Source organism: Notolepis coatsorum, assembly GCF_963971535.1.
Source record: "Notolepis coatsorum genome assembly, chromosome: 7".
Taxonomy (NCBI): Eukaryota; Metazoa; Chordata; class Actinopteri; order Aulopiformes; family Paralepididae; genus Notolepis; species Notolepis coatsorum.
This window is the reverse complement of record NC_140171.1, coordinates 16,366,041-16,510,219: the sequence shown is the minus strand read 5'-3', so window position 1 is coordinate 16,510,219 and position 144,179 is coordinate 16,366,041. Positions and strand designations below refer to the sequence as shown.

The 144,179-nt window shown below is 46.3% G+C and overlaps 1 protein-coding gene across 1 annotated transcript; it reads left to right on the top strand.

Moving 5' to 3' along the window:
* Positions 1-80,435: 80,435 nt before the first annotated feature.
* On the top strand, positions 80,436-141,244 carry LOC311232091 (3-oxo-5-alpha-steroid 4-dehydrogenase 2-like; the record flags this gene model as incomplete). Its single annotated transcript, XM_084318780.1, has 5 exons — positions 80,436-81,404; positions 94,883-95,046; positions 116,782-116,883; positions 124,395-124,545; positions 141,178-141,244. Exons 1-5 carry the CDS (start codon positions 81,118-81,120, stop codon positions 141,242-141,244), a joined length of 771 nt encoding a protein of 256 aa, XP_084174906.1. The 5' UTR covers positions 80,436-81,117.
* Positions 141,245-144,179: the final 2,935 nt, after the last annotated feature.

The following is a 144,179-nucleotide window of genomic DNA, read 5'->3' as shown; positions in this document are numbered from 1 at the left end:
ATCAATGCAACAAATTAAACTAAATATGAGACAGGAAATTCCAATCAGTAGCAGAGAGAATCTGTCCTAGCTGGGTTTAATACCTTTTTTTTGTCATTTTAATAACAAACTGCTTATACACAGGCATATGCATCATAATTAGACCCACTATGCTTCTTTGACTTGTGCCTTCAATCAACAAATCTAATCTTGCACCATATGTATTTTAAAATTTTGGCCAATATTCAAATCCTGTATTCATCCTCTCAAATCAGGCCCTAATGGTGAACGGTTTGCATTTATGTTGAATGAAGTAAGGATCCACTGCAGTAAAAATATCCTGGTAGTAAGGTTGACTGACATGAGAATGTCCTGCTTCAGATCCTCATTTTCAATATATTGCACATAAACGATGAGCACAGCCTCGTCTGCGACAGTTGTAGTTTCATCAAGTTGTATGGCAAATGGACCCTTTCTAAGCTTTTCTGACAGCTGCTGCTCGCAATCACTTGACATCTTATCAATTCGGTCTTTCACTACATTGTTCGAGAGTGGTACTGATTTTAGTTTATCCGCCACCTGTGGGCCGCACAGTTTCTAAACCATTTTGATGCAGGCTGGTTTGATGAGCTGCTCGCCAATATTGTGCGGTTTCTTTGCTTTTGCAATTAAAAGCGAACACTCAAAGGAGGCTTCGGTAGCCTTCTGTAAATCACTGCCACCCCTGCTCCACGCTACTCTAACATCAACAGGCTTGTTCGCCTTGAGAGACTGTTCTTTCCTCCGAAAAAAGTCTGGATCCTTCCCAACGGTTTCTGGGTGCTTAGATGCCTGATGTCTCTTCAGCTTGCTGGGCTTCAGGCTCGAGTTTGCCAACTTTTCTCCACAAATCACACACTCAGGTCGTTTGTCTGGTCCCTCAGTGAAGCCCATGGTGATGTAATTTTCGCGATTGCTGTAGGTCCTAACTTTTTTTGCAGATGAGCTGCCGTCATCTCCTTTTCGTTTGTCACACATTTTCGCCTCTGGCGGCTGACTGCAGACGAGCCGAGAAAGTTAACTAGCGTGCTAGGCTAGCTACAGAAAGTGATACAGTCAACTGATTCGCGTTTTAGCGGCTACCCGGTAGCCTACTGTTAACGTTCAAAAATCATGTCTAGATGTTTATTTATTTATCTTTATTGTAGTGGAGAGACTATTCATGCTTCTGATGATAAAAAAAAAATGAAAAAAATAAAATAAAAAAAAAATGACCTCAAATCATCTGTGGTCTGGCGGACCCCCTGCGCCCCCTGGCGGACCCCAGGGGGTCCGCGGACCCCAGGTTGGGAATCACTGATCTAGACCAACGTAAATTAAAGCTTACTGACAATAAATGTAAATGCAGCTGTCGCCTCTAGAGGGCGCATGTTTATTTTTACATTTCTTTTATCTCATGTGACGTATCACGTCCTGTCTCACGCTCTGACCCAGGGTAGTTTGAGCAGATCTGGCAGAACGTGTCCAAACTTGTCGGAGAAGACAGTTCAGCAGATTTATGCACTTCATTTGTCAAAGATAAAAGATTAAAGTACTAGAGTTTGAAGATAACCCCCTCCCATTGAGCTGCAAGCAGGCCAAAGTGGTTCGTAAAGTTTATTCACACTTTTCGTTTTGTTTTTTGTAATTCTATTGACCGAATTGTATGAGTATTGACTGTTGTAATTTCCTGCTTTGTAGTTCTACGGTGGTGATGAACGTGTATTCAAGAATATGCATCAATAAACAGCCATCTGTAATTAAAGAACTCGAACTCCTCGTCGTGCACCAATGGGCGGCACAGTAGAACACTGGACTGTGGAGTTGAAGACTCCATATGAGAACGTCGGGTAGAGGATTGTCTGCAGTCGAAGATGTATCGTCATGTCTGGGGAACCTTTGTGCTGGGAAGGAGCTGCAGCGGAAGAAGGCTTGAGGTTGGCGCGGCCGCGCGGGTACAGGACTCTGCCGCTGAACTTTTCCACGTATCGGTAGGATTTCGCAGCATCCATCTTAAAAGAAGCAGCAGACTTCCCCCTACATTGAAGTTGAACTGCATAGGCAAACAAGCGAGCTCGTGGAATAAGACGGCTCGAGGCTGGCGCGGGTACAGGACTCTGCCGCTGAACCTTTCCACGTATCAGTAAGATTCACAGCATCCATCTTAAAGAAGCAGTAGACGTTTTCCCTACGTTGAAATTGAACTGCATAGGCAAATGCCATTCACCAAGTTGACTGACTACACGTCTCAGGTATTGACTTTTCAGAGAGAAGTATTGTTGTAGGCTACAATTGCATTGCAAGTGCGCACATTCTTGAGACTATATAAGGTTGTTTACAGCTTAATATTTTGGCCATTTAAGAATAGGTTGATATTCATTAATGAAGTCTAGCTTTATAAGGTTAATTTAGAAAAGGCCAATCATAAAGGGTATATTCGAACTTAATACTTGCATTTTCATAATAGCCTACTAGGCTTACATTTTCATTTCGTTTTTTGAATTTCATATTAGCCTACACTTTTCCCAGTATAGTAAGCTACTATAATATACACCTAGGCCTATGGTTTATTTGTTATTTTTCGTGATTTGTATTTCACATTGAAGAAAGGTGTAGATTTGAATTAGCCTACAATGTTCAACTAAATTAAGCATTTTATTTTTGAATACTTAAGACATTTGTTGACACTTTTCATTATTAGGCTTACACATTTTCTTAGACTGAATTCATATTAGCCTACCCCTCTATTTACAGATCATAGTTCTTATTCCATAGATATGGTTCATAAATATTTAATGAATACATAATTGATTTATTTACTACACAGTAAACATGTCACAAAGGGGTGAAATAGAGCAGACTGAATCTCAGATTGAGACAGACAAGCTAGACGATAGTGAGCCAGTGATGGATCTAAAGGTGAACTTCAAAATGGCATATGAGAGGTGGAAGCACTACATAAATAAACTGAAAAGATCCTTCAAGTATAAGGACGACTCTGACCTAATTGAGACCATGGCCAAAATAAATTCAGCCCAAAGTGAGATTGATGGTATTTATCTAGAAATGAGAGACACTTTACATCCCGATCATCCAGACTCAGAAACCTGTAGAAGGAATGATACATGCCAATCGCTCACCAGGACTGCTAATACAAAGGCTCAGCAGTTCATCAACAACAAGAGGAGAACCAGGACTGCTAATAAAAGGTCTCAGCAGTACCACAACAACGGTGGTTCTGAAATCTCAGTGTCACACAACGCAAGACAAGCTGCAGCGGAAGTAGCCGCAGCTACAGAGGTACTAAAAATAATGAGAGAGCGCCATGAGCAAGAAGAAGAAATCCAAAGACTGGAGCAGGAAGATGAAAGGCGGTCGGCTGAAAATGACGCAGAGAACGCCAAGATCCACGCAGAGAACGCCAAGATCCAGGCAGAGAAAATATTCATCATGGAAAGTGCTGATAGAAGAAAAAAGCTGAATGAGAAAAAGAGAGAAGTGGAACGGTTAGAGGAACTCAAGAAACTCAACGCAGTTAAGGCAAAGCTAAAGGTTTACACTGAAAGCGTTCATAATGTTGATGAAGAAGATCATCTGTGGTTACCTCTTCTGTGGTTACCTTCAGCACATTCGCTAGCTCTCACCCCACAAGAAGAACTGCGTCCTCTTGCGCCTCCAGTGTTCCAACAAGGAGAGAGCCCGTCTCAACAAGGAGAGAGCCCTTCTCAACAAGGAGAGAGCCCTTCTCAACAAGGAGAGAGCCCGTCTCAACAAGGAGAGAGCCCTTCTCAACAAGGAGAGAGCCCTTCTCAACAAGGAGAGAGCCCGTCTCAACAAGGAGAGAGCCCTTCTCAACAAGGAGAGAGCCCGTCTCAACAAGGAGAGAGCCCGTCTCAACAAGGAGAGAGTCCGTCTCAACAAGGAGAGAGCCCTTCTCAACAAGGAGAGAGCCCGTCTCAACAAGGAGAGAGCCCTTCTCAACAAGGAGAGAGCCCTTCTCAACAAGGAGAGAGCCCGTCTCAACAAGGAGAGAGCCCTTCTCAACAAGGAGAGAGTGAGCGAGAGGAACAGGAAGAGCCTGTCATTCTGACTGGACCAGAGCCATGCACTGCCACAGCAAACGGTGTGAAGAATGAAGATGAGAATCAACAAGGAGAGAGCCCTTCTCAACAAGGAGAGAGCCCGTCTCAACAAGGAGAGAGCCCTTCTCAACAAGGAGAGAGCCCCTCTCAACAAGGAGAGAGCCCGTCTCAACAAGGAGAGAGCCCTTCTCAACAAGGAGAGAGCCCTTCTCAACAAGGAGAGAGCCCGTCTCAACAAGGAGAGAGCCCGTCTCAACAAGGAGAGAGACCTTCTCAACAAGGAGAGAGACCTGGAGAGAGACCTCATCGACAAAAAGAGAGACATTCTCATCAACAAGGAGAGAAAACAAACCCAGGAGAGTTTGTGAAAGAAGACTTCTATCTTCAGAAAAGATGGAAGAGAGTTCAGTTCCTGTCAAATGAGTTCCGGACTAGGTGGAGAAAGGAGTACCTGCTTAATCTGCAACACAGAAGAAAATGGACCAAGGACAGGAGAAATACCAGCAAGATGAGAACTTGCCAAGAAATCAGTGGAAGTTAGCTGCTGACAATAGGGTCAGAAGAGTTAACCAGTTAGTCAGTGACACAACACTAGACAACAAAGGCGCATGCACATCTCAGCCACATTATTTAGAGAGAGCCATACACAAAACGGTACTATTACAGGAAGCAGAGTAAAGGCTCTTTGAAACCTTTTTTTTGTTTTTGTGTATTTGGTTTGTTTAAAGTGTTCCCAATGTTTAAAGGGTTCCTGATGTTTTAAATGGTTATGTTGAAAATCACATGTTATGTGATTGGTGGGAGTGTAAATGCAGCTGTCGCCTCTAGAGGGCGCATGTTTATTTTTATATTTCTTTTATCTCATGTGACGTATCACGTCCTGTCTCACGCTCTGACCCAGGGTAGTTTGAGCAGATCTGGCAGAACGTGTCCAAACTTGTCGGAGAAGACAGTTCAGCAGATTTATGCACTTCATTTGTCAAAGATAAAAGATTAAAGTACTAGAGTTTGAAGATAACCCCCTCCCATTGAGCTGCAAGCAGGCCAAAGTGGTTCGTAAAGTTTATTCACACTTTTCGTTTTGTTTTTTGTAATTCTATTGACCGAATTGTATGAGTATTGACTGTTGTAATTTCCTGCTTTGTAGTTCTACGGTGGTGATGAACGTGTATTCAAGAATATGCATCAATAAACAGCCATCTGTAATTAAAGAACTCGAACTCCTCGTTGTGCACCAATGGGCGGCACAATAAAGATGATAGGCATCTTTACCCTTGGCGGTCAGTTACATTTAACATTGCAGAATGGGTACAATTACAATGCGGCTCAATACAAACAATTGTTAAGGGGCCCAGGGGGTGTAGACTGTTGTAGTTTGAGCTAATTTACACCATGCTCCAAAAAAAAGAAAAAGATCTGGCGCGGGGAGCGGGGAGCGCTCGATTCAAGGTGAGCGGGGAGCGCTCGATTCAAGGTGAGCGGGGAGCGAGCGGAGAGCGACTTGGGGGCGGGGTCAACATGAGCGATTAGTCAAGTCAAGTCAAGAGTCAAGTCAAGAGTTTTAATTGTCACGGCATACAGGTATACAATGAAATGCGGCTGGTCTTGCCCGCGACGATGTGCAATACAGTGGTACAACATATAATAGAATCCAATAAAAATACAGTGGTACAACATATAATAGAATCCAATAAAAACAACAGTGCAATAAACAGGTAACATGGTGTGCCATCTCGGTATCTGTACATAGTATTTACAGAGCATATAGGACATGCTAGGTAGCTTTAGTAGTGCAATACACTGTTCCTGTTGTTATACTAATTTAAAGTGGCCTTTCCTCTGGCCATAAGTGTGCGTGTGTGCGGCATGAGTGTTAAAGTGGCTGCTAGTGTGTGAGCGTGCTCAGCGTGCGTGTCGTGTATGTGCTTGTGTGTGCTTGTGTGTGGATAGTTCAGTTTCTGTGTCTCTCAATGTTCATTGTTCAAGGCTCTGATGGCCTGGGGGAAGAAGCTTAGCCTAAGCCTCTCCGTCCTAGTAGCTGGGGTTCGCAGGCGTCTGCCTGACCTCAGCAGCTGGAACAGGCTGTTATTGGGGTGGTGGGGGTCTTTCATTATCCTGCAGGCTCTGGATTTGCACCTCTTGTTGTATAGAGCCTGCAGGGGAGGTAGCGCAATACCCGTGGTACGCTCGGCTGAGCGCACCACTCTCTGTAGGGCCTTCTTGTCCTGTGCCGTGCTGTTCCCATACCAGGCAGTGATGTTTCCGGTCAAGATGCTCTCTACAGCTCCTGAGTAGAAGGACTGGAGTATCTTCCCCGATACTCTGAACTTCCTTAACTGTCTCAGGTGGTAGAGGCGCTGCTTCGCTTTCTTTACTACTGTGTCTATGTGTGTTGACCATGTCAGATCCTCTGAGATGTGGACCCCCAGGTACTTGAAGCTGCTCACCCTGTCCATTAGCGGAGCGGACCAAGCTTTAAAGAGCGAAGAGCGGATTTCTCGGTCGCGCCGATCCGCTCACGTGGCCTGCCGCCGCGACAATATTATTAAACAGCGGCTCTGTCATTGAAGTGGGAAAAGTGAGCCGTATTGTATATTAGTACATTGCATAGTATATTGTATAGCGTATGGTAACTCAGTGGGGAAAGTGATGACAATTTGCTGCTGCGGCGTTGAAGGCGGAAAGCGGCGGTGAAACACAGCAGCCTCGCGTTGCCGCGTCCTGGGGCTGCCGCGGGGCGTGGCCGTCGCGGCCAATCAGGCCTACCCCGGAAATGGAAACCGTTGCGGAACTGATACAGGCGGCAGGTTCGCACATGAGCCTGAAGCCATGTATAAAACCAGTTTTTGCACAGGCGAGGTTATCGTCTGTGGCTGGCGTGCAGAATGTGAAGCTGTTACCCTGTTACCCTATAAATGTGCTTCATGTGGCACGCTATGACTGGTGTCATGGCTCTGCTTTGTCGTTGCATCATATCAGGGGTGAGGGGTCATGAGGGGTGGGCTGATAAAATCCTCCCCCCTCTTTACTGATTGGCCGGGAGGTGGGACCTCCTGCCTGGCAGTTTTCCCTGTCGGCTGAGGGGCAGCACGTCACAGGGAGGGGGAAGGGGGGGGGGGGTGGTTCCCTGGTTCCCTGGTTCCACTCCCTGTTAGAATGGGTGGGTCACGGGATTTTCCCCCCGGCCATGGGATACGTCACTGAGTGCGTTTCCTATTGGCCAGGAGACGTCCATGAGGTTACAGGCTCTGTGCTGCAGACCGCTGTCTTTGTCAAAGTTGGATGATGCGTTGCATTAGAAAACTGTTCGTTTTCTGCTCTGCTCTCTATTACAGTGTGTATTGGGCTGTTGGTCACTTGGCCCAATTATTATTGCATGTATCTTTTTCAATTGTACTCACATGGAGGTCTCTCTGGGGGAACTTCTGTATTTCCCCTCTTATGTGAGGAGCGGAATTGACGGGGTTGCCCTCAGTCGCGTCATATAAGGCCCGTGTCTGCTGCTTGTCCCAGACAGCAAGAAGGGGAAGTCGTCTGGTGTTTTCTTGTTAGAATTCACCATTGATGTGTTTCGGGTTCTTGACGTGCATATAGCGTTCCTATGTGGAACCACCATTGGCGGAGGGGTCTCACGCCCATGAGGTGGGCCACCAGGTGCAGTGCATTCACGTTCTGTCCATCTTGGTGGCGCCCTCTGTGATGTTTTAGATCGACACACGTACCTACACCCCTCTTACGACTGGGGATGGCGGCGTGACTAGGAGGCGGGACTGGTTCTGGTCACGCCAGACCAAGTCAGTTAACCCGTTGTCCGCCGGGGCGCAGATCTGCTGTTCTGGTACCCCGGACTTTGTGCTTTTCCGGGGGGAAAATGCCGGGTCGGTCCGGGCTTCGCAGGGATTGATGTTGTGGATATGTGTGTCATGTCTATGCCACTACGGCTTGCCCATAACAGTGACGTGCTTGGTCCATACTGTGTTGTACCTTGCGCTGTGTTAGGGGGCCTGGTCCTTCTCCATTGTGTCACTCCTCCCTCCCCCTGCTGGGCAGGTATGGGAGGGGGCTGTCGAGGTGGTTGCTGTCAACCCCTCTAGGCATCCCTGTGTAGGTCCCGGTCCGCCAGGCCCAGGTCCGGACTCATTCCCGTCGACCTGTTGGCCTGGGTTAACCCTTTGAAAACTGAAACACTCTGTTTCTAGGTTTTTCTTGGTGGGTTAAGGGAACAACCGCCTCCTGTTAAACTAAACATAGGGGGGTGGTTGGTTCCCCGGTGTGTTGATAGCGGAGTCGACTCTCGGGTTAGGCCGGGCTTGACCCCGTCTGAACGCCCCTTCCGCCGGGGTGCTGTTCTCAGTAGACAGCGCCTGTCTAGTCTGCAGTGCTCCGGGCACAGGTTGAGTTACGCTTTTGACCTGTTGCCAGGATTGAGGGATCAACCTCTTTGGGGGTTGTCTCCCCGGTGCGCCGACTGGCCCCACAGTGTTGTGGGGGTGTATCCTCTGTGGAGTGCTTCAGGGCGGCATGCTGTAGGGGGGAAGGGCCTGCTCTTGGATTGGGCCCTGTCCGATACGCTGGGGATGTGGGGGGTGGTGTCACTAGTGACCGTCTGGTGGGGTCTCGATGCTGCGGCATCGTTGGCCTCACCAGGCCCCCTTTTCCGGGGGGTCCTGGCCCTCAGGCTGTTCCTGGGGCTGGGTCCTCCTTCGCGCTCCGCTGCTACGGCCTTGCCACAGGGTTGGGTTCTTGGCCTTTGACCCTGTGATGTTAGGGGCTGTAACAGGTTTTTTTTTCCTTCCCGTTCGTTCCCTAGTGGCATGTGGGATGCGTGCCTGTGTGAAGGTAAGTCTCACGATCTGCTCACCCTGTGCGTTGAGTTACTAAACCCTCTTCGCACAGTCTGATCCGATTCCCTCCCGTCCCCCTCTAGGGGGGTCCGGGGGCTCGGGTCCTCCCCGGTTCAGATGGTTGTGGGGGGCCTCAGCGGGTACATTTGTCGAGCTTCCGCTCTGCTCAGCTCCTGTGTTCCACTAGAGCGCAGAGCGTAAGCTATACGATATATAACATACGGTTATCCTATAACCATAGTTATATGAGTATAGCGAGCGCTCTGCGCTGACTCACTGAGGACCCCGTGGTCTTCGCCTTCGGTGGTGAAAGACTTGGGAAGGAGCTGTCAGTATGGCCACGACCCCGCTTATGTAGAGGAGCGGATGTGGGTGTGGCCAGGCGGATGGGTGTGTACATGTGGAGAAAGATTATTCAGTGCTAGATTGAATAAAGGGATAGTTCCACTAGAGCGCTCGCTATACTCATATAACTATGGTTATTGGATAACCGTATGTTATCGGCTGTGGCTGGCGTGCAGGATGTAAAGCTATTACCCTAACAGGTATATACGCTTTGTAGCGCGCTGCAACTGGTGTCACGGCTCTGATTTGTTATTGCATCGTATCTGGGGTGAGGGGTTCAGAGGGGTGGACAAATAACCCCCCCCCCTTCAGATATAGTTATATCCTTTGCGAAACTGATTGGCCAGGAGGTTGTACCTTCTACCTGTCAGTCTCCCTGTCGGGCTGAGAGAAAGTGCGTCACGGGAGGGGGAGGGGGGGATTTCCCTGTTTCCCACACCATATTAGGATGGGTGGGTCACAGGATTTCCCCGGCCATAGAAGACGTCACTAGGCACATTTTCTTATTGGCCATGAGACATATCTGTGAGTTTCAGGGCCTGTGCTGCAGACTGCTGTCATTGTCAAAGTTGGATGATGCATTGAAATCGAGACTGTTTGTCTTCTGCTCTGCTCTCTATCAAAAGTGTATATTGGGCCGTTGGTCACTTGGTCCAATTATTACATGAATCTTTTTCAATCGTTTTTACTCACGTAGAGGTCTCTCTGGGAAAACCGCTGTCTTCCCCATCAGCGTATTTAGGCACGGGCCCCATTGTTCATCATCTGTGCCCCAGTGATCCAGTTGATCAGCTGTTAATACTTTGCTTTGAAATATTATAGTGAAATATTTTGCACTGTTGTTGCATTTATCTTGTTGAAATCCTCCAAAAGGCTCTTTTTTGTAAGTTGATTGATTTGCACACCCCTATGACTAATGGCTAATACATGGTACATCCCAGCAGTCAGCTGACCTCACGCAGTTCACAGCCAGGTAAATCATCACACAGTGCTCATCGAGGCGCCACGTTTCTTTTTAATTGTGACGATTTGACATGGAGGACAATCACAATGGACATCAGAAAGTTATTCGCCATGGGCAGAGATAAAGCATCGCAGAGGAAAAATGAGAGAGGTAAGAGTTGTAAACTTGTAAGACGGTCAAGACCCGCATGAATTTGAAGAATCTCCCATCCCTTAACCGCAACGTTACCGGAGGAATTAGCTGCATAACGATAGAGGCTAGCTATACAAAAGCTACTGACCATGTAACGTGCTTACCAGATACTATCCCTGATACTATTGTCCGCTAGCGCAAGCTCACGTTAGCTACTAGGCTACATACACTGAGTGTAGCGCGAGCTCACGTTAGCTACTAGCTGGCTACATACACTGTAGCGCGAGCTCACATTAGCTACTAGGCTACATACACTGTAGCGCGAGCTCACGTTAGCTACTAGGCTACATACACTGTAGCGCGAGCTCACGTTAGCTACTAGGCTACATACACTGTAGCGCAAGCTCACGTTAGCTACTAGGCTACATACACTGTAGCGCGAGCTCACGTTAGCTACTAGGCTACATACACTGAGTGTAGTGCAAGCTCACGTTAGCTACTAGGCTACATACACTGTAGCGCGAGCTCACGTTAGCTACTAGGCTACATACACTGAGTGTAGCGCAAGCTCACGTTAGCTACTAGGCTACATACACTGTAGTGCGAGCTCACGTTAGCTACTAGGCTACATACACTGTAGTGCGATCTCACGTTAGCTACTAGGCTACATACACTGTAGCGCGAGCAAATGTTAGCTACTAGCCTACTAGGCTACATACACTGAGTGTAGCGCGAGCTCACGTTAGCTACTAGGCTGCCACGCCTGTTTCTTTCACCGGTTAAGCTTAGGCACTCTTTCGAAGTTGGTTAATGTTAGAGCTTGCTGGAGCTCTCATACAGTGTCACTATCTATGACTATGCGTGTGGCTCCTGGTACAACAGTGCCCCCAAAAGTCAGAAAATAAAACTACAGACATCACAAAACAAGCTAATCAGGGTAATTCTAAGGCTACCTGCTCGAACCCACCTTAACCCATCTCACTTTGAGGTCATGAGATGGCTTAAGGTGGAAGACAGAGTAAACCAGATAGGGATGTGCCTAGTTCACAGAATAGTGCATGGGGTAGTGCCAGTGTACTTTAACAACTACTTCAACCGAATCAGAGACACCCATGCTTACCAAACTAGGCGCAGCTCAACTGACTTTGTGCCAGTCAGATTCAGGAGCTGTATGGGGAAGGAGTCATTTTTATATTCAGCAGCTGTCTATTGGAATAGTCTGCCCAGTGAACTGAAAACCATAGACAGTGCCGTTAGATTCAAGTCCAGCCTGAAGACATGGCTCAAATGGGACTATACCTAGCAGGGCTGTACGCTAAGCTTTTTCACTAGGGGCACACTTGCCCCTAAATTAGAAATTTAGGGGCAAAGAATATGTTTTAGGGGCACATTTTTAAATAACAATTTTACCATTATAGTGCAAAAAAATATGTTCCTCCTGCCTCATTACTGTGGTCCTTTTATTTAACATTTAAGTGCTTTTGTTGTCAGGTTTGTATCTTTTATAATGAACCAACTAGGGCTGGGCGATATGGCCTAAATATGATATCACGATATTTTCTGACCTTTCGGCGATACACGATACACATCACGATGTTTTTCTTTTTTACCCCAAACAATTCATTATGAGGCTTACCAAGACAGTATGAGTTTGCAAGCTAACATTAAAGACAAAATAAAATACCCATGCATTTAGCATTTTTATATTATATATTAGATTTAGATTATTGGATTATTAGATTATATATTGCATATATTTAGCAATGAGATATTATATGATTTAGATATGAAATATGATGAATTGAAAATGGGGGACCCTGATGTAAACAAGACAAAAGTGTAACTGAGGGGTACAATTCCCTGACTGTATTATATAAGTATGGTATCATTAAACCACTACTGTCTTATGTACATTACTACTGGCCATACAGTACACAGGTATCTTTAGATGAACACTTCCCACAATGACTCGGTTCCACACAAAACTGGGTTTAAGTATTTATTAGCAGCAATGATAGTACATAATATACTTTACGTAAGGTGCGCTTATAAGGCAAAGGAATGTGCGTAGGCAAATCAATAACGTATGTCCATTCTCATATTACGCAGGAGATAATAATACAACCTGAATCTTAGGAATTATATCTATGGTACTCTAGTCAGGTAGCGGGAGATACTGGTAGGGTCCCTCCGGTTGTAAGCCAGCAAGGGGAGAGGATTTGTCGGTAGTAGAGTCTGGGTCAACGATGAATAGAGAGACTCCAAGTACAGGAGACGGTGCAATAATCTCTTGATCCGCAGACGAATACAGCTGTTCTCCGTAGCATGCAGCTCCGCATGGAAGAAAGCTAGCCAACCTCAGGCTTCTGAGAGGCGGGCTCGACGTTGCTCCTCACAGGGTAAATCCCACACAATTGTGGGTGTAGGCGATTCTCCGCTCCATCAATTACAGGACCAAAGCAAAATATAATCCAGCCGAAAAGGGCTATGTAGTCGTCGGTAGGTTATCCAGTGTACATGATCCACACGGTCCTCGTCTAGGGCTCCTCGGGTGAAAGCGCCAGGGTAAGCAGCCCCGCCTGGATAAGCACACTAGCTGGTACGAGGAAACGTTGGTGATGCTGGTCACTGTAGAACGGTAGCCGCACGATACACTATACATAAATAGACTATTACTGAATTAATAGAATAGGTCGAACTCGACGGTACAGCGTTAAACTCTGATACTTCAGTTATTAATTCGCACGCGGTCTCAATGCTCTATTTGGGGCCAAACAGGCCATACTTCACCGCACGTTGTATCATGGGTGAGGCTTCAACTTATTGGGTAACTGTGACTTCTGTATTCACCTGCGCCGTATTTATACGTTAGGTGAACAAACTAGTACCAGCTTTATTCCTGTCTCATATCCTTGCGCAGAGCCGTTCATGTCCAGGCAAATCTTTGGCGGTGACTTTGAACCAGACCTTGGGGGTATGGCAATGGCGCCTAAGGGACCGCTGTCCAATAGGAGAACGAAATATTATGGTCTGTACTAGGTTAAAGGGATATTCCGTGTATATGTACAAGGAATACACAAGGGATATCAAACGATATACAAATATTATGCAATATATATCAATCAATAAATATATATATTCGGTTTAATCTGATCCTTCGTAACAAAAAGTCTTTCTCTGGTCTGCATCCCCTTAACAATTGTATGTATTGAGCTGTACTGTACCCATTCTGCAATATGTTAATAAAGTTTTAAATCAATCAATCAATAGCATTTTAGCATTTTTATGAAACTACTGTATATTTGTATGTCTCTAAATGTTTTGATGAATTGAAAATGGAGGACCCTTATGTAAAAAAGCCGAAAGTCTTTCTCTGGTCTTCATCCTCCTGTACTGTATTGTACCCATTATGCAATCTGTTAATAAAGTTCTCATTCATTCATTCTGACGGAAAACAGAATCATTTTGATTGACAGTATAGTCTGCCAATTACGTCACAACGCTTGCACCCGCCCTGCTGTTCTTAGCACCAATCGGCAAGCGCATTAGTTTTTGACTTCCTGAATGCCCTGTGTGTTGACAACAACAAAGCTACCAACATTAGCTCCCCGCGGCCCACGAGTAGGAGACCAGTGCTCTGCAGGATGACTAAATGAGGCATAATGATTTTACCTCAACGAATGTTATAATAAAAGCCTTTCCATACATCTGTCTGATTGAAAACTTTATTAACAGACCGCGGAATGGGCATATCTCAGCACGGGCTGAGATATGAACGAGTAACGTGTGGACCAGATTGACACGACACAAGGTTTACACAACAGCCCCCACCCCTTGTTTTATTGTATTTGTACCTGTACTACCTGCTGTCAGCTGTTTATCTCTCTCTGTGAGCTTGATTAGCTCACGTTAGCTAGCGTTAGCTCCGCGGCTAACCCTGAACTAAATCAATGACTAGGTTCTAAAGCATTTCGAGTAGTTTTCACTGCACATAGAAGCAGCCAAACAGTGGGAGAATTTCGGGAGCATATGGCCAAAACCCAGTTAGGAACCATCGATTCCCATCCCTACTACTAACTTTACTTTTCTTCATAGCTAAATCAGACAGTCAGCCAGTCTATCAGAGTGAGTGCTCAGTTGATTTTCCCCGCTGATCATATCTGAGTGCTCAGCGTCATCACACGCCTTGGATCATTTAGGAGTGAAATGCGAATGCAAGGCTTGAAATCCCTACTCGCAAGCCCGCCCCCAAATATTATTTACCAATCGCAACGGCCAATTAAAGGGGCAATTTGCGACGAGATCATCGCAGCGTACAGCCCTGCCTAGACACTTAGCTTAAGGCACCCTTGCATGTTGTATGAGTCTGTATGTATATAAATGTTAAATGGTATATGTGATGTGTTGTGATGTCACGTTTTGTATGATGCATGTTTTAAGCATCACATTCCCCCACCCCCCTACAAGGACCACAATGGAAATAAGCTCTGAGCTTTTTTGTGTTTCATCCTTGGCAGTATATCCCGACTGTGCTCTTCTGTCACATGTTTATTTTTTATATTGTCAAATAAAGTCATTCATTCATTCATTCATTCATTCATTCAGAGTTTGTCTTAGAGCAGGGCGATAGAACACCAGATAGAACACTATCTACGATATTTACGATGAATTGAAAATGGGGGACCCTGATGTAAACAAGACGAAAGTCTTTCTCTGGTCTGCATCCCCTTAACAATTGTATGTATTGAGCCGTACTGTACTGTACCCATTCTGCAATCTGTTAATAAAGTTTTCATTCATTCATTCATCCCCAGGCCATCAGGTTGCTCAGTTGTTTGTCATCCATTTGTTTATTGCTAAGAGACGGGCAGAAATGGAGTTTATAGCTGTGTGATCATTTGGTTCAGCGGACATGTACAATTGTGTGTCATCTGCATAACTATGGAAACATACATTGTGCTTTCTAATGATGTCTCCTCAATGTTCAATGCAATGTTCAATGCAAGTAAAGCACTTTAAACTTTAAGTATGACTAAATGCTTTCTTGACTATATATATAGTAACTGTTCCAAAATGCATAATTTCTATGTATTTTAGGGGTTTGGGGGGCTAGCTCTTTAATATAAATGTCAGATTGTTTTATTTATTTCATAGATTTCTATGCATTTCAGGAGTTCTGGGGGCTGGCTCCCCCAAAATAATTAAATAACATAACCCTAACCTAACCCTAAAACCGAAATAAAGTAAAAAAAAAAGATAGTTACAAAATCTACCCATTTTCGCCCAAAAACCGGCAAAAAAAAGTTTCGGGGCTTCTGTGCCCCTGTGCCCCAGTACAGAGCTGGGTCTAGATACGCCCCTGGTCTTCCCCTCTTACATAAAGAGCAGAATTGACTTTTTTTCTTTATTCCCAGTCTCGTCATGTGAGACCTGTGTCTGTGTCTTTGTAGACCGGCTTCCTGCTGCTCGTCCCAGACAGCAAGGGGGAAACATTGTGTGGTGCTTTCTTGTTAGAAATTCGCCATCACTGTTCTCTGGTTCTTTGTGAGCATACACGCTGTTTTATGAAATCAGCGTGTGGTCTTACGAGACCGATTAGCACTGGCCCAGGGTGTTTTTCAATGTTTGAATCCGCTTTGTGGGCCGGCACGCCTTGGTTGCCCAAACATCATAAAAACTGAATTTTTTTATGCGGTTGGCTGGGAAGGAGACTTGTCTCTACCGAGCGCCAGTACACTAGGTTAGACTCACACTCACGTCACAGGGGTTGTTGACATGAATGTGTGTGTCATATATAGATGCCACTACGAGTTGCCCTTAACAGTGGTGTGCATTGGTCCATACTGTGTTTCAAGTTTCAAGTTCAAGTTTCTTTAATAGTTGTCATACAGAAGTACAGAATACTTTTGTACAAAATGCTTCTTACTGTTGCGCTCCAGAGACTGTGCAAGACAAGATAAGTATGAAATAAAATAACATAGTAAAATTAGAAGTAAAAAAATGAGGTCACAGTGTTCAGTTTAGACATATGTACAATGTTCGATGCAGAATAGACGTAGTTACCATACAATATACAATACTGTGCAGTGTACTAATATACAATACTATATAGTGCAAGGCAGAAATGGAGAAATGGGACGAGGTGCAATTTAGGTACAATTCACAGTAGGTGTACGAGTTGTAGTGCAAATCCTTTATCAATAAATATAAAGTGTAAGTGTGTTTGTGTGATCTAAAGTGTGGAGAGTGGGTGCTGCAGTGTGTTGTTTGTTTAGTGTGTGCGTGTGGGTGTGTGTGCATTTGATGGTTGTTGCATAGTGATTATTGTTCGTTTAGCGATTATTGTTCGTTTAGCAGCCTGTTGTACCTTTTGCACAATGTTAGGGGGTTGGTCCTTCTCCATTTGTTTTCACACTCCCTCCCTGCTAAACCGGGGATGGGAGGGGGCTGTCGGGGAGGCTGCTTCTGTCAACTCCTCTATGCATCCCTGTGTAGGTCCCGGTCAGGGGAGGAAATTAGGCCACTTTACTCGCCAAATGCGAGTATTTTTTACGTTTGGCGAGTAATTCATGAAGAGCACTCGCCAGTCTGGCGAGTACTAGTAATTACAAAACAAAACAAAAAAATCATTCCGCAATCTGCTGATTCGCTCACTGGCACAAGCCGAACTCTGACTCCCCCCTTGATTCTTCCCATTTGCGCCTCATAATAATCCGACCATAACCAATGAACATCATCGTTGTACAGATGCGCTCTAAGCTCCTCCAATGAACACTCGTTTTCTAGAAGGTGTCGCGCATCTAGGGGAAGTGGACAGACCACTGCGCGCAGACCTACAAACTCCTGTCACCGGCTTGACAACGTAGACACACTTAGACAAAAACACATTGTGGATGAAAATAATTGGATGTAGAGTCGTCGCTTTCGGATATCAGTGCGGTCTGACATGGGGACGAACAACAGCACACGACGTTCTCCTTCGAGTCGGATGAGAATGACAAGTGGACGTGAGGCTAACCAGCATTAGCCGGCTAGCTACCTAGCATCAAGCTACCATAACGCGCATTCAACATAGTGGACTATACTGAGCGGCTTTGCTTAAATGCAGCCGAGTGACATTTTATTATTACCGGGTTTCCCCCCATATCACCACTCGCCCATATGCCCTTCACAACGGTGATGTTGTCATACTTGGCATTCAGAATACACCTGCTGAACCCCTAGCGTTGTCATGAGATTCGGTTCCAATGTATTGTCATCATACAGCACAAGTACAGTACAACCAGAATACGTTTGGTATCCAACCAGAGTGCAAATGTAACAAGTCAAGTTCAAGTTGTTTTATTTAGCTATTACATTACAGTGAAATGCTTGGTTCTTTCACTGCCCAGCCCAGTCCAACCTAGACCAGCCCAACCCAGTCCAACCTAGACCAGCCCAACCCAGTCCAACCTAGACCAGCCCAACCCAGTCCAACCTAGACCAGCCCAACCCAGTTCAACCTAGACCAGCCCAACCCAGTCCAACCTAGACCAGCCCAGTCCAGCCCAGCATCTTTCACTGCCTAGTTCAGCCCAACCCAGTCCAGCCCAGCATCTTTCACTGCCTAGTTTAGCCGAACCCAGTCCAGCCCAGCATCTTTCACTGCCTAGTTCAGCCCAACCCAGTCCAGCCCAGCATCTTTCACTGCCTAGTTCAGCCCAACCCAGTCCAGTCCAGCATCTTTCACTGCCCAGTTCAGCCCAACCCAGTCCAGAATAGTTCCCTCTTTCATGTTAATATGTGATATCCTAATATTTTATAAGAGTAGAGACAGTGTGATTAATACATGTTGTATGCTAATATTGTGGAGAGTAGAGACACTTATTCATGTTTTATGCTAATAAATATTTTAAAGAGTAGAGACACAGTGTGATTATTATAATATTACTATGATTGAAAATCAATTTAGACGAAGACATACAAAGAAGTAATTATCACAATTAGCGATTTATTTTTGGCTGGTAAAAAAATCAGTTTGGCTGGTAAAAAAAATCATCTACTCGCCAGTTGGCTGGTAAGCCAAAAAGTTAGTTTCCTCCCCTGGTCCCGGTCCGCCAGGCCCAGGTCGGGCCTTGCCCTCAATGACCTGTTGGCCTGGGTTAACCCTTTTTAAACCTGAAATGCTTGAACTGCATTGTATAGCCTGTGTATATGTGCAGTTATGTTTCTGGGGTTTCTTAGTGGGCTAAGGGAGCTACCACCTCCTGTTAATAAACATAGGGGTGGTTGTCTCCCCGGTGTGTTGGTAGCAGAGTCGACTCTCGGGTTGAGGCCGGGCCTGACCCCGTCTGCCCGAGAGTATGCCCCCGCATCTTTCATGATGTCTGCCAATTGTGTCAAACTCTTTCTCTGAACCTCGACCCCGCAGGATTAATAAATTGGCAGGGTAGGGGTTCGTGGAGATTGTGACATGGTGCACAGCATACCGAACACCTTTTCCGCCGGGATACTGTTCTTACAGTAAGCCCCTTAGGCGCCTGTCTAGTCCGCAGTGCTCCGGGCGCAGGTCGAGTTCTGCTCTTGGGACCTGTCGGCCTGGATTGAGGGATCAACCTCCTTGGAGGGTTGTCTCTCCAGCGCGCCGGCTGGCCCCACGATATTGTGGGGGGGAAGCCTCCTTGGGAGCGCTTCGGAGTGGCGTGCCAAGGGGAGTTCAAGTTCTTTAATAGTTGTCATACAGAAGTACAGAATACTTTCATACAAAATGCTTCTTACTGTTACGCTCCAGAGACTGTGCTAGACAAGATAGTATCAAATAACATAATAACATAATATAGCATGAATTTAGAAGAAGAAAATGAGGTCACAGTGTTCGGTATAGACATATGTACAATGTTCTGAGTTACCATATAATATACAATACACAATACTATGCAGTGTACTAATGTACAGTACTATCTAGTGCAAAGCAGAAATGGGATGAGGTACAATTTTAGGTACAATTTACAGTAAGGTGTACGAGTTGTAGTGCAATCCTTCATCCATAAATATAAATATAAAGTGTGGGGAGTGGGTGCTACAGTGTGTTTGTTTAAAGTGGGTGTGTGCTATAAAGTGTGTGGAGTGGGTGCTACAGTGTGTTTGTTTAAAGTGGGTGTGTGCATGTGGATGTGTGTGCTATGTGCGTTTGGTGGTTGTTGTTGTGTAGTGTTCATTCATTGTTCGTTTAGCAGCCTGATGGCCTGGGGATAGAAGCTTCTTCTGAGTCTTTCTGTGCTCGCCTTGAGACTCCGGTATCGCTTGCCTGACCGCAGCAGTTCAAAGAGGCAGTTGTTCGGGTGACTGGAGTCTTTAATGATTCTCTTAGCCTTGCCCTTGCAACGCTTGTAGTAAATGTTCTGGAGGGTGGGGAGCCCCCCTCCAATTGTGCGTTCGGCTGAACGTGTCACTCTTTGTAGTCTGCTTCGGTCTTGTGCAGTGCTATTCCCAAACCAGGAGGTGATGTTGCCGGTCAAGATGCTCTCTATTGTACATGAGTAGAAGGGCCTTCACCTGATTTAGGCCCTGTCCGATACGCTGGCTATGTGGGGGGTGGTGTCACCAGTGACCGTCTGGTGGGGTCTCGATGCCGCGGCCTCGTTGGCCTCACCAGGCGCCTTTTTTCAGGGGGTCCTAGCCCCCGGGATGTGGCCTGGGGCTGGGACCTCCTTTGCGCCCGCTGCTACGGCCTTGCCACAGGGTTGGGTTTTTTTTAACCCCGACCCCGCGTTGTTGGGGGCTGTGACGCTTTTTTTTGGCTTTGCATCCGTTCCCTGGTGGCGTGTGGGATACGCGTCCGAGTAGTCGCGGACCCTTCTAAACAAAGGTAAGTCCCACGGTCTGCTCACCCTGTGCGTTTGAGGCGCTAAACCCTCTTCGCACAGTCGGGTCCGATCTCCCTCCCGTCCCTCGCTAGGGGGGGCCCGGATCCTCCCCGGTATTCTGATGGTTGTAGGGGACCTCAGCGGGTACATCTGTCGAGCCTTTCACTCTGCTCAGCTCTTGTGTTCCAATAGAGCAGAGCGTAAAGCCATAATGAAATATAACGAAGGTTATCCTATAACCCTAGTTATATGAATTATGGCGAGCGCTCTGCTCTGACTCACTGAGGGCCCCACGGTCTTCCGTTTCGGCGGTGAAAGACTAGGGAAGGAGCTGATAGTGTGGCCATGACCCCGCTTATATAGGAGCGGATGTGGGAGTGGTCAGGCAGGTGAGTAGGTGTGTACATGTGGTGAAAGTTTTTCATGATAGTATATGATTAATGGGATAGTGCGAAGAGCAGAGCGCTCGCCATAATACATATAACTAGGGTTATAGGATAACCTTCGTTCTCCTACATGCCACAAAAGCTAACCCTAACGTATTAATTTACGTAAACCGTTCCAACTGTAGTTTGTTAGCTGGCCTGCTGACATGACTCAATAAAAGGTTAGATTCAGAATAAACTATTCATTATGACAATGTTGTTTTGCACTTGATTTGACCAGAACAGTCTCCGCTCTGTGGAAATTACTTTTTATTCACCCTCCACTGATCGTTTTAAAGTTAGAAACCACACTGTTCAATGTTTTGGTCCAGAACTCCAGTACAACAGTACCTGGGTCAGACAAGAGATAACAACAGTCATACATGAGTTTGTCCAGTCCAACAGAGAGCAGTTTCTCTCTTGAATCTCCTGGGTTATTGGAGCTCAGGTTCAGCTCTCTCAGGTGGGAGGGGTTGGAACCGAGAGCTGTGGCTAGAGGAGCACAGCCTTCCCTAGTAACACAACATTGGACCAGCCTGCAGAGTTCAGCATTATTAATACTATAAATATAATAAATATATTACAATTGATCATTTACAATTGAGCCATTTTGTTACTTTTTTATTTTGTAAAATGTGGCATGAATATTAAGTACATGAATATTAAGAAGGATTTATCAACAACCATAGAACAAGATGAAATTGTGTGAATAAAAAATGTATTACACCAGTGCACACAGTGAGAGGAAGCATTGTTTTCACTCCTGTCTGTGATTCTGTCTGTGATTCTGTTATACCAGCCATAGCTCCTACAGTTATGATAGGCCAACAATTCTCAAATATGTTTAAAATCAATCAACGACAAGTATTATATTTTAATTAATTTCCATCATTGTCAATATTAAGGGTAAACATGAACGCACAAGGGTGATGCTACTGTACACAAAGCCTCAGCTAGACTCTGGTAATCAGCTCTCTGGCAAGAGTTTACAATATGGAAATGACAGAGTGACCTTGTAATGTAGTTGATACACCTAGCTTTGGGTTTTAAAATCACTTAATTTCATATATAAATATAAATTTATTTTCTTTTCACAATTCTACATTTTGTTAAATTTCTTTGAGTAAAATGTGTCTCAATATAATACTCTCTCTTCAGTCCAGCAGAGAGCAGCTTCACTCCTGAATCCTGCAGGTCATTGTTACTCAGGTCCAGCGCTCTCAGACTGGAGGAGGTAGAGCTGAGAACTGAGGCCAGAGCTTCACAGGATCTCTCTGATAGTTCACAGTAGGTCAGCCTGAATGAAGATGGATGGGAAGGAAACCAGAATGAACCCAGCATGCAGGAAATATTTCATTATTTATACAGGTAAAAAGTAGTCAGTAGTCATTAAACTAACCCTAACACTCAGTAGAGCAACTGATTTACAGAGTTGCCTGTCCTGCAGCAGAAATAAAATATATAGAATGTAAATAGAAAATAGAAAGAAGATGACATTTTTTTTTATTGTCTTGGGAAAGAGGATGAGAAAGTACATGAATATTAAGAAGGATTTATTAACAACCATAGAACAAGATGAGGTTGTGTGAATTATGAATGAATTACACCAGTGCACACAGTGAGAGGAAGCATTGTTTTCACTCCTGTCTGTGATTCTGTCTGTGATTCTGTTATACCAGCCATAGCTTCTACTGTTCTGATCCAGTTTGGATGAAATGTCGCACATATAATGTAGGCCAACAATTCTCAAATATGTTTAAAATCAATCAACGACAAGTATTTTAATTTAATTAATTTCCATCATTGTCCATTGAAATCAATATTAAGGGTAAACATAAACGCACAAGGGTGATGCTACACAAAGCCTCAGCTCGGTAATCAGCTCTCTGGCAACAGTTTACAATATGGAAATGACAGAGTGAACCTTGTAATGTAGTTGATACACCTAGCTTTGGGTTTTAAAATCACTTAATTTCATATATATAAATATACATTTATTTTCTTTTTCTTTTTACAATTCTACATTTTGTTAAATTTCTTTGAGTAAAATGTGTCTCAATATAATACTGACCCGAGAGTATCCAGTCTACAGTGTGGACTCTTCAGTCCAACAGAGAGCAGCTTCACTCCTGAATCCTGCAGGTTGTTTCTCCTCAGGTCCAGCTCTCTCAGACTGGAGGAGGTAGAGCTGAGGACTGAGGCCAGAGCTTCACAGGATCTCTCTGAGAGTTCAGACATCCTCAGCCTGAATGAAGATGGATGGAAGGAAACCAGAATGAACCCAGCATGCAGGAAATATTTCATTATTTATACAGGTAAAAAGTAGTCAGTAGTCATTAAACTAAACCTAACACTCAGTAGAGCAACTGATTTACAGAGTTTCCTGTCCTGCAGCAGAAATCAAATATATAGAATGTAAATAGAAAATAGAACGAAGATGAAATCTTTTTTTGTCTTGGGAAAGAAAGGATGAGAAAGTACATGAATATTAAGAAGGATTTATTAACAACCATAGAACAAGATGAGGTTGTGTGAATTATGAATGAATTACACCAGTGCACACAGTGAGAGGAAGCATTGTTTTCACTCCTGTTTTCAGATTCTGTCTGTGTATCTGCCTGTACCAGCCATAGCTCCTACAGTTATGATCCAGTTTGGGTGAAATGTCGCACATATACTGTGGGCCAACAATTCTCAAATATGTTTAAAATCAATCAACGACAAGTATTAAGGGTAAACATAAATGCACAAGGGTGATGCTACACAAAGCCTCAGCTACACTGTAAAAAAAAAAATCTTTCACAGGAAATTCACTGTATTATTTTACAGATTACTTTTGTTTTTCTACTTGTGTAAATACCATAACAATACAGTAAATAACATTTGATACAAATATTAACCATTAAATAAAGGTTGTAATCTGTAAATTGATTTAATAAGAAATTATCTTTTTTTTACAGGATTATTCCATTGCTTAACCCTTTGATCGCCGGGGTTAAATTCATAATTTACCATCCCTCGCCAGCCCTATTTAACATGGAGAAGTTCCACTTCTTTGCAGGGCTATAACTTTTTAAATTGTATTGCTAAATTGACATTATTATAGCCCATTCAATGTCCTATATCTATTGTTCAGGGTGTAGCAACGTTATACTTTTTCATTCACATATTCATACTAAAATACGGTCTAAAGTATAAGTATGTTTTTATCGTTTTCTGCAGCTTTCTCCAGAACTTGATTTATAGCCCTAAATGCATTATATTGATGATCAAATACAGTTTGGTAGGAATCTGTGCGAGATAAAAAATTTCAACTGGATATGCTTCTAGAAGTTACTACGTATGATCTGATGATGACCGGATGGGGGGGGGGTCGGTTATAATTCCGTGGGCAACGTTATATCATTCATCTAGTGTGGGTGATATGATCATCAGAGCAGTTAGTATCGAAGACATTAAAAAATAACGCTGAAACTCACCATACCTTCCTCGTGGCGTTGGGAGATGAGCGTGGAACAGAATTGTTTCTATTATGGGATGTCGAAATACCCGATCCATTTCCAGGTTGTATAATAGTATATACGTCCAAATCATGTTGTTTATCGAGTTATTGGTAACGGATTGCTATCCGTTGTGATCAGCTCGAGGTCTGCATCCCCTTAACAATTGTATGTATTGAGCTGTACTGTACTGTACCCATTCTGCAATCTGTTAATAAACTTTTCAATCAATCAATTCATGCATGGACCTTTTTAACCCTTTCTGAGTGGCATTTCCGGCGTCAAATGGAAAAAAATTAATAATGAAATTAGATACCAATTGATTGATTGATTGATTGATTGATTGAAAAGTTTATTAACAGATTGCAGAATGGGTACAGTACAGTACAGCTCAATACATACAATTGTTAAGGGGATGCAGACCAGAGAAAGACTTTCGTCTTGTTTACATCAGGGTCCCCCATTTTCAATTCATCATAACATATATGACATACATGACATACAGATAGACAGTACTGCTACATCTATACATTTATGACATATCAGATTTGCAAATACAGTACTGTTTGTGATACAAAAAGTGTCCAGAAAAAGGGTGTATATACATTTGACGTAGAAACTGTACATTGGAGGAGGTTGGGTGGGTGGGGTGGTGTTGGTGGGTGGGGGCTGTACATTGGAGGGGAGGGGGGGTTGGGGTAGGGGGGGGGGACACTGTACACTGGAATACTGACAAAGCCATACTTGGTAATTTACTGTACAACTGGGTTAAGACATTTGTAGGGGCCAGTTTCGAATTGCAGTCTCCCGTAGGTGTTCTTTGAGAGTGTTTTTGAAAGTGGGTAGTGATTCACATTCCTTTACAGCTTTGGGTAGGGCGTTCCACATTGATGTGGCATAATTGAGAAACGTGTTTAGTCCCTTGTTTGAGCCGAATCTGGGTTTAACATGATTTGTGGAGCTCCCTCTTGTGTTGTGATCGTGGTATTCACTGACCTTTGGGAAGTATTTTGACATGTACATGGGTACCTTGGTCGCGTAGTGTATCTTGTAGACCAGGCCCATTGCAAGTTGCTGTACTCTGTCGTCTACTCTAAGCCATCCTAGTTTGTCAAAGTGGGCCGGGGTGAGGTGGGTTCTAGGAGTCAGGTCAAGCAGTAGTCTGACTAGCTTGTTTTGAGATGTTTGTAATTTGTTTTTTAGTGCCTTTGAGGTGCTTTGGTACCATGAGGTGCAAGCATAGTCGTAGTACCCTTGAATGAGTGCTCCTGCCAGAGTCTTCAGGGTATTCTTGTTTACCAGAGAGGAGATCCGGTACAAGAATCGAGTTCGTTGGTTGACTTTTTTTATTACATTGGATGCCATTTTGTCACAGGAAAGATTAGCCTCTAGGATGGAACCTAGGTAGGTAATTTCATCTTTCCTTGTGACAATATTGTCACCCACTGTAACCGAGAAGCCGTCGGTCTTGCTGAGTTTGTTATTTTAACCGAAGAGTATGGACTCTGTTTTGCCCATGTGTAATGATAGTTTGTTGTCGGCGAGCCATATGCAGATTTTACCTAGAATTTCCGAGCTGAGGGCTTTTTCAACCTGTAACTTGTTCTTGTCAGAGACCAGTAGGGTTGAGTCGTCCGCAAACAGGAACAAGTTGCAGTCACAAGCTGACGACATGTCATTTGCATAAATTAGGAATAGTAGCGGTCCTAGTATGCTTCCTTGTGGAACACCACAGCTCACTGTGAGGGGGGGGGGGGGGGGATAGGGTACCATTTACCTCCACCATCTGTTCTCTCCCCTCCAGGTAGGATTGTATCCAGCTCACTGATAAACTATCAAAACCTATTGCTTTTAGCTTGTTGTCAATCAGAATGGTGTGATTGACAGTGTCGAAGGCCTTTTGTAGGTCCAGCATGACCATGCCGCAGTATTTGCCCGCGTCCACCTCTTGTTTGATGTGGTCGTTCAAATAGAGAAGGCATGTGTCAGTGGAGTGGGATGTTCTGTAGCCAGATTGGAATTCGTAGATTCGATTTTTTTCCACAAGGTACTTTTCGATCTGTTCGTATACTATTTTTTCCATGACTTTCGAGATGGATGTAAGGATAGAAACAGGGCGGTAGTTGCCTGGGTCTAGTTTGCTGCCCTTTTTGTGCAGGGGTGTTACTCTCGCAATTGAAGTCCTTGGGGACGTGTCCCTGTTTTATGGAGAGGTTTATTATGTGTGTGATGACTGGGGTGATGGCGGCTGCTGAGTCTCTGAGGAATTTGGAGGGGATGTTGTCATGGCCAGTGGCCTTGTTCGGTTGGAGGGCGCTCAGTTTTTTGAGTACCTCATCTGTAGTTACCATTTCCAGTTTGAAGTCGTCTTTGTGGACGCCTAGGTTCTTGTAGTATGCTACTATGTGTTCTACCCCATACTGCCCTGAGTGGGAGGGTAGTTTGTTTACCAGTGTTGTGGCTATGTTTGTGAAGAAAGTGTTTAAGTAATTGGCTACATCCAGCTTGTCTGTGATGAGCGTGTTGTCCGTCTTTATGTTTATGTTTGAGAACCTGGTTTTAAGTTTTTTTACAATGATATTTTACAATGATGTAAACTACCCATAATTGAAGAGTAGGGTTTAACCTGCAAGTTGCCCTTTAATTGTCTTGAATGTTAAATTACATGTAAAAACACTTAGAATATACACCCTTTTACTGTATGTGAAAATAAGGCAACTTTCTGTTTTTTTGCTGTTAACACTATGGTCGCCAAAAACGCCGTAGGACATCTTTCCTCGCCATGCTCATTCTGCCGAAGACGCCGTAACACGTCTTTGATATCAATATTTCAAAAATCTGTGATCGAAATCATATTTCTCCTCCGGGGACCTGAGATATACTGCTGGGTTCCACTCAACTCTCTAACGGTTCAAGAGCGCCATCTGGTGGCCGATCGACAGATCACCCAACAGGAAATGACTCGCCAGACAGGAAGTGCTCACCCATATTTCGTCTGGGCACTCGCGATCGTTAGCAGGACTCCATCTCAACACACTGGATAATCAATCGCTCGCCCTAACTCAATAAACAACGTTATTTGGACGTATATACTATTATACAATCTGGAAATGGATCGGGCATGTCTCCATCCCATAATAGAAAAAATTCTGTTCCACGCTAATCTGCCAACGGCGCGAGGAAGCCACGGTGAGTTGCAGCGTTATTTTCTAACGTGTTCCATATAAACTGCTCTGATGATCATATGACCCACCCTAGATGAATGATATAACGTTGCCCACGGAATTATAAACGACCCCCCGCCCATCCGGTCATCATCAGATGATACGTAGTAACTTCTAGAAGTACCTCCAGTTGAAATTTATTATCTGGCACCGATCGCTACCAAACTGTATTTGATCATCAATATAATGCATTTGGGGCTATAAATCAAGTTCTGAAGAAAGCTGCAGAAAACGATAAAAACATACTTATACTTTAGACCATATTTTAGTATGAATATGTGAATGAAAAAGTATAACGTTGCTACACCCTGAACAATAGATTATAGGACTTTGAATGGGCCATGATAATGTCAATTTAGCAATACAATTTAAAAAGTTATAGCCCTGCAAAGAAGGGGAACTTCTCCATAGACAAATAGAGATGGCGAGGGATGGTAAATTATGGATTTAACCATGGTGATCAAAGTGTTAAACTTTAAATGTAATGTTACATAATGTTAAAAAAGAAAATATATTTTTTTTTTAAAACAGTAAAAACCTTCAGTTATTCTACAGGTACTTTTTCTTAAATACATGTATTTGCTAAATTGTGTTGAATGTTAAATTACATTGAATTATAAAACACATAATATACTCATAGTTTTACTGTATGTGAAAATAAGGCAACTTTCAGTATTTAGAAATAGATATTTTTAATACAGATATTTGCTATATATTCTCTGTATTTTTACAGCCCAACTGCTGTATAAAAACTCAAAATTACATTCAAATTACCCTATTTGAAATCCCTTAAAAGTATCTTGTCAGCATTACGCTTTTACTTTCCCATCTATTTACAGTAAATTCCTATTAAATATTGGTTTTATACTGTACAAAAAAGTAAGATAATAGCTTACAGAAAGTTAACAAACTTTACTTTATATAGACATTTGATAGTAATTACTACAAAGGGTTGTCATAGAATCCCTAAAAAGTTGTCTATGTGTGCTTTGGTGTGGCCTTCAGTGGTGTGAGCTGCAGAAAATAGAATGAACATAAAAAATAGTCTTGGGAAAGAAAGGATGAGAAAGTACATGAATATTAAGAAGGATTTATCAACAACCATAGAACAAGATGAGGTTGTGTGAATTATCAATTAAGTACACCAGTGCACACAGTGAGAGGAAGCATTGTTTTCACTCCTGTCTGTGATTCTGTCTGTGTGTCTGTCTGTACCAGCCATAGCTCCTACAGTTCTGATCCAATTTGGATGAAATGTTGCACATATACATACTGTAGGCCAACAATTCTCAAATATGTTTAAAATCAGTCAATGACAAGTATTTTAATTTAATAAATTTCCACCATTGTCAATTGAAATCAATATTAAGGGTAAACATAAACGCACAAGGGTGATGCTACAAAGCCTCAGCTCTGGTAATCAGCTCTCTGGCAACAGTTTACAATATGGAAATGACAGAGTGAACCTTGTAATGGAGTTGATACACCTAGCTTTGGGTTTTAAAATCACTTAATTTCATATATAAAACATACAAGTAATCCTAACCAGCCAATGGCATGGTGAAAAATATACACCATCAATGCGTTTACCTGCTATTAACCTCAGGGCCATCACGGTCAAGCCAAAGCAGACCTCCTCTAAAGAAGTCCAACAAATAAAATTAGCTTTCCTAAATGTCAGATCACTGAATAATAAAACTTTCTTAGTAAATGATCTGATTAAAGAAAAGAACTTAGATTGCATCTGCCTAGTAGAGACATGGCTAAATAATGACACAGCTACATCAATAATGATAGAAGCTTGTCCACCAGACTATAACTTTTTTCAAATACCCAGAAAAAATAAAAGGGGCGGAGGAGTTGCAGCAATCTTCTCCTCAAAACTCTTGTTTAGAATCACAGAACTAGGCGAGTTCATGTCAATGGAATATCTTGCCATTGAACTAAAAACAGAATCAACTATTATTGTCACAATATACCGCCCGCCTAGACACTCACCAGTATTTATACAGGAGCTCTCTGAACTGATCTCACTATGTGTTACCGGATATGATAAGGTGATCCTAAATGGAGACCTGAACATCCATTTTAATAAGAAAACAGACTCCAAAACTATGGAACTAAAAAATCTACTGGATAGCTTTGACCTAATACAGCATATAACAAATGCAACTCACCGGCTTGGGAATACACTAGACTTAGTTATAACAACAACTGGGCTAAGCATAACAAATATCTCAATAACTGAATTACCTCTCTCCGACCATCACTGTATATTTTTTGATACTCAAATAACCCTTACTAAAAAAAAAAAAGAAATCATAGTTAAAAAGAGGCTCCTAAACGACAAAGCTGAATCAAAGTTCATTGATCTTATCAGACTACATGAACCACACAATCATGACAGCTCTCTAAATGAAATGGTAGAAAATCTCAATGATGCAATGTCATCTATATTAAATTCTGTCGCCCCATTAAAAACGAAAAAGAAGAAAACTAGAGCCTCGCCCTGGTTAAACTATAATACGGTCAACGAAGAAAAAAGGAAATGTCGTGCAGCGGAGCGAAAATGGAGAAAAACAAAAACCACCATATGCTGTGATATATACAAAGATGCTTTAACTGCTTATAATAAAACCATCCGCTTAGCAAGGAAAGATTACTTCTCTAAAATCATTACAGAAAATGCTGGAAACTCCAGAATCCTCTTTTCCACTATTAATGTACTACTCAACACTGCCCCTACACCTCCTCAGTCATCAACGGTTAAGTGTGAAGAACTTGCACTATTCTTTAACAACAAAATAACCTTGATCAGGGCCAGCATTACTCATGATGGAAATAAAGTTGATTGCGGCAAACCGTGCAATGTAACCATGAGAAGTTTCACATGCATCACATTAGATGTACTCTGCAAAACTGTCTCAGAATGTAACTCCTCCACCTCAGACATTGACCCTATACCTACAGCTTTCTTCAAACGGGTATTTAATAGTGTTTCAAGCCCTGTGCTAGATATCATAAACACTTCCCTTAGGACTGGTATTTTCCCGGATGCCTTTAAAACAGCAGTTGTAAAGCCATTACTAAAAAAACCTAACTTGGATAGTAATGAAATGGCAAATTATCGTCCAATATCCAACCTACCATTCATTAGTAAAGTACTTGAAAAGATAGTTTCAGTTCAAATAAATTCCTTTCTTGAAGAAAACAACATCTTAGAAGAATTTCAGTCAGGATTCAGAAAATATCATAGCACTGAAACTGCCCTCACCAAAATAATCAGTGACCTCAGACTAAACTCTGATGAGAATAAGATCTCCATCCTTATCCTGTTAGATCTCAGTGCAGCATTTGATACAATCGATCACGATATTCTAATCGATCGTCTTGAAAACCATGTCGGTTTCTCAGACCATGTGCTAGGCTGGTTTAAAACATACATCAGAGGGAGGAAATTCTATGTTAAACTAGGAGATCACATGTCTGATATATACGACAACAACTATGGAGTTGCACAAGGGAGTTGCTTAGGTCCTTTACTCTTCTCCCTTTACATGTTACCGCTGGGTGATATCATCAGAGAACATAATGTAGATTTCCATAGCTATGTGGATGATACACAACTGTACATATCTGCTGAACCAAATGATACAGCGATTAGCTCCATTACAGACTGCTTACTGGCAATAAATAAATGGATGAGTAAGAACTTCCTGAAACTAAACGAGAACAAAACTGAAATTCTAATTATCGGCTCCAAAACTAAAAAAGAAACATTAATAAAGAACCTGGGGGGACTAACCCCTTGGATCAAATCTGAGGTCACTAGTCTTGGGGTTGTCATAGATTCAGAACTGAACTTCAATTCTCATATTAGCAAAGTGACGAAAACATCGTTCTTCCATCTCAGAAATATAGCAAAAGTACGACCATTTATTAATCAGAACGATGCTGAGAAGCTAATTCATGCATTCATATCTAGCCGGTTAGACTACTGTAATGCACTTTTCACAGGTCTCCCTAAGAAAACCACAGAGAGGCTTCAGCTAATCCAAAACTCTGCAGCCCGACTGCTAACTAGAACCAAAAGGAGAGAGCACATTAGTCCAGTCTTAGCCGCTTTACACTGGCTTCCTGTAACATTTAGAATTGACTTTAAGGTCCTTCTCCTTACATACAAAGCTCTAAATGGACAGGGACCTAGCTACATCGCCAACACTCTAATAAATTACACACCAGCAAGAACACTGCGATCATCAGCTGCTGGACTACTAGAGGCTCCCAGAAGCAGTCAAAAGAGGATCGGTAATGCAGCCTTTATCAACTATGCCCCAAAACTATGGAACAAACTACCCCAAAACATCAGGGAAGCCAACTCGCTAGACATCTTTAAAAGACAGCTTAAAACCTATCTCTTTGCTCAGGCATTTCACTGATAGATATCTGCTACCACCTAGTGGCAAGAGGAAACATCAGGGATATCCTGACACAACTTGTATTTATTCTTACCCTGCCTACTCTTTTACACTGCCTATCAAATTCATGTGTCGGTTATTGCACTTTTTACTTCTTACTGATGACTATTTTTAAACTGAATCATTTTAAACTATTCTTATTATTTGCTATGCTCGCTCATGCCTGTATTTTTTATGTCCGTCGGTTATTGCACTTTTTAATTACTGAATAGAGAGCCTATTAGGATGCTAGATCCTAATGTGAAACACTATGCTTATGGCAGATCAATCAGCATGGATTGTCTGTAAACTTTAATACATGGCAGTTTGGTTTGTTAGAACAGACTGTAATCTTATGCTTATGGCAGATCAATCAGCATGGATTGTCTGTAAACTTTAATACATGGCAGTTTGGTTTGTTAGAACAGACTGTAATCTTCACTTGCTTATGGCAGATCAATCAGCATGGATTGTCTGTAAACTTTTCACTTGCTTATGGCAGATCAATCAGCATGGATTGTCTGTAAACTTTCACTTGCTTATGGCAGATCAATCAGCATGGATGGTCTGTAAACTTTATGCATTGTTGTCACTTGCCATATCTTGCTATGCTCGCTCATGCCTGTATTTTTTATGTCCGTTCTATTTTATAATTTTTATTTTATTTTATTTTATTTTTATTTTACTATTTTTAAACTGAATCATTTTAAACTATTTTTACTATTTGTGTTATTGAAAACTGTAAGCGGAGAGCCTATGGGATGCTAGATCCTAATGTGAAACACTGTGATTCTACCTGTCTATCTTTTTATGCTCGCTTATGCCTGTATTTTTTACTGTTGTGAAGCACTTTGAACTGCAACCTCTGTATGAAAAGTGCTATACAAATAAAGTTATTATTATATATAAATATACATTTATTTTCTTTTTCTTTTTATAATTCTACATTTTGTTAAATTTCTTTGAGTAAAATGGGTCTCAATATAATACTGACCCGAGAGTCTCCAGTCTACAGTGTGGACTCTTCAGTCCAGCAGAGAGCAGCTTCACTCCTGAATCCTGCAGGTTGTTGCCACCCAGGTCCAGCTCTCTCAGACTGGAGGAGGTAGAGCTGAGAACTGAGGCCAGAGCTTCACAGGATCTCTCTGAGAGTTTACAGCCGGACAGCCTGAATGAAGATGGATGGGAAGGAAACCAGAATGAACCCAGTATGCAGGAAATATTTCATTATTTATTTATTTATACAGGTAAAAAGTAGTCGGTAGTCATTAAACTAACCCTAACCCTACTCAGTAGTACAACTGATTTACAGAGTTTCCTGTCCTGCAGCAGAAATAAAAGATATAGAATGTAAATAGAAAATAGAACGAAGATGAAAATTGTCTTGGAAAAGAAAAGATTTATTAACAACCATAGAACAAGATGAGGTTGTGTGAATTATGAATGAATTACACCAGTGCACACAGTGAGAGGAAGCATTGTTTTCACTCCTGTCTGTGATTCTGTCTGTGTATCTGTCTGTACCAGCCATAGATTCTACAGTTCTGATCCAGTTTGGGTGAAATGTCGCACATATTGTATAGGCCAACAATTCTCAAATATGTTTAAAATCAGTCAACGACAAGTATTTTAATTTAATTAATTTCCACCATTGTCCATTGAAATCAAGGGTAAACATAAACGCACAAGGGTGATGCTACACAAAGCCTCAGCTCTGGTAATCAGCTCTCTGGCAACAGTTTACAATATGGAAATGACAGAGTGAACCTTGTAATGTAGTTGATACACCTAGCTTTGGGTTTTAAAATCACTTAATTTCATATATATAAATATACATTTCTTTTCTTTTTCTTTTTATAATTCTACATTTTGTTAAATTTCTTTGAGTAAAATGTGTCTCAATATAATACTGACGCGAGAGTCTCCAGTGTACAGTGTGGACTCTTCAGTCCAACAGAGAGCAGCTTCACTCCTGAATCCTGCAGGTCGTTGCCACCCAGGTTCAGCTTTCTCAGACTGGAGGAGGTAGAGCTGAGAACTGAGGCCAGAGCTTCACAGGATCTCTCTGAGAGTTTACAGCCGTACAGCCTGAATGAAGATGAATGGGAAGGAAACCAGAATGAAACCAGCATGCAGGAAATATTTCATTATTTATACAGGTAAAAAGTAGTCAGTAGTCATTAAACTAACCCTAACACTCCGTAGAGCAACTGATTTACAGAGTTTCCTGTCCTGCAGCAGAAATAAAATATATAGAATGTAAATAGAAAATAGAAAGAAGATGACATTTTTTTTTAATTGTCTTGGGAAAGAAAGGATGAGAAAGTACATGAATATTAAGAAGGATTTATTAACAACCATAGAACAAGATGAGGTTGTGTGAATTATGAATGAATTACACCAGTGCACACAGTGAGAGGAAGCATTATTTTCACTCCTGTCTGTGATTCTGTCTGTGTATCTGTCTGTACCAGCCATAGCTCCCTACAGTTATGATCCAGTTTGGGTGAAATGTCGCACATATACTGTAGGCCAACAATTCTCAAATATGTTTAAAATCAATCAACGACAAGTATTTTAATTTAATTAATTTCCATCATTGTCCATTGAAATCAATATTAAGGGTAAACATAAACGCACAAGGGTGATGCTACACAAAGCCTTAACTAGACTCTGGTAATCAGCTCTCTGGCAACAGTTTACAATATGGAAATGACAGAGTGAACCTTGTAATGTAGTTGATACACCTAGCTTTGGGTTTTAAAATCACTTAATTTCATATATATATAAATAAATATAAATTTATTTTCTTTTTACAATTCTACACTTTGTTAAATTTCTTTGAGTAAAATGTGTCTCAATATAATACTGACCAGAGATTCTCCAGTGTACAGTGTGGACTCTTCAGTCCAGCAGAGAGTAGCTTCACTCCTGAATCCTGCAGGTCGTTGTCACCCAGGTTCAGCGCTCTCAGACTGGAGGAGGTAGAGCTGAGAACTGAGGCCAGAGCTTCACAGGATCTCTCTGAGAGTGCACAGAAGTTCAGCCTGAATGAAGATGGATGGGAAGGAAACCAGAATGAACCCAGCATGCAGGAAATATTTCATTATTTATTTATTTATTTATTTATTTATTTATTTATTTATTTATTTATTTATTTATTTATTTATTTATTTATTTATTTATTTATTTATTTATTTATTTATTTATTTATTTATTTATTTATTTATTTATTTATTTATTTATTTATTTATACAGGTAAAAAGTAGTCTGTAGTCATTAAACTAACCCTAACCCTACTCAGTAGTACAACTGATTTACAGAGTTTCCTGTCCTGCAGCAGAAATAAAGGATATAGAATGTAAATAGAAAATAGAACGAAGATGAACATTGTCTTGGAAAATAAAAGATTTATCAACAACCATAGAACAAGATGAGGTCATGTGAATTATATGAATTACACCAGTGCACACAGTGAGGGGAAGCATTGTTTTCACTCCTGTCTGTGATTCTGTCTGTGTCTGTCTGTACCAGCCATAGCTCCTACAGTTCTGATCCAGTTTGGATGAAATGTCGCACATATACATACTGTAGGCCAACAATTCTCAAATATGTTTAAAATCAGTCAACGACAAGTATTTTAATTTAATTAATTTCCTCCATTGTCCATTGAAATCAATATTAAGGGTAAACATAAACGCACAAGCAGGGACGTGCACAGGACTTTAGAGGGGCAGGTGCTCAAATGCTGAAAAGGGCACTACACTTGTGTGTATATATTAACCGAGCGCGCGTAGCGCGCAAGCACGATTTTTAACCCATTCTCCGCCGGGCATTGTACCCATCCTAAACCATCCTCTGCCAGCTCTATTTGTCTATGGAGATGTTCACCTTCTTTGCAGGGCTATAACTTTTTAAATTGTATTGCTAAATTGACATTACTATGGCCCATTCAACATCAATTATCTATCGTTCAGGATGTAGGAACATTTTACTTTTTTATTCACACATTCATACAAAAATACGGTCTAGAGTATAAATATGTTTTTATCGTTTTTTGCAGTATTTCATAAAACGTGAGATATAGCCATAAATGCATATATTAGACCATCAAATGCAGTTTGATACCGATCGATGCCAGATAAAAAATTTCAACTGTACACGGTCCTAGACGTTATGACTCATCATGCGCGGATGAACGGAGGGTGGGGGGGGGTCGTTTATAATTCAATGACCGACGTTAAATGATTCATGTAGTATGGGTGATATATTGATCAGAGCAGTTTGTATCAAAAATGGTAAAGAAAAATGCTGAAACTCACCCCAGTCTCCTCGTAGCGTTGGGTGATGAGAGTGGAGCAAAAAGATCGCTATTATGGGATGTTGATCAATGCGATCCATTGCCGGGTTGTATATTACTAATACACGTCCAAATAATGTTGTTTATTGAGTTATGGCAACGGAACGATATCCACGGTGTCTGGATTGAGCCCCCGGACGATCACCGAGTGGCCGGACGAAAATAGGGGACGGACCAAGCACTTCCGGCCACTTCCGGTTTGGCAACTCGTCGATCGGCCACTGAAATGATAAAAAAAAAAAAAAAAAAAAAATCTAACCCTGACTAACCTTACTGTCATGCACTTGTCCTAATAAACTAACCTACACTGTAACACGCAACACTTTGATAAACATTGTTACTCAGCTGATAGAGTTGTACCCTTCTTGCTGTCTTGTCGTACAGAACTTGTAAGTCGCTTTGGATAAAAGCGTCAGCTAAATGACTAAATGTAAATGTAATGTAAATGTGAGGTGGCGGTATTGAAGCGTTGCAGAGTTGAGCGGAGTCCTACAGCACCAGCCAAGCCTCCGTGGGTGAAATGTGAATACCATGACGAAAATATGAAATATTGATCTCAAAGACGCCTTACGGCGTCATTGGCAGATTACGCATGGCGGAGAATGACGTGTTAACAAGTCATTGGCGAGCAATGGGTTAAGGGCCCTTTTCGGGCGGGGGGGCCCCTTTTTATGCTTTTTGGGGGGTTTTGGTGATCAAATATTGAATATTGAACTATAATAATCAGTGCAGGAGCTCACTTATCCTTGAAAGACACTTTTATCACTGACTTAAAAGGCCCATACATCTCCATAAATGTTCAGGGAGGAGGGAATAAATGCTTACCCTACAGACCCCAAGAAGTGCTGTATATTCTGTATTGTTTAATATAAATGCATTTTTTATTCCAATCCCGATTTGTATTTGAGATGATTGATTGATTGATTGAAAACTTTATTAACAGATTGCAGAATGGGTACAATACAGTACAGCTCAATACACACAATTGTTAAGGGGATGCAGACCAGAGAAAGACTTTCATCTTGTTTACACCAGGGTCCCCCATTTTCAATTCATCAGGACATATATGACATACATGACATACAGATAGTCAGTACTGCTACATCTATACATTTATGACATACCAGATTTGCAAATACAGTACTGTTTGTAATACAGAAGGAGTCAAGAAAAGGGAGTATATACATTTGACGTAGAAACTGTACATTGGAGGAGGTTGGGTGGGGGGGGGGTTGGGTGCATTGGGATATTGACAACCATACTGGGTAATTTACATTGGAGGTGGTTGGGGGGACACTGTAACATGCGTTACTTTATGAAGAAGATGTCAATGTGTTGATAAGTGAAGTGTGGGCCCAATATGTTAGGATGTGCAAATGTCAGCATATTTGGGTCACTTGACCTTTAAGATTCCAGGTATGGGTGTGGTTAGCGGCGGTCCTAACCATCAGGGGGCCATCTTGGATTGGAATCATGGCCTCATGGAGTTTTGTTTGCTACTGCTATTGTGAGAGGAAGGAGGGATTTTGCCAGGCCTCCAAAAACATTCTTCAGTAACCAAGGACAGGTCAGCTGCAGTGGTGCTTCCCAGTGGATTACTATTTTTGCCTTTCCTTTTTCTAAGATGTGGATCAACCCAGGACTTATCACCTTTTGGACACTCAAAGGTTTGAGTGTTGCTGGACAATACTAGCTCTACCATGCAGGCTGCATGGTCGGGTAGGCCTGAACATTAACATGGTTGCATTAGACATGGTAACATTATAACATGGTTGCATTAGACATGGTAACATTAACATGGTTGCATTAGACATGGTAACATTATAACATGGTTGCACTAGACATGGTAACATTAACATGGTTACATTAGACATGGTAACATTATAACATGGTTGCATTAGACATGGTAACATTAACATGGTTGCATTAGACATGGTAACATTATAACATGGTTGCACTAGACATGGTAACATTAACATGGTTACATTAGACATGGTAACATAATAACATGGTTGCATTAGACATGGTAACATTAACATGGTTACATTAGACATGGTAACATAATAACATGGTTGCATTAGACATGGTAACATTAACATGGTTACATTAGACATGGTAACATTATAACATGGTTGCATTAGACATGGTAACATTAACATGGTTACATTAGACATGGTAACATTATAACATGGTTGCATTAGACATGGTAACATTAACATGGTTACATTAGACATGGTAACATTATAACATGGTTGCATTAGACATGGTAACATTAACATGGTTACATTAGACATGGTAACATACGGTACATTAGACATGGTAAACATTTATGTTGGGGCTAATGGACTGTAAAGCTGACGGGACCGTTCTTATTGGTTTGAGATGATTTTTGTTGTACCATACGTTGCTATGGGGTGCCCCATTTATTTTGATCTTCTTTTGGTTAATACAACACTTTGAATTTAACACTGTTCCAGTACTCTCATTCTTTATAGCTGAACAGGTTGTTTATTATTATCAAGCTTGTTACAACACGCACTGTATAAACAAGCAAAACTGTACATTGAGGGGGGGGGGGGGGGGGGGAGGAGACACTGTACAAACAAACAAAATTGTAGAGATTCCCAAATCCCATCGGACTTGACTTCTTTCGTGTCCCTAAATGAGTGTAATACCAGCATTCAACTGTATGCGCCACAGCGGTTTCTATCATCATCATCATCACCACCCACGCTATGCATAAAATATATAGGTCCGCGGAGAGGCACGCTGAGGAGGCTGTGCAAACTGCAATGGAATATGGGGCATCTCTCTCTTTACTTAATATTTTGATTCTATCCTGACATTTTTCAGTGGGAAGGGCAGTCTATATGCGTAACAAATTTATTTATTTATTTTTCAAAAAGGGCACTTTTTCGATGAGGCTCAAAAAGGCAGGTGCTCAAGCACCCCTTGGCCTCTATGTGTGCACGTGCCTGCGCACAAGGGTGATGCTACACAGAGCCGCAGCTCTGGTAATCAGCTCTCTGGCAACAGTTTACAATATGGAATTGACAGCGTGAACCTTGTAATGTAGTTGATACACCTAGCTTTGGGTTTTAAAAGCATTTAATTTCATATATACAAATACAACTTTTTTTTCTTTTTACAATTCTACATTTTGTTAAATTTCTTTGAGTAAAATGTGTCTCAATATAATACTGACCCGAGAGTCTCCAGTGTACAGTGTGGACTCTTCAGTCCAACAGAGAGCAGCTTCACTCCTGAATCCTGCAGGTCGTTGATATTCAGCTCCAGCCTTCTCAGACTGGAGGAGGTAGAGCTGAGAACTGAGGCCAGAGCTTCACAGGATCTCTCTGAGAGTTTACAGCCCTCCAGCCTGAATGAAGATGGATGGGAAGGAAACCAGAATGAACCCAGCATGCAGGAAATATTTCATTATTTATACAGGTAAAAAGTAGTCAGTAGTCATTAAACTAACCCTAACACTCAGTAGTACAACTGACTTACAGAGTTTCCTGTCCTGCAGCAGAAATAAAATATATAGAATGTAAATATAAAATAGAACGAAAATGGAAAAAATAAGAAAATTAAAAAAGAAAATCTTGGAAAAGAAAGGATGATAAAGTACATGCATATTAAGAAAGATGTATTAACCATAGAACAAGATGAGGTTGTGTGAATTATGAATTAATTACACCAGTGCATACAGTGAGAGGAAGCATTATTTTCACTCCTGTCTGTGATTCTGACTGTGTACCAGCCATAGCTCCTACAGTTCTGATCCAGTTTGGATGAAATGTCGCACATATACTGTAGGCCAACAATTCTCAAATATGTTTCAAATCAATCAACGACAAGTATTTTAATTGAATTAATTTCCACCATTGTCAATTGAAATCAATAGGGTAAACATAAACGCACAAGGGTGATGCTACACAAAGCCTCAGCTCTGGTAATCAGCTTTCTGGCAACAGTTTACAATATGGAAATGACAGAGTGAACCTTGCAATGTAGTTGATACAGTTAGCTTTGGGTTTACAAATCACTTAATTTCATACATAAAAATATACATTTATTATCTTTTTACAATTCTACATTTTGTTAAATTTCTTTGAGTAAAATGTGTCTCAATATAATACTGACCTGAGAGTCTCCAGTCTACAGTGTGGACTCTTCAGTCCAGCAGAGAGCAGCTTCACTCCTGAATCCTGCAGGTCGTTCATATTCAGGTTCAGGTCTCTCAGACTGGAGGAGGTAGAGCTGAGAACTGAGGCCAGAGCTTCACAGGATCTCTCTGAGAGTTTACAGCCCTCCAGCCTGAATGAAAATGGATGGGAAGGAAACCAGAATGAACCCAGCATGCAGGAAATATTTCATTATTTATACAGGTAAAAAGTATAGTCATTAAACTAACCCTAACACTCAGTAGAGCAACTGATTTACAGAGTTTCCTGTCCTGCAGCAGAAAGAAAAGATATAGAATGTAAATAGAAAATAGAACGAAGATGATTTTTTTTAAATAGTCTTGGGAAAGAAAGGATGAGAAAGTACATGAATATTAAGAAGGATTTATCAACCATAGAACAAGATGAGGTTGTGTGAATTATTAATTAATTACACCAGTGCACACAGTGAGAGGAAGCAACAAACTATCATTACACATGGGCAAAACAGAGTCCATTCTCTTCGGTTCAAATAACAAACTCAGCAAGACCGACGGCTTCTCAGTTACAGTGGGTGACAATATTGTCACAAGGAAAGAAGATATTACCTACCTGGGTTCAATCCTAGAGGCAAATCTTTCCTGTGACAAAATGGCATCCAATGTAATAAAAAAAGTCAACCAACGAACTCGATTCTTGTACCGGATCTCCTCACTGGTAAACAAGAATACCCTGAAGACTCTGGCAGGAGCACTCATTCAAGGGTACTACGACTATGCTTGCACCTCATGGTACCAAAGCACCTCAAAGGCGCTAAAAACAAAATTACAAACATCTCAAAACAAACTGGTCAGACTACTGCTTGACCTTACTCCTAGAACCCACCTCACCCCTGCCAACTTTGACAACCTAGGATGGCTTAAAGTAGACGACAGAGTACAGCAACTTGCAATGGGCCTGGTCTACAAGATACACTACACGACCAAGGTACCCATGTACATGGCAAAATACTTCCCAAAGGTCAGTGAATACCACGATCACAACACCAGAGGGAGCTCCACAAATCATGTTAAACCCAGATTCGGCTCAAACAAGGGACTAAACACGTTTCGCAATTATGCCACATCAATGTGGAACGCACTACCCAAAGCTGTAAAGGAATGTGAATCACTACCCACTTTCAAAAACACTCTAAAAAAACACCTACGGGAAACTGCAATTCGAAACTGGCCCCTGTAAATGTCCTAACACAACCCCCTCCAATGTACAGTAACAATGACCAAGTATGGTCTTGTCAATATTCCAATGTACAGTGTTGCTTGTACAGTTGTACAGTGTCCCCCACCCACCCCTCCTACCCAACCTCCCCCCACTCCTACCCAACCTCCTCCAATGTACAGTACCCCCCCCCCCACCTACCCAACCTCCTCCAATGTACAGTTTCTACGTCAAATGTATATACTTCTTTTCTGGACTCTTTCCGTATCACAAACAGTACTGTATTTGCAAATCTGGTATGTCATATAAATGTATAGATGTAGCAGTACTGTCTATCTGTATGTCATATATGTTACGATGAATTGAAAATGGGGGACCCTGATGTAAACAAGACGAAAGTCTTTCTCTGGTCTGCATCCCCTTAACAATTGTATGTATTGAGCTGTACTGTACCCATTCTGCAATCTGTTAATAAAGTTTTCAAGCAATCATTGTTTTCACTCCTGTCTGTGATTCTGTCTGTATATCTGTCTGTACCAGCCATAGCTTCTACAGTTCTGATCCAGTTTGGATGAAACTCCAAACGCACAATTCTCTAATATCTTTAAAATCCGTCAACGACATGTATTTTATTTGAATACATATCCACCCCTGTCCATTCATATGGGCACCAGATGCCCTGCCATACACACATACAGCAAGCAAATGCAACAGGACATTCCCAGACTCAAATGCAACATTCCCTTTTTTAAACAAAACATCATGCACACAAAGAGCTACAGTAGGACAACTCCATTCTAATCCGACCAGCTGATAAAGGTGGAGCTGTAGTTGTCCTTCACACTACACTGACTACCAAGCAGAAGCCACGTGACAGCTGATACCAGTACATGGCATGTATAGGTCGGTAGTAGTGGGCAATTGAGCAACAGACCCAGTACATCCACTCGCAATATCATCAAACCGGTTATTGATGATGCTCTCAAATAAGACAAGAAGCACCTTTATTAGCCCCTGTAGGGAAATGCAGGTGTCAAAGCAGTAACAGCAACAAGAATAAGACAAAGGAGAGGTACAGTTGGGAATAAGAAACTAAATATGAATAAAATATATAGTAATAAGATCAAGTAAACACAGGGCTGCTTCCTCTTAAAATATCTTGAGTGAGTGACTAGGTGAAGCATATGAATACTCAATAATAATAATCAATGAATAATATAAATATGTGTGTATGTACAGCCCACCTTGGTATAAATATACAGACCTAACACTATCCTAAGTCTACCCTGGTACAAATATGCATAACTCCATACTATCCCAGGTCTACAAATCGCTATCCTATGTCTGCTTTGGTATAAATATACAGAACATAACTCTATTCTAAGTCTGCCTCAGTTCAAATGTGTATACCTCTAACCTAAGCTTGGTACAAATATAACTAACTATCCTTGGTCCATTACTGGCACAATATTATATATAACTAACCTAAGTCTATCCTGTGCAAATATACAGTACTCCATACTAAGTCAACCCCAATTTAGTATTTACTCCCACAAATCCACAGGAACAAAACCCAGCCTAATTCACTAACATTCTCGTATGTTTCCTCATAAGAAGTTCGAATTTGCATACAGAAATGCCCAGCCAGCTACTTATGAGGGCATGAAGGATTGTGTGCAAACAGATTCAACTGCTCCTTATATCGGAAAGGAGAGATTTGTGAATGAATTAATAGTATTTATTATTATTATTATAATTATTTAAATCCAATACATCTCCCTGCTACACCTCTTAAACTTGTTCTATATATACAACCTGCTACACCTCTCAAACTTGTTCTACCTGTATATACACCTGCTACACCTCTTAAACTTGTTCTACCTGTATATATACCTGCTACACCTCTTAACCTTGTTCTACCTGTATATATACCTGCTACACCTCTTAACCTTGTTCTACCTGTATATCTCCCTGCTACACCTCTTAAACTTGTTCTACCTATATATCTACCTGCTACACCTCTCAAACTTGTTTCCACCTATATATCTACCTGCTACACCTCTCAAACTTGTTCTACCTATATATTTACCTGCTACACATCTTAAACTTGTTCTACCTATATATCTCCCTGCTACACCTCTTAACCTTGTTCTACCTGTATATATACCTGCTACACCTCTTAACCTTGTTCTACCTGTATATCTCCCTGCGACACCTCTTAAACTTGTTCTACCTATATATCTACCTGCTACACCTCTCAAACTTGTTTCCACCTATATATCTACCTGCTACACCTCTCAAACTTGTTATACCTATATATCGCTGCTGTCAGGACAAAACTTCATAACTCCAAAAACCCAACTTTTCAGCAGATGAAAAAAATGAACACAGATTTGAGGGTGAATAGAGTTAGGAGGTTTAGACAGATGATCGGTTTAATGCTTTCCCATTGTTTAAACTTTGTAAAACCCACACACACATATGGAGGATGATCTACGGAGTTGATTTATATTAAAAAAAAAAATATTAAAAAAATTGAGTTATGAGGTTTTGTCCCGACAGCAGCGATATTTACCTGCTACACATCTTAAACTTGTTCTACCTATATATCTCCCTGCTACACCTCTTAACCTTGTTCTACCTGTATATCTGCCTGCTACACCTCTCAAACTTGTTCTACCTATATAGATGGAGTTGAGTGGGGATAGGGGGAGGGGTTGATATTACTGGTCACACCTCAGCCTCCGGAGAAGAGGTCTTGAGAAATTCACTGTATAATAAGTTACTAAACTTCAACCCACACATTAGACAAAAAACTAAAAATGTAAACAAAGTACAATACCAAACAGGTTTTTTTTCCTAGAGGTCGCTATTACATTACAGAGCATCTTCAGAGCATTTTTTTCAGAAACTACTCACAGAATTTAATCAAGGGAATATTACCTAGACATTATCTAGACAGCACACATAATTATCTAGAATAGATAGTACCTAGACAGAACACTTCATTTTCTACATATTATGTAGACGGAACACTAAATGATCTAGATATTACAGAACACTTATCGAGCTGTTAATTATCTAGATATTATCTAGACAGAACAATTCATTATCTAAATATGACAGAACACTTACAGAGCTGTTAATTATCTAGACAGAATACTTACAGAGCTGTACTGCAGGCTTTGACCAATGGCAGCAGTCCCAGAAGACCCTCCTCTGATGCAGAATATTTCTTCAGGTCAAACTCATCCAGTTTCCTTTCTGATGTCAGGCAGAAATGGCCACTTTTATTCAGCAGACAGATCATTTACAAAAAGCAATCACCACTAGAGTCTCTCCACCTACTGTACATCAGGATCAATTAATTTAGAATTCATATTTAATTTACCAGTTTTAATGGGTCCAGATGCTTTGGAGGTTGATCCTGTCTCATCCCTGACTGCTGGAGAACAAATAAGACAAAATAAGTAAGAACACATCTACACAGAACAGAGAAGACAGCTGGAACACATCTACACAGAACAGAGAAGACTGCTGGAACACATCTACACAGAACAGAGAAGACAACTGGAACACATCTACACAGAACAGAGAAGACAGCTGGAACACATCTACACAGAACAGAGAAGACAGCTGGAACACATCTACACAGAACAGAGAAGACAGCTGGAACACATCTACACAGAACAGAGAAGACAACTGGAACACATCTACACAGAACAGAGAAGACAGCTGGAACTCATCTAGACAGGCTGACAAGAATACCTGTTTGTAGATCTGCCACCAGATCATTCCTGCCAACCAGCTTCAGTATCTCCTCTGTAGTCTTCAGAGCTCCATCAGGACCATAGGTCTGCACCATCACCTCCATCATATCCAGTCTGATAGCGTTCTCTAGCCGGCATGTTGGGATGGGAATGTAGCCATGCCCTTTATCCTTCAAATAAAACCTGAACTTCTTCAGCTCCTCCTCCTTCAAGTCATCCAGAATGGTGATGAGTTGATGTGACACCATTGTTGATCACTGGAGAAACAGAGCAGAGCTTGTAAATGTTCTCATCTTGAGACCAAAACTGAGTCAATTCAGTATTGAGAGCTTGGATCCAAGCTCTTTCATTCATTCTAGTTTGTTGTGTCAATTTCAAAGCTATTTTCTATCAACAATGCAGTCATTAGAAGTGTGCATGTTTGTTTGAATTATGACCAAGATGCATAATCTTAATGAATGAATTGGGCAATACATAATTAGAATCTGAATATATACTATGAGTAAAGTATAGTAAACAGTATACACAGGTGCAGTATACACAAGGTACCATAACTGGCATGATATACATCATACGTCATGATATACGTTGTTATACATTGTAGTCTGTGGTGGTAAGAGTCAGACACACTTAGTAGGGTCTATAGATAAATACATTATATAGTTAATACCTGGCTTATATGTTATGAGTCTATAGATAAAGACATTATATAGTTAATACCTGGCTAATACGTTGAATACGAAGTTCGAGAGACTGGTCCTGAGACACCTCAAGCTGCTGGTGCATGACTCCCTCGACCCCCTTCAGTTCGCATACCAGGCAAACATGATGCAGCTGGAGCATGGCTTGGTGGCCTGGATCAAGGATTACCTCACTGACAGACCGCAGTACGTCAGACTACAGGACAGTCAGTCTGATGTACTGGTGAGGAACACCGGCGCCCCCCAAGGAACTGTGCTGTCACCCTTCCTCTTCACCCTCTATACCTCAGACTTCTGCCACAACTCAAGCGGGTGCCATCTCTGATGATTCCTCCATCGTAAGCTACATTACTGACGACGATGAGGAGGAGTATAGAGCCCTGGTGGAGAGCTTTGTGGGGTGGAGCGACAGCAACCACCTCCAACTCAACACCAGTAAAACCAAGGAGCTGGTGGTGGACTTCCGGAGGGGCAAGAAGAGGCCCCCCCCGATTCCCATCACCATCCGAGGGGATGAGGTGGAGGTGGTGGAGTCATATAAGTTCCTTGGGGTACACCTGAACAATAAATGATAGGTTATGTATATAACCTAGTTATATTAGTATTGGCTGAGCATCCCGCTCTAGCCTAATGAGATACCCCTTATCTCCTAGTACCTACTGTACACCACCACGAACAACTTAATGCACCCATACCTGACCGGGCCCCGCCCCTATGGAGGCGTAGCCTATAAGACCATGGTTATGGTCACCAAACACTCTTCCTCGCCAAATCTCATTCCAGTAAAAGATCCCTCAAAAGGGAACTCAGGGCAGCGTAGAGCGGGACGCTCAGCCAATACTAATATATATCGCTATATATCGTATATGGCTATCGCGTCCCGCTCTAGCCTAATGAGATATGGGTTAGAGCGGACGCGAGACCCGACAGATGTACCCCCTGAGGACCCGTAAGCCCACATCAAGGTGTGCGGGGAGCCCTGTCACCCCATCCTTCCTAATGAAGGGGGGGCGCAGTCAACTCCACCTGAATGCGAACAAGAGGGAACTAGAACCCCTTGAACACACCGCACAGGTGGAACCACGTGTGACTCAACACACTGTGGCCCATACCCACACACTCCTGCTACCCTACCAAAGGACGGGAAGCAGGAAAGGCCACAGACCCCAGAACCGACTGGGAGACAGAACCCCCGGTCATGTCCATCAGGTAAAACCTTACAAAGGGGCCCGGGGAGGACCATGAAGCTGCAGCACAGATGTCCTCCACCGAGGCCCCACCCAGGAGAGCGGCAGAGGCAGCCACCCCACGAGTGGAGTGCGCCCTGACGCCCCCAGGGGGATCCTGCCCAGCCAACATGTAGCAGAGGGCAATGCCCTCGCACAACCAATGGGACAGGCGTTGTTCGATAGTGCCTTACCGGCATGAGAACCACCGTGACAGACAAAAAGCCGAACAGTGACCCCGAGGTCCTGAGTACGGCTGAGGCAATTCCCAAAGCACGGACCGGACATGACAGGTGAAGGCCTGCATCTAACTCACCACCGTGAGGAGGCGGATGAAACGCCTGAACCACAATATCCCTGGAGCGGAAGAACTCCGGATATTTACAGGCATGAAGGCAGGATTAGGCCGCAGAGTGGCACCGCAATCGGAACGAAAGACAGGCACTCTGGTCGTACCGAGAGAGCATAAAGCACACCCACGCGTCAGCGGAGGTGACGGCCAGCAAGAACGCGGTCTTGAACGACAGCTGTTCCAACGGCGCCTGCTCGAGCGGCTCAAACGGGGCCAAGGACAACCGACCGAGGACCAGTTGAAGATCGCAAGTCGGAGCCCAGGAGCGTTGCACCGGCTTAACGCGTCGAGCGCCAAGCAGGAAACGCTTCACAAGAGGGTGGCTGAACAAGACATCCCCTCAAACCCCTCATGATAGGAGGATATAGCTGCTGCATATACCCTCACCGTCGAAGCCGACAGTCTATCAAGGAGAGACTGGAGGTAAGTAAGGACAGCATCCAGGGGGCAGGAGACTGAGTCCCGGCCCCCCGCCTTACACCACACTTGGAACATACGTCATCTGCCCGCGTAAGCGCGACAGTGGAGGGAGCATGCGCATTCCGGATAGTGACACCATCAGGATCAAGAACCTGCGCCCCTCAACGTACCCGTCCCAACAACTGACCTAACAGATGTATGGGGAAGAATCCCAGGCGGCACGGCATCGGTCCCAGACCTGCCTGGCTATGTCCGGACGTAATCCCCACCTGTCAGGATGAGGACCCCCCCACGACAGTACACCTGTACCCACATTCTCCCTGCCGGGGATGTGGGGAGCCCTCAGGCCGCGCAGATGGAGGACGCCCATAGCCAGCCGCCCGCCGCCTGGTGCAGACGGGGGGAGCGTACTCCTCCCTCCCTGTCGATACACGACACTGACGTCGTATCGTCCGTCCTGATCAACACCATTTGTGGACCAGAAGGACCGCTTTCAACACCAACACATTGAACGTAGCGCAGACCGGGCAGCATGGTTTGCCAGCTGCCCCCTACTGCGTTGGCCCGACGCGTCACCAGCGAGGGAGGCGTCGGTGAAAACGCAACGTGAGACAGCGCCGTAACCGTCCTAGGAGGTTGACAACACGCTCTGAGAGGGATGCCCATAGCCCTCCAACCGTTGACTGGGAAGAGGAGTACTCTACTTCCAGTCTACAGCAACCCCAGGCTGGTAGAGACTTGCCTGGTACGAGACCTGACGATCCACCTTGACCGCGAAGGACTAGAACGTCGTCAGGGCAGAATACACTCCGTAACCCCTGACGACGCAGAGGCCCCAGTGTGGCCTCCACGCACTTGGTGAAGATGCGGGGAGCCAGAGAAAACCGAACGGCAGCCTCTGGTACTCATACGCTAACCCTGCAAAGGAAGCGTAGGTAAGCCCTAGGATGGAAGATCGGAGATGCGCATACGCATCCTACAGGTCTATGGAGGAGAACCAGACCCCCACCTGACAGTGTTCAACAGGTAGGAGACGATCCAAAAAATGCTGAACCTTCCCATGGGACAGGTCCAGCCTGGGTCTGACACCCCCCCTCCCGATTTCTCAGGCAGAGAACACCGGGAGGAGAACGCCACGACGATGGCTTGCTTCGTCCACAGAGATTGGATCTCGTTGACCAGAGCTGTCACTGCTGGAGACCCTGACAATAGGGTCTGTACCAAACCTGAAAACGGGTGGGGTTGTGTAAACACAAGTCCCCGCCTCAGCGTTCTCTCCATCCACCTCGACATATGGTACTGCCGTAGTCATATGTGATGACACTCCCAACGCACCCGCCGCCATGTGGCACAGGTCCGCCAGGAACTGTAGATAGTTGGCCCGGTCCCCTCGCTGTGCGTAGCCAACCCTGGAACCGTGCGAGCAGAGCGTTCCGTGTCGGGACATCTGACCCTGACACCACCCACGAGGCAATTTGCACCCAAGGGGGGATCCCGACAGAAAGGGCCGGTTTGATACGGGGGGCTTCCTAGGTGAAAAAAGCCCCCCCACTGAACACCCCTCCAGAACATGCTGAGGAGTTGTTCTGCAGCCGGACATGCAAGGTGTAAGGACCCCATGGGTTCCTACACACCGTAGCCCTGCAGTGATATTACTACCACCCCAAATCATGCGTGCCTGCGAGACCACTGCCAATGTTTCAGGAGTGGGAGGCACCAACATGATACCTGGCCTGGCGAAGGTGAGGCCGGGGAAGCCCGCACTGTGTGCCTCAAAAGGTTTCGAGCCCCCCTGCTGACAACAACACCAGGCTCAAACAACACAGCTTATGGTGTGGGATCCGCTTGACAGCACAACATTCTCACGGACAGACCCAGGCTCAGCCATCAACTGGGTGTCAGCCCCTGTCCCCATGAGAAGCGAAAAGTGGGGCCGCCCGCGCTTCAACGAAGGCACGCGGCCCGCAGCCAAAGGAAACAATCAGAGCCCACTTTTTCCGCTGGTGTTGGGGAAGGGAGTGATCGGAGAGCGGGCTGCTCGCGGCAGGACGGTGACGGCTTGTTTGTTCAAGCCGAACCCATCCAACATGGCCGATCCCTCGGCCGCCAAGGCTGTCGGCCTTGTGGACACCTGTCGATTCAACGCCCAGGATGCATGAATATTAAAGGCAACCAACTTGTGTTCGGCTTTTCTCTGATTGGCCGCGACCCCCCGCCCCCACGCGCAGCCAAGCGGCAGGCCGTCCCACATCCCAAATGAAATCCAAGGAGCAAGCGGCAGCGCGGGCAACTAACTTGTGTACCAACCAACTTGTGTCAGCTGCTGTTCCAACCAACTTGTGTTCAGCTGCGGTAGCAGTGGAGCGCTATGAAATGCGCTGAACTAGAAAGCGTAACGTTATTATGTTTCGCGTTTTTAACAACCAACTACCAGATTCACTCGTCACTGTACATCACGTCTGAAGTAGAAACAAAGCCCATACAGTTATGAAATGCGCTGAGCCCATACAGTTATGAAATGCGCTGAACTAGAAAGCGTAACGTTATTATGTTTCGCGTTTTTAACAACCAACTACCAGATTCACTCGTCACTGTACATCACGTCTGAAGTATAAACAAAGCCCATACAATTTTTTAGATGAATGATTGTGGATATAATATAGAAAACACATCATTATGATATTGTCAGATGGCGCAAAATACAATGGTGAGTGAGAAATATATCTCCAGTGATAAAACCCAGTGCTCTATGTCTCTATGATACACAGCGTGGATGGGCTTTCAGAGGGAGAGGCATGCATGTACATAATTTCACCATAATCAAATACAGACATAATTGTGTGGCTTGACGCAGCAGCGGCGCACGGAAGCCGGGGATAAACCACCGCACAGTGACACCCAGCAGAGTTTCTAGTTACAGTAGTGACGCGTGAATCGATAGTCCTAACAGTGTTTATTATTAAGAGTCAGATAGTCCGCACGCGCACAGTGTTTATAGTCCTAACAGTGTTTATTAGTAAGAGTCAGATAGTCCTAACAGTGTTTATTATTAATTAACGTCATAAACCACATATCCGTTGTAGAAGCCCTTCAATGACAGCGCTCTCATATTTTGGGAATGCATAAACTATATCTTAAATTATGGCTATGTGTCTAATATGGCTGTCGCTTATCAATGACTTTGCGACAGCCATATTAGACACATCGCCATAATTTAAGATATAGTTTATGCATTCGCAAATATGAGAGCTCTGTCATTGAAGTGGGTGGTGGCAGGCTGGCAGCGTTACTAACAGTAGCTGTTACAAAGGGTCAGATTAAACCGAATATATGTATTTATTGATTGATATATATTGCATAATATTTGTATATCGTTTGATATCCCTTGTGTATTCTTTGTACATATACACGGAATATCCCTTTAACCTAGTAGCCTACAGACCATAATATTTCGTTCTCTTATTGGATAGCGTTCCACCAGCGCCAGTGTCTTACCCCCAGAGTCGAGTTCAAAGCTACCGTCAGGACATGTCTGTACATGCCCGGTTCTGCCCCGGACTACGAGACAGAGGTGGGGCTGGTACTAGTTTGTTCGCCCAACATATAAATATGGCGCAGGTGAATACAGAAGTAGTTCAGTCCGCAGTCCGTTCAGTTCAGTCTTAGTAACAAGTGAAGCCTCACCCACTATGCAACGTGCGGTGAAGTAGGGCTCGTTTTGCCCCAAAATAGAGTCTTGTTTTATCCTAATACGTTTGTTCAACGTATTGTTCGCTCCTTACTAGTAAAGCCTTCATCACGAGTCAAAGACCAAGTGAAGTGAGCAATTGTGCGTCTAAATAGAGCACTTATAGCCGCGTGCGAATAGGATAGTGGAGTATCAGAGCTTGGTTGAGTAACGTCAAGTTCAACTTGGTTGGTGTGGAGTACCGCGCACCGGAGGATCTACACCGGGGAATGCAGACCCCCTCTCCGGCTGGATTATTATTCTTATTGCTTTTAACCATGCTGTTGGAGCGGAGAAGAATCGTCTACACCCACTGCTGTGGGACCTGCCCGTGAGGACCATCATTCGAGCCCGTCTCTATTGGAGAGGCTGACCGGCTTCCACCTGTGCTGCGCGCACACTGGGATTACAGTCGCTGCCTTTCGTCTGCCGAGCAGGGAGTAATATACCGCCTCCAGGAGCCTATTGAGTCCCCGCTGACCCAGACTTTGCATTAGAGCATTGCCTCCCCCTGCTGGCTTACAACCGGTGGAACCCCCCCTACCAGTATCCCATAGATATAATTCCTAATATTCAAGTTGTATTATTATCTCATGCGTAATATGAGAATGGACATTCATTATTGATTTGCCTACGCACATTCCTTTGCCTTATAAGCGCATCCAAAGTAATATAGAGAAGTATATTATGTACCTTTTGCTGCAATAAATACTTAAAGACAACTTTGTGTAGAACCGATTCATTGTGGGGAAGTGTTCTCATCATATACTTGTGTACGGTATGGCCAGTATAATGTACATAAGACGGTAGTGGTTTAATGATACCATACTTGATTAATACAGTCAGGGAATTGTACCCCTCAGTTACAGTAGCGATTTTTATTGTTTTGTCATGACCAAACATAATCCCAACATAGATAGGAGGTGTACTGTATGTCAAATGTCGGTCATGTGGTGGAAGAGTTTAGTACAGTCACACTCACACAACAGAACACCAGTGTTTCTAGTAGATATGTTTTTTAATATAAATAAACACCTCTGTCTGAACTGGTTCGACCAGCGCGTTGGTTCGACCAGCGCTTCTGCCGCGTCTCTCAGCGGAAAAGGGCGTGTGCTAGGGCGGTCACGTGGCCGTGTGGCCAATCAGAGAAACGCTGAACGAAAAGCTGAACACAAGTTGGTTGCCTTTAATATTCACGCGCCCAGCGTACCTCCGGCGGGGGAAAACATGGCCGCCTGTCGAGGGCCTCGTCATCGCCGCTGACGAGGCCGTGCTCTCTCTTCTTCTGGCTGCGCGGTGTGAGGCGGTGTGGGGCCTAGGACAATACCGCCCGCACTCCAGCAGAAGACCAAAATCCCCTGCGGAGAGGGGAACCCTGAGCGGTTATAGCTTCCGGCTGGGTCAAAGCTAATAACGTCAACAACCTTGCGCGATGTGTCGACGTCGGCTGGCCCTCAAGGCCCCGCCACCAGATACAATTTTCTTTTTTAATAGAAAAAAACAGCAATTCGAACACAGTTCTAATCGCTGCCAATTCCATACCGTGGCGGTACAGGCTTTAACAGCCCACCAGCCACTCGCCAGGCCGACCCACCCATGGCGTCGGCCGGGCGGGGCACTGTTTCAATATGTCAAAAACAAAGGACTGATGTTAACACGGAGCACCAGTGGTGGTTGCAAACAGCAACCTCCACTGTGGTGTGCACCATGAAAGGGTTAAATGAATAAAAGAACTAAACCACAAAATACTGTAGAATGAGCAAACCCATATACACAACGTTAAGGGGAGGCGGACCAGAGCGAACTAGTCCCGCCTTCATTCAAAATATTCACAACAGCACACCAGCCCTAGCTTAGCCCATTTACCAAAAAAGGTAAACAAAGCCCCCCCCGCACTACTCCCCCAGTATACAGATTGACCGTCAGTATGAAATGGTTGAGAGAGAAAGCTGTAGCAAAGACAGACCTTCTCATAGCAGAGTGACAGAACGAAACAGTAGCCCACTACCCTACTACAGCCTAGCGTGAGGCGATGTGGGACCCAGATCAACAACCGCCTGCGCACAGACACGCAACATGTTTACCATGTCGGCTGGACCCATAGCCCCACTACCCGACGCCAATGTGGATAGGAACTAGCCAGCTGAGCCATAACCCGCCGTTAAGTCCCATCCTGCAGTAATATAGCTCTACTGCTACACCGCCGAGCTCACGCATCGGCCCCAGATGGGGACACCGTTCCACAGACCCCGCCGGAACACAAAGGTAACGTAACTGGCTAGGCTACCTAGCCACGGCCTACCCTGTTGTCAACCCATTTACCCGTAAAAAAGGTAAATAGGACTCAGCCAAACCCCCACAACAGCTACCGACTGACCTTCATTGATGAACCGGGCAAGAGGAGGGAGAAGTGACAACATCTCACGGCGGAGACATTAGAACAGCGTAGCAGTTAGCATGTAGCAGTAGTGTTAGCATGTAGCATTAGCATTAGCATGTAGCATAGCATTAGATGTTTAACAGCACGCCCAAGACCGTTTGGAAACCGTTCACTGCAGTGAAACTGTTCACCAAACCATCCTGCCCCCGGCGCCAACACACAACATGGTTGTGTAACAAAACAAACCAGCATTACTAACACTAATACCCATGCCTGAAGACACAGGGCATACCTGGGTACAAGCTGGCCCAATCTTGCACAGCTGAACCTTGGTCTGCTGCCATCAGACGAGGAAACATCAACATAGGCCCGTCGTGTCTCTGAAAGCATGCTTCGAAGATGCCAGGGGCCAGCAACCTCCAGTAAGCTTTCAACATTACACAATTCCTCCAATCTTTTTCATACTACTAGTTACATACGGTGCACGCAGCCGATACGATGGAACGAAAATAGAGGAAGAGTGTTTGGTGACCATAACCATGGTCTTATAGGCTACGCCTCCATAGGGGCGGGGCCCGGTCAGGTATGGGTGCATTAAGTTGTTTGTGGTGGTGTACAGTAGGTACTAGGAGATAAGGGGTATCTCATTAGGCTAGAGCGGGACGCGATAGCCATATACAATATATAACTGGACTGGTCGGACAACACAGAGGCCCTCTACAGGAAGGGACAGAGCAGGCTGTTCTTCCTGAGGAGACTCGGTTCCTTCAATGTTTGCAATAGACTGCTGCAGTCATTCTACCAGTCTGTAGTGGCCAGCGTCCTCTTCTATGCTGTGGCATGCTGGGGGGGGGGGGGGGGCTACATCAACTCTAGGGACACCAACAAACTGAACAAGCTGGTGAGAAAGGCTAGCTCCATGGTGGGAGTCGAGCTGGTCAGACTAGAGACCGTGGTGGCAGAGAGGGGGATGAGAAGGAAGCTGGCTGCTATCATGGAGAATCCCTCCCACCCCCTCTACGATGAGCTAGTCAAGATGAGAAGCACGTTCAGTCACAGACTCATACCCCCCCTGACATTCAACTAACCGCCTCGGCCAGTCCTTCATACCAGCAGCCATCAGGCTCCACAACAGTGGGCAGGGACTGCTGCCAGACATCCAACTACTAGGAACCTAGTAGATGACCCCCACCTAAAAGGACAATATACTTACCTTATGCATACCGCACCTAATGTGAATACTGTATACCTCATCAGATCATATTTAGAATTGAGCAGTTTAGCAGTTAGCATTTTTAGATGATATATTAGATTAGATTTAGACTTTTGGATTATTAGATTATATATTGCATATATTTAGCATTCTAGCATTTTGTTTTTTTAGATTATTAGATTTCAATTATTAGATATTGTAACTATATTTATTGTAGGGCAAAATAATTGAGAGGGCATACATACCCTCATCTCGTACCTTGTTGCCCATTATGCGCATCCACTGTACTATAATTCTGTGACCTGTACCTGTATGTCTTCCACTACCTGTACCCCCCCCCCCCCTCCCCCATGCTGCTATTAGGACTGGACGGTATGGTCTAAAATGTATATCACGGTATCATTTGAAGCATAGATGGTAACAGTATATATCACATTATATTCATTTATCTTAAAATGTCTATATAAATGCTTCTGAAGGGGTAAAACACTGGCAGCTATTACTGTACTCTTGTATTACTAGGACATATTTCACATAGTACAGAGGAATTTTAAGAACATTTATTGTGTAAAACTGCAATAGAAAAATGCAAAACCTTTTCTCAAGTTACTTCCATCTCTGAAAAACACTTTTTTTTTCATGAAATACAATAAAATCAAGCGGCCCAAAGTGAAAATAAAAACGACTGCAGGATAGGAGGTTTCTTTCCCTCAAACAACTCAAACACAATAAAACTCCCACATAACTTAACTTTAGTGTACATGTTTGACAACGTAGAGAGAGAGCGAGAGAGCGTGATGTAATATGTTTGAGTTTGAGGTTAGAGCGTCCTAAGTTGCCGTAGTTGATGTCACACCAGGATGTCATTGTCAACACACAGAGTTGGAAACGAGAGCAGCCCGATGGATAAAGCGATATAAAGAAACGAATAGACAATAAATGTGAAGTTTTCTTTGAACCTCTGTTGTCAAGCCTCGTCAAGATAACCCCCCCCCCTTTCCTCACTAATGGCACTGGTGCCGCAGAGTCACGTTAGAACGTTAGCTTAGCGGCTAATGTTAGCCTGTTGCTGCGCTAAAGCAAGTCTCCTCTCAGCCTCCTTAGCCAAATTGAAATGCCCAAACTATATGGCAAGGTCCGTGAGCAAGTGGAGAAAAACTCAGTACAATTAAACACTATGCAACGGACCACTGCAAATCAAATCAAATCCGACAAGAAGTCAAGAACAAAACAAAAACACCATAAAGTCCAATTTTTTTTAAATAAATGCAACACTCCCAGACATACCCCACGCGAGGTAAGGAAATTAAAACTCACTACAACCTAGCAATAGGAAAAAATGCACCACAGGCAATGTGGAGGAGAGAAACCTTAGAAGGGCCATTCAAGGGGGGATCTCCCTTCTTATGCCCCTTTTCCACTGCATGGTACCTACTCGACTCTACTCTACTCTGCATTTTTGGTTTTCCATTGCCAAAATACCTGGGCCCTCATTTATCAACAGTTCTTAGAAAGTCTTCTACTTTCTTTCTTAAGCACAGAATTTAGAATGTGTGCATGCACAAAAAAAACGGGATTTATCACACGTGCGTACGCACACCTGTCTTGATAAATATCACTTTGATCCTACGCTGGAGCTTGTGCATGGTTTTAAGTATTTGCATACCAGAACCGCCCTGATTATCCATATATGGTAATGAAACACCCCCATGGGATGTGAAATAATGGTCTAACCCGAGCGAACTCTGAGAGACTTCACTGAGAGCGAGATTGATCACCGAGGTACAACCAACAAATTGAACGTATACAGCATTTCCCGTTGTGAACAATCTTATTTGGAAACATGACACACAGAATAATAGTATTTAGCGTTTTATTTTAAACAATATTTAATCGTATGATTATAGATATTTTTAGAGAATAAATAAATCCAATGAAGTTGCCAAGTTCACAGACAACTCCGCTGAGGAGGAGGGAGCGTGTAGACTATCTTTGGTGCGCCGGGAGCCAAGGATATAATAATAATGCAGGACCTGTTGCAGAGGTCTTTATTCGGCATGCAACGACACTCAATGTTTTAGTGGTACACACAGCGGTTAGTTTTTATTTTTTTTAGCACACACACCGGAACACACACGCATGCATTGTCTCTTTAGAATCGCCGATGCGATTCGTCTCTGCGATTAACCCATCACGTCGTCCTTCCACCCCAAGGGCAGCCGGGAGCAGACAGGCGTCAACGTGAGCCGCGCCAGGGGACCAATCCAAGTGCTCCTGTCCGTCTTCGTCAAGGACGCCACAGCGTTAGCGATCTGTTGTTGTGCATGTTTTTCCATTGGGTTTATCTTATCGGGGGGGAAACCCTTGCGAGCACGGGGAGAACATGCAAACTCCACACAGAAAGGCCTGGGAGATACCCCACCTGGGTACCTGGCATCATGGAAACCTGGTCCCCAAGCGGGAATCGAACCCTGGACCTTCTTGCTGTGAGGCGACAGTGTTAACCACTACACCACCGTGCCGGATGTTGACTGACCCAGTCCTGCTACAGAACCAGCACATTGACAGAAATAAATGACAAGCTGACCCGACATTAAGCACTGTAATGACTGAAATTAAATCAATTTCAGCACGCCAACTCTGCGCTCTACAATGCCTATTATGTGCACTCGTCATGAGCCCGTGGTTCTGGTCAGAGTCATTATGGCTTCAGTGGATAACCCTGATCTGCATTTAAGTGATGTTTTAGATACCCCAGTAATAACATTACAATTGAATTAAATACAATTAGGTCTGAATGAGACTCCGGCCACCGGCACATTATCAGCCAAAATGCGCATTGCAGATTATCTGTACATTGACAGAGTGGAATCCCGTTCACATTACTGGATTTGTTTATTGATGGAGCATTGAAAGCTATATGGGTACAGTCTATATATATTGCTCCGATGATGTTGGGTAACCTGGCGTAAAATCCTCTCTTGGCCTCCTGTTATTGATATATGGATATTGTATGTAGTTGGTGGGGTTGGGGAAATTGGGAAAACACTGCGTTTTGCTCCACGCTCCAATGTGGGTCTCAAATTGCGGTACAAATCAAGGAGAATGTGTCTCGGTTAGCGAACTCTACTTAATATTATTATGTTCTCTCTCTCTGCAAATAGACATGCCCTATATCTCTGAAAACATCTGAGCGCACACCGGAGAAGTATTCCTTTTTTTTTTTTTTTCTATAATAACGCTATGAACCAGGCTGAATTCATTCGGAAATACCTATTCCACATGCTATTTAGGGTTTGACAATAATTACACTACTATCGCTATTTCACAATGAACTATAATGAATTACGGTTCATACAGAACACGCGCCAGTGTCGGGAGTAATGCATGGAAGCTTATTTCCGCATTGAAACATGCATGAAACTGAGGAGCGCATATGCCGTCCGTCTGCAGTAACGATATTCTACCACCGGGCGTCAGCTACGCATGCTCCGAGCTGTGCGTAGATATAAGCACAAAGTCAAGCACAAGTTCAAATTGATAAGTCCCACACTTTGCTTAGAAATGATCGTACGCACGGGTTAAGCACATATCTGTGCATACGCAACGTTGATAAATGAGGACCCTGGAACCGGGTACTTTTTGGGTTCTTTTTTAGTCCCTGCTCTGTCGAGGTTCCAAGCGAGTATAACTGGTACCAGAAAAGTGACGTGAAACACTGCAGACCACTGATTGGTCAGAAGAGAGAAGCGTCACACGTTGGAGCATCTGCACAAAAACAGAAAGCCGCCATCTTTAATGCCTCGCTTAGGATTCATTATTTGTTTACAGCAGGAACAAGTGCAATAAACAAAAAAGGATATTCACTGTGTATTCTGCCTCATTTATTGATGAAACAAAACCAACATCAACACAATTTACCACCAAGAGTGGAGAGTTTAGTCTCACAAAAAGATAGCTGATTTGTTAAGCTTGTTGTTAGCTTATGTGCTAATGTGATTGCGTTTTACCATGGCTAGCGTACATAGCGTGTTCAATATAACTCGCTATTGATTGTTTGTACTAGTAACATTAATGCTAGTAGAATAGACACAACGTGAGGTAATCATCATCCATTTTAAACCGGTTATTACCTAATGCTAACGTTAACGTTAGCAGATAGACACGAGAGGTAACGTTAAAGCTTGTAGAATAGACACAACGAGAGGTAATGTTAACGTTAGCAGAATAGACACGAGAGGTAACGTTAACGTTAGCAGAATAGACACAACAAGAGTCTGGTTAATGTTGTTAGTGATTGATTGTTTGAAAACTATGTTTTACTCTGGCTTGCTCCAAGCAATGCTCATGGAGCTCTCATGCTGTACGCCAGCGGCCCCGCCTCCCCTCATGGAGACAAACGGAGTACTACCTGCAGTGGAAAAGAAACGAAGTACCAGGTGCCTAAAGCGAGTAGTGTAGAGTAGTCGAGTAGGTACTATGCAATGGAAAAGAGGCATTACTGTAGATGTCGGTGATAGTAGTGTTGCAGTAAAACAGGCAAACAGTTGGTAAGCATGCACTCATATGGGTGAGGAGACACAGATAAGTGCATGCGATAGCAACTGAACATTTTGTTTACTGAACACATTCTGCAAACGTCGAGTGAATCGTCTAGTAACGTTAACGTCATTGCTACTGCTGTGACTAGCTGCTCTAGTCTACCGGTCACAAGATATGAAGGTATAGTCAAAATCCATACCGTAACGCAAATTCATACAGTTTATACTGTATACCGTTTATACCGTCCACCCCTAGCTGATGATGATGATGAATTTCCCCAAGGGGATCAATCAAGGGATATCTTTATCTTATATGTTATGGGTCTATAGAGAAATACATTAGTTAATACCTGGCTTATATGGTATGGGTCTATAGATAAAGACATTATATAGTTAATACCTGGCATATATGTTATGTGTGTATAGAGAAATACATTATATAGTTAATGCCTGACTTATATGTTGTGAATTTATGGATAAATACATTACAGTATATAGTTAAACCTGTTTTATATGTAATGGGTCTATAAAAACACATTATAGTACATGAATAAAGTATTTTCATTGTCCTAGACCTAGATAAATAAAGCATTTTCATTATTCTAGATGAATAAAGTCTTCATTATTCTAGATGTATAAGGTCTTTATTATTCTAGATGAACAAAGTATTCATTATTCTAGATCAATAAAGTATTTTCCTTATTCTAGATGAATAAAGTGTTTTCATTATTTCAGATGAATACAATATTTTCTTTATTCTAGATGAATAAAGTGTTTTCATTATTCTAGAATAATCTAATATTTTCATTATTGTAGATGAATTTTTACCTGATACCTGCTTACAGACAGAGATCATGTGACGCCGTCATGTCACGTGAGGCAAAAAAAATGTCCGACCAATCAGAGGCCACGCTTCAGGACGCTCTCGAGGACGTAGACTGGGGGATGTTTCAAGGAAGCGCCAGTGACGTCAGCGAGTTCGCAGACACGGTCGTGAGTTTCATAACATCACTTGCCGACAGTATTGTCCCCACAAAGAAGGTGCGGGTGTTCCCAAACCAGAAGCCATGGGTGGACAGTACTATCAGAGCAGCTCTGAAATCTCGCACCACTGCCTACAACCTGGGCAGAGAGTCAGGAAACATGGAGGAGTATAAGGCTACAGTATATACTCTGCGCAAGGCTGTTAAACTTGCAAAACGGACGTATGCTGACAAAATGGAGACACAAATGGCACAGAATGACACAAGAGGCTTATGGCGGGGACTGAGGACGATAACTGACTACAAAGTCAGCGGCCCCTCAATGGGGAGCGACGACTGCTGTTGTGGAGGGGGGGCATCCGCGGGGGGGCGGGGACGCTCTCTCATTGTCGGTACACAGTGTGAGAAGAGCATTTATGCAGGTGAACACCAGAAAAGCTGCTGGCCCAGATGGAATAACAGGACGCATACTTAAGTCCTGTGCTAACCAGCTAGCCCCTGTGTTCACCGCCATATTTAATCGATCCCTGGCGGAGTCAGTGGTCCCTGCCTGCTTCAAGATGTCTACCATCATCCCTGTACCAAAGAAAACCTCCCCAACATGTCTCAATGACTACAGACCGGTGGCACTCACCTCTGTGGCCATGAAATGTTTCGAGAGGCTGGTCAAGGATCACATTTGTGCCTCCCTCCCCAGTGATATGGACCCTATGCAATTTGCATACAGGCCAAACAGGTCCACTGATGATGCGGTCTCCCAAGTACTGCACAGCACCCTCTCTCACCTCCGAAGAACTTCCTGAGGAGGCTCTGAAACTCCCTGAGGAGGAGGCTCCGAGGCTCTCCGAGGAGGCCTCCCCTCATAATCCTGTGGGGTCAGCTGGCACACCGGGGAGACAAACACTCCAAAAAGGAGGTTGATCCCTTAATCCAGGCCGACAGGTAACAAGAGCAGAGCTCGACCTGCGCCCGAAGGACTGCGAACTACACAGGCACGCCTAAAAGGGCTGACTGTAAAAACAGTACCCTGGCGGCTCACCGGGGGGGGGGGGGGGGTGTTCGGCATGCCGTGCACAATGTCATAATCCCGTGGGGCCAGGACTCCGCCAGTAAACTGACCTCGCCACGAACCCTGATCCCGCCAATTTATTAATCCCGCGGGGTCGGGGTTCAGAGAAAGAGTTCGACACAATTGGCAGATGTCATAAAACATGCAGGGGCATACTCTCGGGGAGCCGGGGTCAAACCCGGGCTCTACCAGAGTCGACTCTGCTACCGGCATACCGGGGAGACTACCATCCCAACAGAAAAGGATTGCTCCCTTAACCCATTAAAAAACCGGGAAACACAACTGCACGTATACACAGGCTATACAATGCAGTTTAAGGCGTTTCAGGTTTAAAAAAGGGTTAACCTAGGCCAACAGGTAATGAGGGCAAGGCCCGACCTGTGCCTGGAGGACCGGGAACTACACAGGGGTGCATAGAGGAGCTGACTGATAATAAGCAGCCCCCCCGACAGCCCCCTCCCATCCCCCGGTTGAGCGGGGAAGGAGGTCCGTGTACGTTTTGATAATTCGCTTTTCGTTTCAAACGGAAATAAAAAATAAACGGGGGAAAAAACGGTAATACAAGGTGTTTTCCTATTTCCGTTTTAAACCAAAAAAACTGAAATACGGAGCTGTTTTTCGTATTTTGGTGTCAGAATCAAATGAAAAAAAGGAGTAAATAATGGGCCGATTTTGGTCTGTGTACGTTTTGATAGTTAGTTTTTAGTTTTTGATGTGAAGAATGGAGAACGGAACCACGTGACAAGTACGTTTTTCAATGTAAAAGCCATGCATGATCTAACGTTAACGAATATGTATGAATAAACGTTATGAATAAAATACATAAATACATGCATACAGATCTATACCAGGGTAACGTTATGATACATACATTTTTTGTTTTGTGCATTTCATTTAGACATGATCTTTTATGTGAAGTAATAGCCTAATAATATGGAAATAGCCTGTGTGGTCTGTCCCAACAGATATCCTAGTTCAGTGGTCGGCAATAGGCGGCCCGCAGGCCGAAATAGGTCCGCCAGCAATAATCTGCCCGTCAGATTATTTTGAGAATATGATTTGTGATGAAGACTCGCTTTATTGTATCGGAATCGGGAGACTTAGGTAAAGTTAGAAAGATATTCACAGATTTGAATTTCCGTGGTCAATAATTCTTAAGCAAAATGTTTTTAAAACACAAAGGACACCTCTTTCCTATCGTAGTAAGGTAAACAATGAGCTACAACCTTATTTTCACCTAAACGAGGCGAGCCGGCCTCGGAGCTGTACATTTAATAATAATAATATTGATATGTGCAGTCGGCCTTGAGGCAAGTGTGCAGCCAGGGACCATCTAAAAAGTGCAACACCAAAAAGAGACACTAGAAAAAGATTCAATAACTTCACTGTCATACAGTGTAGTGTCACCAAAATCACTAGTACCATCAAATTCAGTTAAAAAAAGCATTGCAAAATCATCACAGTAGAAAAAAAAGATTGCACTGTACATCGGCGGAAAATATTGCACATGAACCATTATTGCACATGTCCCAACATGTGTCATATTGCACATACAAGTAGATCATGAAAAGCAGAAATATATACATTCGAAGGGGAAGAAACTGTACATTGGAGGGGGTTGGGTGGGGGCGGGGGTTTGGACATTTACAGGGGCCAGTTTTTAATTGCAGCCACCCGTAGGTGCTCTTTGAGAGCGGTTTTGAAGGAGGGTAGGGATCACATTATTTTACGGCTGAGGGTAGGGTGTTCCACATTGTTGTGGCATAATTGCTAAACGTGTTTAGTTCTTTGTTTGAGCCGAATCTGGGTTGAGCATGATTTGTGGAGCTCCCTCTGGTGTTGTGGTCGTGGTATTCACTGACCTTTGGGAAGTATTTCGACATACAGTACATGGGTACCTTAGTGGTGTAGTGTATCTTGTAGACCAGGCCCATTGCACGTTGCTACTCTGTTCTCTACTCTAAGCCATCTTAGGTTGTCAAAGTGGGCAGGGGTGAGGTGGGTTCTAGGAGTAAGGTCAAGCAGTAGTCTGACCAGTTTGTTTTGTGATGTTTGTAGGCTTGTTTTTAGCTGAACAATAAAGTATAATGTGTGGTACCCTGTCAATAACTTTGGCAGACAGGGAATATAATTAATTTTCAATACTTAAAAAAAAGTCCTCAACTATACTTTCCCCAGTGTTGGGCAGTAGCTAGCTACAAGTAGCGACGCTAGCTTAACTACATTTCTCAGTAGCGTGATGGTAGCGTTGCTACTTTTGAACCAAGTAGCGTTCTCTGTAGTGCAGCTATTTTTAGAACCAAGTAGTGAGTAGCGTGAGCAAAATGCTACACGCTACTGTCCGGAGAAACAGACTAAATAAAGATTTGTGAGAGAAAAAAAACTCCCAGGAGAAAACCCACTATGATTGGTTGGTTGGTTTAGATATGAGTATGACGACTCACCATTGGGTAAGGTTAGGCCAAAACATTACGGGTAGGCCAATCAGAGGCAGTATATGGCGGGACATGCCGCTCCAGCTCCGCAAATCAGGAAGTGAAAATCAAAACACAGACCACTGAATGAATGAAACAGATTACATGAACCAGTCCGCGCGAAATGGCAGAGGGATTCGATGTTTCCAGGGCTGATGGTATTGATGAAGATGATGTCAATAACAACAATGCCTCTCCATGGCCCTATCTGGAAAAATGTATGAGTTTGACTGAAAAAACGCCTAAAACATGTGTTTAGGTGTTTATTGTGTCAGCCAAAAACGAAGCTGCTCTCAACTTCCCACACCCCCAGCACTAACTTGAGAACAAAAAGCCAGACCGAGGGCTTGTTTCAGTTTTATAATAAACAATCAAACTGAACCTTTTTTTTGGCTGCCTATTTGTTTGGTGGAAACTTGATCATGAAGAAGAAAAAAAAAAGTAGTGCTGATGTAGTTAGCTATTTTTGCCATGTTCTTGTAGTGTAGCTTGCTACATTTCTCTGGGGATAGCTTCCATTGTAGTTGAGCTATATTTAATCGAGAGTAACTTGTAGTGTAGCTTACTACATTTTCCAAGTAGCTTGCCCATCACTGACTTTCTCTCTCTCGATGGATACTGTCATTTTGATTACTGTAGTTTGCCTGGTATGTCGCCTTGGTTGGTGGCTGCCCCACCAATGTTTTACATATAAAAACGCCACTGTGCGTGCACTTTAGTGTGTGTGGGGGCCTCCACAACAGTCTGGCCCAGAGGCCTCTGAATTCTTAATCTGGGTTTGAATATGGTCTGATATTAACATTCAGTATTCGCTATTGTCTGATTCAATATTAACATTCAGTATTCAAGTAGAACAGCTAGCTAGCCGTTGTGGACACTCACCTTTCCACAGCAAAACGGTCGGCAAGGCACCTTGGTTGAGAAATGCAGGTTTCAGTCTATGTGTTGTAGGATAGACAGTCTATCTATCCTGTCTCAAGTTGCACAATGAGATCTTCTTCTTCTTCTTTAGAATTTCTGGCAGTGTAGACGCATCGTGGCGTATTACTGCCCTCCGCACTTCTTTTGATGATCTCTTCTTCTTCTTCTTCTTCTTCTTCTTCTTCTTCTTCTTCTTCTTCTTCTTCTTCTTCTTCTTCTTCTTCTTCTTCTTCTTCTTCTTCTTCTTCTTCTTCTTCTTTCTTGGCATATTTCTTCCCTCCTCAGTTCTTATACTACACTAGTGGTGTGCCATCTTTAGGCCTCTTCAACTCACACTTTCTCCTTCTTCTCTGCTCCTCTTGCCTGTCCAATACTAATACATACACTAACGCTATATCCTCTGGTACAACTCTGAAGCATGCAGAAATGTCAGCACTGCCTCTGTGATCAGCTGGTGGTTCTCATTATCCATGCCAAAGAATGATTTAAGAGAGAAGGAAGAGACTCCCAGCTCTACCAGACTTTTATAAAAGATTTCCCTCTCTTTCCTATACCTTTCACATTTTAGGAAGACATGCCCAACAGTTTCAGGCTCTCCACATTCACACACCCCATCTGGATGTTTGCCCACAATGCACAAGCTACTGTTCAACCCACAGTGTCCCAGCCTCAGTCTACACATCTTCACCCTATCACTCCTTGACCCATATCCATCCACCTTGATCTTGACCCGAGGCTGCAGAGAGAAATAGTGCCTTCCCTTGGTCCCCCTTTCCCACTCGGCCTGCCACTCAGCCTCAACTCCTTTCTTTATCTTCTCTCTGAGTTCTACTCTTCCCATTGAAATGCCTATCTCTTCCTCCCTTCCCAGGCTCTGTTTGGCAAGGGAGTCAGCCATCTCATTCCCCGCAATCCCAGCGTGCCCCGGGACCCAACAAAACTCCACTGACCAGCCTGCTTTCGCAATCCTATATAAAACCAACATTATTTCCTGAATGAGATCAGGGCGAGCTTTAGACCCACCTGCACTCAGAGCCATCAGTGCAGCAGCCGAGTCAGAGCATATAATCACCTGGCTTGGTCCCACTTCCTCCACCCACCACAATGCCCAGAGGATGGCAAGCAACTCTGTCACAAATACTGAGCTGCCATCGGATATTCTTTGTCCCTTACCGATCCCTAACCGAGGCACCCACCACCCAAATCCTGCCCTCCCACTTTCAGGATCCACAGAGCCATCAGAGTACACCTCCAGAGCCCCTGATTCCAGAAGGAACCTCTCTATTTCTTCCACAATCTCGCCCTTATCCTCCTCCTTCAAGAACCTAAGTTCAATGACTCGATCAGGCACTAGCCAAAATGGCACTGATAGCCATAACATCGAAGAGGACCGGACTAATCACGCTTCCTTGCGGGGTGCCATTTTCTATTTTTACAGTTTTTGAGGTTTGCCCCCCCCACACGTACTTGGATCGTCCTGTCTAATAGAAAATCCTTTATCCAATTAAACAATCTCCCTCTAACTCCTAAGTCATACAATTTCAAAAGCAACCCCTCTTTCCACAAAGAGTCATACGCCTTCTCAATATCCAAAAATACACTTATCACTACTTCCTTATTGTCAAAAGCCTGTCTAATGTCCTGGTCTAGAACAGCTACTGATTCCATTGTAGACCTGTCATTTCTAAACCCATTCTGATACCCAACATAAAGATCCTTACTTTCTAAAAAGTAAACTAATCTATTAGTAATCATCCTTTCCATAATTTTACACAATACAGACGTCAAGGCTATGGGTCGGTATGACCCTGGGTCAGCCGCTACTTTACCTGGCTTCAAAATAGGAATGATGACGGCATGCTTCCACTCCTTTGGCAAGCAGCCTTCTAGCCACACATTATTAAACAAACCCAGTATTTCAACCATTACAAATTCGTCCAAATTCTTAAATAATTCATAGGGTAATCCATCTCTGCCAGGCGTCGTATTTGCACCAGCCTGGATAGCATCCCCTAACTCTTTCATTGTAAAGTACAAATTAATCAGATTATTATTTTCTGAGCTCCTTCTCAACTTCCACTCATTCTGCGATAGCAGTTCAGTCCTCTTTCTCCCTCTCTCCTCCCCCAGACTCCCAGAGCTATGCACTGCCTGAAATGCCTCCACCAGCATGTCTGCCTTCTCTTTATTGGTAACTGCTTCTACCCCCCCCCCCCTTCTGAATCATTGGAATCAAGCTTTTTTTTTTTTTTTTTTATATATTCCAGCCATTCTGTGTACGACTGCCCACATCTGCCTCACAGAAGTCTCAGGGCCTAGTGTTTCACAGAACTTCCTCCAACTACTCTTTTTAGCATCTTTAATAACTCTTCGTGCTACTCCCCTTAACCTCTTATATTCTACTGCCTGGCACAACCCTGGATACTGTCTCACCCTCTTATATGCTTTATTCCTATTCCTTACAGCTATGTCACATTCTTTATTCCACCAGGGAACCATCTTTCTAGCTCTGGGATCCTCCTTCATAGGGATTGTGTCCTGCGCTGCCCTATGTATCATCTCACTAAGAGAAGCATTCCACTCGTCTACACTCCCCTCAGAGTCAATCTCTCCTATCCACTTTCGGGCCGCCTCCAAGAACTCTTCCCAATTAGCTTTCGAGAAATTATACCTGGGCACTCTCTCCTCAATTTCTATTATCAGATCCCTTCCAAATGTGCACAGAATAGGACAGTGGTCGCTACCCAGATTATAACTATCCAGCGCTTCCCACTCTCCAATTCTAGCTAAATTTGAGGATGCAAAACACAAATCTATATGACTGCAAGTATTCCTTGAGACATCAAACCTAGTCGGTCTATCATCATTTATCATAACTAGCTCATGCTTATCCAGGATCTCCTCAACCACGACTCCATTACTGTCCTTACTATTGCTTCCCCACAATGGGTTACGAGCATTAAAATCACCGACCCATATAACTGGACATCTCACCTTCTGCATAATTTCATCAAATTCAGACAAAATAAGTTGTTTACAAGGATTATATAAATTAAGCACCGTTATGGGACTATGGCTCTGATTACTCCAAACTTCCACTGCCACACACTCAAGGTTAGATGTTATGTCCAATGCCCTATACTGGATCCCTTCTCTAACGAAAGTTGCACACCCTCCGCCTTTTCTATCAACTCTGTCTTTTCTTAAACACTCATATCCTGGAATAACAAACTCAAGGCAAGGTTTCAGCCACGTCTCCTGAATGCAAATTAACTCAGGTTTCACTATGACTTCCTCCACAAATCTTTTTAACTCCTGTCCATTAGCGATCAGGCTCCGGGCATTCCACTGAAGAATATAGAACATCAGTGATCTAATCCACTTTCTTCTTCCTCCATGCTGCTGGCCCCCTCACTCTCCCTGTCTGTTGCCCGCCCCCTCCTGCCTCCTGGCCGCTCCTTCCGCTGCCCACTCTTGCCTATCTGCCCACTTTTCTTCTCATTCTCCTTTGCCCCTAGTGCACCCCACTGTTCACCCCCACTTTTCTTCTCATTCTCCTTCTTCTCCTTCTCCTTTGCCCCTAGTGCACCACTCCTGCGTATCTGCTGTTCACCCCCACTTTTCATTGTTGAATATATATAGAACACAAATGTTCTAGAATGTTCTATTATGACATCATACTGTGACATCACAAATGTTCTAGAATGTACTATTATGCCATCATACTGTGACATCACAAATGTTCTAGAATGTACTATTATGACATCATACTGTGACATGACAAATGTTCTAGAATGTTTGATTATGACATCATACTGTGACATCACAAATGTTCTAGAATGTGCTATTATGACATCATACTGTGACATCACAAATGTTCTAAATGAGTATTTTTTCTTTTATTAAATCAACTTTCCAGCCTCCTGTCAACTGTCAAATGATGTCAACTGTCAACCTGAATTAACATTCAGTATTTAATATGGTCTGATATTAACATTCAGTATTCAATATGGTCTGATATTAACATTCAGTATTCAATATTGTCTGATTCAATATTAACATTCAGTATTCAAGTAGAACAGCTAGCTAGCCGTTGTGGACACTCACCTTTCCACAGCAAACCGGTCGGCAAGGCACCTTGGTTGAGAAATGCCGGCTTCAATCTTATGTTGTTTAGTCTATCTGTTCAGTCCTGTTCCAAGATGCACAATGAGATCTTCTTCTTCTTATTTGAATTTCCGGCAGTGTAGACGCATCGTGGCGTATTACTGCCCTCCACAATTCTTGCTTCGTCCACACTTGAGAAAGTAGAATTGTTGAATATATATAGAACACAAATGTTCTAGAATGTTATATTATGACATCATACTGTGACATCACAAATGTTCTAGAATGTACTATTATGCCATCATACTGTGACATCACAAATGTTCTAGAATGTTCTATTATGACATCATACTGTGACATGACAAATGTTCTAGAATGTTTGATTATGACATCATACTGTGACATCACAAATGTTCTAGAATGTGCTATTTATGACATCATACTGTGACATCACAAATGTTCTAAATGAGTATTTTTTCTTTTATTAAATCAACTTTCCAGCCTCCTGTCAACTGTCAAATGATGTCAACTGTCAACCTGAATTAACATTCGGTATTTAATATGGTCTGATATTAACATTCAGTATTCAATATGGTCTGATATTAACATTCAGTATTCAATATTGTCTGATTCAATATTAACATTCAGTATTCAAGTAGAACAGCTAGCTAGCCGTTGTGGACACTCACCTTTCCACAGCAAACCGGTCGGCAAGGCACCTTGGTTGAGAAATGCCGGCTTCAATCTTATGTTGTTTAGTCTATCTGTTCAGTCCTGTTCCAAGATGCACAATGAGATCTTCTTCTTCTTATTTGAATTTCCGGCAGTGTAGACGCATCGTGGCGTATTACTGCCCTCCACAATTCTTGCTTCGCCCACACTTGAGAAAGTAGAATTGTTGAATATATATAGAACACAAATGTTCTAGAATGTTCTATTATGACATCATACTGTGACATCACAAATGTTCTAGAATGTACTATTATGCCATCATACTGTGACATAATGTTCTAGAATGTTCTATTATGACATCATACTGTGACATCACAAATGTTCTAGAATGTACTATTATGACATCATACTGTGACATCACAAATGTTCTAGAATGTTCTATTATGACATCATACTGTGACATCACAACAAAACATGTTTGAGTACCATTTGAATAATATAAATAATTATGTATGGTAAGGCTGTCCCTGAAGCCTGTTTTTGGGAGTCAAACTTCGTCAGGGTTCTTCGAACGGACGTTCGAACCTTCGTTTTTAATAAAAGAATTTAAATTAAAAAATGTATTCTCATATTTATTTTATACATTTTTTTATTTAATTTTTTTTATATCCTCAAACTAAATCCTCAATTTGAATAAAGTTAATAATCTGATTAAATGAGTTTTTTCTTTTATTAAATCAACTTTCCAGCCCCCTGTCAACTGTCAAATGATGTCAACTGTCAACCTGAATTAACATTCAGTATTTAATATGGTCTGATATTAACATTCAGTATTCAATATGGTCTGATATTAACATTCAGTATTCAATATTGTCTGATTCAATATTAACATTCAGTATTCAAGTAGAACAGCTAGCTAGCCGTTGTGGACACTCACCTTTCCACAGCAAAACGGTCGGCAAGGCACCTTGGTTGAGAAATGCAGGCTTCAATCTTATGTTGTTTAGTCTATCTGTTCAGTCCTGTTCCAAGATGCACAATGAGATCTTCTTCTTCTTCTTATTTGAATTTCCGGCAGTGTAGACGCATCGTGGCGTATTACTGCCCTCCGCAATTCTTTTTATGGGCTCTTCTTCTTCTTCTTCTTCTTCTTCTTCTTCTTCTTCTTCTTCTTCTTCTTCTTCTTCTTCTTCTTCTTCTTCTTCTTCTTCTTCTTCTTCTTCTTCTTCTTCTTCTTCTTCTTCTTCTTCTTCTTCTTCTTCTTCTTCTTCTACTGGACCCCGTCATCACCTACATTGTCCATTGGAGTGCAGCTAATGCTGCTACTTCCTGTCTGAGCCCCCCTCCGCGGGACCCTCCTTGCCCCCTGCAATCTTATTCTGGGCTGCTTTGTCCCTCTCAGCCCCCTCAGCCAATTCGCTAACCACCTCCTCCCAGTCCAGACCTTCCATTCCCAGATGTTGAACCGCTATCCTAACAATCATCTTCACCATCGCTGTTTTACCCTTAGCCTCTGCCATACCAGTAACTACCCCTGCCACGAAGGCCACAATACCTAATTTCTCCTCCCTTCCCCTCTCTCTTTCCTCCTGCTCTACCCTCTCTGCCAAATGCCCTCCTTCAACCCCCTGCACCCTTTCTTGGCTGCCCTGTCCTACCCTGCTAACCGCCTCAGCATACGACAACTTACCCTCCCTTCTCACTCTCCGATCCGCGACCTCCTTCTTCATCACCTCACACCCCCTAAACGCTACACTATGCTCCCCACCACAACTACAGCACATCGGCTTCACTCCCTCTCCACACTTCCCATAATTCATGTTCCCCGCCACACCTAGCGCACCTCAGCCCCTTCCTACACGTGGTAGCTATATATATAAAAAAATAACTACATTTACCAGTATGCAGCCTGTTGTTAAGTAGGCAGCTCTCGCCTACCTCACGTCACGGCAAGCTGATACATATTAGCTAGCTAGCTAACGTTAACGTTACCCCGCTAACCATACTAGACGTTAGCATTATGTCTACTGTCGTGAATCGTTTTAAATCGGGGCATGTAGAGGAGTTTCGGGAACGAGTCAAATGTGCAGGTCCTCTTCTCAGACATGTGGGGCAAGCACTGCACACGCATCATGCCGGCTAGCAAGCTAGCTAGCTACACGGCCCGTTGATACCGCGATAGCTAACGTTAACGTTACAAGCTCAAAAACCTTATAACTACTTGTTGTGAAGGATCAGATTAAACCGAATATATATATTTGTTTATGGATATATATTTAATAGTATTTGTATATCGTTTGATATCCCCTGTATATTCCTTGTACAATATGCACTGAATATCCCTTTAGTCTACTAAACAGCCCATACTAGTTTCATTCTACCATTGGACGAGAACCTGGCGCCAGCAGCCATACCCCTAGGTTCAAGTTCAATCGTGCCGACCAACATGTCGTGGCAAGCCCGGTTACGCGTAGGAATACGTCTGGCGAAATACGAATGGTACTATTTGTTCACAGCGCATATATATATGGCACAAGTAAAGTAGAACTTTCTTTTAGTCCATTAGTTCTTTACCCTCCAACCGAGTAACAGACGCGAAGCCTCACCCACGACGCACGTGTGGTGCAGTAAGGCCTACTTGGCCTCAGAATAGGCATTGAGATATCGTGTGGATTAATAGTTGAATTGTCATAGTTTGGCACTATACCGTCGAGTTGGACGTATTTCTATTAAGCTAATAATAGTCTATTATGTATGGTGCATCGTTCGGTTAGAGTTATAAAGTGAGCAGCACCCCCATCGTTCCTGACGTTATCTGGAGTCTTAACCAGGCTGGGCAGACCACTAGTGGTGCTTGCATCCGAGGAGCTCCGGGCCAGGACGAGCGGACCTGTACATTGGATTACTTTACCCGGACGACGGCGAGCCTGCCACGGCTTGGATTATCTACATGCTTTGGGTGCTTTGATTATTCCATGGATAACGGCCAACACTGCTGAGTGTTGGAACTACCCCCCGGAGAGGAGTCCAGGTGAGACGGCGCTCTACACCAGTGAGGTCGCCTCACGTCTCTCCGTTGTGGACCGGCAGCTACCGTCCACCAGAGGGTCCAGCTGTATTCATCTGCGGACCGAGGTTCTGTGGGCACCGTGTTCAAGACTTTGAATTCTCCCAAGAAATCGTCGGCCAGATGGGATACCGCCAGCGGCTCTTCTAACCCCCCATCCTACTGTCTTACAACCAGCGGGACCCCCCCCCCCCCCTTAGTGTATCCAGCTATAATCATTTAAGTACCATCGCTATAGTTCCCTAAAGAACCAGGTTGTATACTTACTCCCTGCGTAACCAGAGATTGGACATTCAATGTTGATTTACCTACGAATACTCATTTGCCATACAAGTGCATTTCAAATCATAAATGTCATCAAGTGAACGTTGTATATACCCTTTGCTATATAAAATATTCGATTTGTACATTTGTGTGGACTTCGTTTCATCAGGTGGGAAAGTGTTCATCATATCTATATCATGTACTGGATGGCCAGAAGTTAAAGTACAAGAGGTAGTGGTTTAATAATACCATACTTATCAATACAGTCAGGGAATTGTACCCCTCAGTTACACTACTACTATTGTCGTGTCCATAAGTTCCCTGGCAGAATACTTTGTTTGTGAGGACAAAAGTATACAAAGAGGAGAGAACCATTTTAAATGGGGGCATGTTAGGAGTTTCAGGAATGCCGGCTAGCAAGCTAACTAGCTACCTAGCTACTAACGTCATGTAAAAAACAATAACGTTATAAACTATACACAATATGTACAACGAAACAATGATTAACATTAGTATTTAGTTTTACAGTGATTTAATATGCAGCGAAATAACGTTATACGATTTAAAATATAAATACAAATATGGTCACCAGAGAGAGACTATATAGCCACAGATTCAGGGTCAGTTATTTTCCCATTGTACGAATTGTTAAGCTTATGGAATGTAAGGGAAATCTGATCCTAGGTCTGCGACTAAAGCCAGGCGTCTACTCTGTGGTGACGTCAGTCAGCAGCGCCAAATAGCAGTGTAGTTTCCCAGCGAACAAAAACATAAACGTTGTTATTTTGCTACCTTTACAATTAATTGCGAATATTTTCATGTTGAGCTATAGATTGTGGATAAATACGCACAGAAAGGTACACCATGCCAACGTTAATGCTTTATTTATCTAAAACGAGCCGATTTAGAAATGGTCAATGGGGAAATACATTAAGTGGAACAGAGGGTGGATCCTGAAGTTTAGAATTACGATAAGCGTAGGTAACTATATTGTTAGTATAATAATTACAAGTTATCCTGAAGTTTAGAATTACGATAAGCGCAAGTATATTGTCAATGCAATGATTAAGTTATCCTGAATATCCTGCCTTCGCCATCTACATGTCACTTGTCTACGTATGCTTTCTTGTCATTTTATCCAGACTGATCCAATTCCAAAAGCAACCCCCATGTTTATAGGCCACATTCCCCGAGCTCAGTCGGCCTTTTAGTCCCCCCAGGGATTCCCTATTGGCTTGGGATATCTGGGTTTTTGCTTCCCCCCAGAATGGGGTCTCTTTCCCATAAAATTAAATATAACATCTACCCCTATCGGGCAAGCGCTCAGCTCCCCCACTGAGGCCACTCCACCGAGTGGAGTCTATCACCGGCCAACGTGATATTTCCCCTGCCGCTCCATCAGGAGGCTCTTTATGCTAAAGGAGTCTCCCTTTCAGAGGCTACTCTAACGCTTAGAGACAGTGCTCTGGTGAAATGTCCTCTTTCAGAGGCTACTCTAATGCTTAGAGACAGTGCTCTGGTGAAAGGTCCTCTTTCAGAGGCTACTCTAACCCTTAGAGACAGTGCTCTGGTAAAAGGTCCTCTTTCAGAGGCTACTCTAATGTTTAGACAGTGCTCTGGTGAAAGGTCCTCTTTCAGAGGCTACTCTAACGCTTAGAGACAGTGCTCTGGTGAAAGGTCCTCTTTCAGAGGCTACTCTAATGTTTAGACAGTGCTCTGGTGAAAGGTCCTCTTTCAGAGGCTACTTTAACGGTTAGAGACAGTGCTCTGGTGAAAGGTCCTCTCTCAGAGGCTACTCTAACACTTAGAGGCAGGGCTCTGGTGAAAGGTCCTCTTTCAGAGGCTACTCTAACGGTTAGAGACAGTGCTCTGGTGAAAGGTCCTCTTTCAGAGGCTACTCTAACGCTTAGAGACAGTGCTCTGGTAAAAGGTCCTCTTTCAGAGGCTACTCTAATGTTTAGACAGTGCTCTGGTGAAAGGTCCTCTTTCAGAGGCTACTCTAACGGTTAGAGACAGTGCTCTGGTGAAAGGTCCTCTTTCAGAGGCTACTCTAACCCTTAGAGACAGTGCTCTGGTGAAAGGTCCTCTTTCAGAGGCTACTCTAACGGTTAGAGACAGTGCTCTGGTGAAAGGTCCTCTTTCAGAGGCTACTCTAACGGTTAGAGACAGTGCTCTGGTGAAAGGTCCTCTTTCAGAGGCTACTCTAACGGTTAGAGACAGTGCTCTGGTGAAAGGTCCTCTTTCAGAGGCTACTCTAACGCTTAGAGACAGTGCTCTGGTGAAAGGTCCTCTTTCAGAGGCTACTCTAACGCTTAGAGACAGTGCTCTGGTGAAAGGTCCTCTTTCAGAGGCTACTCTAACGCTTAGAGACAGTGCTCTGGTGAAAGGTCCTCTTTCAGAGGCTACTCTAAAACCTTATAACTACTACTACTGTCGTGTCCATAAGTTCCCTGGCAGAATACTTTGTTTGTGAGGACAAAAGTATACAAAGAGGAGAGAACCATTTTAAATCGGGCGTGTTAGGAGTTTCAGGAGTTTCAGTGCTCTGGTAAAAGGTCCCCTTTCCTTTCCCTTCCCTCATCCAATCCCCACTGAGCTCACCTGTCCCAGGAGCGTGTGGCTCCATGCATCCTCCCCAAGCCGCCTGCATCAGGCTGTTGCATCTTTGCTCTAATACACTAACGATTTCAATGGAATCCGTTAAACTTATCCTTTGAGTCTGTTGTCATTGTGTGGGTTGAACTCGTGAAAGGCTACTGGATGACCTTTGTCTTGCTTCAGGTCACACTCAAAGCAAAGCCACATTCTTAAGGGGATTGAATTGAACAAAACCTTTAGGCTGTTGTTTGTGTGGGAAGTAAAAAGGCCCTTTTCACAAAGCAGCAAAGGCTTTTTTATCCAAAGCACTTTACATCTTGTGCCTCTCATTCACACATTCACTCACACATCCACTCACCGACGGCAGAGGTGACCGTGCAATGTGCCGACCTGCTCATCGGCAGCAGTTAGGGGTTAAGTGTCTCGCTCAAGGACACTTCGACAAGCTACCAGAAGGAGCTGGAATCGAACCGGGAACCTTCTGGTTACCAGATGGCTAAGAGAAGGCAGTGGAGGAGAAGGGCAATAGAATAAGCCTTGTACCGGGCCTGTCGGGCTTAAGGGGTTAAAGCCTGACTTATAAAATGTTTATGTTTTTATTAGTGCTGTCAATAGATACAAAAAAAGTAACTAATTAATCTCACAATTTTCTGTAATTAATCTAGATTAATCTAGATTAAAAATAGCATTTTTCTACTTAAGACCGAAGCTTGTAACAGATATTTACTTGAGTAAAATCATGGAATTAATGTAAAATCAACACAAAGAAAGTATATTTAGATTCAAAGACTATTTTAATAGCTTTCTTTGAATAGTTTCTCTCCTGTGAAATACAAATGTTCAACAAAACCATCAACATTGACTCAGCTAGACCTCTTTCTTATATCCGAGGCGCTAAGATTGAAGATTTTTCACTCCATAGATGAATCTAGATTAATTTATTTTAATGCTTTAAATCATTTTAATTAATCTCCAAAGTTAAAGCATTAACTTTGACAGCCCTAGTTTTTATGTTTTATCTTATGTTGTGGCACTTTGGTCAACTTTGTTGTTTTTAAATGTGCTTTATAAATAAAGTGGATTGGATTGGGTTGACTGAAGTTGTGACAAATAAGGCATATGGGTTTAACATTTAATAAAAGTTTGCATGATGACTGCTGGTTTTCCAAAAGAACAAAAATGACAACATTATTGGCCAGATACACGCTGTTTCAGAACCATGGACAGCGCCGTTTGGCCGATATACACGTGTGCTGTTGTTTCAGAACCATGGACAGCGCCGTTTGGCCGATATACATGTGTGCTGTTGTTTCAGAACCATGGACAGCGCTGTTCGGGTGTGTGTGCAGCCCTGGGGTGCATGCCTGAACATAAATTAACTCCAGTCTTGAGTTTTTGGAACGTAATTAAATTCTTTAACGGAATGCGAACGCAAATGAGTGTTATGGTTTGTAACCGACCCCAATCGCACAACACAAGACAGGTATGAGAGTAAGCCAAAACAGGGCAAATATTTATTATAGAACAAAAAGCGGCACAGTCCCTTTAAGGGAAAACACAAAAACACTAGAGTCAAGGAAATATGGAAAATGCGGCACTGTGCCCTTAAGAGGCGAACAGGCTAAGGGACTAAGGCTAAGGGCCAGGGCTAAGGACCAGGGCTAAGTGTCAGGGCCAGGACCAGGGGCACTGGAGAGGGGGACAGGGACAGAGAACAGGGTTAAGGCCTTGGACAGGGAGAGGGCCAGAGCTGCTTACAGGGATGAGGACAGGGTTCCGACGGCGGAGGCCGGGCACGGGGACAAGGGCCCGACGGCGGAGGCCTGGCACGGGAACAGGGGCCCGACGGCGGAGGCCTGGCACGGGGACAGGGGCCCGACGGCGGGGGCCTGGCACGGGGACAGGGGCCCGGCGGCGGAGGCCGGGCACGGAGACAGGGGCCCGACAGCGGGGGCCGGGCACGGAGACAGGGGCCCGACGGCGGAGGCCTGGCACGGGAACAGGGGCCCGACGGCGGAGGCCTGGCACGGGGACAGGGGCCCGGCGGCGGAGGCCGGGCACGGAGACAGGGGCCCGACAGCGGGGGCCGGGCACGGAGACAGGGGCCCGACGGCGGAGGCCTGGCACGGGAACAGGGGCCCGACGGCGGAGGCCTGGCACGGGAACAGGGGCCCGACGGCGGAGGCCTGGCACGGGGACAGGGGCCCGACGGCGGAGGCCGGGCACGGAGACAGGGGCCCGACAGCGGGGGCCGGGCACGGAGACAGGGGCCCGACGGCGGAGGTCTGGCACGGGAACAGGGGCCCGACGGCGGAGGCCTGGCACGGGGACAGGGGCCCGACGGCGGGGGCCTGGCACGGGGACAGGGGCCCGACAGCGGGGGCCGGGCACGGAGACAGGGGCCCGACAGCGGGGGCCAGGCACGGAGATCCTCTTCGGATGCTGCAGACGGGCAGCGTAGAACAAAGGGGGTCCCAGGGGACCGGGATGGGAACACGCCGTCCTCCCGTGGAATACTAGGGAGCGACGACGAGCCTCACCCCAGGAACGAGGATCACGAAGAGACGCCTTCCTCCCGTGGAATCGGGAGCGATGGCGTGCCGCCTTGTCTGGAGTGGGAACACTAGAAAACCTCCCGTAGAGAATTAGAGAGCGAAGACGGTGTCCCACTCCAGGCAAACGGCGACAGGTGGTGATGGCTGGGCCGTCGTCTCACGCCGGAGACGCGGCAGGTGATGGTGACGTACAGGATGGTAACGTACAGAACTCCATGAACACAGAACTCCATGAACACCGAACTCCATGAACACAGACACAGAACACAGAACGACCCGACAAGGACTGGAGGGGAGCCTGCAACCTAAGTACTCTGCCGAGCAGATTGCAAACTCCCAACAGGTGCGTGAAGGTAGAGGAATATAATGTCCAAGGGTGGGGGCTGGTGAAGAGAGTAGGACACAGGGAAAAGTTCTCGCAAGGGTGGGGGCTGGTGAAGTGAGGAGACAGGAAAAAAGGTCCAGGGAGCCTATTCCTTAATGACAGGTCAGTAGTGCTGCTTTTGCTTCCGCGTTTTCCCTGATTGGCTGCGCCATGCCCCGCGGCAGGCGTGGCAACCGCAGAGCAGAGCGGCAGAGCGGCGGAGCGGCGGAGCGGCAGAGCGCGAGCGGAATTAGGTAACCGCCGCAGGAATCCGCCATGATTTTCATTCGGCGCTTCAGCTCACCTGGCATAGCAGCGGTCCACGGTCCTGCGGTTCGTTGTTGACGAGTTCGAATCCCATGATTTTTCTTTTTTTAACGTGATTTTTTTTTTAACGTGTATTCTTTCGCCGGTTAAGGTTAGGCATGGTTAAGGTTAAGGTTAAGGTTAGGCATTGTTTCGCCGGAGTTGGTTAAGGTTAGAACGGTTAAGTTTAGGCACTGTTAAGGAGCTGGTTAAGGTTAGAGTTTGTCAAAGAGAATGGCAATATTCTTTCTATGGTTAAGGTTAGGCATGGTTAAGGTTAAGGTTAAGGTTAGGCATTGTTTCGGAGTTGGTTAAGGTTAGAACGGTTAAGTTTAGGCGCTGTTAAGGAGCTGGTTAAGGTTAGAGTTTGTCTTAGAGACAGCCTATTTCCGCACTGCCGCTCTCCCGCGTTGCCGCGGTCACATGGTCAAATTGTCACATTCTTGCACTCATGACCTGTCATAAAGCCACACGCGTCCAGGGAACAGGCGAATCCTCACAATGAGGCCTACGGGTTTAACATGAAGGAACGTTGGCTTTTGTTGTATTTAGTGAAAATATTAAACAATATTAGGCTAATTAGGTCTAAATATTGGCCCCCACAGTGGCAACGGTATAGTTGATGAGCCCTGTTTTAGTCACTATTGAAGTATGTAATTGTGATTGAGTGAACTGTATCTGTGTTTGTTTGCTGTAAAAACAAAAGGCCATGACGTGTCCGAGTGACCAGCAGGTCAGACTCCAGCAGGTCAGACTCCAGCAGGGAAGAATAACCAACACACAAGAGCAGAGGAGACTCTTGGACTTTGCATTAAATATTCCAGTGACATTTTGTTAAATTTGAGCAGAGGAGAGCAGAGGAGACTCTTGGACTTTGCATTAAATATTCCAGTGAAATTTTGTTCAATTTGAGTCCTTTAGAACATGCCGCTAGTAAACACAGATAAGGGAAGAGTCTAGCTTCTCATGTTACAGCCGTGCATGAGGCACAGATACCCTCCCATTGTGGGAGGCGAGGTCCCGGGGGGAGGAGTGGGGGAGTAGCAGGAATTCTTCTCATTGACTCTCACATGGATTGAGTTAGGAGAGACCGAGGAGCTGAGTCAGAGAGGAGAGACAGAGGGGAGAGAGAGAGAGGAGAGACAGAGAGGAGAGACAGAGAGAGAGACAGAGGGGAGAGACAGAGAGGAGAGACAGAGGGGAGAGACAGAGAGGAGAGACAGAGAGGAGAGACAGAGAGGAGAGACGGAGAGGAGAGACAGAGAGGAGAGACAGAGAGGAGAGACAGAGAGGAGAGACAGAGAGAGAGACAGAGGGGAGAGACAGAGAGGAGAGACAGAGGGGAGAGACAGAGAGGAGAGACAGAGAGGAGAGACAGAGAGGAGAGACAAAGAGGAGAGACAGAGGGGAGAGACAGAGAGGAGAGACAGAGAGGAGAGACAAAGAGGAGAGACAGAGGGGAGAGACAGAGAGGAGAGACAGAGAGGAGAGGACAGAGGGGAGAGACAGAGAGGAGAGACAGAGAGGAGAGACAGAGGGGAGAGACAGAGAGGAGAGACAGAGAGGAGAGACAGAGAGGAGAGGCAGAGAGAAGAGACAGAGAGGAGAGACAGAGGGGAGAGAGAGAGAGGAGAGAGACAGAGAGGAGAGGCAGAGGGGAGAGACAGAGGGGAGAGACAGAGGGGAGAGACAGAGAGGAGAGACAGAGAGGAGAGACAGAGAGGAGAGACAGAGAAGAGACAGAGAGGAGAGACAGAGAGGAGAGACAGAGAGGAGAGACAGAGAAGAGACAGAGAGGAGAGGCAGAGGAGCTCAGGCAGAGAGCAGGACAGACGTGGAGGGAGCAGGATGGAGTGCAGGGAGGGAGTCGTACGGTACCTCAGTTGGGGGTTCATCATTTCCGCGGCGGGCATCGTCTTCCGACAGTGGAGGTTGCAGTCGGGGTGCCTGTACGGACGGTACCTGGACGCAGGGCCCCTCCCGGGGGGGAGGACCTGTCCGGCCAAACTGGCCTGGTTTCTCCAGGAGTTGCCAGCCTTCCTGGTGCCCTTGCTTCTCCTGGTGACCACCGAGACGCGGCCAGGCCTGGGGAAGGACCTGCTGCTCGGGACCTTTTGTCTGCATTACTTTCAGAGGTGAGCATCTATCTTCCATCGTCCCGGGTGGCCCCCGTAACCAGGCAAGAGGTCGTGACTGCTGGAATTCTTTCATTAAATTATTAGAATAATTTTCTCTCTTTTTTTTATTTAAATTTTTAAAATGTGGTATTCTTTTGTTCAAATAAGTATTAACCCTTTCACTACCACACGACAGAAGGTTAACCCGACCGTCTGCAGTGTGATAGTAAAGGGTTAACCTTGTGTAGTGTGTAGTGTGGTAGTGAAAGGGTTAACCCTTTGTCGCGTGGCAGTGAATGAATGAATGAATGAATGGATGAAAACTTTATTTAACAGATTGCAGAATGGGTACAATACAGTACGGCTCAATACATACAATTGTTAAGGGGATGCAGACCTGAGAAAGACGTTTGTCTTGTTTCCATCAGGGTCCCCCATTTTCAATTCATATAGACATTTATGACATACACAGCATACATGACATTTATGGCATAGGGACATATAGGTATTTAGTACTGATACATTTGTGACATAAACGGTATTCAAATATACAGTACTGTTACCCCTAGATCCTGACAGAGTATATACATATGATGGGGAGGGGACTGTACATTAGGAGGGGGTGGGTGGGTGGGAGAGAAATATACATACGGCGGGGAGGGAATATATACATGCGGTGGGGAGGAGACTGTCTATTAGGAGGTGGTGGGGGTTTTGGGCATTTACGGTGGCCAGTTTCGAATTGCAGCCTCCCGTAGGTGCTCTTTAAGAGCGGTTTTAAAATTATTGGTCTTTTTCCCCCTCCATTTTTCCTCCGATTTTCTCCCATCCCAATGTTAGTCGTATGCCAATTCCCAGTCCCTTCCTGGTCGCTGCGCTTTACCCCCCACAGTCAGATCATTTGGGAGAGTGGAGGCTACCACGTGCTTCCTCCGACACACGTCCAGCCAATCACCGCTTCTTTTCACCTGGCAGCGCGGATTCTCATTGAGAGGCCGTAGCGTGTGGGAGGACCACACTATCCCCCTCACGTCCAATCCGCGCTTAGCAGGCGCCCCGATCGAACTATAGGAGTCGCTGTTTACAACGACCCGGACCCACCCCGCCAGCTTCTCCCACCCTCTGATACAGCCAATTGTATCAGTGCAGATGGCCAGCCAAGCTGGTGACAACCCCGGAGCTGTGAGCTGGATTCGAACAGGCGAACCAAGCTCACAGCTCCGGGGCTGGTGACGAACGCATTCTCCGCTCGACCACCTAACCGCCCTTTAAGAGCGGTTTTGAATGTGGGCAGGGATTCACATTCCTTTACAGCTTTGGGTAGGGCGTTCCACATTGTTGTGGCATAATTGCGAAACGTTAAAGGGTTAACCTTCTGTATTGTAGCGGTGAAAGGGTTAACCATTTGGTTTTGTGGTGGTGAAAGGGTAGCTCACAATCAACAACCTGTTGTTTGGCGACCCCACCTCTACCACTGTCTGCCAGTAGCTCTCAAACCACCAGGCAGGCGAGGCAGCCAAAAGCATGCAGATATATATATATATAATTTTTTTTTACTTACACTGCTCCTTTGATGTGTAGAACTACTCACCTTCAGCCTGGCTGATAGACTGGTCACAGTGCTTGACGCAGCAGTGGTTATAGTGGTTTGAATTGCATTCTGACTGTTAGTGGGCAGGTTTAGAAATAAATGACTGAGGTCCTGATTGTTTTCTTTTAATTGAGCGTAGTGTATTTACATTTTGGGATGAGCAATATTATTGCCAAAGTGACACACCACACACAGAGTCATTATCTATTATTTAAAGGTGCTGTAAGCAGTATTAAAATAAGAGCTCTACATTCTGACAGCCATCACTGATAGAGCGTTTGATCAGTACCATGGGTCTCCCCGTCCCTCCGCTCTGCAGTCATTTCGAAACCTGTCAGAATGCAATTCAAACCACTAAGCACTGTTGCGTCAAGCACTGTGATCAGTCTATCAGCCAGGCTGAAGGTCAAGCACTGTGATCAGTCTATCAGCCAGGCTGAAGGTCAAGCACTGTGATCAGTCTATCAGCCAGGCTGAAGGTCAAGCACTGTGATCAGTCTATCAGCCAGGCTGAAGGTCAAGCACTGTGATCAGCCAGGTTGAAGGTCAAGCACTGTTATCTTATCAGTCTATCAGCCAGGCTGAAGGTGATATCTCTCCTAGTTCTACACATCCAAGGAGCAGTGTAAGTAAAAAAAACAAAATAAAAAAACAAGAGTCATGCTTATTGGCATGCCTCGCCTGCCAGCTGGGGTCGTCAATAACACTTCACAGATCGTTGGAGCTCTAGCAGAGCAAACACACAAGCTTCCAATAATGGTGATGTACTGTTCCCATGTGCAAGAGTTTGTTTGGGCAGTCTGCCTTCTCCGTTAAAGGCGCAATCTTATGGAACTCTCTGCCTACTGGTTTAAAACTGGAGTCCAATGCCAACGTCTTTCAACAGAGGACTCAAAGTATGGCTGAAATCAAAGCAGCAGTGATCACATATTATGTAGACGTGGACTGGTTTTGTTGTTTTGATCATGGACTCTTGTTCTGATAACTATTTGTTCCGATTTGTGGTTTTAATTCTGTATTATACTGTTCATTTGATTCTATCTTTTAGAAAAGCCTCAATGGACTGGTGTTGAAAACTAGCACTCGTGCTAAAAACACGCAAACAACACATCTGGTCTGTCGACTCCACTGTGACTGGTCCAATGTAGCTGTGGTGTCCATTTTAAATAAAAGTTTTCATTCATTCATTCATTCATGTAAATGTATGGAATGCTAGCAACAACAATTGCTATTTGCTAACAACAATTAGCTAGTGCCTCTCATACCCAAAGGTAGGCCTATAGAACAGATGTGGGTTGTCAAACTACAATCACCCATTAACTAGTCTGTATATGTTAACTAGCTAGTTAGCTGTCAGCCTCAAGCCGGCATGAGTAATGCACCATTCAAATATCATGGAATTGAATCTCACGCACCTCGGCTAGTAAAAAAATATTTACATTTTCACAATGCTTGAAAATTGTATTTATATGTCTTATTTGTGCATAGTGCATACTAGTCATCTTGTCTCCCCCCCTTTGATGAGGACCACAATGGAAATAAACCGTAAGGTTTTATTGTGTTTTAATCCTCTACGATTTTAGATTATTATGTGATGGCTGTACATGTTGTGTACCGGTATTGTATGTGATTTTAGATTTTCAAATAAATTCAATCAATCAATCAAGTTTGAATAATTCATACACAACCAAACCAGGTAGCTGAGAGGCTATTATCCATTAACAGCAAGAGGGAGGCCAGGCTGAAAGTGTCAAGTGTGTTTTCTGAAATAAGATTCTGTAATATGTATTGCATTGATTCAATCAATTGGCTTATAGGACCATACCAGTCCTTTTTACACGTGGGTCTTCCAACTCATTCTTGCTTTGATACAAAAGTCAACGTGTCGTTGTTTTTTTCATAGTCTTTCATGTTAGTGAAACATTTTGTCAAACATTTAAAGAGCCTGGCGAGGAGGACGGTGCTGACTTCTTGTCTCATAAGATGAGTTCTTGTCTCATAAGATGAGTTCTTGTCTCATAAGATAAGCTTGTGTTAGTTCTTGTCTCATAAGATAGGTTAGTTCTAGTTATTATGTTAGTTCTTGTCTCATAAGATAGGTTAGTTCTAGTTATTATGTTAGTTCTTGTCTCATAAGATAGGTTAGTTCTAGTTATTATGTTAGTTCTTGTCTCATAAGATAGGTTAGTTCTAGTTATTATGTTAGTTCTTGTCTCATAAGATAGGTTAGTTCTAGTTATTATGTTAGTTCTTGTCTCATAAGATAGGTTAGTTCTAGTTATTATGTTAGTTCTTGTCTCATAAGATAGGTTAGTTCTAGTTATTATGTTAGTTCTTGTCTCATAAGATAGGCTTATGTTAATTCTTGTCTCCCAGGTTTTTTTTTTTTTTTTATTATTTCTTTATTGCAGGAAAAATAGTACATACATTTACAATCGTCAATATTATACATTTTCCATCTTTTCTTCTTTTCTTCCCCTTTCATTTCCCCTTCCCCTCCCTCATACCCACCCCATCCCCCCACACACCGAGGTTGTTGAAGACACATCTGCAAAACATCCAAACATACAGCATAGATGCTACTGGGAAAGAAAAACAAAAAACAAAAACAAAAAACAATAATAGTATCAATCAGACCTATCTGTATTACGCACAAATATTTAGATACAAAGAAGTAAAGAAAGAACTAAAAACACAGAAAGAAAACTTCTCCTGCACGGCTGTGGCTGTGGAAGAACGTCATCAATGAGGTTATTTCACTCCTTTCCCCACCCCTGCCCATAATATTGTGGTAATTCTTGAGTAGTCTGTCTCCCAGGTGTTTTATACAAATACATTGGTTGTTTTTTGGAAAACATTAGTTGATATGGTGTAAGTCTTATATGATAGGGAATACAGGTTGATATATTAAATATAGATATGTCTATATCTGTAACGGATGGTACCGCGAAGCGCAGTCACGATGGTCTTCAGATGTTGTGAAGTGACTGGGGTGAGTAGCGGTGGTGCTATGGGTTAAAACTCACTCTCACCCTTAAAAGACACATAGACACGTTACAAAGCAGTGAGTTCACCTCTTGGTATAGCGGCCTGTGCTGTTGCCCGCGGCGTGGGAGACCACGGGTTCGAAACTCCCTCGGGGCACCGAAGTTTAAGGTGACGATGTCACAACCGTTACATATATGCAGAATAAATTGATTAGTGTGTGTGATTGGTGGAAGAATCCACTGAATGTTGTTCTCTTATATCTGAAAAAGGTGTCCCCACCACTTGTTAAGACAACGTCCTTGTGCACCAGAGGAAATTCAACATCGTTGGTCGTCTGCCAGTTTATACACCTAACAAGTACATGTTCTACCAGGGTTGGTACCTGTGGTGGAAAATATAGCCAATCAAATCAAAGTATCAATACAGAATAGGCAGAGTTAGGCTAGATGACTCTCAACGAGGTGGTTATAGCTATAGGACACCAGAGAAGAGAGCCCCCCCACCGGATCTTGGAACGTCTTTATAGAAAACTGGAATGGGGGGAGGGATGGGGGTAGGAAGGAAAGATGGGTAGAGGGAGATCAAAGAGAGAGGGTGGAAGGGGGTCTTATCTCCCACATACCTTATGTTATACACAAACCTGTTACCGTTGCAAGATATCATAAGATATCACAAAAATGTGGCTTGTTATCGCCAAGATCAGTTTTTATTTCTTATTTTCGTCAGACCATTTCTTTCAGTGTGGAGTTCTCTCTCCTGATTGGATAAAGTGTATTTTGTGTTTACTGCAGAGCGGAGGGACTGGGAGTTTTGATTGATTGATTGAAAATCGTATTACTGTAACAGATTGCAGAATGGGTACAACAGTACAGCTCAATACACACAATTGTTAAGGGGATGCAGACCAGAGAAAGACTTTCGTCTTGTTTACATCAGGGTCCCCCATTTTCAATTCATCATAACATATATGAAAAGGAGACCCATGTTACTGACCAAACACTCTATATCAGTGATGGCTGTCGGATATATAATGAGTTATTATTTTAACATGTAGACCACTTATTTTAACAAACAAATACCACTTAAGAAATGACGATGATGGTATATTGAGTATGTGCTACTAACTTCTTGCTAACTTCATTTACAGTATGTCTGTGAGTGTGAGAGAGTGTACAAGAGCGTGTGCCCGTGAAATGATTTACTATCTTGTTTTGTTCCAAATCCTCCAAACCTAATGTCTTAAGCATGTCTTGAGCATGAGAGAGAGAGAGAGAGAGAGAGAGAGATAGAGAGAGAGAGAGACTTTGACTTTTGATGTTCTTTATTAAAACATGTCAACTAAAAACAGTCAGTAGAGACACAAAAAACTCACGGCATCTTCATAAAAACAACACACACACCCACACACTCACCCGCACACACACACACACACACACACACACACACACCCACACACTCACACACACACACACACACGCACACGCACACACACACACACACACACGCACACACACCCCAAAAACTCCTTCAGCACATAAAACCCACTTGACCTTCAAATGCATATGTTCAGCCCCTCCTCCCCCACAGTACACATTGCATTCCCCAATCCCCAAGCATTCACGAACGCATCAACATTATGTCTCAGTGAGAAATACATGAACTCTAATCTAAGGCGTGCAGAAATCATACCCCTCAACATAGGCACCGATTCCGTAGGACCAACGCCCTTGATCATATTCCTACGGGTCAGCCAAATGGCTAACTTAGCCTGCCCGTAAACAAAGTTCAGTAAAACGCTCACAACCTTGTTACTTAATGAATATGTTTGGCCAAGGATGAAACTCTCCACCCAGAACATCACCCCCAGCTTCACACACAACCCTTTTAGGAACACCCTATTAATCCTTTGACACTCTAGGAAAACATGGGTTACAGTCTCAGATACTCCGCAAAAGGGGCACCCATCACCCACCCCTGGATCCACCCGAGCCAGGAACCGATTCGTTGCCAACACCCCATGCGCTATCCTCCACAGGTCCCCTGACCTCTTACGCAGTGGCTGTTTGTAAAAAACCCTCCACCTAAAGCTAGCAGTGCTGCCATCACCCAGCACCCCCTGCCACTGATGCTGCCTGACGTCCTGCAGGGACCTGATGTTTCTGACCTTCATGCATGTTATGTACAGAGCCTTGCCACATGCCAGGCTAAACTGCCCCAAGCTGGGGGTGGAAAAGGACAGTAACCCTCCCCCCTCCTGCCAGACCCCATTCTCTGCCGATACCTGCAATGCAGGGAACTCCAGCGCCTGCCCTCCCTGTGGCATCACTGTGCGGTCTCTAACATAGTCCGGCAGAACCCCCAGCACTTCTCTGATAAACCCTTCCAGCAGTCTCAGAGATGTTATTCCAGTCTGTAGCGAAAGCTCCTGCGGGGTCTTCCACTCCCCTCTCTCTGGCGACAGTAAATGTGAAAGTTTTCTGATGCCCCCTCTCATGAGCCGCTGTCTCAGGGTGACAGAACGCACCGCCTCTAGGGGGAACAAAGTGTTATAGAAAAGAGGCTCCTCCCATACCCACGGTCCTTGTGCCTCATCCTCCACCCGAGTCTTTCTCAGCAGCCGCCAAGCCCTCAGCACCGACAGGTAGAAAACCGAGACCCCCACAGTGTTCAACTCCTCCAGTTCCATCAGGAACAACTGCAGGTCCAGCCCTAAACCACCAGCCTTCCGCAGCAGTGCACATGCTGGCCCCCTCCAGCATATTCCTGTACTGTATTGCAGCTTCTGTGCTGCCTGGAGCCTGAAAGCATTCATCCTGCTCTCTAGGTCGATAAGGCCTTGTCCTCCTTCCTGAACCGGCAAATAAAGGACTGCGGCCCTCAGCCAGTGATGTCCGGACCAGAAAAAATCCACCAGCTTCCTCTGGATGTCCGCCAGGAAGCCTCTGGGGGGGTTAAGAACAGCCAGCCGATGCCACAGGGATGAAGCCACCAGGTTATTCACTATTAGCACCCTCCCTCTATAGGATATCTGCGCTAGCAGCCACTTCCACCTTGACAACCTAGCCACCATTGACTGTGCTACTCCCTCCCAATTTTTACTGACCCACCCCTCTGATCCCAGATATACCCCTAAAAGCTTGAGCCCATTCACACCCCACTGTAGCCCCCCCGGTAACTGTGGTAATGTCAGGCCCCTCCATGCCCCACACTGCAGCGCCTCACTCTTACCCCAGTTCACCCTCGCTGAAGCTGCTCTCGCATACACCTCTAGGCTATTCTCTATGGCTCTTACATCCTCCCCATCCCTGACAAAGATGGTCAAGTCATCCGCGTAGGCAGACAGACATATTGGCCTGTCGATCCCCAACTCGGGTGAACCCACACCCTTCAACCTCTTCCTCAACAAACACAGAAAAGGCTCAATGGCCAAAGTGTAGAGCTGACCTGACAGTGGGCAGCCCTGGCGGATCCCCCTCCCCACCTGGACTGGCCTGCTCAGGCCCCCACCCACTTTTATCAGACAGGAGGCCCCATTGTATAACATTTTTACAATTGACATAAAACTCTCCCCAAACCCAAACCCGGCAAGAACATTATACAGATACCCATGGTCCACCCTGTCAAACGCCTTCTCTTGATCAATAGAGATGACTCCAAAGTTCATATTATGTTGCCTTGACAGGTCCAACATGTCCCTTATTAAAAACAAATTGTCTGTCATTGAACGCCCAGGCACACCATATGACTGGTCCTGGTGCACCACAGACTCAAGGTGCATGTTAAGCCTGTTGGCCAGGCACTTTGCAACCAACTTGTAATCCGCTGAAAGAATTGCTACAGGTCTCCAGTTCTTGAGCTCACTGAGGTCCCCCTTCTTCGGCAGTAGAGCCAGAACTGCCCGCTGGCAGCTCAACGGCAGCTCCCCCACCTCAATGCATTCGCGCAAGACACGAAAAAGATCCTGTCCAATAGTGTCCCAGAAACCTTTGTAAAAATCCACAGGCAGACCATCTACCCCTGGGGCACGACCAGGAGTCATCTGGGAGACTGCCTTCGACAGCTCCCCAAACGTTAAAGGAGTATCCAGTTCCGTCCTCTGTTCCTGAGAGAGACGAGGGAGATCCCTCAGTAATGTGTCCGTAGACACAGGGTCACATTGTTCAGCACCATATAACACAGAATAAAACCGCACAGCCTCTGCCCGCATCTCCCCGATCACAGACGTGACGTGTCCATTGGGTAGACGCAGACAGTGCATTTGTTTTTCCTCACATTTTTTTCCTTTCCAGGCCAAAGAAAAAAGAACTAGGAGCATCCATCTCTCTCAGCATGGTGAACCTAGCCCTCACAAGCGCACCCCTTGCTCTGTCCTGGAGGAAAACCCCCAAGTCCCTGCATAGCTCTGACAGATTCTCCCGTAGCCCCCCACTGTCACCCCCCACTAGCTCAACCTCCACTTGCCGTATGCTCTGCTCCAGAGCCTCCAGGGCCCTCCTGTACTCAGCTGAGGAGAAAGCAGTGTACTGCTGACAAAAAAGCCTTATGTGCGCTTTGCCGGTATCCCACCATTGCCTCAGAGACTCAAACTCTCCCTCTCTCTGCTTCCACCTCTCCCAAAACTCCTGGAAACTCGAGCAAAAGGTGGCATCTTGTAAAAGCTTTACATTGAATTTCCAATATGCGGAGTGACGAGGCCCTGATGATATGGCCAGCTGTGCTATTACAAAATGATGGTCTGAGAAACTGACTGGGCAGATTTCAGCTTTCACCAGCCTATTACTCTGTTTTCTCACAATATAAATGCGGTCAAGCCGAGCTGCACACACCCTGTCCCCCAACACCTTGACCCACGAGAACTGTTTCCCCTGTGGATTCATCAGCCTCCATGTATCCACAAGATCACAAGTCCTAATGACATCTTTTAAAACCGCTGCAGACCCAACATGAGGTTCCCCCCCGCTTCTATCCAGGGTAGGATCTAAGGTACAGTTCCAGTCCCCCCCCATCACTAACACTGTGTCAGGATTCATATCCGCCAGCTCCTGTCTTAACAACCCAAAAAGGGATATCCTCTCCCTTCCCATATTAAACGCATATATATTTATAAATGCAAACCCCCTGTTATTAATGGTAGCCTTGACCACAAGCAGCCTTCCGTTGTAAACCTCCTTCTGTGATGTAATATTGACCCCAAGTCCAGGAGAGAACAGGACAGCCACCCCTGCACTATTATTAGTGCCATGACTCATCACCAATCCCCCCCTCCAACTGAGTCCCCAGTCAACCTCATTACCCACATCACTATGGGTCTCTTGTACAAAAATAACACTAACATTTTTCTGTTTTGCATAATTAAAAAACAGCCCCCTTTTCACACCATCCCTAGCACCATTAATATTAAGGGAGCCTATCCGAAGAACTTCCATGTGAAAAAAGAGGGAGAAAACAGAGAACAAGAACCAGAAAAATACACCCACCAGCAGATGTGTACCATACAGTTTATACATTATACATCTGTATTTGATGACATTCTTTTCCTGACATTAGTAGCCCACTTATTCAGTCGGAACTTCCTCCTGGGTGTCATCATTAATCCCCCACCTGTGACCTTGTTAGCACGTATCACAGACCTTACTATCTTGTTTTGTTCCAAATCCTCCAAACCTAATGTCTTAAGCATGTCTTGAGCATGAGAGAGAGAGAGAGAGATAGAGAGAGAGAGAGAGAGAGAGAGAGAGAGAGAGAGAGAGAGAGAGAGAGAGAGAGAGAGAGAGAGAGAGAGAGAGAGAGAGAGAGAGAGAGAGCTGCTAAATATTTTGATCAGTTGCAAAGCCTTGTAATCATAATTAAACTGTAAATATGGTGTCCTTCTGGTTTAGCATCATAACTCATCCCATAGAGGGAAACATCCATGGAGGGGGGGGGGGGGGGGGGGGGGGGGGGGGTCGCCCAGGGCTAGGAACACCACTGCACAACATACTTTTAAGGACTCTGTCGCAGAGTTGTTTACACACATCTGCAACTGTCACCTAACCCTTTAACACTTTGGTTGCCTAAGGTTAAATTAATGATATACCATAGATTGCCAGCGCTATTTGTCTATGGAGAAAGTCCCCTTTTTTGCAGGGCTATAACTTTTTAAATTCTATTGCTACATTGCCATTATTAGGGCCCATTCAAAGTCCTATATGTATTGTTCATTGTGTAGCAACGTTAAACTTTTTCATTCACATATTCATAGTAAAGTATGGTCTAATGTATAAGTATGTTTTCATCTCTTTCTGCAGCTTTCTCCAGAACGTGATATATAGCCCCAAATGCATTATATTGATGATGAAATACAGTTTGATGGCAATCAGCGCGATATAAAAAATTCCAACTAGACGTACTTCTAGAAGTTACTACACGTCATCTGATGTTGACCGGATGGGCGAGGGGGCGTTTATAATTCCGTGGGCAGCGTTATACCAATCATCTAATGTGGGTCAAATGTTGATAATATCAGTTATTATCGAAGACGGTAACGTTACACGCTGAAACTCACCCCAGTCTCCGCGCGCCGTTGGGCGATCATCGTCGAGTAGAAATTTTATCATTATGGGATATATTATTACCCGGTCCATCTCCAGCTTGTATAATGGTATATACGTCCAAATCATGTTGTTTATCGAGTTATTGGCAATCGATCGCTATGTAGAGTGACGAGCTAGAGTCACGGGACATGTACCGAGTGGCCGGAAGCAATACGGACGTCTAGCAAAACCTCTAGTGCGCTTCCTGTTAAGCGCTTGCGCCGATCGGCCACCAGATGGCGCTCCTGAACCGCCAGAGAGCTCAGTGGGTCCTGCTGGTGGATCTCAGGCCAGCGGAGGGACATTATGAATCCGATCGCAGATTTTTGAAATATTGATATAAAGACGACGTACAGCGTCCCCCGGCAACTTTAGCATGGCCAGCAAAGACGTCTAAAGACGGCTCCCGGCACCCAAAGTGTTAACTGACATGTCATTTGTCTGTTCTGCTTCATGTATTTATTTAAGACATAAGATATTCCTTTATTGATCCCCTTGGGGAAATTCAGGCATCATAGCAGCATGGGGGGGAGGGGGGGAGGGGTACAGGTAGTAAAACAACACAGTATACAGGTAGTAAAAGACAACACAGGCAGTGTAAACAAATTGATCAATATGGTCAATATAATTTACTATCTGACTAGCTAAGGAATATTCACATTATTCACAGTGTCACATAAGGTGCAGTATGCATGAGGTAGTGTTATAATTTACTATCTACTGAGTATACATTAATCAAAGTACCAGGGTAGTCTACGTTGTCCCCCTTGGGTTCCTATAAGTCCCAGGTCAATGTCTGGTAGCAGTCGCTGTCGCTGCCCCCTGTTGTGGGGCCTGGAGGCTGCTAGTCGCTGCCCACTGTTGTGGAGCCTGATGGCCGCTGGTATGAAGGACTGTCCGAGGCGGTTAGTTGAGTGTCGGGGGGGAATGAGTCTGTGGCTGAACGAGCTTCTCATCTTGACTAGCTCGTCGTAGAGGGGGTGGTAGGGGTTCTCCATGATGGCATCCAGCTTCCTTATCATCCCCCTCTCTACCATCACCTCAAGTCTAGGTAGCTCGACTCCCACCACGGAGCTAGCCTTCCTCACCAGCTTGTTGAGCTTGTTGGTGTCCCTTGAGTTGATGTAGCCTCCCCAGCATGCCACAGCATAGAAGAGGATGCTGGCCACAACAGACTGGTAAAAAGACTGCAGCAGTTTGTTGCACACATTGAAGGACCTGAGTCTCCTCAGGAAGAACAGCCTGCTCTGTCCCTTCCTGTAGAGGGCCTCTGTGTTGTCCGACCAGTCCAGTTTATTGTTCAGGTGTACCCCAAGGAACTTGTATGAGTCCACCATCTCCACATCCACCCCTCGGATGGAGATGGGAATCGGGGGGGGTTGTTTGTTTGTGTTAATTATTTCCCTTACATCTGTGATGTGTATATCGTCTGTCTATTTTATTACAGTTTTGTCCCCCGTTACCCTTCGAGAGGTCCTTTTGTCCTCTCGCCAGGCCGTCATTCTAAATAATAAACTGTTCTTAATGAACCTGCCTGGTTAGATACAGGTTCAATTAAATATTTCCCAAATCTTTTTTTGACACATAATACGTCATTATCCATATCTTTTCCAGGCCCGGGAAAATAACTTAACTTTCCAGGGCTTCCATGACTGTAGGTCAACCCTGCAAAGCTCCAAAAAGGACACAAATGGACATAAAATAGACATGAGTGCAGACATAAAATTTGCATACAAATGGAAAAGTAATTCAATAAAATAGCCCTCATTTCCAGTACAGTAATCACAGTGGCAGAGTGCATTAAAAGGCTGAGGTAAGGTACGTAACGTTGAACCACACACTCCACCCTGTACCCAGGCGGCACTGTGGTGTAGTGGGTAACACTGTCGCCTCACAGCTAGAAGGTCCTGGGTTCGATTCCCGCTTGGCGACCGGGTTCCAGGTGGGGTATCAGGTGGGGTATCTCCCGGGCCTTTCTGTGTGGAGTTTGCCCGTTCTCCCCGTGCTCACAAGTGTTTCCCCCCCGATAAGATAAACCCAATGGAAAAACATGCACAACAGATCGCTGACGCTGTCGCGTCCCTGACAAAGACGGACAGGAGCACTTGGATTGGTCCCCGGGGCGTGGCCCCACGTCGCAGCCCCTATCTGCTCCTGGCTGCCTTTGGGGGGAAGGACGATGGGATGGGTCAAGACTCAATCTCATCGGCGACCCCAAAAAATTGCATGAGTGTGTGCCGCCCATTACATGTGTGTCACTGCATGACGAATAAAGACTTCTTCAAAGTCCAGTTATTATTATATTATTATTATTACCTGAAGATATAACCCCTTGTTTTTCCCAGGACGTTCATCTACGCCGCGCTGACTAAAGGACGGCCGGTCCCTCTCCTCTTAGTGGCCTGTGCCATCTTGTTCTGCGGCGCCAACGGTTTCCTCCAGGGGCACTTCCTGCTCCACTGTGCCAAGTACGACGACACGCGGCTTACTAACGTCCGCCTGGTCACGGGTGAGCAGGGGTGTAAAAAGTACCCAGAAATTATACTTAAGTGAAAGTATGGGTACCGTCTCAAAATCGTACTCAAGTAAAAGTCAGAGTATCTGGCTAAAAACACACTTGAGTAAAAGTCAAAAGGTTTCTACTTTTAAATGTACTTAAGTACTAAAAAGTCAAAGTAAAAACCTTTTTTCTGACTGTCTATTCTTCTGATGGCAGGTGTTTAATCAAAGATCCCCGCTTTCTAGTCTTGCACAAGGACCAATCAGCATGGGTATGGGCGGGTTCATTTTCCATTGATGGGGATTTGATTGGCTGTCTTTAAATAAAGTCCGGCCGCAGGGATTAATAACGTTAACGTTAGTTTGGCCAGAGAAACAAATACACTAATTAAAATGGTTGGACCTGCGAGATTTGTGATTTGTAGGTCTGCATTTTAAATGTAAGGAGTAAAAAGTATGTTTTCTTTCTCTGAAATGTAATTGAGTGTAATTACATATAATAAAAGTAGAACAAGCTCAGCTCACGGTATAATTGCTACAATTTAGACGTCTTTCATTCTACTGTCAAAAGGTTGTTATTCTTACCCATGAGAAACAACTTTGCAGACAGGGTTACATACAGTATGAGCAAGATAGACTCAAGATAGACTCAAGATAGACTCAAGATAGACTCAAGATAGACGGATTAATAAGGACCACACAGAGAGGAAGCAACAGCTGGCGAAGGTTATATAGAGTTTAGCGGCAGCTCAGGCGAGGAGGCTTGTTGAGACTTGTGTGTGTTTGTACTGTGACGACTAGTCCAGCGTGTCCCTCTCCTGTTCTCTCTCTTTATCGTGTCTCTCTCCTGTTCTCTCTCTTTATCGTGTCTCTCTCCCGTCCTCTCTCTTTATCGTGTCCCTCTCCTGTTCTCTCTCTTTATCGTGTCCCTCTCCCGTCCTCTCTCTGTTTATCGTGTCCCTCTCCTGTTCTCTCTTTTTATCGTGTCTCTCTCCTGTTCTCTCTGTTCATCGTGTCCCTCTCCTGTTCTCTCTCTTTATCGTGTCCCTCTCCCGTCCTCTCTCTCTTCATCGTGTCCCTCTCCTGTTCTCTCTCTTCATCGTGTCCCTCTCCTGTTCTCTCTCTTTATCGTGTCTCTCTCCTGTTCTCTCTCTTTATCGTGTCTCTCTCCTGTTCTCTCTGTTCATCGTGTCCCTCTCCTGTTCTCTCTCTTTATCGTGTCCCTCTCCTGTTCTCTCTTTTTATTGTGTCTCTCTCCTGTTCTCTCTGTTCATCGTGTCCCTCTCCTGTTCTCTCTCTTTATTGTGTCCCTCTCCCGTCCTCTCTCTCTTCATCGTGTCCCTCTCCTGTTCTCTCTCTTTATCGTGTCTCTCTCCTGTTCTCTCTCTTTATCGTGTCTCTCTCCTGTTCTCTCTCTTTATCATGTCCCTCTCCTGTCCTCTCTCTGTTCATCGTGTATCTCTCCTGTTCTCTCTGTTCATCGTGTCTCTCTCCTGTTCTCTCTCTTTATCGTGTCTCTCTCCTGTTCTCTCTCTTTATCGTGTCCTTCTCCTGTCCTCTCTCTTTATCGTGTCCCTCTCCTGTTCTCTCTGTTCATCGTGTCTCGCTCCTGTTCTCTCTCTTTATCGTGTCCCTCTCCTGTTCTCTCTCTTTATCGTGTCCCTCTCCTGTTCTCTCTCTTTATCGTGTCCCTCTCCTGTTCTCTCTCTTTATCGTGTCCCTCTCCTGTCCTCTCTCTGTTTATCGTGTCCCTCTCCTGTTCTCTCTCTTCATCGTGTCCCTCTCCTGTTCTCTCTCTTTATCGTGTCCCTCTCCTGTTCTCTCTCTTTATCGTGTCCCTCTCCTGTTCTCTCTGTTTATCGTGTCCCTCTCTCCTGTTCTCTCTCTTTATCGTGTCCCTCTCCTGTCCTCTCTCACTGCAGCTCAGTGAGGATTATGTTCTTTGATTTCTCCAGCACCTTCAACACCATCCAGCCGTCACTGCTAGCGGAGAAGCTCTCTGCGATGCAGCTGGAGCACGGCTTGGTGGCCTGGATCAAGGACTACCTCACTGAGAGGCCACAGTACGTCAGACTAAAGGACAGTCAGTCTGACGTACTGGTGAGCAACACCGGCGCCCCCCAGGGAACTGTGCTGTCACCCTTCCTCTTCACCCTCTACACCTCAGACTTCTGCCGCAACTCCAGCGGGTGCCACCTGCAGAAGTTCTCAGACGACGATGAGGAGGAGTACAGAGCCCTGGTGGAGAGCTTCGTGGGGTGGAGCGACAGCAACCACCTCCAACTCAACACCAGTAAGACCAAGGAGCTGGTGGTGGACTTCCGGAGGGGCAAGAAGAGGCCCCCCCCGATTCCCATCTCCATCCGAGGGGTGGATGTGGAGATGGTGGACTCATACAAGTTCCTTGGGGTACACCTGAACAATAAACTGGACCAGTGATGCCGGTAATTGTAATCTGATTACTTTTCCCCCGAAAATAGTAATCTAACGCGTTAATCTTTAAAAGCCAGTAATCTGATTGCAGTTACTTGTCCAAGTGGCTGTGCATTACTATTCCGTTACTATCTCATCATAAATTCATAATGCAGGCGGAATGCAGTATTTTATTTCGTTTTCGAGAGTCAAAAATACATTTTTGAGCTGTTTTTCTTATTTGGGAGTGACGTGGTGTGGCAGTGAAAGGGTTACACAAGAATGTGGCCCGCGGCGTGACTGGACTCTCTGTCTGTGAGTGACTCTGCTTTGGCCCAATCACATTCCCCATCCACAGTCTGCGAATCAGAGGCAGAGTAGGGCGGGTCTTCACAGCACGTCATGTGACATATGCGCCAATCGTGTGACAGCAGGGCTCCGTTGCATTCGTCTGAGAATTCCACCCCAAAACGCTTACAGGAAGAAAAAACGCGGCTTATTATTATTACCGAGGCGCGCAGCTTATTATATTATTAAAACAGCTACTTGTGGGCACTCATAAAAACACTGTTTTTCAAGTTATGACCGATATAATAAACACTCTTGACGACCTGCTTTAACTCCATAGGTTGTGGTGTTTATTATCCTTCTCGTAGACACTTCCACACAGCGTTGTTTCGGTAGCATACATGGAATTAACTACTTCCGGCGCATGAGCGCCTAATATAGTCTGGTCTTAGAGACACACCCACAATTGTACTTCCAGTACAATCATTCACATGACATCTCCCCTTCTTTGAGTCAGAGACAGTGTATACTGTTGAATACAAAATTAGTGCAGTGTCCTCTCAAACGAGCAAATAATCTGAGCTCTTAGAAGTGCAAGGTAATACTGTAACCACAATCTCAATCAGTTCATTCTTTTTAAATAGAAAAGTGCCATTAATCAAAGTGCTATAATAATAAATAGAAAAGTGCCATTAACCAAAGTGTCATCATAACAATACTTCCTTTCCCCCCTTTTCTTTTAACAGAGAAAGTCACAATAGAACATAAACCAACATTGTGTGTTACTTTTTTTTTTTTTTACTGAGGGTATGGGGTAGACAACCCAGTCACCTCTGTAGCTGCCGGAGGTTATTCTGCTCCATTGAGGCAAGCCACATGTCTAATAACACACAAAGTCTTTAAATCTCTCAGGTGGACGGATGACTCTGCCCCTGGAAGTCACCCGAGCTGGTTCTGGAAGACGATTCTCAGGCCCTGCCGGCGCCGGGACAGTCTCACGAACAGGGGAAACAGGCTCCCTAGCAGGTGACACGGCCCCTCCGAGAGCCGAAACCCCGATGATGATCTCGTCGTCTACGTCGTCGTCGTCGATCACCATGGCTTTCCTCCGCTCCAGATAGGACGGGGTGCAGAGCGGCGTGACGTCACTCGGAGGTGTAAGCTGGGGTGGCGATGGTTGCTCGCTCGCCTGCATGTCCTCTGCCTCTCCAGGAAGGAATGTAGGTCGTAGGTGGCGCCTGTTCCTCCGCAAGGTCCCGTGGTTTGTCTGGATCAGATAGGACCTCGGAGCTGAGTGTGGCTGCTGAACTGTTGCTGCTGTCGTCCAGCCGGACTCACCGTCGAGTTTCACTGCCACGCTCTGCCCTGGCCTGAGAGGTGGAAGTGCTCTGGCACCATAGCGTCGGTTGTAAGCATGCCTGTAGCTCCTTTTCGCCCTGGCGTCAGCTTCACGCACCTTAGCGAAGTCGGGCCACACAGGCAACAGCACTTTATCGACTGTAGGCACCGTCGTCTTGATCTGGCGGCCCATCATCAGCTGTGCAGGACTGGCACCCGTGGCTTGTATTGGTGTAGCTCTGTAACTCATGAGAGCCAGAAACGGGTCATCCTGCCGTAGGATCCTCTTCGCAGTCTGCACTGCTCTCTCAGCCCCACCGTTGGCCTGAGGATAGTGAGGACTAGAGGTGATGAGTTTAAAGTCATATGTCACAGTGAAACTCTCAAACATCTTGCTCGTGAACTGTTTAGCATTATCAGTGTGAAGCTCATCTGGACAACCCCACCTGGCGAAGATATTTTTCAGACGAGCAATTGTGGTCTCACTCTTCATGTTTGGTAGATGAGCTATTTCTATGTAGCGAGAATAATAGTCAACAACTACCAAGTAGTTTTCTTTCTCGTACTCACAGATGTCCGCCCCGATCGCCTGCCAGGGCCTCTGTGGTAGTGGCGTTGTAATCAGAGGCTCCTTCCTCTGTGTAGGTCTGACCTGCATGCACTCGGGACATTTTGTCACCAGTTCCTGGACCTCTCTCTCCAGCCCGGGCCACCACACACTCATGCGTGCCCGTTCCCTGCACTTGGTGATGCCCTGGTGCCCGTCATGCAACCGGTTGAGTATCTCTTTCCTCATACTGTGAGGAATAACGATGCGGTCTCCGTACAGCACAAGACCCTTTGACAATGACAGGCTGTTACAGCAGTGGTTGTAGTGAAGCTCTTGTGGTTAGGAAAGGTAGTCAACAACACGGGGTGTCTAGTCAGGACACGGGAGGCAGGAACGTTCTTTGATGAGTTTTATTATCAATGGTCAGACAGATGATGCACAGGCGATTTCTACTTCTATTTGTGAGAGTGTGTGTGTGTGGTTCTAAATGGGGAGGAAACAAAGACATCAGCGTTACTAGTACTCATTAATCAGTCTGTTATATACTATACAATATACTGTTGCTACAAGTAACATAAACCTCACGAGTGGAATTACCAATGGGGATAAGCAGTGCTTTACCTATACTAGTTACAGGGATAAACTGTGCTAAACAGATACTAGCTACTATACTCAACAACATAGATTATACCCAATAGGCTAGATTATCACTATAAACATACTGGTAAATTGCTTCCTAAACAGCTGGTAAAATTATAACATTAGTATAGGCCTTAACCATATAAATCACCAACAATAACTAAGCGTCCTCATCATACACATATTTAACACTTACTTGTGATCAGTGACGCACACATGAACTGAAGGAATCTCTAAGCCCACTAGTATATATGGATGCTGGCTATCGACAGACATGTCTAGACATGTCTGAGGCATCCTGCTGCAGAACAGCAGAGCAGCCCCCCACAGCCTTTATGTCTGACTGAGAGGCGTCCCGCTGCAGAGCAGCAGAACAGCAGCACAGCACCCCACAGTCCTTATGTCTGCCCAGTCCTTGGGCCTTTTGTACAGCCGCCCCCTAATCCACGGTGTGGATTAGTTCATGGAAAGGCTCAACTGTCTTCCGGAGTCGTTGTCGGGGCGTCCTCTGGGATGGCTGGTAACTCAATAAGCTTGGCCACTGGTCTGGTGTAGGTCCTATCGTCCACCTGCACCTCTGCAGACCGCACCTTCCCGTCTGCACTCCTGATGGTCTTCGTGACCCGTCCTACAGGCCACAGTGCTCTAGGTAGCCTCTGGTCAATCACCATCACCACCGTGCCGACAGTGAGGTTCTCTGTGTCCTTCACCCATTTCTGCCTGGACTGCAAGGAGGGTAGGTAGTTATGCAGGAAGTGGGTCCAGAACTGGTCGGCTAACACCTGACTGTGTCGCCATCTTCTCCGGCTGAGGATTTCGGATTCAGGGTACACCACTGGAGGGAGTGAGGAGTCGGGCCGCCCCATGAGGAGGTAGTTGGGGGTCACCGCGTCCACGTCGGCTACATCTGTCGACACATATCCCAGCGGCTTGGAGTTGAGGATTCCTTCTACCTCAGTCAGTACTGTCCGCAGGACTTCTTCGGTCACTGTCTGTGCTCCAAGAGAAACGTAGAGTGCAGCCTTGATGGACTTGACTTCCCGCTCCCAGGCCCCGCCAAAGTGGGGTGCATTTGGGGGGTTGAACTGGAAGCGGATCTGGCGCTTTGCCAGTTGGGTCTGCAGCTCTTTACCCATGTTCTGGAAACTTGCTCTGAGCTCCGATTCTCCTCCACGGAAGTTGGTCCCACGGTCGGAGAGGAGTTCGAAGGGGTTTCCTCGTCGTGCCACAAACCTTCTGAGCGACATAAGGAATGAGTCGGTATCCATGTTGTGTAGCACGTCTAGGTGGACACACCTAGTGGTCATACACTTGAAAACTATTCCCCATCTTTTCTCAGTACCCCGACCTCGCTTGACCTGAAACGGGCCGAAGCAATCCACTCCTGTTGAGTAGAATGGAGGCTTCATGAGGCGGAGACGGCATGGGGGCAGATCTGCCATCTTGGGAATAGAAGGCTTTGCCCTCCACTTTTGGCACTCCGGGCATAATCGCTGATGGCGGCGCACTGCTTCACGCCCTCTGAGGATCCAGAACTTGCGCCGGAGTTCAGCAAAGACCCTCTCGGCTCCAGGATGGAGTAGCTTGTTGTCGTACTGTCGTATGATGAGCTTAGTGACAGGATGCTTGGGTTCTAGCAGGATCGGGTGCACAGTGTCTTCCTCCAGGCTGGTGGAACGGCGCAACCTACCGCCTACGCGGATAAGGCCTTTAGGTACATCGTACTCTGGGGCAAGTGCCAGGAGCCTACTGTTTGGTGGAATCACTTTCCCGGTTTGTAGGCACTTGATTTCTTCTGAGAAGCTATCACCTTGTGCTCTCTGAAGGATTCTGAGTTCTGCCTCGGCATAGTCGTCCGCACTGGGGGCACTTGACGGAGACGCCGCCCCGTGCAGTGATCTACTTGTGGCCTCAAGGAGGTCTTCGAAGGTGGAATGGTCTTCTGTGGTTGGGGTCTTTGGAGCTGAAAGGGTTGAAGTGAGGCCACAGAACACAGGCTTCCTTGTCTCCGTCTCATCCAGAACTTCTGTGACCGAGGGTCTGAGTGGCCAACCGGTGCGTGGTTGTTGGAGGAAGGCGGGACCATGACTAAACTGATTTGGCTTGGCTAGGTCAGACACTGTCATTCCTCTGGTGATAGTGTCTGCTGGGTTATTCTTTGTGTCCACGTACCTCCATGACCGGTGGTCGGTCAGTTCTTGTATCTCAGATACGCGGGTCCCGACGAACACCTTGTATCGGCATGACTCGGACTGTATCCAGGTAAGCACTGTGGTGGAGTCGGACCACAACACCGCCTCTTTCAACTTGAGAGTGAGCTCTCTCTGGATCAGTTGGGCAAGTTGGGCTCCTGTCAGAGCGGCACAAAGCTCGAGGCGGGGTATTGACTGTTGTTTTTTCGGTGCTACTCTAGAGCGAGCTAGCATGAAGGATACGTGGACCTGGCCTTGGAGGTCTTCGCCACGCAGGTAGGCGACTGACCCATAGGCGGACTCGGAAGCATCACAGAAGACGTGGAGCTCGAGGGTGAGCGCACTTACGTCGACGTCTGGTGGGAAGTAGCACCGGGAGAGGCTGACTGTTGGGAGCTGTGGGAGCTCTTCTTCCCATGTGGTCCAGGCTTGCAGGATATCGGCCGGTAAGTGTGGGTCATCCCAGTCGCGGTCTTTGGCCCATAGTTTCTGGACCAAGACTTTGGCCCTTGTGGTGAAGGGCACGATGCGACCTAGGGGGTCATACTGGCTTGCTAGTATCTTGTAGATGTTTCTCATAGTCGTCTGGCTTGGGGAGACCGGGCGATGTTTGTAGTGGAGCGTGTCCTCCATGAAGTGCCAACTGAGTCCTAGTGTCATTTCTTGAGCTTCCCCGTGGGTCTGGGAGACCCATCTCTCACTGCTATCTGCCTTGGCCTCTTTGGGCAGGTTGCCGATCACCTCTGGCTGGTTGCTGGCCCACTGGCGGATCTCGAAGCCGCCTGTGGCTAGGAGGGCTCTCAGCTTGTTCACGAGGCTGCTTGCCTCTTCTTTGGTGGGCAGACTCTGCAGACAGTTATCCACATAGAAACACTGTTCTACACTGTGGCGAACATCCTCTTGGCTAGACTCGATGACGTGTTTCTGGAGGGCAAAGGTTGCACAGCAGGGGCTGCATGTTGTCCCGAAGGGCAGGACCTCCCACTGGTACACTGATGGAGGTTCGTCTGTCTTTAGGTTCCTCCAGAGGAACCTCAGTAGGGGCTTGTCTCTGTCCAACAGGCGAACCTGATGGAACATTCCCTTGATGTCCCCACTTATGGCGACTCGATGCTCTCTGAATCGCAGGAGGACTCCAAGGAGTGAGGGTCCCAGTGTTGGGCCTGGAAGGAGGTAGTTGTTCAGGTTCTGCCCGCCGTACTGGAAACTGCAGTTGAAGACAATCCGGTCTTTGCCGTTGTGCCTGACCATGTGATGGGGCAGGAACCATGACTCTTCAGATGCGTCGGCCTGGCTGGGGTTAATCTTGGTGATGTACCCAGCTATCTCTAGCTTATTGATCTCCTCTTGGTAGGTAGATGCACGCTGTGGATCTTGAGTTAGCCTCTTCTCTGTGTTCCGCAGGTTCTTCATTACAACTTCCTTTGAAACTTGCAGCTTGGGCATGGTTTGGACTCGCAGGAGGGGGGTGGCATACCGCTGCACTCCGTTGACCTCTACACGGGTGGTCTCGGCCTCCAACAGCTCCGCTGAGTACTTGTCCTGTTTGGATCTGTTCACTAACCTCTCGCTCTTGAAAGGCAGTGTATCCAGCTGCCACAGCCGTTCGACTTGGCTGAATAGCTCGGCAGCCGGGGAGGGAGCAGCAGTGAAGAAGCACTGGGTGGTCTGAAGCTGTTGCTGCATGTACTTTGCTGGGCCTTGGAGTGTCCAGCCGAGGTTAGTCTTGACTGCCGCAGGGCCACCGTGGGGGCCCAGATGCACCGGCTCGATCGCTACGAGCAGGTTGGCATGATCAGATCCAATCAGGAGGGTTGGCTGAGCTCCGTCGATTGGTGGAATCACCAAGCCTCGCAGATGGCGATACTTCTCCTGGAGCTGGGTGACTGGGTAGCTGTACTGAGACAGACCTAGCTGTTCACCGGTGAAGGCACCTTGAATAGGGAACCTTTTCCTTGGTTCGGATACTGGGGCAATGGTGAAGGAGACACGTGAGCCTGACACGGTCTTGACGTCTTGGCGGATAGTGCGAAGGGTCAAGTCTTCCGCTTGACCCTGTATTCCCAGGTGGCGTGCTGCTGAAGCGAGCAGGATGGTTCTCTCTGAGCCATCATCCAGCACTGCGTAGGTGTTGAAGACTCTGTCCATGTAGTGCAGGTTGACTCTGACGATCTTCAGGAGCACTCGGTTGTATCCGTTTGGCTGATCCAGGTCGTGAGTCTCTGCTGTTGAGGTGATGGTGGGCTCGTTCCCACTCCTCTGGTTAACCTCATGCAGGACGGAGAGGTGTTTGGACTTACAGAGTCGACACGGCTTCTTCAGGTCGCAGGCAGAGGCTAGGTGAGGACGACCGCATCTCCAACACCTTCTCTTGGCTTTGATCCAGTCCACTATCTCCCCTCTGGTCAGCTTAGCGAAGCGTTCGCATTGGCTGAGGTAGTGTTCTGACTCGCAGTAGGGGCAGTATATCCTTCCCTTCCCTTGGGTCTGGACAGGTTGATATACCTTGGAGGGCCTTTCGGGTGGAGGATCTTGGGGGTTGTCTGTACCATGCATCACCGTAGTGACCTTTATCTTGGGCTGATACTTGGGGTCTCTCCTGTCATTCTCACTGTGAGCATGAAGGGAGGGCTCAATGTCCAGGCATCTGACTTCTACCCTCAGCCACTCTGCGAAGTCGGTGAGGGACAGCTTCGTCTGGGTTCTCCCTGTACTGTTGACGACGGAACCTCTCTTGTTGGTGTTTGGGAAGCCTGTTGAGGAGGCGCTTCACGTTTGAGCCACAATGGAGTTCCTCGTGACCTTCGCCTTGAAGGGACCTCAGCATCCCGACCAGCGACTGCACTCTGATGGCGAATTCGTCGAGGGCTCTATCGTCTCGAATGGGTGGTAAGCGTTCCATGTCCTCTATCTCCTTCAGAGCGAACTGGTATGGGCGTCCGTATCGCTCGTCCAGTGCCCTCAGAGCTTCAGAGTAGGGCATACTTGACTCTGCGTAAGCCAGCACCAGGCGGTGGGCACGCGGCACCTTTATATGCTTCAGCAGAATGGCATACTTGTAGTGCTCGGAATGGGAAGGATTGAGGAGTGTACTGAGGGAAAGGCGTAGTTCCACGTATTGGGCTCTATCCTCCTTGTTAAAGTCCGGGAATGTTGGACCTTCTATATTGGGGGGTGCATGCTGGTATACTGTGGAGGGATATGGTGTCGCTATGACTGGGTTCCCTTGGTAGGCGAGGTAGGGCACATACGGAGGTTGGTGTGCTGACTGGTGTGCAGACTGAGGCAGGTGCTGATGCATGGGTTGCTGCATGACCTGAGGTGTCGCCCAGGTTGGTGGCGGGTAACTCTGCTGAGGCTCATTCCTTTCCTCGTACTTGCGGCTAGGCGGAGCCACATTGGATGTGCTTCGTGGGTTCGGGTAGGAGGTCGGTGGCCAGTATGAGGGTCCGCTTCTTGCCAGGCCCTCTGATTGCGGCAGGTTCTGGGTTGGCCTATTGGGCTGGCTGGGCTGACGAGGGGAGCCTTGGTTATGTTGGTTCTCCTGCTTGCAAGCCTGAAGGCCGTGGGGTACTTCGATTGCACGTTGGAGGGGGTGAGTGGCTCGGCTGAGAGGTGGGGGAAGTGTCCACTCTGGCTCATGGATACTCAAATCTTCTAGCTGGGCGGTTAGTTCTGCAGCCATACTTAGGTGATCCTCGTCTGGGGAATAGTGAGGTGCACAGGCAGGGGAGAACTGCGGTTTGCCTACTCTTTCTGGGTGGAGTTGGCGGACTGGAGTCTGTTGCCGTGATGACCTCCTTGACGACTGAGCTGAGGGTCGGGAGGAATGGTGCTGCAGAACAAGCTCCACTGCAGCTATACTTGGGTGATCCTCGGCTGGGGAGTAGTGAGGTGCACGGGCAGGGGAGACCTGCGTTTCACCTACTCTTTCTGGGTGGAGTTGGCGAACTGGAGTCTGATGCCGTGATGACCTCCTTGATGACTGAGCTGAGGATCGGGAGGAATGGTGCTGCAGAACAAGCTCCAAAAGCTCGGTTTGCTTCTGAGCCGTCTCACTCTGTTGCCGCGCAGTCTCCAGAACTTGGTGCATTATTGTTTCGTGCACATTCTGCATTGGTGGCATGGGGGATGTGCCTCTAGCGGGACTGGGCTGTGCTTTATCCTCTTCATGCCTGCGCAGCTGCTCTGTGTCACGCTGGCGTGTACTGTCCACTAGGTAATCGTCTAGCCATCTCGGGCGCTGCACGGTGCGTCTGGGGCGCACGGATGGTGAAGCGGGGAGGCTCATCCCTCCTTGACTGGTTGCCATATCGTTGACTCTATCCGGCTCGAAGGACCATTTGTAGTGAAGCTCTTGTGGTTAGGAAAGGTAGTCAACAACACGGGGTGTCTAGTCAGGACACGGGAGGCAGGAACGTTCTTTGATGAGTTTTATTATCAATGGTCAGACAGATGATGCACAGGCGATTTCTACTTCTATTTGTGAGAGTGTGTGTGTGTGGTTCTAAATGGGGAGGAAACAAAGACATCAGCGTTACTAGTACTCATTAATCAGTCTGTTATATACTATACAATATACTGTTGCTACAAGTAACATAAACCTCACGAGTGGAATTACCAATGGGGATAAGCAGTGCTTTACCTATACTAGTTACAGGGATAAACTGTGCTAAACAGATACTAGCTACTATACTCAACAACATAGATTATACCCAATAGGCTAGATTATCACTATAAACATACTGGTAAATTGCTTCCTAAACAGCTGGTAAAATTATAACATTAGTATAGGCCTTAACCATATAAATCACCAACAATAACTAAGCGTCCTCATCATACACATATTTAACACTTACTTGTGATCAGTGACGCACACATGAACTGAAGGAATCTCTAAGCCCACTAGTATATATGGATGCTGGCTATCGACAGACATGTCTAGACATGTCTGAGGCATCCTGCTGCAGAACAGCAGAGCAGCCCCCCACAGCCTTTATGTCTGACTGAGAGGCGTCCCACTGCAGAGCAGCAGAACAGCAGCACAGCACCCCACAGTCCTTATGTCTGCCCAGTCCTTGGGCCTTTTGTACAGTGGTGATATGCTTTGCCTTGTGCTGGTACACTGCTCACGTGCTTCTGCCATCCATCTGTGATCAGTCTGCTCACCACCAGAAGGTCGTAGTCTACGCTTGTCTCCTGCTTGATCCGGTCCAGTTTGGATGGCGACACTGGCCACGCTGCATGAGCTGCGTCCTCGAACGCTGAAACATCAGAGGTTAGTTCTGACACTTCACTCAGAATTACAGGCAATGGCTGCCTGGAAAGTGTGTCAGCTACTGTCAGTGTTTTCCCAGGCACGTACTCTGCAATGGGGTTGTACTTCATCAGACGCATCAGCAATCGTTGGCACCGCAGGGGAACTCTATCGAGGTCCTTGTTGTTGATCAAAGGGACCAGCGGTTTATGGTCTGTATGGACTATGAAGCTGTCTAGGCCATAGAGGTAAGTGGAAAATCATTCACAGGCCCAAACAGCAGCTAAACACTCCTTCTCTATTTGCGCGTAGCGCTTCTCAGCATCAGTTAGTGTCCTTGAACAGAATGCAACGGGTTTCAGTCCATCTGAGTGTCTCTGTAGCAGTACACTGCCCAGCCCGTAGCTGCTTGCATCTGAACTCACTATGGTAGGTTTGTTTACATCATAGAATGCCAGTGTAGGTGCGGTGGAGAGGAGTTGCTTTACCTTGTGGAATGCGTTGTCTTGTGCTGCGTCCCACATCCACACAGCCTCGCACTTCAGCAGGTCGTTGAGTGGCTTTATCACTTCCGATAAGTTAGGCAAGAAGCGCCCGAGATAATGGACCATGCCTAGGAACCTTCTTAAGCCTGGCACGTCACTTGGTGGCTGTAGCTCTGTGATGGCGCTTACTTTTGAGGGGTCAGGCTGGATGCCCTCACTGTCAATTCGATGCCCCAAGTAGCTCAGCTGCCTTTGGCGCAGAACGCACTTCTTGTCGTTGAGCTTTAGACCTGCACTCTCCAGGATACGCAGAACATTCTGGAGTCTCCCCTCGTGCTCCTTATCATCTGCACCATGGACAAGGATGTCGTCCATGTACACCTCCACTCCCTCTTGGCCTCTGAACAGCCGAGACATTTCTCTCTGAAAGATCTCCGGTGCACTGGAGATCCCGAAAGGAAGCCGCTTAAAAAAAAATCTACCCACTGGGGTGATGAATGTGGTCAGTTTAGCTGTTTCTCTCTCTAGTGGAATTTGCCAGAAACCACTTTCCGCGTCGAGTAGGGAGAACACTCGAGACTCCGCCAGCTTTGGTAATATGTCATCTATGGTGGGCAGAACATATCTCTCCCTCTTCACAGCCACGTTCAGTCGTTTTAGATCAACACAGATCCTCACCTCATCAGTTTTCTTGGGGACTGGAACCATGGGAGCACACCACTCTGTTGGCTCACTGATCTCCTCTATGACGCCGCACTTGAGCATCCTCTCCAGCTCCTTCTTGACTTTGGGAAGCAGAGGAGCAGACACTCTCCTCGCTGTGTTAATGCTGTATGGGACAGCATCGTCCCGCAGGCATATTCTCACAGGTTTTATTTTCAAGAGGCCCAGATCCGCCCCGAATGTGCCCTGTACCTCCTCCACTCTCTTCACCAGTCCCATTGCCACCGCAACATCACGGCCTAACAGGTTGCTGCCATTTGCTGTCTTAATCACATGGATGTTGAACTTATATTGCCGGCCCTTGTACTTAGATGTGGTAGTGAACAGTCCTAGACATTCAAGTCTACCTCCGGGGCTGTCGAAAGCTGTGAAGTCACTGGATAACTGGGGCAGGTGTTTGAGCTGATGGTAGGTGTCATCTGAAATCACACTGGCGTCTGCACCCGTGTCAATTTTGAAAGTGAGAGGAGTGTCACAGACGTTCAGTTCAACAGTCCATGGCCTATTGGAATCTGTCACGTAGAGGTATTTTGTTTTTATCTCACCAAGGAAGTGTCCTTCACTGTAACTGTCATCCTGCTGCTCCATTGTTGTCAGCTCATTCACTCTTGCAGAGCGACACACGGCGGCAAAATGTCCAATCTTCTGGCAGTGTCTGCACTTTGCCTGCCTGGCTGGACACTGCACACTGTTCGGGTGGTCCCTTCCACACCTACAACACTTCGTTCCTGTAGCACCACCTGCTGCTTGGAAGCCGCCACTGCCCCGCGCTCTTCCCCGCCCTCTGTTTTGTTGGAAAGGCGCAGCGCGCGCATTGTCTCTGACCTCACTCAGGAATGTAGTATCTCCGCAGTTACAACAGCTGTGTGTGACCTCACTGAGGAATGCTGCATCTGCCGAGCCCGCTCTAGACTGTTGGCTAATTTGCCCCTTTATCTGCTCAGACTGTCTCACCATCTCGATGGCTTTCTCCAGCGTCAGATCTGCCATTAATTGTAGCTTTTCTGACATCTCTTTATCCAGGGTTCCTATCACCAGTTTATCCCGAATATTTTCTATCTTCACCGGACCAAACTGACAGGTCTCGGCCAGCTCGTAGAGCGTCCGGATGTATTCCTCTGCAGACTCGCCCCTCTTTTGCGAGCGGAGGTAAAAACGAGCACGTTCGTGGATAATGTTTACTTTCGGAGTGAAATAACGATTCAACTTGTCCAACACAATCACATAGTTGTCCTTGTCATCAACGTCCTCCCGTACCTCGTAGCCTGTTTCCTCGAAATGCAACATGTTGAAAACTTGCTCAGCCTCCTTGCTGAGCGCATATAGCAACGTGCTAACCTGCACAGGTCCATCCTCCCTGTCTAGCTTTGTGGCTAGCCGGTAGCGCTGGAACCGTTGCCTCCACTCCGGCCACAGTTCTGGGCGAGTGAAATCAAAGTTGTCGGGAGGGTTAAACTTGGCCATCCTCACTGGTTTACTTCTGACACCATGTTCAAGTTATGACCGATATAATAAACACTCTTGACGACCTGCTTTAACTCCATAGGTTGTGGTGTTTATTATCCTTCTCGTAGACACTTCCACACAGCGTTGTTTCGGTAGCATACATGGAATTAACTACTTCCGGCGCATGAGCGCCTAATATAGTCTGGTCTTAGAGACACACCCACAATTGTACTTCCAGTACAATCATTCACATGACAGTCTACAAGTTGTTTAGCGAGAGGATGGTGGTAATGTGCTTCAATAGAACAATGGATCAATGCCATGTCAAAACTCGGCTCCCCTGATCTGAAGGGCTCCGCAGTACACACACAGACACACACACGCGCGCGCGCGCACACACGGGATCGCAGCAGCCACACACACATTTCCACTGTCCAATAGACAAGCGCCCTTTTCGACCGCGTGACATTGTTCAGATGTTTCAACTTCACCCCCAGAACCGCACCGAGTCCACCAAAACTATATGTGAAAGCGACCTAAACGTAAATACTGTCTACCGCTAAAAACAGCACATCCAATTGCATTGAAAGCATCTGGAATCACAACACTCAAGTTCAAGTTCAAGTTCTTTAATAGTTGTCATACAGAAGTACAGAATACTTTCATACAAAATGCTTCTTACTGTTACGCTCCAGAGACTGTGCTAGACAAGATAGTATCAAATAACATAATAACATAATATAGCATGAATTTAGAAGAAGAAAATGAGGTCACAGTGTTCGGTATAGACATATGTACAATGTTCTGAGTTACCATATAATATACAATACACAATACTATGCAGTGTACTAATGTACAGTACTATCTAGTGCAAAGCAGAAATGGGATGAGGTACAATTTTAGGTACAATTTACAGTAAGGTGTACGAGTTGTAGTGCAATCCTTCATCCATAAATATAAAGTGTGGGGAGTGGGTGCTACAGTGTGTTTGTTTAAAGTGGGTGTGTGCTATAAAGTGTGTGGAGTGGGTGCTACAGTGTGTTTGTTTAAAGTGGGTGTGTGCGTGTGGATGTGTGTGCTATGTGCGTTTGGTGGTTGTTGTTGTGTAGTGTTCATTCATTGTTCGTTTAGCAGCCTGATGGCCTGGGGATAGAAGCTACTTCTGAGTCTTTCTGTGCTCGCCTTGAGACTCCTGTATCGCTTGCCTGACCGCAGCAGTTCGAAGAGGCAGTTGTTCGGGTGACTGGAGTCTTTAATGATTCTCTTAGCCTTGCCCTTGCAACGCTTGTAGTAAATGTTCTGGAGGGTGGGGAGCCCCCCTCCAATTGTGCGTTCGGCTGAACGTGTCACTCTTTGTAGTCTGCTTTGGTCTTTTGCAGTGCTATTCCCAAACCAGGAGGTGATGTTGCCGGTCAAGATGCTCTCTATTGTACATGAGTAGAAGTTCTTAAGGATCTTCTGGCTGACTTGGAACTTCCTTAGGCGCCTGAGGAAGTAGAGGCGTTGTCGTGCCTTCTTCACCACACTGTTAATGTGTGTGGTCCATGTCAAGTCCTCGGATATGTAGGCTCCGAGGTACTTGAAGCTGTTGACTCTCTCAACCGGTGCCCCGTCGATGCTGAGGGGGCTGTAGTCCTTGACCCCCGACCTCCTGAAGTCCACAATCATCTCCTTTGTTTAGCTGACGTTCAGGGAGAGGCTGTTTTCCTGGCACCATCCCGCCAGGACCTTGACCTCTTCCAGGTAGGCCCTCTCGTCGTTGGCAGAGATCAGGCCCACCACCACTGTGTCGTCAGCAAATTTGACGATTGTATTGCTACTCCGCTGAGCCACACAGTCGTGTGTGTACAGGGAGTAGAGGAGGGGACTCAGAACACAGCCCTGGGGGGCCCCTATGTTGAGGGTGATGGATGAGGAGGTGCAGTTGCCTGCTCTCACCACCTGGGGTCTGCCAGTCAGGAAGTCCAAGACCCACTGGCAGAGGTCATAGCCCAAGCCCAGGTCCCTGAGCTTGGCTATGAGTATGGAGGGGACTATGGTATTGAATGCCGAGCTGTAGTCGATGAATAGCATTCTCACATAGTTCCCAACACTACGACGCTTCGACTAGGTACAGGAGGACTCGGAGGCCAGCCAAACAGCAAAAGAGAGAGATTGTTTATTTCCCTATTGATTAATGTATATTTGATGGTGGCAGAGCAAAAGCTCTTATTTGCCAGATTTACAGTTAATTTACATGTTAAAGAGAGACTGATTGTATGTTTATAGAGAGACATTTATAAAAACAATTTAATAGTTACAGTTGATATAATTGAATAGTTCAGCCTGCATTTGTTAGATGTGAATGGATACACTGGTTTTGTAAAACCACTGGCTGGCTGCTCTAATGCTGTGAGCATCATAGACTGTTGCTTTACCATACTTGATGGTACAGAAGCTGAAGCACTAGTTTAACAATTTACGTTATGTGCAGAGAAACAAGTTAAAAACAATTTATGCACTTTCAATAAAGCGTTTTAAAAAAACTGTTGGGGGAACGACGACGACTTCGTAACCTAGTTACTTTCAAAGTAACTAAGTTACTCTGATAATCAAGTAATCAGTAAAGTAACTTGGATTACTTTTTAAAGGAGTAATCAGTAATCGGATTACTTTTACAAGTAATCTGTGACATCACTGAACTGGACTGGTCGGACAACACAGAGGCCCTCTACAGGAAGGGACAGAGCAGGCTGTTCTTCCTGAGGAGACTCAGGTCCTTCAATGTGTGCAACAAACTGCTGCAGTCTTTTTACCAGTCTGTTGTGGCCAGCATCCTCTTCTATGCTGTGGCATGCTGGGGAGGCTACATCAACTCAAGGGACACCAACAAGCTCAACAAACTGGTGAGGAAGGCTAGCTCCGTGGTGGGAGTCGAGCTACCTAGACTTGAGGTGATGGTAGAGAGGGGGATGATAAGGAAGCTGGATGCCATCATGGAGAACCCCTACCACCCCCTCTACGACGAGCTAGTCAAGATGAGAAGCTCGTTCAGCCACAGACTCATTCCCCCCCGACACTCAACTAACCGCCTCGGACAGTCCTTCATACCAGCGGCCATCAGGCTCCACAACAGTGGGCAGCGACTAGCAGCCTCCAGGCCCCACAACAGGGGGCAGCGACAGCGACTGCTACCAGACATTGACCTGGGACTTATAGGAACCCAAGGGGGACAACGTAGACTACCCTGGTACTTTGATTAATGTATACTCAGTAGATAGTAAATTATAACACTACCTCATGCATACTGCACCTTATGTGACGATGTGACACTGTGAATAATGTGAATATTCCTCAGCTAGTCAGATAGTAAATTATATTGACCATATTGATCAATTTGTTTACACTGCCTGTGTTGTCTTTTACTACCTGTATACTGTGTTGTTTTACTACCTGTACCCCTCCCCCCGCTCCCCCCCATGCTGCTATGATGCCTGAATTTCCCCAAGGGGATCAATAAAGGAATATCTTATCTTATCTTATCTTATCTTTATCGTGTCCTTCTCCGGTTCTCTCTCTTTATCGTGTCCCTCTCCCGTTCTCTCTCTTTATCGTGTCCCTCTCCTGTTCTCTCTGTTTATCGTGTCCCTCTCCTGTTCTCTCTCTTCATCGTGTCCCTCTCCTGTTCTCTCTCTTTATCGTGTCCCTCTCCTGTTCTCTCTGTTTATCGTGTCCCTCTCTCCTGTTCTCTCTCTTTATCGTGTCCCTCTCCTGTCCTCTCTCTTTATCGTGTCCCTCTCCCGTCCTCTCTCTTATATCGTGTCTCTCTCCTGTTCTCTCTTTTTATCGTGTCCCTCTCCTGTCTTCTCTCTTTATCGTGTCCCTCTCCTGTTCTCTCTTTTTATCGTGTCCCTCTCCCGTTCTCTCTCTTTATCGTGTCCCTCTCCTGTTCTCTCTGTTTATCGTGTCCCTCTCCTGTTCTCTCTCTTCATCGTGTCCCTCTCCTGTTCTCTCTCTTTATCGTGTCCCTCTCCTGTTCTCTCTGTTTATCGTGTCCCTCTCTCCTGTTCTCTCTCTTTATCGTGTCCCTCTCCTGTCCTCTCTCTTTATCGTGTCCCTCTCCCGTCCTCTCTCTTATATCGTGTCTCTCTCCTGTTCTCTCTTTTTATCGTGTCCCTCTCCTGTCTTCTCTCTTTATCGTGTCCCTCTCCTGTTCTCTCTTTTTATCGTGTCCCTCTCCTGTCTTCTCTCTTTATCGTGTCCCTCTCCTGTTCATCGGGTCGAACCTAATGAGGCCAGGTCTCCCAAAACCCTTTTTTTTTTTCCATTTTTCTTTTTATGTTACTTGTCTTTTTGGACAAGTTATGTTTTTGTAGGTTTTTATTGATTTTTGCTACCGAACAGTCCGGTAGAGAGAGAGAGAGGAGGAATGGGAGATAGACAGGGGAAGACATTCGGCAAAGATCACTGGGTCCGGGAGTCGAACCCGGGTCGGCCGTGTTGCACCGTAGTGCTGTATGCGGTGTGCCACTCGGGCGCCCCTCCCAAAACACTTTTGTTATCGCGATTGGACTGGACTAGACTAGACTAGACTAGACTAGACTAGACTAGACTAGACTAGACTAGACTAGACTAGACTCGACTGGATTGGACTGGACTGGACTGGACTGGACTGGACTAGACTAGACTAGACTAGACTAGACTAGACTAGACTAGACTGGACTAGACTGGACTAGACTGGACTGGACTAGACTAGACTAGACTGGACTGGACTGGACTGGAAAGCGTTCAGTGAAATACATTTTCCTGACAAGAATGCATTTTGATTCATTTGTTGGTTCATGTGTAGCCTACACACCGATTACACGATTCTCAGGCATAACCTTTTTCTGAGTTAGTGCCAGCAACACAATAGCCTACCTACTCCACAAAGCTACATTTTCTGAATATGGTAAAATATATATATATATATATATATATAATAATTGAGATATGAATAAGGACACTGTCAGTGTCACAGTGTGAGCAAGTATACACCTCACCCTGTTTACCTATCTACCAATAAGTATACACCTCACCCTGTTTACCTATCTACCAATAAGTATACACCTCACCCTGTTTACCTATCTACCAATAAGTATCAATGAGACCCTCCCAACAGTGATGCATGAAACACAGTGTAATTGCCCTTGTGAGCTCTTCCGGTCGGGCACGGCTAGTGCAGTAACATCTGTAAGACTTCAGTCTCATTTCTAGAGCAAAAATGTGAAGGACACAACTGTAAAACAGTGCCTACAGTTACCTAATAAAGTTTTCAATCAATCAAACCTTGCTTGCATTTTCTCTAAGCTGCCATGTTTGAACCTGGTGCAGTTACCTCTCACAGCCATGTTTGAGCCTGGTGCAGTTACCTCTCATGGCCATGTTTGAGCCTGGTGCAGTTACCTCTCACGGCCATGTTTGAGCCTGGTGCAGTTACCTCTCACGGCCATGTTTTAGCCTGGTGCAGTTACCTCTCATGGCCATGTTTGAGCCTGGTGCAGTTACCTCTCACGGCCATGTTTGAGCCTGGTGCAGTTACCTCTCACGGCCATGTTTGAGCCTGGTGCAGTTACCTCTCATGGCCATGTTTGAGCCTGGTGCAGTTACCTCTCATGGCCATGTTTGAGCCTGGTGCAGTTACCTCTCACAGCCATGTTTGAGCCTGGTGCAGTTACCTCTCACGGCCATGTTTGAGCCTGGTGCAGTTACCTCTCACGGCCATGTTTGAGCCTGGTGCAGTTACCTCTCACAGCCATGTTTGAGCCTGGTGCAGTTACCTCTCACAGCCATGTTTGAGCCTGGTGCAGGTACCTCTCACGGCCATGTTTGAGCCTGGTGCAGTTACCTCTCACGGCCATGTTTGAGCCTGGTGCAGTTACCTCTCACAGCCACAGCATTGCCAGTCTTCCATAGTGCAGCTTTATAGATGTTATAGATAAAGAATTGTAATAATACATCCACAGAGCTTTTAGAAAGGTGCGGAATAAAAGTATTTATTTTACTCCCAATAATGATTGATTAATGAATTAATAATTTAAAAGATTTTTGCAGGTTCAAAGCTAATATTGTTTACATGTGTTTTGCGTGCATGCATCCCCTCCCTACTTCCAATTTCCCCACGTGGAATGCACCTGATTTGGATCAATTACACGCTGTGTGCTCTAGTGCGACATCTAGTGGCAGAATGTTATCTATAGCACCTTTAAATTTCGTATTCATATGAGCTGGATATGACAATGCATTTATTAAGCAGTGCATCGCAAAACATAACGGGGATATGCTGTTATGCGAAACTCTACAAGCATAATGCATTCAATAACAAAATGTCTGTCAGAAAGCAGGCCAGGGAACACTGTATAACACTGTCCATTTTTCTTTTGTTTTTGTTATTAAGGTTTACTTGTGTTTTTCCTTGGAATGGCCATCAACATCCACAGTGACCATATCCTTCGCAACCTAAGAAGACCTGGAGAGACGGTCTATAGGATTCCACAAGGTCCTGCCACATTACACTCATTTTATCATTTAACCTTTGACCTGAAGAACCACAGAAGTGTGTTTTATAAAACCTTTGGACAACCCCATGTATTTGCAGTTGTGAAGTTGATTTAAATCACTTGGTGTGTGAATGTGATATATCTCAAGAAACTACTCAACCTCTACTGTCTTTAACTATGAATGAACACAACACTATAACTTACCTGATGTTAATGCTGATAACATCAATGTTATCGCTGATAACAAACTATCCATTACACCTGGGTAAAACAGAGTCCATTCTCTTTGGATCAAATAACAAACTCAGCAAGGCCAACAGCTTCTCTGTTACAGTGGGTGACAATATTGTCACAAGGAAAGATGAAATTACCTACCTGGGTTCCATCCAAATCCAAATATTTCCTGTGACAAAATGGCAACCAATGTAATCAAAAAAGTCAACCAACGAACAAGATTCTTGTACCGGATCTCCTCTCTGGTAAACAAGAATACCCTGAAGACTCTAACAGGAGCACTCATTCAAGGGTAATACGACTATGCTTGCACCTCATGGTACCACAAAGGCCCTAAAAACAAGACTACTGTAGTGGATGTCCCTTATGTCCCTTAAACATCACAAAACAAAGTGGTCAGGCTACTGCTTGACCTTACTCCTAAAACCCACCTGAATTGAAAATGGGGGACCCTGATGTAAACAAGACAAAAGTCTTTCTCTGGTCTGCATCCCCTTAACAATTGTGTGTATTGAGCCGTACTGTATTGTACCCATTCTGCAATCTGTTAATAAAGTTTTCAATCAATCAATCAATCAATCAATCAATCAATCAATCAAGCAATCAATCAATCAACCAACCATATTTCGATAATAAAGTAATCAACCTCTACTGTCTTTAACTATGAATGAACACAACACTCTAACTTACCATCATTAGATAATAAAGTACTCTAACTCAACCTCTACTGTCTTTAACTATGAATGAACACAACACTATAACTTACCATCTTTAGATAATAAAGTACTCAACCTCTACTGTCTTTAACTATGAATGAACACAACACTCTAACTTACCATCTTTAGATAATAAAGTAATCAACCTGTTATGGTTTGACACCGACCCCAAACGCAACGACACAAGAGAGTAGGATTCAGAGTTGCCAAAAACAGGGGCTTGTTTATTGAGACTAATAAAACAGCACAGAATAGGAAGAGTCTAAACAAGACTGGAATACAAGCGAGGATGAAATGTTCTGCTGCTCTGCAGCTTCTCCCGAGGTGGTAGTAGGGGGTAGCAGATGCTGACGTCAGAGCCGCTCTGCAGACTTCTCTCGGCAGAATCTCCGAGGTGATGCGGGACCGAGAGAGAGAGAGAGAGGGAGGGAGCGAGTCAACTCAGGGTGCAGGTGGAAACGAGCAGGAGAACAGGAGAGGTGACTTGTACCCAAAAACAAAGTTATCCAAGTGAACTAATCTTCGTGTAAACACACACAGTGAGCAATGTTCCAAAACACAATCCCAAGTGATAGATATCTTCGGTGCAAAAATAGACACTGTGAGCGAAGTCCAAAATACAATCCAATGTGATAATATCTTCGGTGTGAAAAACACACAGTGGGAGATGTTAGGTCAAAATATTATCCCAGTGAAACAATCAAAAAAGGCAACCGCTGGGTGAGTGACTGTCTGATAAAAAGGTGGTAATCTTCAGTGTTATAAAAACACACGAAAACGGAATCTGATCAAAGACAGTAATTAAAAACTCACCCAGGCGTTGTGCGTAAAGAGCGCTGGAACAGCAGCGGAGCGAGCGCGTCGCCACGGGAAAAAGGTGTCCAAGAGGAATGCTTCTTGGATATCCTGGAGGTAAAGCACAGGGAACAACAGCAGGCAGCAGGAACGGCGAATGCAAACAGAAATATCAAAACGATCCAACAAAACTTGAGTGGGGAAACGGGGTATAAATAATACGGGATTGATTGATTGACAAGCAGTGACAGCTGGGGGATGTGATTGAAAAGCGTGTGGACGGGAGAGAACCAATCAACGACGTCTCTGGGAAGAAGCGTGTGAATGGGGGAATGAAATGATTAACAGAAACAAATGGAAAACAGAGCGAGGTGGTTTAAAGGAACAGAGCGAGTAAGTGAGCAAGGACAGAAACCTCACAGTACCCCCTCCTCCACAGGAGCCACCCGGCGACCAGGCCGACCCGGCTCGTCAGGATGGGCACGATGGAAGTCAGTGACCAAGCTGGGATCCACGATGAGCTGCCGGGAGACCCAGCTACGCTCCTCAGGGCCGTAACCCTCCCAGTCTACCAGGTATTGGAACCCCCGGCCCCGCCGACGAACGCCCATCAACCGGCGGACCTGCCACTGGGGGTGACCATCCACCAACACGGGAGGCGGAGGATCAGGAGCTGGAGGCATAAGGGGACTGAGTGAGACGGGCTTAACCCGGGAGACATGGAACACGGGGTGGATGTGCATGGACGCAGGAAGTTTCAGGCGCAGGGCCGCCGGACTGAGTACCTTCAGGACCTCGAAAGGTCCGACGAAACGGGGGTTGAGTTTCTTGGCCGAGGACCGTAGCGGCAGGTCCTTTGCGGAGAGCCACACCCTCTGCCCAGGGCGGTAAGTCGGCGCAGGAACCCGGCGCCGGTCGGCACCACGACAGGCGCGCTCAGATGTCCGGAGCAGCGCGGTCCTGGTGATCTCCCAAACTCGTCGGCAGCGGTCGAGGTGGACCTGCACGGAGGGAACTGCCACTTCCGCCTCCTGTGCGGGGAAAAGAGGGGGTTGGTAGCCCAGGGAAACCTCAAAGGGTGAGAGGCCGGTGGCGGAACTGACCATTGAATTGATGGAGTATTCAACCCAGGGAAGGAAACGGCTCCAGGATGCCGGTCTCTCGGCTGCCACACACCGAAGAGCAGACTCCACGCTCTGGTTCATCCTCTCCGTCTGCCCGTTAGTCTGGGGATGATAACCAGAGGAAAGACTGACCGTTGCCCCCAATCCCTTGCAAAAGGCCCGCCATACCTGGGAGGTGAACTGGGGCCCCCGGTCAGAGACGATGTCCTGGGGAAACCCATGAAGGCGGAACACGTGGTGAGTCAGGAGGTCCGCCGTCTCGGCCGCCGAGGGAAGCTTGGAAAGGGCCACGAGGTGAACCCCCTTGCTGAATCGATCCACCACGGTCAGAAGGCAGGTGTTCCCCTGGGAGGAGGGCAGACCTGTGACGAAGTCCAGCGCCACATGTGACCACGGACGGCTCGGAACGGGAAGTGGCTGCAAGAGCCCGGAGGGTGCCTGGTGAGAGGCCTTGCTGCGGGCACAGACCGCGCAGGCCAATACGAACTCCTTGACGTCGTTCCGCATGGTGGGCCACCAGAAACGACGAGCCAGGAAGGAGAACGTGCGATGGACGCCAGGGTGGCAGGCGAACCGGCTGGTATGGCCCCAAAGCAGTACCCGGGACCGGACAGAGTCGGGGACGAAGAGACGATGCATAGGGACGTTGCTAGGAGCACGCTGGAAGCGTAGGGCACGCCTAACCACACCCTCGATGCCCAAGGTGATGGCTCCAACCACTCGGGCCTCCGGGAGGATGGGAGTAGGGTCCTCAGAGGGTGGAGCCCCCTTGGAGTGCAACCGGGACAGGGAGTCGGCCTTCGTGTTGCGGGAACCGGGGCGGAAGGTCAGCGAGAAGTCGAACCGACTGAGGAAACTGGCCCATCTCGCCTGCCGACCGTTGAGGCGCCTGGAAGCGCGGATGAACGTCAGGTTCTTGTGGTCCGTCCAGATGGTAAAAGGCTCCTCGGCACCCTCTAGCCAATGACGCCACTCCTCCAACGCAGCCACGACCGCCAGCAGCTCCCGATTGCCGGTGTCGTAGTTCCTCTCGGCAGGGAGGAAGCGGCGCGAGTAGAAGGCGCAAGGATGCACCTTCTGGTCCGAAAGAGAACGTTGGGATAGGACAGCGCCCAGGCCAGTATCCAAGGCGTCCACCTCCACAATGAACTGTCTCTTGGGGTCAGGGTGGAGCAGGATAGGGGCGGAAGTGAACCTCTTCTTGAGGGAGCGGAACGCAGCGCATGCCGCTGGGGACCAGTCGAACGGCAGAGCGGGGGAGGTCAGCTTGGTAAGTGGCCTGGGTAAGAGGCCTGGGTCAGTGGCTCGAAGGTGGAGCTCATGAGAGGTAGAGGGTACTTGTTCTTGATGGTGATCTCGTTGAGCTGACGATAGTCGATGCAGGGTCGCAGGTCCCCATCCTTCTTACCAACAAAGAAGAAACCGGCCGCCACCGGGGAGGAGGAAGGCCGAATGAGTCCTGCTTCCAATGACTCAGAGATGTAGAGATCCATCGCCTTCTTCTCCGGAACGGTCAGACTGTAGAGGCGGCTGCCGGGAAGGGGAGCCCCTTGGCGGAGGTCGATGGCGCAGTCATAGGGGCGGTGAGGTGGAAGGGCCTGAGCCCTGGATTTACTGAAAACCTCCAAGAGGTCGTGGTACTCGGGAGGTATGGACGAGAGGTCCGGAGGCAACTCACCAGCGGGCCTCCGGGGCGGGGGACAGGACGCCGCCTGCAGACACAGGGCGTGACAGGAGGAGCTCCAGCCCTTGATGGTACCGGAGGACCAGGCGATGTGGGGCTCGTGCAGCGCGAGCCAGGGCCTACCCAGGACCACCGGGACAAGGGGGGATTGGGTGATGAGGAACTGGATTCTCTCGACGTGGTTCCCAGCGATGGTCAGCACGACTGGGCCGGTGCGTTGAGAGATGTCGGCCAGGCGGTGTTGGTCCAACGAGAAGATCTCCAAGGGCCTCACAAGGTCCTCAAGTGGAATGTTGGCTCGGGTAGCGAACTCGAAGTCGAGGAAATTCTCGTCTGCCCCAGAGTCGATGAGGGCCTCCACCGTGGCACGTTGGTCCCCCCAGGCCAGGGTGACGCTCATCAGATGGTCAGGTGGTGCGCGGCGCTGGGAATGGGAAAAACGGCTCACCAGGATCTCCCGGGGTCTCGGCGAGCCTGATCTTTTGGCCGGGTGGGGCAGTCGGCGATTCGGTGTCCCGCACCTCCGCAGTAGAGGCAGAGACCGGACCTGAGCCTTGCCTCACGCTCCGCCTGGCTCAGATGAGAGCGTCCCAGCTGCATGGGTTCCTCCTCGCGAACCGAACGGGGAGGCCTGCTACCACCAGTAGTGTTGAGGACAGGGCGTCCAGGAGTGACGTCATGCGTCCGGGGAATCCGGGGTACCTCAGGAGGTAACAGTCGGGTCCTCTCGCGCCTTCTCTCCAGGAGGCGTCCGTCGATGCGGATGACGAGGCTAAACAGGTCCTCGAGGGAGTCGGGCAACTCCCGGGTAGCGAGCTGGTCCCGGACTGCGTCACTGAGCCCCCTCAAGAAGGTTAGGCGAAGTGCAGGGTCGTTCCATCCACTCTCCACCGCCGCCAGTCGAAACTCCAGGACATAGTCCGTCACCCTGCCGCTCCCCTGTCGGAAAGTCCCCAACCGGGCTCCAGGGTCCAGACCTCGGGCTGGATGGTGGAACACTCTGCGGAGCTCCGCCACGAAGTCTGGATAGGAGAAAACAAAATCTGCATCCATTGCCCAGGAGGAAGTGACCCACTGGGCAGCATGGCCTGAAAGCAAGTTCGTCATATAAGCCACTTGGGACCCTCGAGCAGTAAAACGGCTTGGTTGATGACGGAAAACCAACTCACATTGCATGATGAATGTGGCACACTCCTCGGGATTGCCGTCGAACAGCCGTGGGACGGAGAGACGGGGTTCCCGAGGTGCGGGATCTGCTGGGGCTGCGGTGAATGCTCCTGAAGGATGTGAGGGAAGTAAAGCATTAACGGTGTCGCTCAGCGAGTGAAGCTGAGCGAGAATACCGGATTGTTGTCCCGCCAGAGCGGCCATTGACCCTTGAATAGGCAGGACCTGTTCCCTGAGATCCTGCACCGCAGCCGCAGCCCTCTCTAGTTGGTGACTGTGATCCCTGGTCAACTCGACTTGATTAGCAAGTGCGGTTCTGACCCTCTCTGTGTCGGCTGGGGTCGTCATTTTGGTTGGATCGTAATGTTATGGTTTGACACCGACCCCAAACGCAACGACACAAGAGAGTAGGATTCAGAGTTGCCAAAAACAGGGGCTTGTTTATTGAGACTAATAAAACAGCACAGAATAGGAAGAGTCTAAACAAGACTGGAATACAAGCAAGGATGAAATGTTCTGCTGCTCTGCAGCTTCTCCCGAGGTGGTAGTAGGGGGTAGCAGATGCTGACATCAGAGCCGCTCTGCAGACTTCTCTCGGCAGAATCTCCGAGGTGATGCGGGACCGAGAGAGAGAGAGAGAGGGAGGGAGCGAGTCAACTCAGGGTGCAGGTGGAAACGAGCAGGAGAACAGGAGAGGTGACTTGTACCCAAAAACAAAGTTATCCAAGTGAACTAATCTTCGTGTAAACACACACAGTGAGCAATGTTCCAAAACACAATCCCAAGTGATAGATATCTTCGGTGCAAAAATAGACACTGTGAGCGAAGTCCAAAATACAATCCAATGTGATAATATCTTCGGTGTGAAAAACACACAGTGGGAGATGTTAGGTCAAAATATTATCCCAGTGAAACAATCAAAAAAGGCAACCGCTGGGTGAGTGACTGTCTGATAAAAAGGTGGTAATCTTCAGTGTTATAAAAACACACGAAAACGGAATCTGATCAAAGACAGTCATTAAAAACTCACCCAGGCGTTGTGCGCAAAGAGCGCTGGAACAGCAGCGGAGCGAGCGCGTCGCCACGGGAAAAAGGTGTCCAAGAGGAATGCTTCTTGGATATCCTGGAGGTAAAGCACAGGGAACAACAGCAGGCAGCAGGAACGGCGAATGCAAACAGAAATATCAAAACGATCCAACAAAACTTGAGTGGGGAAACGGGGTATAAATAATACGGGATTGATTGATTGACAAGCAGTGACAGCTGGGGGATGTGATTGAAAAGCGTGTGGACGGGAGAGAACCAATCAACGACGTCTCTGGGAAGAAGCGTGTGAATGGGGGAATGAAATGATTAACAGAAACAAATGGAAAACAGAGCGAGGTGGTTTAAAGGAACAGAGCGAGTAAGTGAGCAAGGACAGAAACCTCACACAACCTCTACTGTCTTTAACTATGAATGAACACAACACTCTAATTTACCATCTTTATAAAGTACTCAACCTCTACTGTCTTTAACTATGAATGAACACATCTTTCTAACATACTATCTTTAGATAATAACGTACTCAACTCAACATAGTAGCATAGTACATAGTAGTATAGACATAATAGCATAGTACATACTGGTAAAAGACTGTAAGAAGGTGCTGTATAATGACAATACATTTGAATTTAATCGAATTGAATCAAATCAAATCTAGTCTAATCTAATATCTGGTGAAATTATTCCATGCGCATATTTGGTTGGTCTTTCCAATCATTTAAAAACGTGAAATTCCTCTTCCTTAGGGGGAATGTTTGAGTATGTGTCCGGTGCAAACTTCCTGGGGGAGATCCTGGAGTGGAGCGGCTACGCCATCGCCACCTGGTCTCTGCCCACCTTCTCCTTCGCCTTCTCCACCATCGGTAACATCGCGCCGCGGGCGTACCATCACCACAGGTAACCTATCCCTCCTCTGTCACCTTCAAACCATCACCACAGGTAACCTAATCCCTCCTCTGTCACCTTCAAACCATCACCACAACCCCCTCCTCTGTCACCTTCAATCCATCACCGCAGGTAACCTAATCCCTCCTCTGTCAGCCATACGTGCACCTTCAAACCAGCAGCGATCGTTTCGGACTGACTTACTGATGTCTGCAGATTGTGAAGGAGTGAGGTCAAATTGGGGAAATTGTTGCACATAATCTCACACATGTCCAAAAACTCTACTCCCATTTGTTTAGTTTGACGGTTCATTGAGAGTAAATGAGTTTGAATATGACCACCGGTCATCTGGGACATTAAATCCTTGTGTTGTGTTAATTACAGCCCGATGGAATGATAGTCCCTAGCTATAAGACAATGTGTTTATTCATCAATTTCTTTTTCATCTACATCATTTCATGGAGCATAAAAACATTGGTTTCACTTGTTCCACGTGAAACACCTTTGCATGCTTGTCCTGGCGATGGTGTTGCTCTCATTCATAACTCAGCCAGACCGGTTCTCCCTGATATGTATGAATGAATGAAAACCTTTATTTAAAATGGACACCACAGCTACATTGGACCAGCCACAGTGGACGCTTATTGCTTATTCCCAGAGGAAGAGTACGCCCGAGTGCTTCCGCGTTTTCCCTGATTGGCTGCGACACGCCCCGCAGCAGGCGCGGCAGCCGCAGAGCGGAGCGGCAGAGCTTGCGGCATTATGTAGCCGTAATCCCAGATGATTTTCATTCGAAGCTTAGCTCAACTGGCAGCGCTGCGGTCCGTTGGTGACAAGTTCGAATCCCTTCAATTTTTTTTTTTTTAACGTGCATTCTTTCGCCGGTTAAGTTTAGGCATTAAGGTTAAGGTTAAGGTTAGGCATTGTTTCGGAGTTGGTTAAGGTTAGAAGGGTTACGTTTAGGCGCTGTTAAGGAGCTGGTTAAGGTTAGAGTTTGTCTTAGAGAATGGCAATATTCTTTCGGAGTTGGTTATGGTTAAGGTTAAGGTTAGGCATGGTTAAGGTTAAGGTTAAGGTTAGGCATTGTTTCGGAGTTGGTTATGGTTAGAAGGGTTAAGTTTAGGCGCTGTTAAGGAGCTGGTTAAGGTTAGAGTTTGTCTTAGAGAATGGCAATAGACAGCCTATTTCCGCGCTGCAGCGCGAGGCAATAGACAGCCTATTTCCGCGCTGCAGCTCTCTCGCGCTGCCGTGGTCACATGGGCGTCATGGCCAATCAGAGAAAACGCGGAAGCACGCGACGTACTCTTACGCTGGGAATAAGCTACACGCACAGTGGACAGACCAGATGCGTTGTTTTGCGTGTTTATAGCACAAGTGCTAGTTTTCAACACTAGTCCATTGAGGCTTTTCTAAAATATATAATAAAATTAACAGTAAAATACAGAATTAAAATAACAAATCAGAACAAATATTTTCCAGAGCAAGAGTCCATGATCAAAACAACAAAACCAGTCCGTGTCTACATATGTGAGCACTGCTGCTTTGATTTCAGCCATACCTTGTGACCAGGTCTTGAGGACATTGGCGGTACAGATTTCCTGGGACATTTATCCCTTGCTCCCATTCACACATGACCCTGTACAGGAAATGTTGGTGAATGTTTCATGGATAGACTCGATGTATTAAAGGCCTTTATTCTCGAAGTCAACTTCCTGTCTGTTGTTGCTACGCAACTACGGCTTGGGGGAAACATTCACCCCGGGTACATTGTATACGCTTCATTTAGTGCAGAAAACTGATCGGAAAAGCGGCAAATTAAACACAATCAAGGGTAATTTTCTTCAGTGCATCACAATGCCAAAGAGCTGCTGTGTTACGTTTTGTACTAATAACTAAATAAAAAATCAGAATCGCATGTTTTATATAATACCAGCTGAGGCATCACAGAGGAAAAAGTGGCTGGCGGCTATCAAGAGGGCACACATCGGGAGAGTCGATCAAAGCAGACACTAGTCCCCCAAGTCAAATCATACGTATATATCTGTCAGAATGGAGGTAGGTGAATTCCAATGGGTGAAGGCAATCACAGAGACAGAGAGTGTTTACTCTTGAACAGGTTCGACTTTAATAGTAAGAACACAGAGTAAATTCTAAGAGAGACAAGTGCTAATAGCACAAGTGGAAAATAAGGTAAATGGGAGCTTATTGGAGGTCCAGAGTAGAACCGTCCGCGTTATCCCCGAACGCAAATTGACAGGGAAATGACAGGTGACAAGCCCAGTGACATATGCCAGGAATGTGGGACACACAGTCGGTGTCCAGAACGTAACAGTACCCTCCCCCGACGAACGGCACCAGACGTTCACCTAGGAACCTCGGGATTCAGCCGCCGGAAATCAACGATCAGGCTGGGATCTAAAATATCCCTTTGAGGCACCCAAGAACGCTCTTCTATCCCGTACCCCTTCCAATCCACCAAGAACTGAAACCCCCTACCCCTCCGCCTACAACCCAGTATCCTCCGCACCGTGTAAATGGGTTGACCGCCAATAAACCGGGGCGGAGGAACCACAGGCAGTGGCGGGGCCAAGGGCGATGAGAGGAATGGCTTCAACAGGGACACATGAAACGTCGGATGAACCCTCATAGAGCTCGGAAGTCGTAGCTTGTAAGCCACTGGATTAACCCGATGAATCACTTTAAATGGTCCTATAAAGCGAGGAGCCAGCTTCTTGGATTCCACCCGGAGAGGGAGATCCCGGGTGGAAAGCCAAACCCGCTGCCCTGGACGGTAAACTGGAGCCGGACGACGCTTACGGTTAGCCTGCCGTTGGGTACTAACCGAAACCTTCTGTAGCGCCTTCCGAACCTGTTTCCATGTCCTGCGACAGCGAGCCACATGTGCCTGGGCCGAGGGCACCTCCGCCTCCTGCTCCTGCTCGGGAAACAGAGGAGGTTGAAAACCATACTGGCACTGAAAGGGAGACATACCGGTAGAAGAGGAGAGAAGGGTATTATGCGCGTACTCAGCCCAAGCCAACCTCCTACTCCACGTTGCCGGACTACCGGCAACGTAACATCTCAAGACCCCCTCCAAATCCTGGTTGACCCTCTCCGTCTGCCCGTTCGACTGCGGATGGAACCCAGACGACAGACTGACAGAGGCGCCGAGGCCGGCGGCAAACGCCTTCCAGAACCTGGAGGCGAACTGAGGACCCCGGTCCGACACGATATCTACTGGCAGCCCGTGGACCCGAAAGACATGCTGTATAACTAAATCAGCAGTCTCCCGGGCCGAAGGAAGCTTGGGGAGAGGGACAAAATGAGCCGCCTTAGAGAACCGATCCACCACCACCAAGATGGTGGTGAACCCGTCCGAAAGGGGAAGACCAGAAATAAAGTCCAGAGATATGTGTGACCAGGGTCGTTTAGGAATAGGAAGTGGTCGGAGGAGACCCGCCGGTGCCCGTCGAGAGGTCTTACTACGTGCGCACACCGGACAGGCCGCCACAAAGGAACGCGTATCCCCCTCCACTGTCGGCCACCAGAACCTCCTACGGATAAATTCCAGGGTCCCTGGTTGCCCCTGGGTGGCTGGTGAGGGATGACGCATGCGCCCACTGTAGCAGGCGTGAGCGCGCCACCTTGGGAACATACGACCGTCCCGGAGGACCCCCACCAGGATCGGGCTCCCGCGTTAGCGCCGACCTTACCACCTTCTCTATGCCCCAAGACACGGGTGCCAAAATCAAGGCCGGTGGAATAATGGGATGGGGCTGCTCCTCCCAACCAGGAAGATCAAACTGGCGCGACAACGCGTCAGGTTTGATATTCTTGGAGCCGGGTCTATAGGAGATGGTATATCGAAATCGTGTGAAGAATAACGTCCACCTGGCCTGGCGAGCGTTAAGGCGTTTAGCCCCTTGGATGTAAGCCAAGTTCTTATGATCAGTCCAAATAATGAAAGGATGTGCCGCCCCCTCTAACCAATGTCTCCACTCCTCCAGTGCCAATTTGATCGCCAATAACTCCCGATTACCCACGTGGTAATTACGCTCGGCTGGTGACAGACGGCGAGAAAAAAAAGCACACGGGTGCACTTTCCCATCCTTTAAGCATTTCTGAGAGAGCACCCCCCCCACCGCGACGTCAGAGGCATCCACCTCCACAATGAACGGAACCTCCGCGTCATGGCGGATCAATACAGGAGCGGATGTAAAACGACGTTTAAGATCGCAGAAGGCCGACTCAGCCCTAGGCGACCATTCAAAGCCAGGGAGAGAGGCCTTAGTGAGAGCTGTTAAAGGATTGGCTAAGGCGCTAAAGTTGCGAATAAAGCGCCTGTAAAAATTTGCAAAGCCCAAAAACCGTTGTAACCCCTTGAGCGACGAAGGTCGTGGCCAGTCCAAAACTGCACTCACCTTGGCTGGATCCATGCGCAGATCGCCCTTCGTCAACACAAAGCCCAGGAAGTGGGGGAGACAAGGGTTTGGGCAAACTCCCGCTGACGATCGACTTGACGTCGGTCGCCGTTGAGAGTTCGCCCGTGCTCCAATTAATGACACGAACACATGACGACAACCAGGGATGACCCAACACCATGACAGAATAGGGGGAAAAGATGACAAAAAATGTAACCCACTCCCACTCCCCACCCGCCACCCGGATGTGTAAAGGAACTGTGTGCTGGGTGACGCTCCCACTGCCCAGAGGCCGACCGTCCAGGGCATAAACTGGTAAGGGAACCCCTAAATCCTCCACTGGGGTTCCCCACTCCTTCACCAATCCCACGTGAATAAAATTGCCCACCGCCCCTGAGTCAATGAGAGCCTTAGTTCCCCTAATGTCACCCCCACAGTTGATCGCCACCTCAAAAAATGTACGAGAATCCGTGGTTTTGGCAGGAATGAGCCCACCTGCTGGCGCTTTCTCAAAGCCAGACGGCGCACCTTCCATTCCCGATTGGCGCCGAGCCGATACAGCCTGGACCCGACAGCTGCCGAAGCGGTGACCGGTGCGGCCGCACCGGAAGCAGCGTCGCTCTTTGATGAAGCGCTGCCTCTCGTCGTCCGAGAGCGACAGCGCTCCAAGCTGCATGGATTCATCACCCAGTGGCCCACTCGTGTAATGCATGGAATTATCAACACCAGGAGAAGAAGGAAAACATACCTGGGTGTTGTTGACATGCTCCTTCTCCCTCTCCCGGTGCCGATTGTCCATCTTGATGGTGGTGTTGATCAGCACTTCCAGCTGCTCGGGGATCTCACGCGCGGAGAGCGCATCTCGCATCCGCGCTGAGAGTCCCCTGACGAACAGAACCACGCAGACGTTCTCCGCCCAAGCTGTCTCCCGAGCCAAGATTCGAAAATTGATAGCGTAAGCTGCGACTGTGCGGAGGCCCTGCCGGCAGTCGAGAAGACGACCACCAGCCTCGAAGATCGAGAGTACCCGGGAAGTATCGAATACTCTTCTCAATTCCCGGGTAAAGGCGTCCACACTGTCGCAGATTATCGCCCCCGCCTCTAATTCCGCCGTAGCCCAGGAGAGAGCTTGACCGGTGAGCAGTGTGATAATATACGCTACCTGCGCTGTCCCCGATGGAAATTATCGTGGTTGCAGCCGGAAAACGAGTAGACACTGGGTGATGAATTCCCGATGAATTCCCGACAATCCGGTGATCCGTCATAGCGAGCGGGCGCCTGCAGATGTGGCTCGTGGGACCGTTCCTGGACCCCGAACACCCCCCGACTCTCCTCTGCGTGGAGCGCTGCTTCTCCCGTCGCCGACTGAACACCAGCCACTCCGTCTTGGGCTTGTCGGGCTGCGGCCAACGCCGACTGTGCCACCGCTTGGGATGATCCGACGACCCCGTTGAGTCGGATTAACTCGGCGCTGACCAGCTGTTGATGTTCCTCCATCCGTGTCTGGGCTGCTCCCTGCGCCTGGAGCACATCGGGAGAGTCGATCAAAGCAGACACTGGTCCCCCAAGTCAAATCATACGTATATATCTGTCAGAATGGAGGTAGGTGAATTCCAATGGGTGAAGGCAATCACAGAGACAGAGAGTGTTTACTCTTGAACAGGTTCGACTTTAATAGTAAGAACACAGAGTAAATTATAAGAGAGACAAGTGCTAATAGCACAAGTGGAAAATAAGGTAAATGGGAGCTTATTGGAGGTCCAGAGTAGAACCGTCCGCGTTATCCCCGAACGCAATTAGTGAAGACCTGACAATGAACAAGCAGAAGAGAGGTATGTTACATAGACACCAAATACCAACATTCCACACACACCCCTGTGACAGCCAATCAGGAACCACCCCTAAGTGACAGCACTAATTGACAGGGAAATGACAGGTGACAAGCCCAGTGACATATGCCAGGAATGTGGGTGGTCACCGACCACAGTCGGTGTCCAGAACGTAACATATATCTGCTCTACCCATTTCATAACAGGTGAGAATAAGGAACAAATATTTATATCGTAAATTAATTATTGGCTGTGAGGCTGTAAACAGCAGATAAATGTTAGCTGCTAGTTACTTCGCCATCTATTCCATTCTCAGTGTATGTGCACTGGAGGCTTCAAGTAGCCTACATGCCTTTTTCACATATGTTACTATACTATTTAAAAACGGAGCTCACTTTTGCTGGTACACACCTGTTGGTTGTCCCCTACACTAAGATGGCGGCGGTCTCGTGACTTCAGAGTGTCTTTGAGAATGACACGGTGTCCTCCTTGCTCCTTCATGGATAGACTCTATGTATTAAAGGCCTTTATGACACAGTGTCCTCCTTGCTCCTTCATGAATATACTTGATGTATTAAAGGCCTTTATGACACGTGTCCTCCTTGCTCCTTCATGAATATACTTGATGTATTAAAGGCCTTCATGACATGGTGACCTCCTTGCTCCTTCATGGCGAGGCACGCTTAAGCATTACATCACGCGACGGAGTGTGTTATACAAATTAGATCACGCCTATGGGTGGTTGTTAGGCCCGAGGCACAGCCGAGGATCGTTAGACCCCCATAGGCGTGATCTAATCTGTATAACACACGACTTCAAGTGATGTAATGCGTTTATACAATGACCGAATTCACCCAACCTTATTGCTATACAATAAACACACAGTAATTGAAGCATAATGGAGATTTATTCACAAAACCATCCACAGAGAAAGTAGATCCAATAGTAGATCCACTAGTAGACACCAGAGGGAGCTCCACAAACCATGTTAAACCCAGATTCGGCTCAAACAAGGGACTAAACGCCCTACCCACAGCTGTAAAGGAATGTGAATCACTACCCACTTTCAAAACCAAAAGAGAGCACCTACGGGAGACTGCAATTCGAAACTGGACCCTGTAAATGTCCTAACCCAACCCCCTCCAATGTACAGTAAATGTCCAGAGAACAGATGGTAAACGGTAACCTATCCCCCCCCCTCCCAGTGAGCTGTGGTGTTCCACAAGGAAGCATACTAGGACCGCTACTGTTCCTAATTTATGCAAATGACATGTCGTCAGCTTGTGACTGTAACTTGTTCCTGTTTGCGGACGACTCAGCCCTGCTGGTCTCTGACAAGAACAAGTTACAGCTTGAAAAAACCCTCAGATCGGAACTAGGCAAAATCTGCATATGGCTCGCTGATAACAAACTATCATTACACATGGGCAAAACAGAGTCCATTCTCTTCGGTTCAAATAACAAACTCAGCAAGACCGATGGCTTCTCAGTTACAGTGGGCAGGCCCGGACTGGCCATCGGGAGCACCGGGAGTTTTCCCGGTGGCCTGGCCTGCACAGATAAAAAAAAATAATATCATATAAAAAAAAATATATATAAGGGGTGCTCCAGTAGCACACCATGTACCGCGCTGCGTCGCGGAATACCGTGCTGCGTCACGGACCTGGTTGACTCCGAGTTCGATTCCCGGACTCGCCGTCATTTGCCGAATGTCTTCCCCTGCTCTCTCTCCCGTTTCACCCTACATCTGTCGGTCATACTTGACCAGAAAAGCGATAAACGCTAAAAAATAATTATATATATATATATATATATATATATTTTTCTTTTATTTATTATAATTTTTTTATTTTTTTTGTCAGGCCATTGTTTCTAGTTGTGGTGGCGGCGCGGCGTGATAGTTAGATAACCTAGGTGTGTGGGGAACAACCAGGATTTCACTGTCTGCGACAGAGTTGGAGAACTATCTGACTCTCTCTCCCTCACGCGGATCACACACACACAATGGAGCCGTGCTGCCGCTTGTGATTGGTAGAGGCGGGACCAGGCGATACAACTGATTGACAGCGGAGGCGGCGAATGGAATGGCAGATGGCACACTCCCACTTTTCTGAAAGGAGTTGTTAAATCTGACATTACAAAAAACAATATGTGGTGGTTATGATTGGGGCTGAAGTTGAATAAACAATTTATGAAAGAGAAAGTAAAAATGATTCCAAGATAATTCAAAGATTACACACCTTTGCCACATTGGCTACAAACATAATCACTGCAAAGTTATCAAAAAAATAAGAATCTGATCAGACACAAGGGTTAAGTTGTTGTTCCCTTTCTAATTTCCTCAAAAACATCTAGTCTTGTGATCAATATTATTTGACAATTTATGCTTTTTGTTGGAAATTTCAGTCAGTGAGCTCATACTTTGAGCTCATTTTATAGTTAAAATGATTGAGACAATGCAATCTTCTGTCTTCGTTGTGCATGCATGTGTGTGCTCACCACACGCGATACATGTGTCACTATTCTGGCAGTGGCTACTGTTATTATAGTATTGTAATGAAAGGTCTGTTATTTAATGTTTGTGTACAGGGCTATTTTAACTATGTTGATGGGTAGTGCATCAGTAAAGTGAATATGGTATTGTGCTCTTGCTCTGTTTGAATAGGTGGAGAGAGTGGTTAACGGTAGGTTATGTAGATAACCTAGTTATATTAGTATTGGCTGAGCGTTCCGCTCTGAGCCTTATGAGATATTCTATATTCTATGATACCTATTGTATCCCCTTACGAACAAAAAATACATGCACCACACCTGTATGGGGCTCCGCCCCCATGGCGGCACCGCCCATATAGCAGTGACAATAGTCACCACACACCCTTCCTCGCCAATAACCCGTCCCAGGAAAAAGATTCCTCAAGAGGGAACTCAGGGCCGTGCAGAGCGGAACGCTCAGCCAATACTAATATAACTAGGTTATCTACATAACCTACCGTTATATGCCGTATTTGCTATCGCGTTCCGCTCTGAGCCTTATGAGATATGGGGAAGAGCGGACGCGAAGCCCGACAAATGTACCCCCTGAGGACCCGTAAGCCCACATCAAGGGGTGCGGGGAGCCCTGTCACCCCATCCTCCCTAATGAAGGGGGGGCGCAGTCAACTCCACCTGAATGCGAACAAGAGGGAAACTAGAACCCCTTGAACACACCGTACAGGCGGAACCACGTGTGACTCAACACACTGTGGCCCATACCCATACACTCCTGCTACCCGACCAAAGGACGGGAAGCAGGAAAGGCCACAGACCCCAGAACCGCCTGGGAGACAGAACCCCCGGTCATGTCCATGAGGAAAAACCTTACAAAGGAGCCCGGGGAGGACCATGAAGCTGCAGCACAGATGGCCTCCACCGAGGCCCCACCCAGGAGAGCGGCAGAGGCAGCCACCCCACGAGTGGAGCGCGCCCTGACGCCCCCAGGGGGATCCTGCCCAGCCAACGTGTAGCAGAGGGTAACACCCTCGCACAACCAATGGGACAGGCGCTGCTCCGACAGTGCCTTACCAGCACGAGCCCCACCGTAACAGACAAAAAGCTGGTCGGTAACCCTGAAATCCTGAGTACGGCTGAGGTAAATCCCCAAGCACGGACTGGACATGACAGGTGAAGGCCCGCAACTAACTCACTAGTGTGAGGAGGAGGACGAAACGCCTGAACCACAATATCCCGGGAGCGGAAGGAACTCTGGATATTCTTAGGCACGAAAGCAGGATTAGGTCGCAGAGTGACACCGCAATCGGTCCGAAAAGACAGGCACTCTGGACGTACCGAGAGAGCACAGAGCTCACCTACGCGTTTAGCGGAAGTGACAACCAGAAGGAACGCGGTCTTGAAGGACAGCTGTCCCAACGGCGCCTGCTCGAGCGGCTCAAACGGGACCAAGGACAACCGACCGAAGACCAATTGAAGATCCCAAGTCGGAGCCAAGGAGCGTTGCACCGGCTTAACGCGTCGAGCGCCAAGCAGGAAACGCTTCACAAGAGGGTGGCTGAACAAGACATCCCCTCAAACCCCTCATGATAGGAGGATATAGCTGCTGCATATACCCTCACCGTCGAAGCCGACAGTCTATCAAGGAGAGACTGGAGGTAACCAAGGACAGCATCCAGGGGGCAGGAGACTGAGTCCCGGCCCCCTGCCTTACACCACACTTGGAACATACGTCATCTGCCCGCGTAAGCGCGACAGTGGAGGGAGCATGCGCATTCCAGATGGTAACACCATCAGGATCAAGAACCTGCGCCCCTCAACGTACCCGTCCCAACAACTGACCTAACAGATGTATGGGGAAGAATCCCTGGCGGCACGGCATCGGTCCCAGACCTGCCTGGCCATGTCCAGACGCAATCCTCCCCCGTCAGGATGAGGGCCGCCCCGCGACAGTACACCTGCACCCACATTCTCCCTGCCGGGGATGTGGGGAGCCCTCAGGCCGCGCAGATGGAGGACGCCCATAGCCAGCCGCCCGCCGCCTGGTGCAGACAGGGGGAGCGTACTCCTCCCTGTCTGTCGATACACGACACTGACGTCGTATCGTCCGTCCTGATCAACACCATTTGTGGACCAGAAGGACCGCTTTCAACACCAACACATTGAACGTAGCGCAGACCGGGCAGCATGGTTTGCCAGCTGCCCCCTACTGCGTTGGCCCGACGCATCACCAGCGAGGGAGGCGTCGGTGAAAACGCGACGTGAGACAGCGCCGTAACCGTCCTAGAACCTGACGTCCTGTTGACAACACGCTCTGAGATGGATGCCCATAGCCCTCCAACCGTTGACTGGGAAGAGGAATACTCTACATCCAGTCTACAGCAACCCCAGGCTGGTAGAGACCTGCCTGGTACGAGACCTGACGATCCACCTTGACCGCGAAGGACCAGAACGTCATCAGGGCAGAACACTCCGTAACCCCGGACGACGCAGAGGCCCCAGTGCGGCCTCCACGCACTTGGTGAAGATGCGGGGAGCCAGAGAAAACCGAACGGCAGCCTCTGGTACTCATACGCTAACCCTGCAAAGGAAGCGTAGGTAAGCCCTAGGATGGAAGATCGGGGATGCGCATACGCATCCTACAGGTCTATGGAGGAGAACCAGACCCCCACCTGACAGTGTTCAACAGGTAGGAGACGATCCAAAAAATGCTGAACCTTCCCATGGGACAGGTCCAGCCTGGGTCTTACACCCCTCCCTCCCGACTTCTCGGGCTGAGAACACCGGGAGGAGAACGCCACGACGATGGCTTGCTTCGTCCACAGAGATTGGATCTCGTTGACCAGAGCTGTCCCTGCTGGAGACCCCGACAACAGGGTCTGTACCAAACCTGAAAACGGGTGGGGTTGTGTAAACACAAGTCCCCGCCTCACCGTTCTCTCCATCTACCTCGACATATGGTACTGCCGTAGTCATATGTGACGACACTCCCAACGCACCCGCCGTCACATGGCGCAGGTCCGCCAGGAACTGTAGATAGCTGGCCCGGTCCCCCCGCTGTGCGTAGACAACCCTGGAACCGTGCGAGGAGCGCGTTCCGTGTCGGAACACCTGACCCTGACACCACCCACGAGGCAATCGCACCCAAGGGGGAACCCCGACAGAAAGGGCCGGTCTGATACGGGGGGCTTCCGATGAAAAAAGCCCCCCCACTGAACACCCCTCCAGAACATCCTGAAGGAGTTGTTCTGCAGCCGGGCATGCAAGGTGTAAGGCCCCCATGGGTTCCTACACACCGTAACCCTGCAGTGATATTACTACCACCCCAAACCATGTGAGCTGCGACCACTTGCCAATATTTCAGGAGTGGGAGGCACCAACATGATACCTGGCCTGGCGAAGGCGAGGCCGGGGAAGCCCGCACTGTGTGCCTCAAAAGGTTTCGAGCCCCCCTGCTGACAACACTTAAGTTGACAGACGTAACACCAGGCTCAACCAACACAGTTCAAGGTGTGGGAGCCGCTTGACAGCACAACATTCTCACGGACAGACCCAGGCTCAGCCATCAACTGGGTGTCAGCCCCTGTCCCCATGAGAAGCGAAAAGGGGGGCCGCCCGCGCATCAACGAAGGCACGCGGCCCGCAGCCAAAGGAAACAATCAGAGCCCACTTCTTCCGCTGGTGTTGGGGAAGGGAGTGATCGGAGAGCGGGCTGCTCGCGGCAGGACGGTGACGGCTTGTTTGTTCAAGCCGAACCCATCCTACATGGCCGATCCCTTGGCCGCCAAGGCTGTCGGCCTTGTGGACACCTGTCGAATCAACGCCCAGGATACCTCTGGCGGGGGAAAAACATGGCCGCCTGTCGAGGGCCCCGTCATCGCCGCTGACGAGGCCGTGCTCTCTCTTCTTCTGGCTGCGCGGTGTGAGGCGGTGTAGGGCCTAGGACAATACCGCCCGCGCTCCAGCAGAAGACCAAAATCCCCTGCGGAGAGGGGAACCCTGAGCGGTTATAGCTTGCGGCTGGGTCAAAGCTAATAACGTCAACAACCTCGCGCGATGTGTCGACGTCGGCTGGCCCTCAAGGCCCCTCCACCAGACACCATTTTTTTAATAGAAAAAAACAGCAATTCGAACACAGTTCTAATCGTTGCCAATTCCATACCGTGGCGGTACAAGCCTTAACAGCCCACCAGCCACTCGCCAGGCCGACCCACCCATGGTGTCGACCGGGCGGGGCATTGTTTCAATATATCAAAAACAAAGGACTGATGTTAACATGGAGCACCAGTGGTGATTGCAAACAGCACCCTCCACTGTGGTGTGCACCATGAAAGGGTTAAATGAATAAAAGAGCTAAACCACAAAAAACTGTAGAATGAGCAAACCCATACACACAAAGTTTAAGGGGAGACGGACCAGACCCGTCTTCATTCAAAATATTCACAACAGGACACCAGCCCCAGTTTAGCCCATTTACCAAAAAAGGTAAACAAAGCCCCCCCCCCGCACTACTCCCCCAGTATACCGATTGACCGTCAGTATGAATGGTTTGAGAGGAGAGAAAACTGTAGCAAGACAGACCTTCTCATAGCAGAGTGACAAAACGAAACAATAGCCCCCTACACAGGGCCGCCCCAGGAGGTGGGGGGCCTCGCGTCTAAAAACGCACAGGGCCTCACATTTCTCCCAGGCGGCCCTGCCCTTATACTACTGCAGCCTAACGCCAGGCAATGTGGGACCCAAGACAACAATTGCCTGTGCACAGACACGCAACATGTTTACCATGTCGGCTGGACCCATAGCCCCACTACCCGACGCCAACCCAGATGGGAACACCGTTCAACAAACCCCGCCGGAACACAAGGTAAAATACCTGGCTAGGAACCTAGCCACGACCTACCCCGTTGTCAACCCATTTATCCGAAAAAGGTAAATAGAACTCAAAAAAAAACCACAACAGCTACCGACTGACCTTCATTGATGAACCGGGCAAGAGGAGGGAGAGTGACAACATCTCACGGCGGAGACATTAAAACAGCATAGCAATTAGCAGTAGTAATAGCATGCGGCAGTAGCGATAGCATGTAGCATAGCTTTAGATGTTTTAGCAGCACGCCCAAGACAGCTTGGAAACCGTTCCCTGCAGAGAACGTTCACCAAACCATCCTGCCCCCGGCGCCAACACACAACATGGTTGTGTTAACAAAACAAACCAGCATTACTAACACTAATACCCATGCCTGAAGACACAGGGCCTACCTGAGTACAAGCTGGCCCGACAGCCAGCCTTGTACAGCTGAACCTCGATGTGCTGTCATCAAACGAGGAACATCAACACAGGCCCGTCGTGTCGCCGAAAACATGCGTCGAAGATGCCAGGGGCCAGCAACCTCCGGTAAGCTTCCAACATTATGAATCTAATCTTTTCATCCTACTAGTTTATCGTACGGTGCACGCATCCGAGTACGCTGGGACGAAAATAGAGGAAGGGTGTGTGGTGACTATCGTCACTGCTATATGGGCGGTGCCGCCATGGGGGCGGAGCCCCATACAGGTGTGGTGCATGTATTTTTTGTTCGTAAGGGGATACAATAGGTATCATAGAATATAGAATATCTCATAAGGCTCAGAGCGGAACGCGATAGCAAATACGGCATATAACTGTATTATAATAGTAAATAGAAAAATACGTTGTGCTCTTGCTTTTTTCTTTTTGAAGGTGGAGAGAGTAGCATTGCTAGTGCCACAACAGTTTTATTTGAGGTTCATAACAGTACATTGTACTAAGCAATTGTTGGCTCATTAGTTTGTGATTCACATGCACTAAAATTCACCAGAATGCAGGAAATTAAGTCTTTGTAACAAAAAAATTCCGGGTGGGGGACCCCCAGACCCCCCGCTTAAAAAATTGCTATAATTATCTCCCGGTATGAATTATTTCCCCAGTCCGGCCCTGACAGTGGGTGACAATATTGTCACAAGGAAAGATGAAATTACCTACCTGGGTTCCATCCTAGAGGCTAATCTTTCCTGTGACAAAATGGCATCCAATGTAATAAAAAAAAGTCAACAAAGAACTCGATTCTTGTACCGGATCTCCTCGCTGGTAAACAAGAATACCCTGAAGACTCTGGCAGGAGCACTCATTCAAGGGTACTACGACTATGCTTGCACCTCATGGTACCAAAGCACCTCAAAGGCACTAAAAACAAAATTACAAACATCTCAAAACAAACTGGTCAGACTACTGCTTGACCTTACTCCTAGAACCCACCTCACCCCTGCCCACTTTGACAACCTAGGATGGCTTAGAGTAGACGACAGAGTACAGCAACTTGCAATGGGCCTGGTCTACAAGATACACTACACGACCAAGGTACCCATGTACATGTCAAAATACTTCCCAAAGGTCAGTGAATACCACGATCACAACACCAGAGGGAGCTCCACAAATCATGTTAAACCCAGATTCGGCTCAAACAAGGGACTAAACACGTTTCGCAATTATACCACATCAATGTGGAACGCCCTACCCAAAGCTGTAAAGGAATGTGAATCACTACCCACTTTCAAAACCCCTCTCAAAGAACACCTACGGGAGACTGCAATTCGAAACTGGCCCCTGCAAATGTCCTAACCCAACCCCCTCCAATGTACAGTAAATGACCAAGTATGGCTTTGTCAATATTCCAATGTACAGTACCCCCCCCCCACCCACCCACCCAACCACCTCCAATGTACAGTCTCCCCCCCACCCACCCAACCCCACCCCACCTACCCAACCTCCTCCAATGTACAGTTTCTACGTCAAATGTATATACTCTCTTTTCTGGACTCTTTTTGTATCACAAACAGTACTGTATTTGCAAATCTGGTATGTCATAAATGTATAGATGTAGCAGTACTGTCTATCTGTATGTCGTGTGTGTCATTGTTATGATGAATTGAAAATGGGGGACCCTGATATAAACAAGACGAAAGTCTTTCTCTGGTCTGCATCCCCTTAACAATTGTATGTATTGAGCTGTACTGTACTGTATCCATTCTGCAATCTGTTAATAAAGTTTTCAATCAATCAATCCTAACTAGGGATGTTCGATATTGGCTTTTTTACCTATACCGATATACCGATATTGTCCAACTCTTAATTTCCGATACCGATATCAACCGATACCGATATATGCAGGGTTAACACAACATTATGCATACTTTTGACAATAAATAAAATCAGAATTTGTTCTTACTTGCTTGCCTGGGTAAATAAAGGTTAAATAAATGTTAAAAAGAATATATATATATATTTTTTTGAAAACCGATACCGATCATTTCCGATATCACATTTGAATGCCAATATCGGCCGATAATATCGGTAGGCCGATAATATCGGACATCGCTAGGCCTAACCCAATAATACACAAGTCCCTTTTCTTTGGACCAAGTAAGGTTTCGTTGATAATCCAATGTACAATTTTCAATCAATCAATCAAATAAAAAAAAATTTAAATTAAAAAAATATCTATCTTTTTTAATGTCCGCGATTTTTCTTTTGTTTCACAATGGGTCATGACAAATCAATTACATAATCCATGTGTATGTAACGAACTAACATATTCCAGTTGACTATCTTTTTTGGAGGATTTGTTCAAAAGCTATTCATACTTCCATTTTTCTATCTATGGCGGATTGATTCAGACAGAAAAAAAAGTAATTCGGTTGTGGGAGGGATCTGGGGTCACGTGGAGTGTGTTATACAAAATAACAACCGGTAACTTGACTGTTTCAGCCAATCAGAATCAAGAAATTTGCATGCCATTGCATAAAGTGCATTAAGCATGAATGCTCGAGCCTCGCAGAGCGGAAACCACGGGTCAGCCTTGAAGACTATCTCTACTCTTGCTCTCTTCCAGGTACTACAAGCAGAAATTTGAGGATTACCCGAGGACCAGGAAAGCCATTATACCTTTCATACTATGAGAAGTGGAAGAGGACCGGTCCCGACACAATGAACTGTCCTGACTAAATCCATTATCGGTGTTGTGAAGGGCCAGATTAAACTGAGAATCTACCTTTATTGTTTGATATACTTTGTATATTATTTATATATATACACGGAATATCCCTTTACCTGCGTTCAGACCAGAGTAATATTCGCTCTCCTATTGGACAGCGCCCCCAGGCGCCAGCGCGCAAGCCCCCAACGGCAAGTTCAAAGACAACTGCAGGCATGTCAGAACATGCCCGGAGTCAGCGTAGTGATACCAGACAAGGACTGAGGTTGGGACTAGATATTCAGCTTAGTTTTGCTTAGTTCAATTCAGTTACGTTCAGTACCTTACCCACCTTCACCACGAGTCAACGTGCAGTGAAGTGAGCAACCTTGCGTCTAACAGAGCATTGAGAACCGCGTGCGAATAGAATGGTAAAAGTGTCAGAGTTTAATGAAGTAACGTTGAGTTCGACTTAATCTAATGTGAAGTAAATAGTCGTTCATTTATTGTATATCGTGCGGCCACAGTTTGTCCGTGTGTAGCATTACCCAGCGGTTCGTCGTGTCTTTAGCTAGTGTACTTAACCAGGCTGTGTGGCCTAAATACGTCGCCCACACCCGAGGAGTCCTAGGCGGAGAACCGTTGGACATGTACACCGGAGAATCGACGTCGGCGATTGCAGAACCATTCCTGGTTGGATTATATTGATTTGGAACGTGGTACCCGGAGAAGAGCATCGTTGATTTCCACTATCGTTTGGGATTCAACCTCGTGAGGATTACAACTCGGGTCGGCCTCGTGGACGGGGCTGGCTAGCTGTCATCAATGCTGTCGAGCATCTGGATTACAATTATTACTTTGCTGCTGATCAAGGGAGTTTACAAGGACCGACTCCTGTACCTGGAGTCTCTTTATTCCTCATTGAATCAGACGGAGTACCCGAACATTCCTCTACCCTCCAGGCCTTACACCCCCGGAGGGAACCCATTGTCTCCAGTCGGTACCAGTGTTGCCCTATATAGTTGCTACTATACGACAGGTGGTGTCAACTTAGACCCATCGTAGGATTCCTGCTATTCTTAGTGACTCATGCTCTTGACTGACTTTACGTATATTCTTCGCCATACAAGCGTGACCCTAATTCTCATTCTGTAACCTAACGTTGCCTAATAATAATAAATTACCCTCAAATACTATTTCTGTGTCAATGCCGTGTTCTTGTGGGTGTTCACCATCTATATTTGATGTACTGTCTGGCCAGTAATTAAAGTACATAACTAGCAGTGGTTTAATCTATCACAATCTTTAATACAGTCAGGGTTTTGTAACCCCTCAGTTACAATTGGTCCTTCGAGCCGGAGGGTATCAGTGTAATATTTAATATAATATTAATATTAACATGGCCAGCGGTGAACACTCCCCAAGCGGCTCCCCTAAGCTAGAACGCCCGCAGCGCAAACGTCAGCTACCTCCATATCTGGAGGAATTCGCTTTCGTTCTACCCCCTAGCTTATCTAAACAGACGTTAAATACGGATAAATCGGATAGTCTAAGCATGTCCAATCCTATCGACTTGGCGACCCTGCCAGTAGAGACCCCAGTGGGTTCAAACGAAACTGACTCAGCTCACGGGGGGGACCAGGTGGGACATGACGTGACTATACCTCCAGACAGCGTCACCGGGATAGACCCCGGAGCGCTCCAGGATAAAGAACGCGCTCCAGGGATAGAGCCCGACACACCACCAAGAGAAGAGAACCAGGCTCAACAGATGAGCGAGCGCGAACAACGAGAGCGCCTCCAGGCGCAACAATTAAGCGAGCGCGAACACTCTGCAGCGGAACGAGAGCGCCTCCAGGCGCAACAATTAAGCGAGCGCGAACACTCTGCAGCGGAAGGAGAGCGCCTTCACGCGCAACTCCAAGCGCAAGCCCTTAGTGAGTGCGAACACTCTGCAACCGAACGAGAGCGCCTCCAGGCGCAACAAAGGAGTGAGGACGACCGCATAAGACTGGAGGAGAGGCGCCTTCAGACGGAAGAGAACATCGAACGAGAACGCGCCAATGCACAGCGCGAAGCAGAGCGCGACCGGCTGCAGGCGCAGATGATAGAACAATTGATCGCCAGGGCGACACCCCCTCTCTCCGCACGGAGCTCCCGGAGATCATCACGACAAGGGTCTAGGGCACCTTCCCCTACCCGACAAAGCGACCCGGGACCCGGCCAACAGGAGGAACCTGTCTACGTCTCCGAGCCCCCTCCCCGACCGGTCCATACGAGACCCAGCCAACGGGGAGAACCGGCCTACGTCGCCGAGAGACTAACTAGAAGACTCCAGGACCTAGAAGAGGAAGAGGAAGAGGAGGAATATCAAGCCCACCAGCACGAACGTACTCTGGACCAGGAGGCCCAGTACAGCCCCGACTTCAGCCCCGAGTCACTGCACTACAAACCCCCGACCCAACTCACGGGTGAGTTTGACGTACAGTCAGCACCGAGGAACAGCACCTGGGGACCCGGCCTCTGGTACCCACCAAGTACTAACCCACGACCACACGTACGGGGAGACTCGCCCAGGAGGCCTCTTCCCCTACGCTCACCAATGTACCAGCCATCCATGGCATCGTACCTTGGCACACCGACGTTCCCAGACTTTACGCGCGAGGACAGAGCACAGTACACGGAATTACGCATGTGTTTGGAGACTATGATGTCCGATGTCCCCGACGAGTCGTACAAATATGCCATCCTCCTCAAGCATCTCAAGGTGCCCAGAGCGCATAACATAGCGCTGGCATATTCCAACTCAAGCACCCCATACTCCGCGGCTCTGGTGGCCCTCGACCAGCGTTATGGACGCATATGGGATTACGTGATCCAAGAAATACGGGATATCGACCGCCTCCCCCCAGCCAAAGACA